General features: G+C 42.4%; 4 protein-coding genes across 5 annotated transcripts; 2 read left to right on the top strand and 2 right to left on the bottom strand.

Moving 5' to 3' along the window:
* Positions 1-20,226: 20,226 nt before the first annotated feature.
* Positions 20,227-70,882, bottom strand: LOC139650151 (solute carrier family 66 member 2). Of its 2 annotated transcripts, XM_071526716.1 has the most exons (6): positions 70,757-70,882; positions 68,797-68,899; positions 67,880-68,125; positions 65,859-65,992; positions 39,225-39,441; positions 20,227-20,401 (listed from the first exon to the last, which is right to left on the bottom strand). In XM_071526716.1, exons 3-6 carry the CDS (start codon positions 68,086-68,088, stop codon positions 20,227-20,229), a joined length of 735 nt encoding a protein of 244 aa, XP_071382817.1. In that variant the 5' UTR covers positions 68,089-68,125; positions 68,797-68,899; positions 70,757-70,882. The 2 variants fall into 2 exon arrangements, with proteins under 2 accessions (XP_071382817.1, XP_071382819.1); XM_071526718.1 differs by lacking the exon at positions 68,797-68,899.
* A 283-nt stretch (positions 70,883-71,165) lies between these two features.
* Positions 71,166-74,058, top strand: hsbp1b (heat shock factor binding protein 1b). Its single transcript, XM_071526721.1, has 4 exons — positions 71,166-71,364; positions 72,541-72,607; positions 72,866-72,992; positions 73,427-74,058. Exons 1-3 carry the CDS (start codon positions 71,320-71,322, stop codon positions 72,985-72,987), a joined length of 234 nt encoding a protein of 77 aa, XP_071382822.1. The 5' UTR covers positions 71,166-71,319; the 3' UTR covers positions 72,988-72,992; positions 73,427-74,058.
* Positions 74,059-74,453: 395 nt separating this feature from the next.
* LOC139650150 (DNA topoisomerase 1) lies at positions 74,454-97,427 on the bottom strand. Its single transcript, XM_071526715.1, has 14 exons — positions 97,366-97,427; positions 97,115-97,230; positions 95,310-95,431; positions 92,464-92,586; positions 92,111-92,298; positions 91,128-91,272; positions 86,630-86,773; positions 85,776-85,961; positions 81,531-81,599; positions 77,688-77,802; positions 76,837-76,964; positions 76,582-76,682; positions 75,192-75,341; positions 74,454-74,556 (listed from the first exon to the last, which is right to left on the bottom strand). Exons 1-14 carry the CDS (start codon positions 97,410-97,412, stop codon positions 74,454-74,456), a joined length of 1,737 nt encoding a protein of 578 aa, XP_071382816.1. The 5' UTR covers positions 97,413-97,427.
* Positions 97,428-108,877: 11,450 nt separating this feature from the next.
* mlycd (malonyl-CoA decarboxylase) lies at positions 108,878-121,770 on the top strand. The gene is given in 7 exon segments (XM_071526722.1): positions 108,878-109,153; positions 109,155-109,240; positions 109,243-109,466; positions 114,931-115,043; positions 115,921-116,077; positions 116,657-116,809; positions 120,159-121,770. Coding segments are annotated over 7 exon segments (1,509 nt in total). The 5' UTR covers positions 108,878-108,923; the 3' UTR covers positions 120,705-121,770.
* Positions 121,771-144,179: the final 22,409 nt, after the last annotated feature.

The raw sequence follows: 144,179 nt of genomic DNA on the forward strand, positions 1-144,179 counted from the left end.
TTTACTTTCTTAAGTGTTTCTTATCGTTTTACCTTCACCTTTGCAAAGATGCATTACATTAAGGAAGTTTTAGCTGGCAGCAGCTACAATACAGTGACATCAGCAGCTTAAAATGACAAAATTTTCTTACTGCCTCACCTCAGCAATGTCTTTCCTTATCTTTGCTTAGATACAGCACAAAGGTAGAGCGACCGATTTTTAGTTCTGTCAAGCCATCAAGCCATAATGCTTACCAATTTGACACTTGCTGAACTTGGCCAAACTGCATGCTGTATTTTATGCTAATGTTAGCTAACTGCCATGGATGAAAATTTAGTAAATATTGGGCATTTGTAAGGGGGTTTAGTTGGGGTGGGTGAAGGGTGAGTTGCCTGCACTTAGAATGATAGTAGAACACAACTTTACAGCTTATTTCCCTGTGTGATTCTACAGGACAGAGGACTTTGTATATGTATACTGAACAAAAATATAAACGCAACACTTTTGTTTTTGCTCCCATTTTTCATGAGTTGAAATAAAAGATCTAAGGCTTTTTCTATGCACACAAAATGCTTATTTCTCTCAAATTTTGTTCACAAATTTGTTTAAATCCGTGTTAGTGAGCACAATTAAACAGCATGATTATTGCACAGGTGTGCCTTGGGCTGGTCACAATAAAAGGCCACTCTAAAATGTGCAGTTTTATCTTGAAAAAAGGCATTTATTAGGCACTGAACTATGGATCTCACATGACTAGGCTACAGATATGCGCGGCAAAATTATCCCCCCTCAATAAAATTAACAGTTCACATGCGGCGTATTTTGCACGCTCAAATCCATTATTTTCAATGTGGCTGTTTTTTTTCAGGCACGACCATGGCGTCCTGAGATAAAAAATATCTCAACTTTTTGGAATGCCGCAAGCGCACCGCATGTCACATAGCCTGAAAGCCTGAAATAAGCCTTCAATCGCTCCATCCAAACGAAGGTCCAGGATCTACCGGTCGTATTTTTCATTGTTCATTCAGTTTGTTTGTGATAAGGGACATTCACTATCGAAACCACATATGTCATCAATCACCAAGCATGCTAATCATATTCCTTATCCCAAACTGGACTCTGCCTTGTGTTTGATACCTCTAGCATTTTGACTATGACATAATGTAATAAAAGATATCTTACTGTAAATTAGCATTTTGGTTGGTCATAATGTAATGAGAGATATCTTAAATGCTAATTTGCAATATCTCTCATTACATTATGAGTAGCCAAAATGCTACTTTAAAATATTTCAGATATCTGTAATAAGAACTAGTGGAACTACCACTACTAGGCCTGTACTGCTACAGCAGCTGTAGTAGTAGCAGCAGCAGCAGCAGCAGCAGCAGTGTTGCTGCTTGCCACTACTGACTAATACCACCTGGCTTAAAAGTACTGCTGCAGCAGCAGCAGCGGCACCCACCGCATTCCCTGGAGCCCCTGGTAAAGCTCTTACTGTGGACTTTGACAAGGGCCTACAACTCTATAAGATAAGATAAGATAAGATAAGATAAGATAAGATAAGATAAGAAAAGAAAGTCTCCAAACACGCCCATCAAGGACCGTGTGAGGACTGTTTAGAAAGGTTCCCAAAGAGAGCCTCTTGCCCGGTCCAAGCATCAGCTTTACCAGTGCCCAGGGGAGCAGACCTTACCGTGGTAAGGTCTGAAGCTCAAGACCTCAAGCGGGGCCTATTATGCCCTGGTCTGCTGCGACCAAACACGTCAGAATTCTGACTGTAATGTCATCAGTGCAGCTGAGGCAGGCTCTGATTGGTAGAGGGGGAAGAGAAGCCGTGTTGATTGATCAATTCTTTGATTTGTCATCGCTTTTCCGACAGCAGTATAATGTATGTGCATTTCATTATGTTCCTGAGGTTTACTTTCTTAAGTGTTTCTTATCGTTTTACCTTCACCTTTGCAAAGATGCATTACATTAAGGAAGTTTTAGCTGGCAGCAGCTACAATACAGTGACATCAGCAGCTTAAAATGACAAAATTTTCTTACTGCCTCACCTCAGCAATGTCTTTCCTTATCTTTGCTTAGATACAGCACAAAGGTAGAGCGACCGATTTTTAGTTCTGTCAAGCCATCAAGCCATAATGCTTACCAATTTGACACTTGCTGAACTTGGCCAAACTGCATGCTGTATTTTATGCTAATGTTAGCTAACTGCCATGGATGAAAATTTAGTAAATATTGGGCATTTGTAAGGGGGTTTAGTTGGGGTGGGTGAAGGGTGAGTTGCCTGCACTTAGAATGATAGTAGAACACAACTTTACAGCTTATTTCCCTGTGTGATTCTACAGGACAGAGGACTTTGTATATGTATACTGAACAAAAATATAAACGCAACACTTTTGTTTTTGCTCCCATTTTTCATGAGTTGAAATAAAAGATCTAAGGCTTTTTCTATGCACACAAAATGCTTATTTCTCTCAAATTTTGTTCACAAATTTGTTTAAATCCGTGTTAGTGAGCACAATTAAACAGCATGATTATTGCACAGGTGTGCCTTGGGCTGGTCACAATAAAAGGCCACTCTAAAATGTGCAGTTTTATCTTGAAAAAAGACAATTATTAGGCACTGAACTATGGATCTCACATGACTAGGCTACAATACTAGGTATTGTGTGTGATTGGTTTTGTGTTGATTGCGAATTGATTGAATTTCTTTATTTACGTGTCATGCCACTTAGGTGGCCCATCCCACATGGGATTACAAGACACCGATAAAATAAACAAAATTTCAGTTTGCTATATTATAGCTGTAAGCAATACTCAATTCATTACAGTAAGCACATTAAGTACATTAAGTACATTCCAGTACTATAATACTTCTAATATGACAAGAACAAATACCCATGGAAAAGAAAAAAGAAAAGAACACAAGCACATCATCTCATCTATACAGTGCTGTCTTCCTTCTAGCCAAAGCTTTTTCTAAGTCAGCAATTAATAAGGTTTTGTTTTCAAACAGCCATGCCAGTATATCTGTGTCCTGCATAGGAGTAGATCATTTTTTCCCGCCACTTTATTAAACAGTCTCATCCTTAAATTGTGGTAATGTGGGCAATACAAAACAAAATGGATCTCATTTTCAATCTCATTAAGCTCACACAAATAACAAAGTCTGTCTTCCTCAACAGTAGCCACCCAACGACCTGTTTCAATACGGAGAGGGAGTATGCCTGACCTAATCTGGGCACACAGATCTTTTTTTTCCTTGACAGGTTATACAGCACATAGTTCTCCGTACCAAATTCATGTTGAATTTCACAAAATATCCTAAGTTTTGTAAGTTGAGTCATTCCATTCATTTGCAATAGGAAATACAGTCAGATCAATGTCTGCTAAATCCTATACGGCCGACGCACAGTATCCTGCACTCGTCCAAATTCATACACCACGTCATCTTTCATTTTGTCATTCAGTTTGTTTGTGATGACATTCACTATCAAAAACCACATATGTCATCAATCACCAAGCATGCCAATCATATCCCAACCTCATCCCAAACTGGACTCTGCCTTGTGTTTGAAACTCTGAACCCGGAGAGTGGGCGTCAAATTAACCTGCAAAATTAAAGTTGTAAAATAAAAGCCCTCAAACAGCAAGGGACAGTAGCATTAGAACCCAGCTAGAAAAATAATCCACTCACTCCATCTTTCTACATGGGATCATTGCTATCATGGTGTTATCTCCTGTCTAATGTCATGTTCTATCCAGGTACGCCACAAAGAAAAATAATACAATTAAAAAAAGCTTTGAAAGGAAAACTTTAAAAACACAAGAACTTGTCCCATGTCATAGTGATGGACATGGTCAGCATTCACAGACCTGAAAGACTTGAGACTTGTCTCAAGTGACTTGAGACTTGACTTGGACTTGCACCAAAAGACTTAAAAACAGCTCTGCTGTCTAATAGCTGGACCATAAACACCTGTAGCCACACACTAATGGTGACTGCTGTTTGAATAGATGCATTACTTCAATAACATTTAGCACACACACACACACACACACACAATGTCATGGTACCTGCGGGGTGGGAATAATAAACTCTGTTGAATAATTTGAATTGTATCCGTCTCAAATTCTCATTAATTATCTTCTGGATTATATTGTAATGTGCTTTTACATTAGCTTGCTCTCATGTAGACAGCATTACAGATCCACAATAAAATGCTAGTGGTCTTTAAGCAAGAGAATGTAATACGTGTGCAGTCACGCACGTTTCATGTAGGATAGCTTGTTGTGTTGATCTTTACTCTATTATTAAGATTTATGTAGTTACCCTTTTTTCCAAGTAGACACATTACACTGTAAAAGAAAAAATACATAACTAATAGAGAAAAGGATGGGATTAAAAAACTGTTTTAATCGCAAAACTTAGGCCAATAGTTTGTCACTTAACATTTTCATTTTTTGGTGAAGGTGATTTAGTCTTTTACTGTATTCAAGAAACTAAACAGTGATGCCTGTAGAATTGCAGGACATGCATTTAGAATTAGTAACATTTTCAGACCCCCCAACCTTCAGTTGGTCCCCCCCAATGTTTTAGAAACAATTATGCCACTGTCTCTAATACATATGTGCTGTTTATTTAATTTACAGATGTTTAAGATAATGTTAAGCTGGCAAGCAAGGTGTCATATATGGAAACTTGGATAAATAGACCTAAAAATAAAATAACCAACACCAAGACAGTGAAACATAAATGAACATACTTACATAATTTTGCCAAAGGGTTCATACAATGAAAAAAAAAGGAGAAACCCGATGTAGCCTGAAAGAGAAGTAACGAAGGCATTGTAAACAGTCAGATAGAACATTATGAGTCTAAAATTATAAGATTCTATTTCTGTCTGGACTCTCTTAAAAAAAAAAAAAAATATCCTAAGATTTTAATATTTTTGCCTTTAGAGTTCTATGGGGGTGCAGGCTTTGTTGAGCTATAAAGATAGATTTCACTACATAACAGTTTGCCAGCTGGAAGTGTCATAACATCCCAGCTGGCAAAACTGATGCTCAATATCTCATAACACCACTCTACCCAGACAGAACCTTGTAATCCCAAGCTTAGTATCAGTTTGTTGAAACAAGGCAAAATAAGGCAGATCACTCCACTAATATCAAGAAGATGACACTTGATTCAAGGAGGTTCTTAAAATAAATTCATTTTTCTTAGAAACAAGTGAAATTATGTTACCATTGGCAGATTTTTTCACTTCGTTTCAACATAAATTATAATTTTAGGTACAGAATGGGAGAGACAGGGACTTTTTTTCATACCCTCTCCTTTGGTCACACAGCATGTATATTGGTTTGGTGAGCTTGTCCTTTGCTATGTGTTATGCTGACAAAGTAATTTCAGTCCCAACTAACATAGAAGACCAGAGACTCGAATGACAGGCGAGCTGAATGAGTCGATGCTATCTTGGCATGCAGATCACACACATGACCTCTGGTTAAATCCCCATCAGTCACACGCTCTAATATCTGGGATGCGCTGTAAGGCCCGAGATCATCAAGCTAATGCAGCCCCATAACATGCAAACGACCTCCGGCTCAATACCCGTCAGTGACAATCAGTGATGGTGCGTAAACCCTATGGACTGTGAAATATTGTGAATCAGACCGCAAAAAATAGTCTACGCCTCCCGCTCTCTCATGTAATTGTGGGAGGAAATCAAATTCGTACTGATGGCAATGAGGGTTATGACCCGTATCATCATCTTCGTCATCGCCATGGTTACCATCATTGACATCCTCACCACCATCATCATCGTCATCATCATCATCATCATCATCACCCCCTCCTCCTCACCTACTCTCTTGTCCAGTAGGCAGTCTGGGGGTTGGTGCATTAGTGGTATACGCAGCCCCTCTGTGTCATAAACTTCTCCTTTCCATATAAAATGGCATCATAATTACCCTACCTGAGAGCAGAAAATAGCTCGCACCCAAAGATTAATAGTCCGAGAAGCTACAATAGAGTCCCACTGTTCAGTTTAACTGCAGATTAGAGGTAGTTTAATTTGAATCTAAATGAAAGCTGGGGAGAAAAAAGAGGGAGGAAGGTAAGAAAGAAACTTGTTTTAGCAGGAAAGAAATTGGAATTGATTAAAATGTTACACAAAAAAAGCGAGCGCAGTGGAGTTGAGGTCGGGTGGCAAATCACTGGAATTGACCTCAATCTAATCCTGGGCTAATTGCTCAGGGAATGGAGGAATTGTGTGTGTGTGTGTGTGTGTGTGTGTGTGTGTGTGTGTGTGCGTGTGCGCTTGCATGCATATGTGTGTGAGAGAATTTGAAACCATTGTGGAGAAGCCCTGCTTTGTCCAACCTTTACGAGTGAATGGGTAATAGGTGTGCATGGGCAGATGGGAGAAACGATTAATTTTTGTTGAATATGCTTGTGCGTTTTTTTTAGTGCAACTTCCCTCTCTGCTGCGTTCGCTGCTGTGGTTCGTCTTAGTGCAGAGGAAACAGCTGGGGCATGTGTGTGTATGTGTGTGTGTATGTGTGTGTGTGTGTGTGTGTGTGTGTGTGTGGGGAGGGGTGGCGTGGGGTGGATGTGTTTATGTGAGAGTGTGCTGCATGCGTGACCTTACATGCCAACGACTGAATAGAGGAGGGGGAAAAAAACAGCAGAGTGGTGCTGAGGCAATCATGAGGCAAAATCGGCATGGCTTGTGCACATATGCAAGCACACACACGCACACACACACACGCACACATACCTCCATCTCTCCTCGGAGCCAGAGAACATATGGGCAACTAAGCCAAAATGCTGGCTGTTCTGTTTGGGATGGTGGGCCAGCTGTGGCACAGTGACATGGTGGATATTTCACTCTCTTACTGCACTCCCTTCTATTAAACTAACTTATGGAGTCATTTACTGCAGCTGAGTGGTGGTGGTGGTGGTGGGGGGGGGGGGGGTTAGAGAGACACGGAGTAAAACAGAAAAGGAGTAAGTGGAAAGAGGTGAAAGCGGGGCCAGTCGTGATGAAGGTTTGAATGTATGACCTTTGTGCCTCTCTCTCTCTCTCTCTCCCTCTCTCACTCTCCCATGTCTGAGGAATCAAGCCATGCCATTCATGACACAGGAGCCAAGGCCAGAGAGGATAATATGAAGAAGGTAGTTGATGTCTGTCTGTCTGTCTGTCTGTCTGTCTATCTATCTATCTATCTATCTATCTATCTACTTTCAAAAAGTATGCTAATTGTCCCATGCAACAAGCACCTGCGAATATTTGATTTTGGAATGTAGCCTACAAGTTGTTGTTTCAATCCTACTGTTAAGGTGCCTGCATTGGAGGGATGGGTGGGATTTGCCAAACAGAAAAAACTGAAACGACAGTCACAGGAAAGTATTTGAAAGTCAGTGTTGTATACTTTTTCTTTGCCTGACAACTTTCTATGTGACATTATCTGAATTATCCTTATGCGAATAGGCCTACTACTTGGTAGAGAGCTAGATCTACTTCAGTCTACAGCTGCATCTGCCGGAAAAAAAGCGAATCGTTCATCTTCCCCTTCCTGCAGTTGAGTCTTCATCGTTGCTTATCTGTTTACTGGCTACGTGTTGTCTGGCTCCACTGTAACATCAGTGGCTAATGCTCTTGTTCCACGAAACATGACACCAACTACGCTGCATTCTCCCTTATGATAGACAACAGGTGTACACACACACACACACACACACACACAAACAAGCACTCACAAACTAACACAACTCAAGCAAACCTTATAAAACATGCTGCAGCACTATCTCCATATACACTATTTTACTAAGGAAAACAGCGAGATAAGTAAATTTACATTCTACAGGGGAGTCGTGTGATAAACGCAGCTAAGTTTGACCTCAGAAACACAGAAAATGTTCTTTTGTCCTCAGTTAAGTGCAGCAGCCTTCAGTTTCAGCTGTCAATAGCAGCTATCACACAAAAAAATGGCAATAACAACAATAACAGCCCTTTCCTCTCATATCATTTACAGTAAATGATGATGCAAAACAATATCGGATACATCCTTGTACAATGAGGCGTGCAGTCAGTCACACACTCACACACAACACATAACATGTTGCATCACTGCCCACATCTATAGAATAATAATACCTTGAGGTCAGTGCATATCGCTTTATTTTTAGACGGGCTCAGCTGTGATGCCTGTCCTTTACATTTTGTCAGCGGTGCGTTATACGACCGGTGATGTTCTGCTCTTATCCCGGCTCCATCGTGGTTCTGGCTCCCTGGTCGGAGTCTTGGGCCAGATGAGGCCGTCCATCAGTTGGGTTTGATCCCCGCCCCGCTTCGTGCCGTATGCCTGTGGAGCCGCGCTGGGGCCTCTGCACCATCTGCCTGCTTTGGGCCTGCTGTCCACTGGAAATATATGTTTTTTTCTCCTTCATTTTCTTGCCGTGTCATGCTCTGCATACCCGTGATTAGTGACCAAGGTTATTACTGTGACAAAAACCTGACCCTGAAACTAGCATTAAAATGTGGGAAAAGGAGTTTTGTAAGCTAAAATAAGCATCAAAACAAAATTAAATTAAAAACTAAAAGTGAACTAAAACTATATAGTCTGTATTCAAAAATAACTAAAATGAAATAATTCTACAACAACGTAAATTAATAGTTTTTCTTTTAGTTTTCTTTTTGATCTAGTCCCAAGTGTGGAGAGAGCAACAATTTCTGGGAATCCACCTTAAGTCATGTAAAAAAAAAAAAAAAAAAAAAAAAGTACTTTTCTAAACATGAAGTAAACATTCTGCACAAGCTCATCATTTCTCCCATAATTGGCTATAAATGAAAGGAATAACATGAAAACAAAAATTAAAATAACAATAAAAACTAAATTACGCCATGTGAAGTATTACGCTATTTCAATCAGGAATCAAAGTTTCCATCATGTTTCATGTCATGAATAAAGTTTTTCATTTGAGCATTCATCCTAGTCTCTCCTGATATGTGATTAATGTGGTAGAAAACCTAAACTAAAACTAAGAATACACACTGACAGCTACTGCCCTTGTTCCATAGCAAGACATCACTTGAATTCTATCCATGATGGACAAGCTCTCTGCATCGGGAAAGACAACTGCAGCAGAGTTTCCCCTTAGATTTCCCCTTAAGTAGATTCAAAGTTTTTCCATACTCTACAACAATGTCACAAACATACACTGTATCTTCTCATTCCCACACTTCATTGGCACTATATTACGCTTATATTGGTTGAAATAATTCAAACCCTAGATGCCATTTATTTTACGGCTGCATCATTACATCAAATGGCAAAAAATGTAGATGTCTGGTAACACTTTAATTTACAGCCTGCTAATTACGGTGTAACTAGTTTGTAATTATGGGGTACTAATAAAATAACAATGCTGTACAACAAAACAAGAAGTCTGGAAATTATGTGGTAAGAATTTTGTAATTATGAGAGATTTATAAGGTAGTTATGGTGTAACTATTTTTGTGTTTGCTTGTTTTTACAGAAAACAAGTGGTATATTAAAAGCAAAATGGACTCTCAGTGGAAAAAACAGCTACATTTAGAATAAATATTGATTATATTGTTAGTAATAGAGGTATAGAAAATGTTAACATGGCCAGCATATATTCACTAATTCCATTATACTTTCACTGCTTAGGCTACAGGTTACCCATAACTGCAGAAATAAAGGTGTGTTTTGAAGAAATGAGCAAAGACACTGTAACAGTAGGGTGCAAATAAATGTATTGAAATAAAATTATTGAGTTGTTCAAAGTGTATAGGAAGATGACAGGAGTTCAGAAGTGGACTGCAGGTGAGAGGGCAGTCAAGCAGGGCTTTGGCTCATCTGCTTCTGTCTGGCAGGTCTGTTGGAGCAGCGTCTCTGCTGTTGCAGCCATGTTGTCAGCACATTTCTTGTTCTTCCGCTGGAATATGCGGGATAGCCAAGAAAATAAGCCATGCTTCTTCTTCTTTGGTTTTGTCGACAGGCTGTCTTTGGCATTGAACTTTGAGGTCCTGTAGGTTTGACCAGTTGGACGGGTGAAAGTGTGTTTTCCAGGTTCAGACCGGACAGATCCTTGGTGTCCTTCACAGTTTCAACCACAAGGCTTGGTGGAGCTTTGACCTCAACCTGGATGGCTGGAGCCTGGGACTCCTGAAGCAGATTGGTTGATCCTTCCTGCAGCAGGTGAATCAGGGTGTATTCAGCAAGAGAGACGGGGAGAACCTCCTCTGAGGTGGAGATATTGTCAGGTCCAGCAGAGGGGACAGTGAATTTTGTTCCCTCACAACATTCAGGTTGATGCAGGACGGTGACAGAGCTTTCAGCAGCGGCCTCTGTCTGTGCACAAGAGTTGACTGTTTCCCTCTTGATGATAAAAGGACATTGTTCTTCCTCCATCTCCAAGTCCTGGAGGAACAGCATCAGTTTAGAATCAGCTTTGACGATTGGCTCCCATTCAACAAGATGATCTTGTGTAGGGGCATGGTGTGCAGCGCAGGCAGCCATAAATGTAGAACTCACTGATGAGGAAGCATTGATGTGCTTTTCACCAAGTTCCTCCTCCTCCAGGAGGACTGAGGGGAACTGCATCAGGTGAGAATCAGTGCTGCTGACAACAGGTTCCCATTTGTCAAGCTGGTCCAGAGTCTGCCCATGCAGTGGAGAGCAGTCAACTCCAAATCTAGAGAGATGTGATGAAGCGTAGAGGAGCTGCTCACCAAATTCCTCCTTCTCCAAGTCAAAGTGGGATTTGACCAGTGGCTCCCACTCATCCAGGCAGTCCAGAGTGGATCCCCAGGGTGAGCAGCAGTCAGCCACAAATCCAGATGTGTCACATGGGGGAGCATAGAGGTATCTCTTTCCAACTGCCTCCAGGTGGTAGTCATCGTCAAAACCAAAGGGGGAGTGCTGAAGCTGCCTCAGTCTCTCAATGATTTTGAAGTCATCAGTCACTGGAGCCTCAACAAGGCAGAGCAGGTTAGACTGAGCCTCAACATGCTGAGCTGGGTGGATGGATGCTCCAGCATTACCTAACGCTGTGTCCTCGGTCATGAGAGGAGACTCTTTCTTTGTGGGAGGAAGGTCTCCTTTGTCCATATCCAAGAGAAGTTTGTATGCTGATGAAGTTGTGCTGACTATTGGTTCCCATATATTGAGGCTCTCAAATCCACAAGCAGGTTTGGAGCCGAGACCAACAGCAGACTGAGGTGAAAGGTCACAGTCGAGCTCAGCAGAACCTCCAGATAAACTAGAGGCTTCAGCATAAAGGTATTGCTCCTTGTTCAGGACTTTCGCAAACATGCAGTTGATGTTTTCATGGCAATTGTCCTTAAGGGCATTGAGTCGAGCGACTATTTGCATGGATGCTGAAAGAAATGCAATGGCAACATCTTAATAATCAAATAACCATAAGGCCACCTGATGTAACTTCATTCAAGGTCAACATGCTTCATCATAGCTTCATCTTATGCCTTTCATCATAGTTTTGTTTCAACAACAAATCTAACTGTCAATTTACAATGTAAATCAACAACAGGAAGGAAGAACTGGACACAAATGCAAATGCTTCAACACAAACAACTAGTCTATCCTGACTGTCTGTCTCTTGTTTGTCTGTTCAGCAAAATCCTCTGTACTAATCTTTTCCTGTTAAATAATACAATTATAAATACATGTGGCTTACCAAGATGGAAATCACTCTCCATGTTTTCCTTTCTAAAAGGTAGATATTGTTTATGTTTCTCCAAATTAATGCAATTTGTGTTTTCTGTCTCAATGTGCAGGTGAACACCGATCAGAGATGAGACTGTAAGTCTGAGTTTGTCTTCAGGTCAACTGCTCCTTTATGACACTGACATTCTAAATTCTATGAACTCTGCTGCTTTCTGTCCAGCTGCTTTGTGACTCATCAGATGAAGCTCAGACACCAGTAAACTTTGATGACAGAGATGTCTCACTTCATACATGGTTTATAAACTGAACATGATTAAAAAACACATAACTGAATGTTTAGAATTTGTATTAAGATAGCGGAAAACATCTACGTAATTGATCCTGTATTGCACTTCACTGTTTTAAGCCACAAGTTAGCTCACTCTATTCATACTACTACCTACTAATATTACTACTATATATTACTATTACCTATTACTGCTACCTACGATCATATCTGAGTTTAGGAAAATAAAAAGAAAAGTTATTAATCTTTAATTCAGCTTTTCAGGTGTAGAATTTCTTTTTTCCAGAACAACCTGTGCATCAACCCATGTAGTTAATAGAAACATGGGTAGCACTTTACAATGGCCTTTTTCCAGTGCATGAGCCTTTAAGCACTGATAACATATGTTTAGTCCCCCCTAATTACGTTATTGTACCCTGTAATTATTTTTTAAGTATGCAGTAATTACAAAAACAGTTACACCATAACTACCTTATAAGTCTCTCATAATTACAAAATTGTTACCCCTTGATTCTTGACTTCTTGTTTTGTTACCCTGTAACTACAGCATTGTTATTTTATTAGTACCCCTTAATTACAAACTAGTTACACTGTAATTAGCGGGCTGTAAAATAAAGCATTACCCATCATTTTATATATAAATTTCCTGTAATTCAGCATTATATATTGAGTAGCTTTGGAAACCGTGTGATCTTGACTAGAATTTAAAAGAAAGTTCTGTCGGTTTGAACAAAGCCTGGCCGCGAAACATGAGTTTGTAATGATGGTCCCGCTGGTGGGACTGGCATGGTGGAAGAGGTAGTGAAAGCTTTATATGTTCCTTTATAGCTCCAGCATCATTTCTAAGGCCTGTGAAATCCATTCAAACTCAAGATAGAGATTTGAAAAAGTACGATGATTGGTCTGAAAACGAGGCTGTATTATTCTGAATTCTTAAAAAAAGCTGAATTTTTCAAGATACCAGGTCAGGTATGTATGTAGTTTGTCCCTCTATGTTCTTTTTACCCGCCACCCCTGCCCGCCTCGCTGTTCACCGCTGTCCCATGACTCATGAAAAGCCCATCCATCATGAGGGTTTGAGCCCGTCCCGCTGTGCTCTGCCCTCCATTACATGCCTGGGGGGACGACGTTCCTGCAGTGGACTGTGTGACCAGGAGACCGCTCTAAGCCATCTGGCTATACTAAATTTCCCAAAAGCATGTTTTTTTTCATGCACTTTGTCCTTCCCTCTCTTGCCTTATACTCTGTTCTCTTGTCTTTAATGTTTAACCCTATCATCCCCTCTCTTACTCTATCATTCTGCTCTCCCACTGCACCCCCCCCCCCCTTTCTTATGCCGGCATGCCTATGGTGCATCAATGGTTTGTGAGACCATCAGGCTGTCAAATTCACCAAATGCACCCACCCATTTCTTATTCCACACCTCTCTCTCCCATCATGTCACAGTGCCCTGTCACCCACTTCCTGCTTTTTATTCAGGTCCCAGAAAGGGGTCAAATGTTAATTTCAGAAGGGGTTCCTACTAGTAAAGAGCAGCAATATATTTTGATTAGTCTCGGTGCCAGAATAAGAGACCAAATTTTCTCATTTGGCTCTTCAGCTGAAAAAGTTTTAGAGCCCTGGCTCTGCTGCATACCTGGGCGCATGAATATGAGACCATCTGCCTACTTTGGGCCTGGTTTCCCAAAAGTATCATGACTCTCATCGCTCTCTCTCTCTCTCTCTCTCTCTCTCCCTCTCTCGCTCTCATCTTAACTGTTATTAGCAGTTATTCTATGCCTTCATTAAAGCAGAAAAAGGCATGGCCATATGTCTACTTTGATAAGTGATGTGCCAGCAAAACAAAAAATGGCTTGTAGTGGGGTGACAGAGAAGACAGGGGCACCTGTCAAAAAATAATGATTTCTGCCTATAAAAAAAATCCCACATAGTAAGAAGACAGCAGCTCCCAAGAATCCCAAGAGACAATGTGAATCATGAGAGTTTTATGTGCTATGATTACTAACTCCCTTCCCAACAGGAACTGCCTTTGCCTTTCTGTAAAATTCCTTTTTCCTTTTTGTCAGGTAACAAATGGCCAAAGTGGACTGATTTATAATTTATAGACATAGTCACCAACCATTTCCACATGTAGCCTAAGTGATGTGTCCATAGGTATTTGTACATCCGCAATTTTGTAATCCAAGAATGTTTTACACAGTTACAGGTTGTATGCAGGTTGTAGTTTTATGGAAGAAGTCCACACTGACATTGTGCATTGCTCTGGCCTAAAAGATCAGTTGCATTGTCTTTATTTCAGCGACATTTCACAGTTGCACCCCGCCTCCAAATTGTGGCTATTGGAAAACTGGACTTGTCCTGTATTTTGTTCATGCTGGCTTTTTCTCGAGCTGATTTTACAAATTGTACACAAGATTGTACAATTAAGTGATGAATTAGTTTTGTCAAACAGTCATAAAAGTAAAGCTGTTGGAAATTTTGGAAGCAGATCATGTTTCATTTTGTAGCAAAACAGTATTACATCAAGTTGTTAGGCTAGGGTTAAATGCTGCAATCTACAATTAATAAACCAGTAGGCTATGTCTGGTCAAGTGGTTAGAGCGCATTAGATCACATAATGATAAAGACTAAAGTTTTGCAAACTATCAAACAACTCATTTGTGATTTATAAGTGTTTACCTACTTACAGCTGTTACAGCTGTAATGTGTGCAGCTAGTCTCGCACCCCCAAGTTGTCACAGCTGCTCCTGGGATTCACATCACACATCTTCCAGTCAGAAGCCTGTTTTCCTAATGAATTTCTAATGTTCAGTGTCGCTATACTTTAATATCTGCAAGCAGCATAAGAGCATGAACCCCAGCTGAAGAGGCTACTACAGAGGCTCAAATTCTGATCTACCTCAAAGCAAAATCTAAGCACACATGGGCATTTTGCATGTGGCATTGACGATTTAGGCTTGTGTGTCTCTGATATGGGCAAAATATGTCTTGACTCTGGCACTAATCTAAACCATCGTCATGCATTATAAAATGTCAAAACACATTGCTGTCAATAGGTTACCAGCTTTTCCTCATGTCAGGAAAACTTTATGGAGATTCGGGGCATCGAGCAGCAGCAGTAAGCTGTGACACCACCTGACTCTATTTACTTTGCTCTCATGCCTCATTGTGTTTCGTCACCTGATTCTTTTTTCTTCTCTCTGCCATTGGTGCACCGTGTTTCTCACTGACAATAATTATACGGTTTTGAACGGGAGTGTGGAACACCAGATGGCCATGCAAAGTGCACATTCCTGTCTCTTCCAACATGATGACACATAGTGATTAATAAATGGAACAGGATGGTGGGGTACAGTATATTACCAAGGCAGGTAGAGTGCAGGTAGAGTGCGGTATCAACGATGAGGTCCTATTTTAGCCCGCCTCATCTATCATTAATGTTCTGTATAGACTGGTCAGAGGATCAACTGATGGATGGGAGGGCAGAAAGGAAGACGGGGAGAGCGACAGATAGACAGGCAGGCAGGCATTCACAAGACTCACTATATAATTCTCAGAAAGTCTATCCTAGTCTAAGTCATGTATCTTTAATGGCGGAGTAGGAGAGTGGGAACGATCAGGCAGACTGTAAGGTACAAAACAGAGCTGGCAGACAGACAGGTACAGCACATTACCATCAGGTAGAGAGAGAGCGACTCTTCCCTGACCTGTAGTCAACTCATTATTAATGGATGGACAAACCAGGTCAGGAGACAAGTGGAGTGAGGGTACCAACAGGTACAGTACACCGTCAGAGAGTCTCTCCCTGTCCACCTCATCTATAAACCACAGATAGCCTCCCATTGTACATCCACATAGTTTAATATTTTATTACCTCTCCATGCTGCGATGGGCCTCTCCTCCTGGATATGCATTAGTATCTGTCGTCTCACCTCAGGACGGTGTGTGTGTCTGTGTGTGTGTATGAGGGAGACAGAGAGACAGAGTATATGCGTGGGTGTGCATCCTGTCCATGTGTGTGATGATGCATTAGCCAGAAGGGATAAAAGCCTTGATCCCATAGACATCTTAATTAGCTCCTCCCATCAGTTCCCCCTCCATATAGCCAGTAGCAGGAAAGTGTTTTCCATGCATGCAGGATATTGGTTATGATCATAAAGGATGGGGTTATGGTTCAAACTGGTTCATATGGTGCATAGGTAGACTATCTCAAATAGAGATATTCAAGTTTTATCTAGGATATTGGCAACTTGAACACATACTCTGTATCATATAACCTATCATTCTGTACCATAATTGCAGTGGGAACTACTGTATAGAAAATCAGATTTTTAACCTTATTTGATTAAGATTTGATATTTACTCTGCTGGTTGAATAAGCTAAAACCATAAGATCTGGGTCACATAAGGCTGCAGTTCATATTTTCTGTCTAAATCCACCTGTAATGTACAGTAGAAACCTGCTGGGCTCAGACCAAATCTCTCCCAGATCTTGTGTTTCTCTTTTCCAGTGTCACAGCACAGTCAAGTTCTCCTTCTTAACATAACAATGCAGGACCACATGTTGGAATATAAATAGTTTATATTTCAGAAAATAACAGGATAAATATTTCACATTCACACAATCTCAGAGATAGTGTAATCTTTGGCAAGAATAAACCATTTGGACAGTAACTTTTTCTTTTACAAACAGTATGTTTTGCATGATAGAGGTCACAAGTGCTTATTTCCATAACTCTTTACATCTTATGGCAACCAGCGTAGGTAAAGAAGGCGTCTTTTAACTGAGCAGTTTTTCATAGTTTTACTTTTGGTTTGATATACTCTGAAAGCAATGATGCTTCTGTGTTTTTGGTTCCAAAGATCCTATATATAAAACATAGCTGTTATAAATATAGCATGAGGAGGCATTAAAGAACATTCAAACAGTAACTGAATATCACATAAAGTGTTTCTCTGCTGACCAATGAAAACCTTCTAAATCCACCATTGGTGTTTTTATTGCTTTTTTGTTGTTGTTTACCATAATTGAAAATCAAATTTTTACGTGATAAGTTACTTTCATAAACGTAAGACCCATGAAATATTCAAAATGCATTGTATAATTTCAAAATTGCTTGGCAGTCTATCTTAACATATGACAATAGGTCATTTTTTCATTCCCAAAGAGCTGACCTATTGCAGATATGAGGTTTTCATCTGGTACAGGTATCTATCTGAAATGGCAGTATGGAAACCACCCATTTCTTATCAATGTTGTGAGGACTAAGGCAACACGCATCTATAATGTAGATTAGCTTGAGGGATTATCACTACCAGCCACTGCATGTGCCAATCTATCCTGATGTCCTTGAGAAGAAAAGGCTATGGGAAGTCCAAATGTTACACAGAATCCAGTGAGGGCGTCATTCTGAGCTTCTACCGGGAGAAAAACAATATAAAGATACACATCTGGTGATAAGAGCCTGCAGAATACAGAAATAAAGAATATGCAATATAGCAACAATATGCAGTGCAAAGGAGATAAGACATATAGCAAGCAGACTGTGATGTAATGTAAGATGATTAATAGGGCAACTGGATTTGAAACAATCATATATACACAGAGCCTTACATTACAGACGCACACACGCACACACACACACACAGATAGTTTAACAGGATTAAACTATGGAAGGTCAAAGAACAATAGAGTTAATAGAGTATTAGCCAGACATTGTAAAAAGTCTATCAGCAACCTTAACACCTCTGGAAATAGCACTGTGACCAAATCCAAAAATATGTGATATGCTTTAGCAGCAGGATCGCGTCATAGCCACATGCATATGCTCACACACTAACATGGCACACTGAGGTGTTGTGGCACAAAGGCATCCCCCAAATACATAAACCCCAGCTATTCCAACAGTGGATGCACAAATGTATGGATGAGTACACACACAAACAGAAGAGAATGGGCTTCCGCTTTTAGATACAGCTCATTCACTCATTTGGCTGGTGCACTTACAGTAAGAAGCCCTAGAACAATTGATAATATTATCATGGGAATATGCATTGATACTGTGTATGGAGCTCAAAAACCTGATGTGATATCAAGGCAAAGGCATCATTTTACAAAATACTCTGCTTAATGTTATGTGAACTTTACAAGTACCTGATTATATCCTATACTGTATATTGTACTGTACCAGAGGAGATTACTATGATACCTCAGGAACAACTCTGTCTATCAAAATATAATTCTATGGCTGAAACATACTGGCAGCTGCAAGCATGACGAAGACCATGACCACTGCAATGTGTAATTAAAGCATGATTACTGAGGAAAAACTAGCAGGCAAACAGACAGGTACAGATGATAGATAGATGAGAGATGAACACAAAGTGACTGCTAACTTAAAAAAGGTGGCTGGAGAACTTTAATAAGCAGGTATCCTGATGGCTTAATTAAAGCACGCTGAGGAGATACTAAAAAGAAACCTGCACAGACTACTAATCAGCCTGGTTCTAATTATTTTGAATAAAATATTTGTCTGGATTTTGGAAGAGTGGAAAGGATGGAAAAAGTTCAATGTGTCTGTAATGGCCATAATGTTCCTCCCTCACCTATTAGAGAGAGTCAGCATCCATCCTCAGTCGGTATCAGTAAAAGCGAGTGGTGTGGAACGCATGGCACCCGGTGTGAGCAGAGGGCGACACTATGGCTGAATTAAGAATTGCTCACTAGTTTAGATTGCGCTACTAGTAATTTCAGTGAATTAAACTGTCAAAATGGAAACTAAATGTTCTAAGCTGAGGTAAAAGTCAATTTCTTTCATGTGTAAAGGGCTGTCTGGTACGATGATAAGACCAAGCATTAAACCAACTGCCTCGCTTGGTTAGGATTCGGCCTATTTCACTCATATATTTTCAACTATCATTTCCTGCTTAGGAGTCATAAAAACACCAAGAGTGATGGCTAGCTGAGCGAAGTCTGGCTGATACACTACACGTGTTAAATAAAAGATCAACGCCAACCCAAATGTTCCTGCGGAGCATATTGATTTAAACATTATTTGGCCAGGAACTCACTGCCTGTCATCAAAGTTATTGCCTAACAAGGAAGCTGTTTTCCTGAACAAAAGAGACAGTGGATGATGGGACAGCAGAACGTAATGGGACAATGAACTATACAATAGAAATGAGAATGCCACAGATGAGTGAAATATCCAATAACACTGGTACTTTCCATTAAGACAGTTTGTTCAACATTGGTAAAATACAGTATATTCTTTGGTGTCTACAGACTGACTGAGGTACAGTGCATAGCATTGTGGCATACACTTTCCTTTCTTTTCTTTTTCCATTTTTCTATGTATGGTGTGTGGAAGACCCGCTCTGCCTGCCAATTAGACCACCAGGCACAGTAATAATATACAGTAGACCGGGCAGACAAAGTGATCATACAGATTGATGGCCATGATATTTCACTGTGTACGTTTTCTGGCTTTTGGCTTGACTGGCACAAAGAACGCCAAAGGCCATAATCGATTTCTGCTGAATTCGGCTACACAAACCCACCAGCTAGCATGTCAACACACTCACGCTGACACACACACATGCACACACTCTCTATGAGAACAATCCAGTGAGGTGTGGAGTGTGAAGTGAGAGATCCATAAGTCAGGCAGCAGATTCCAGTGCAGGGCGGCCGGTACTGGACTGGTTGTTACAGCTGCCGTTACAGCAGTACAGGGCTGCTGTTAGCGAGCTGCCAACGTGAGTAATGCTTCGCTCTTCCAGTTTTCATGTCCAACCACCCTTCAGTAACTGCCTAATGTTCCACAGAGAGCAAATAAATAGAATAAAATGCTAAAACAAACATAAAAACACCCCAATACTGCTGTATCTTATAAAAGCAATCTACGGTTTGCTAAGAGAGTGCTTGATTAAGAATGCCACCTGGGATGTTTTCTTCAAGCGAATGTAAGGCTGAATTTGTGGCTTAATTGCACCTGCAGGTTGATTTGCAAGGTATAGATGAAACCCATAGGAAACAGAATAATTTGAATGGAGGCTGATCAGTAAATTAAAATGACAGCAAATCTATGTGTGAATCTATGCTTTGGTTTTCGCCACGTTTTGAATGCAAAATATCCTCCATCCTCCATCGGCATTATAGCTCATTCTAATCAAAGTCCTTGGATTATCGGGCTCCTTGAAATTTTACATGCGTGCCATGGTGTTTTGTCGCCCGTAGTTTAGCCCAGCTTGACACGCGTGTCTTGGCCGTAGAAGAGCACCTGCAGCAGGATGGCCACGTCGATCAGGATCTGGACTGAGCCGCACACCCAGAACTGAGCCGGGCTCTCGTTCATCACAAAGTAGGTGGTCTTGAAGACGTCACCGGCCGTCCACAGCAGTACCATCTTCACACTGGAGACACAGAGAGAGAGGGAGAGAGAGAGAGAGAGAGAGAGAGAGAGATACGGGGGAATAAAACCACAAAGAGAGGGAGAATTAAGGAGTTTTCTTATGTTTACAACCATTTTCCCCCAGAGCAAAGCAAGGAAAGTACATCGCAGCTGTTTACGAGCCGGCATTAAGTGGCCATCATTCCTTACTGCGTTCATCTGTGAACATTCATCCGATTCTTAAAGTGTTTTTTTGGTCTTGAATCGGTTCCTGCTGTCTGCGACCAGGGAGACGGAGCGGGCAGGCAGCGAGCGATCGATAGGCAGAGTTGAAGTTTGCCCCGAACTGCCAATTGATCACACCACGTTAGACGAAGTGAGGGAAAGAGAGAGACACAGAGAGAGAGAGAGAGAGAGAGAGAGACCCTGCAGAAGACAGCAGTTATCTACCACGCTGCGGGCCTGATGCCAACGCGATACCCTGAAGAATTCTTCTCAAACTTCCACAGACAGCGCTACTCTTCTCATCTCGCCTCCCTGCCTCCTGCACTCATAATCCTCCAGTCTACCTTCTCTCCTTTCATCACATTGCATCCAATCATCCACATTGTATCTGCACCCTTCTCCTCCGGTTTCTCTTTCAATCATTTCCTGTGCTCTTTCTCTCTCGCGTTACCCCTTTTTTTGCTCCCCTCCCTTAAAGTCACAATGAAACCGCATGTTGAGAGTGTCTTCCTTCGTTAATGTGATGTATTTCCTGCTGAAACAGGATATTGGGACAGTTAGGGAAAGAAAAGCAGTTGTATTTGATTGGAACTTTAGGAAGGGGTTGAGATTGTTCAAAAATATACATTTTGTCTTTTTTTTGGCATAAATTGTCAAACAGATGTGTGGCATGAATGAGCTAAAAGGGCAAAAAGTAATTTTTCATTTCAGTGTGACATTTCTATCATGTTTCTTTAACTCTTACCCCACCGCCCCTCCCCTCCTCTCCCTCTCTTCCTTTCTCTTGACTCAGCCCTCCTCCATTCCCTGTCTTGTCCTCGGGACAGTGAAGTCCCATAGGTATGTATGCAATATGAGTTTATTCATTTCATTAGAGCTGACTGGGCCTGGGGACGGAGCAGGGCCATCAGTCATCCGTGAGACGCGCGGGTCAGAAAGAGGTGAGGGAGAAAGGGGGAGAGAGAGAGAGAGAGCGAGAGAGAGAGAGAGAGAGAGAGAGAGACTGCAGCTATCTCCCATGCAGTGAGAGAGACAAAGAGAGAGAAAGAGAGACCTAAAGCATGATTTAGATAGGGAATGAGGAGATAGACCTCTGTGAGATAGACATGGATGATGAGTCTGTATAGGGGTGCAGGGAGGATAGCTGCCTAATGACTATGGGGACGCTTGGCCTGGACTATCCTTGAGCTCTCCTTGTAGAGTCCCATCAAACTCCTCCACCCTCCCCTGGGCTCCCCTCGGGCCCCTGCGAGGGACCGACACATTACCGCCAAACAATCCTGCCCTGCCAGGGAAATGAGCCCATTACTATTCCACCCATCTGCGACTGTATTGTTAGTGCCCAAATTTAGACAGGCCACGTGTCCAAGAGGTGTGATTAGCACATGCTGCGAACGCGTGTTGAGCTGGAAAAGTAGTGGGACAGGGGTGTTGTTCCAAACTACACTCCAAACTACAGCTGAAGGTGTGTGGGGAAATAATAGGTTAAGTTGGAGAATTCTCTATGCAATAATGAGGTATTCACACACACACACACACACAGGACACTTGGGGCTTGTAGCAGCCAATAATGTAATAACTACCGTTAATGTAATAACTGCCAATAACGTAATAATTTTTCCGTTCTGAATGTAATAAAAGTCGATAATGTAATAACTGGCCAATAATGTAATACATTTTCTGAACCAATAATGTAATAACTTTTTTGCGCATAATGTAATAAGTTATTACATTATTGGCTGGTTATTGCATTATTAGCTGGGTTTAAAAAAAAAAATCATGAAAATGTAATAACTGGAGCCAATAATGTAATAATATACTTATATCACTTTATTTAGGTTTTATTTATTGGCTATTATTTATTTATTTTATTTATTGGCTATAAAGTGTCACACTTCCATGACACTTATCCTTACTGTTGCCTCTTTCAAATAGCTGCTCAAAAACCTGACCACACACACACACACACACACACACACTAGGAATTATGACTATTTATTTGTTTGTGGTACATTCATCGGTTGGTGAGAACCAGAGCCATAGAGAGAGAGGGGACTGGTGACTGGGTCACCCAGGGCTCCCTCTCCATCTGAGCCTTGCCCTATATGGTAATTGTTTTGGTTTGCAAAACACTGTGTCATGTAATCTCATGTAGGATGGGCCATTAATTTGGCATGACACAAAAATTAAATTTCATTAATTCGTTTATTCATTCATTCATTCATTCATTCAGAACCGGAATGTACTTAATGCACTTAATGTGCTTACTGTAATGAATTGAGTATTGCGTACAGCTGTAATATTGCAAACTGACAGCTGATGCTTGGACCGTGGGAAGAGGCTCTCTCTGGGAACCTCTTTACACGCTCCTCAATGCAGACCAGTAGCTATTGGACGCTTGATGAGCGTGTTTGGAGACTTTCTCTTTAGTTTTATTTTTTTTCTCGTTAATTTCTATAGTTTGGACCAGGTAGCGTGGCGGCTAGTGAACGCGGTTCGTTGAACAGCTGGTGGTTGGTACGAAGAGGCGCCGTTCGTGTCCCACTGAAGCCGAGCTGCCAGCCGCTCCAAAGGTGCGGTCTGGCGGTTAGCGATGGCGGTTGGTTGAAGAGGTGCTGGTTGGCACGATCAGACGCTGTTCGCCTCCCGCTGAAGCAAGCCTGCCAGCCAGGAGCCTACAAAAGGTGGCCTGGCGGTCGCGATTGAGGCGCGGCTCGCATCCCGCTGAAGCCAACCTGCCAGCAGTGGTCTGGCGGTTAGCGATGGCGGTTCGTTAAAGAGCCGGTGGTGGGTACCAAGAGACCCGGTTCATTGAAGAGCTGATGGTTGGTACAAAGAGACGCAAACCTGCCACCCAGTCCAAACTAGCAAAATTAACAAAAATTAAACAAAAATTAACACAAAACCCCCCCCCCAAAAAAAACAACAAAAATTCAGTAAGGATAAGTGTCATGGAAGTGTGACTGCCAATAAATAAAACTTAAATAAAGTGATATAAGTATATTATTACATTATCGGCTCCAGTTATTACATTTTCATGATTTTTTTAAAAAAAGCTAAAGATAGCTAATAATGTAATAACCAGACAATAATGTAATAACTTATTACATTATGCGCAAAAACTTATTACGTTATTGGTTCAGAAAATGTATTACATTATTGGCCAGTTATTACATTATCGACTTTTATTACATTAAGAACGGAAAAATTATTACGTTATTGGTAGTTATTACATTAATGGTAGTTATTACATTATTGGCTGCTACAGGACTTCACACCTGGACACAAACACAGAATTTTTTTTTATTTCCACTATAATTTCACTATTAACTGTCACAAAACCTGTCACTGACTCATTGTCATTGTAAGGTGAGTTGTTCAGCGTATTAAACTAATTTAGTATTTCCATCAAAATACAAGCCAGAATTTGTTGGCCCACCTTCAATGCATTTTGAGAGAATTAAAGAAAGAAAATGAGAAGAGCCCAAATCCGCTTCCATGCTGCTTCTCTCTTTAGTCCGACTTGTGTTCTCGACTCCTACTTGGAGTCTTCAGGGTTCAGTAAGAAGCCGGCCGTCATTATTTCTCCAACACTGATCAGGGAGCGCTTGTTTGGGGCAGATCTGACTCTTACTGACGTGTTCTGCTCCCCAAACAATTAAAACTGTTGGGGTAAACACTCCAGGGTTTCACTGAACCGCTCCAAAAATAAGTACGCTAAAGAACTTAAAATTGTCATGCTTTTACTCCTCTCTCTAAGCTGCCAGTATTCCTCAGGGGAAATGCTTGCTTTTTATTCCACTAAAACTTCCAGCTTTTTTTCCCTTTTCTCAGAAAGTACCCTCTGTTGAACCGCGCATCGCTCGTTTCATCTCTCTCCCCGTCTTTTCCTTCCACTGTGCCGCTTTCGTCTTTTCTCCGCTGTCCCTCTCACCCCTCATCTTTACTCTCATTACTTCTATCACTGCTCCTACCTCTCTCTTCTGTTCTCTATAAAGGGGCATTAAGTTAAGTTAAGTGACTTTTATCGACCTCTGTCGGCGGCAGGGGAATTGCAAAAATATCGACAGGTCTCTGGCATGGCTTACAGAGGTAATAATGCAAAATGCTGTGATATTAATAATACTGGTTTGTCATTTGCTCTTTTGGCTTGACTGTCCTCCACTGTAGAGCAGTTGAAAATGCAAATAAGGGCCAGAAAGTGAGTTTTAAAAGTCAGAAATCTCAGGTAATCCTTGAGTTATTGTAATTGATCAACAACCCTATCAAACCCCCTGCAGATATGGTATATTATAGTCATTTTGTGCTAGTAAAAATCTTACTCCTTGCCCCTTTAAATCCACACTTTACTTGCTTAATTTTAAACAACGCCTCCTCTGTCCTTCTCTGCAGCTCCTCTACCCTCCATCCACTCTTTATCCTTCCTCTCTGTCCTGTCCGCCTCCTCCTCCCCCCTGCCTTGCCCTCCCTCCCTTCGACCCTCCCTCCCTTTGCCCTCCCAAATTCTCTGCTCCCCCCTTTGGCTAATTTCTTTACTCCAGAGACGACAAACATCATTAACGAGGATGAATCATTAACAATGTAATTAACGAAGGCGGGTCATCTGCACAAAAGCAGTCTCAACAGCAGTGCAGCGGAAAGGAGACAAAACACCAGTTTGAGGTCGTTCATCTCTGGTGAACACACACACACACACACACACACACACACACACACACACACACACAACACATTTCCCAACATTAGACAGCCTATCTGTTTGTCATACTAGTCTTATATAGCTCTATCTTCCACAGTCAAGGGACCGGTGCCCCAATTGACAGGAGATGAAAGACACATTGAACTTGGCCCTAAGAGAGGCACTGGGTGTCCATAGGGAGGAGAAGTGATTATGGTATTGATTGAGAGTACTGACTGACTGCCTCACACACTGCCTCACACACACACACACACACACACACACACACACACACATCAGCAAGCATACATGCAAGTACGCATTCATTTACACACAAAAACATGCACGTTTAATCATGTGTCCTCACCACATCCACACAAATACACACACACACACACACATACACACACACACAAACAGACAACAGAGACATACATATTTTACACACGCAAACACACGCACACACACACACTCGCGCTCATTCAGCTCCGCTCGGCCCGACGAGTCTCTCATTGATTATCTCATTGATTATCGACACCTTCATCTGAGCTGAGTGGCGAGAGACGAGAGAGGCTGGAGGGGGGGGAGAGGGGGGTGAAATGGTGAACGGGACACTTGGGGGATGGAGAGGTGAGGAAAGAAGCGGGGGAAAAAGAGAGGATGGGACAGGCGCGAGGGGAGGGAGAAGGGGAAGAGGTCACGGAATAAAAATCGAGAGGGATAGCGGTAGCGGAAATGGAGAGCTGGAGAGAGAAGCGGACGGAGGCGAGAGGCAGACGAGGAGAGACAAACGACGACGTGGTGGGAGAGGGACAGGGGGACGATAAATGGAGAGAGGGGTGAGAAATGAAGCCACCGTGATAGTGTGAGAGAGAGAGAGAGAGAGAGAGCGATGGAGGGGGAGGTCTGATTGCGGCGTGTGATAGCTGTGGCGTATGTGGGCCAGGCAGTAATTGTGCTGTGTATTGAGCGAGAGCTGTCAGTCCGGCTATTAGCTCCTCTAACCGGCTGGAGTGGACGACTGGAACACTAGCACACGAAACAGGGCCGAGAGTGACATTTGGAAAGAGAGAGAGAGAGAGAGACTTACAAAAAGAAAGAGAGATAATGAAGAGGAGGCAAGGTGGTACACTCAATAGGAATACACTGGTATAGCCTCTTTTAGAGCTGCTATAGTTGTAAATTATTAAATAGATAGTTCTGGTCTTCAGTTATGATTCGCATGGAGTCTATCTAAAATACCCAGTAAACACACATCTGTTACTGCATAACCGTTAACATAAAGCTGTACTAGGCAAGATTTTTATGTAAAAATACACTTTCTCATCAGCCGAAATCACAAGGAGGGGCTGCACCGTAGATTTTGCTGGACTCACCAACATTAAATCTTTTGCCGCTCTCATCCCTTTGGTTTCTTTGGTATAAAACATCACAGACCGGCCAGGTTGGTAAACATGAGCATACTGTGTGCAGTTTACTGAAGTCACGTCACATGATTTCTGGATACTGAAGTTCAAATTTTTCAAACAGTTGCCTCTCACTGCCATTTGGACCCACCAACATGCAAAGTTGTCTAGTGTAGCTTTAAATCTTAAGCTTTACAGCACACAGCCTCTTGTGACTTATTGCTTGATTCTATTGCAACAGCTTAATTAGATGGCAAATGTTATTGAACGGTTACTGTATGTGGTATCTAGTGGGAGAGTTAGGTGTTATACTCCATTAGAACCGTTAAGTGGTATTCTCTATTAGGCACCATTCACTATTGAAACAGTTATGTGGATCTCTATTACAACAGCTGGGTAATATACTCTGTTGGAAGACATATACTCTATTAGAGCAGTTAGGTTTACTCTATTCTGTCCAATCACTTTGATTGGACAGAATGTATGTCCATCTCTCTCTCTCAGTCTCTCTCTTTCTCTCCCTTTTGCATCCTACACATCTCCCTCACTCCTCAATATAACAGCCTCTGCCTCTCTCTCTCTCTCACTCTCCTCCAACCTGCCTCTCCGTCTTCTTCCTCGTCCCTCCTTCCCTCCTCATCTCCACTCCTGTCAAATGTCGTCTTGTCGTCTTCTTGTCTGAGCCTCCTCTCCTCCTTTTCACCTTGTCCTGTCTCGATGCCTCCCGGTCCACAGCCCCAGGGACGGGTGGATAGATAGACGGATGGATGGATATCGGGGTAGAAGGATGAAGAAATAGCTAAGTGGAAAGAGAAACGGCTGGAAGATTCTTGCAGGCGCAGAACAACAGCCTGTGTTCGTCCTCCCACTGCCCTGCACATAATTTGCATTGACTCATATCCATACATCTACATTTTATGACTGCAGTCCCCAGTGCAGATGTGGAGATGATGGTATAGTTAATGACAAACTTCATTTGGACTGAACCTTCAAGAGAAAAGAAAGCTATTTCTGATTTAGATTAGGTTCTACAATACCTGGAATCACCACAGTTTCACCACTAAAGAACTTTTTTCCACTTAAGGCTGAGGCACACTGGGCACAGTGGGGTATTGCCTAAGCACTAACACTGATTACATAGCAACTTCTTGTTGTGAGGGTATATTTGTCGCCATATTGTAGTGAATTTCCCGTTGCTGAGAAAATGACTGAGCTATGTTCCCGACAAGGTTGTCCACTGTATCACAGCGGACACAAGCACATTTTCCACTGCTGTTTTGGAGATAAGTAGGTAGCTGATTGCAAATTAAACCCCGCGCAGTCTTAAAGCTTTAAGTGGGGAATCAGACTTTGTGTGTGAGAACTAAAGAGCCTCCAGAGGGAGTTTAGAGAGTCCTAGTAATTGCTTGATAATGGTAATACAAAGCTAAAGGAAAGAGACGCACTCAACCAGCAGGGGTTGACGCAAAAAGCTTCAAAGGGCTTCAAACACCTCTTCCCGTCTCTTTGTCAGCTCAGCCGTGCGTGAGTACATGCCTGTTTGTACATGCGCATGTGTGCGTGTGTGAACATGTGTGCGCCCACACACATGGGGGGGGTGTGTGTGTGAGGTGGTTTAACAGCAGGGCTGCAGTCATCCACACCGGTGTTCTCCCCGAGGGGGCCGAAGAGGGAGACGGAAATCAAAGGGCCCAGCGAGAGAGAAGCCGAGCTGCTCTTAACCCACTAACTATGAATTATGCATGTTGATCGATCGCACACAGGCAAACACCGAAAGGTTTCCAAACTGCCAGAAAAAGATGGATTCTACCTTGCAAAATGAAGCGCAGGGGAGGCGAGGGGAAGAGGGACTAGCACAGAGTTTGCCTACAGACATTTTAGATACTTTGGGAGAATGTAAACAAGCCAGAATAGATGAGAAGGCATGAAGATGGCTGTTTCAATATGTGTATTAGAGCAGTGGTCTTGTGTTGTTTGTAGAATCTAAACAAAAGCTCTATTTCTCATATGAAATAATTTAATAGCTGACTAAAGTCAGTTGTGCTCAGTTGTTGGTTATAGAAAACAAACAAAAAATAATTGGTTTCTCCTGACACTTCTTCTCTCATCCCCTCTCTGCTCGACTCCTTGCCTGTTCTTACTCTCTTTTCCTTTATTATCCCTACATCTCTTCATCTGTCCTCTCTTCTCTTCTCCTCACTGCAAAAAATTTCAGTCTTTTCATCAAAATGTCATTTAGTCTCATAAATAAAATCATATTTTCTCTTAATGAAATGAAAGAAACAAATTGATTTGCATTAGAAATATGTAAAATTATCTCACCATATTGGCAGATAATTTCAAGAAAAATAAGATTTTAAGACTCAATGAATTAACTAATGTTTAGATGGATATTTTGGTAACACGATGTTCTGTCTATAGTCCATTATAAGGGCACTCATAAGGAATTATAATGCATAATACAAGAACACATATCATGCTTACTGATGCATTTAATAATATAAGAACACATATCATGCTTCCTGATGCATCATATCGGCACTCATAAAACATTACTGAAATACGTTTAATGATTTATAAGTCTTATGAATGTGTGTAAATGACTATCTATTGATAGTTTTTCTGACACCATCGAATGAAAGTTGCGTGTTTTAAAATCTATCACTCAACATTATCACTTGAAGTGAACCTGAAGTGAACAATTATATACAACTTATAACACTTATAACATTTGAGTTGTGTGTTTGTCACATAAGGTGACTTATTTTATTATAACCCTCGCCATACAGCCTCTAATAGATCATAAACATTTATAGCACGCTTGTATTTAATATTGATGACAAGTTAGATCTACGTTGTGCTGATATAAAGCATCAGTAAGCATTATGTGTTCTAAGCATGGCTATAAACAGGGGTGGACCTATGGGTGGACCTCACCTTTTTCAATCCATCCTTTCTATACATTAACCTCGAGTTGGGGCTGAGCAAAGTATGCATGCAAGGGCTGATGATCCATGGTAAGGGTTGTGCGCTGACATGAACACTGTGGCTGAGAAACGAATGATACTCACACGGTGTCACTGGTAAACACTAGCAGGGGTTGATTCTTTCATGAAAAAAGTCAACAAAACCTCTATACCCTCTGTCTTTTTTGTTTTTCTGCACCACTTATGTAGCTTTGCTTAATTTTTAAGCTGCACGATACGTCGTCCTGATGTTTAACATACTGCCATTGAAGTGCGTAAGCCTGGAGGCATGGCTCAGTAGAACAGCCCAGCCATCACTAGGGACAGCTAGTCTTGTTTCTTACTTCTCTTGCAGCAACTGGTACAGTGGCAAGGAAAATGAGCTTAAAGTCAAGTGGCAGTATGGCTCTAGAGGTCAAGTGGAATAATCCACTATAGCCTGACTGAGTGGGGGAGCACATGTTTCAATATTGAAATATTTTTATTGTAACAAGACGAGGGGTGGTTGTAAATACGTACACTTCTTTTATATTGATAATTGATGAAAAATAAGCTTATATAACTTATTATTCGTGTCTTTTGTGAGGCCCTCTGGCTGCCGGGGCCTAATGGTAAGACCGCCCCGGTCAAAAGGCATGATGAGTGAATTCTAATTCCATATGAGCACCCTTATAATGCACTATGGGTGTGGTAGTCAGTGTTACCAATATTTCTTTGCATCTTGCTCTCTTACCCCTCCCTGTCCGGTGCTGGCCTGGAGCAGATATGAATAATTCCACTGGGTCGCAGCTACATTCAGCAGGCCCTCTCTGATTCAATCATGCGATTGCACTTGATCAATGGGTTCTCCCTTTTTCTCTCTCTCTGTCTTTCTCTCTCTCTCTCACACACACACACACACACACAGCATATAGAGACACACACACACAAGCACACAAAACACGCCTCCCCTCTTTCACTCAGTAAAAGCTTCCCCTTCCGTTTGTGCCATAAAACTCATATAGGCTCTAACTCACACAAACTACATTAAAGAAAGAGGAAATTGGCAATGGCATTCACTCTGAACAATATCAACAGGTCAGCAGAGCAGCATGGGGGGGGGGGGGGGGGGGGCAGTATGGCAAAGTGTATAGTATAGTAAACAGTATAGGAAAGAGTATAAGTTCAGTGTCTTATGCATCATGACATGTTACCTTTCAACCAAATATAGTTTATAAGATAAGCAGATTAATTTGAAGAATACATCTCAAATAACTGGATTTTAACTGACAAAAAGTACCAGTCATATTACACCACAAAAATGTCCATCTTAACAAATCAAGTAGTTTCATATTCAACATTAAAATATTATTTTTCTAGTCCAAATTCTGCTAATGGAGTGAGATAATTCCCCGCCTTTCCAATGCAGTTTCACTTGTTTCAGGAAGTGTCACTATCAGATCACACCGCTAGATCACTCACCAGTTAATATAGCAGCTCAAACAAATTCAAATGTAGACAGTGTTTTCATTAAAAACCAAATACCGATATTGTAATAAAGGAAAATTGAAATTCCTACAACATGGTTGCCCCAAGAGAGACAGGCTGTGATATTATATGTGATATCATATATCAATAGCCAAGCAAAAAATAATGAAGTGCTTTGCTCACACACACACACACACACACACACACACACACACACACACACACAGAAGAGAACATGCAGGTAACTAATGTCTGTATATGTAGTGAGAAGAGGAATGAAGTGGACGGCTTCATAGAGAAAGGTCAATGATCTGGTCAATCTGTGTCTACATGGTTAAAACCTTACATGCACACTAATATTCCATTCATATTCTGAATACTCAAGTATCCCATTTACGAGGTGCCATATGTAAATGCCACATCCCCTTTACAATAATCCTGAATAAGGTACCTGGGATATTCATTATGTGTATTATGTAGGGCTGTGACGGTTATCGCATTACCGCAATACCGCGGTCATGTGACACCTACCGCATTTTTTTTGTTGACGTTTTATTGTATACTTTATTATATGAAATATTACAGGCACAGCGCCAAAAGCACTTGAGTAGCAAAACGGCAAAAAGGGACTTACCAATTAAATGATAAACGGTAACAAACTATAACAAACATGACAGGATTGTTCATCTGAATTTGCTGAATGGAATTATTGGAATGTGCCTTTACTAGGCCTACGCACTCATCTCATATTTCCTATAGCCTATGTTACCATGTATATCGTATACAATAAAAGGAAATAACCAGCATGAATAACATCATACTATAGAGCAAGGAATCTCTGTCTGTCTGTGTGTCCTTCGCATATCTCGAGAACCGTTCGTCCGATCTACTTCACACTTGGTGGGTGTATTGCTGGGGACCCAAGGACGTACAGTGTCGGATGGGACACGCGACACATTCAATATTAATTCATAAACTTTGAATAAACAAGTGAACAGCGCTCTGTGCAGCAGCGGGGCTCAAAGCAAGCGACTGATAGCCTACGCCTATTTTGAACGGGCACTGCACTAGTTTGTTTAATGTCAAATATTTATACACATAATGAGCTCTGTCCATTAAATCCTTTTGGGAACGTGATTATGCTCTCCTCTATTCCTCCGACCAACAGTCAACACTCTCACAGGATTTCTCTGAAGCGGTTCTTTGGCATGGCTTGTCTGAAAAAAGTCTGTTTATGTCAAGTAGCTGGCGATATTCATGTTTGGATATTCCATGGAAACACAGAAGCGCAATACTACTGCGCAATGAATGCTTTCAGTTCATCCACAGACAGGCTATCGCATGCTTCATGTCTCTGTGCGCCTCGCACTGTTGTTCTAAAGGTACGTCAGTAATCATATGTGTGAAATTACTTTACACGTTTTGATGGCCCTGACTTGCTGGATGGAAAAAAGGAGGAGAGGGAGAGACTTTCACATCCGTCTATCAGTGTGGTGTAGCCTGCTGTACTCGCAGTGTTTTTTTTCCAGTGTTTGAGAAATTAAAATTTTAAATCTCAACCCCAGCCGGTGTAAAAAGTCCAATATTGTTCTTGAACAGCTGCGCAAGCGGTTCTTTAGGGACAGACGTGGAATGGACATACCTGTAGCTTTTATTTAGAGTATAGACCTACATCAGAGAGGCTATAACAAATAGGCTACAGTACGATTTTCTTGCTCATTACTTATTCATAACTACGAGTCCTAGGCTATACGAGGCGCTCTAGTCTCGTGAGCACTGCTCCTCTCTGTACCTCAAACTACTTCTATTAACTCTTGTTCTCAGTATTTATCATATCACGGGAAAATTTTAAAATATAATATTGATAAATATATCAATAGCCTACTTATTATACAAAATAAAATATTGATAAACAATATAAAATGTTGCAGCGTCTGGGGTTGGCGGTAAACCACCGAACCGCAGGGGGGCGCTACTTTTTCACCGCGGTAAGAAAATTTCAGTACCGTCCCAGCCCTCGTATTATGTTAACATATTATCCCATTTACTGCTGTCTTTCGCAGTCTATGCAAGCTCTGTGTAGTTGTAACTAGCTTACTTGCCTATAGCTAAACCACAGTGGGAGAACACAGGCAGGAATTCTGTTTATAGATAAAGAGATATTCAACTTATAAACATCTTATCCCAGATAAGACCTTGACCAGTATATGAGGCAGTATCCACAATACTGTGCTCATACAGTATACATGTAGCCACTGTCAACCCCACACTCACCCCTCTGGATGTGGTACTTCTTCACAGTCACACAAGGACGGCGGCCCTTTGGGACACACAGCTCGGGTTCATAGGTCACCATGCGCTTAGAGGGCATCGCCGTTCTCTGCACTACATTTCTCAAGGGCCATACTGTCAAGGTGCTGGCCTTCTGTACTATATCCCCTCAAGTTAATGGGCGCCTCAAGAGAAGCATAAGACCGCCATTAGGCCACCATCGAAGGGACATGGTAATGGGACCGCCATTAACGCTTGAGGGGATGTCCCCCAGAGCCTCTAGCTGTGAAGGTGAGAGAGAGAGAGAGAGTGAGAGAAAGACAGATGAAGGAGAGAGATAAGTTTCCCTTGAGAGAGAGCCAACGGTCTGGTATTTGTCTGTCTGTGTGCGTTTCTGTCAGCGCATTAGACGGACTGCCACTGTCAGTGTGTCCCCTCCACCTTCGCTGAGTGACATTGTGACGGTTTGTGGCGTTAGTGCTGAGCAGGGAGGAGAGAGCAGGGGAGGAAGCAAGATAGACACAATGTAGTTAAATGAGAGGGAGGGAAGAGAGAGACAGGCGGGCTCCCCAGGCAGCCAAGAAGACAGCAACAACACACGCACATACACACACACAGTGTTTTTATAAACAAACAGCATCTTTAGGATTCAACTGTAGCTTCCACCTGGGTAATAATTGGAGCTTTTGAATGCCACGCGTGTGACAGTGTCACTCTGCAACCAATCACTGTCAGGTGAAAACCTTGTACCTCCAAAAAGTCAGTGTTTCATGAATGACAAAAAGCATGCATTTTTCTGAAATTTTCTGAATCTTTCCAGTGGGTTTTGAATATGATTCCGGGCATGAAAATAACATGAACGGCTATGTGGGCTCTAAATTCAAATAAAAAATAGAAAAGTTGAAAAAGTGAAGTTACAAAGTGTATAAAGCACCAACAAAGGAATGAGGCTGGGAATAAAGCGTGCCAACTGCCTGATCTGACTTCTCTCATCCCTCAAATCTGTATCTCCCCAAGTCTTTTTCTGTCATCCACTGCAGTTTTCACTACACCTCCTCCAGTTTTACCCATCTCTCTCTCTCTCTTTCCCTCTGCATGAAAAGAGAGTCTTTTCATTACCACTCTCCCACTCCATTTCCCTGGAGTAGCGGTGTGTGCGTGTGTATGTGTGTGTGTAGTGTGTGTGTGCTACATGTGTACATGTAGAGTGTGTCTCCGCTTGTTGAAGAAACTGATTACAGCCCCGACAGTGAAGTGTGGCCTTAAGCCTGGGCTTTGCCAGTAAGCCTGAGCCGTCGAAGGAGTTGCGGCCTTCGAGCCACGCAGTCCCAATGGAGATCAGGCCTTATAACTACAGTTGGTGTGTATGTGTGTGTGTGTCAGTCACTGTCTCCTTCTCTATAACATGCAAATGTGTGCAGACTATCATTTGGATGACCTAGAAAAGGTGAGCAGTCCTTGATGAAACACATCCATACAATCGACACCATTCCCCAGTAATAGGACTCAAGGGATCTCGACTGTACAACAACAACAACTCACTATTTCACATGGGATAACCTGAGATAATGTGGTGTATCATCATATTTGGAAACGGTTTGTTCAAGCTTAACTGAACAAGCAGGAAAAATCCCCCAAATTCATCTGATGAAGATTGTGCGGGCTGAAACATATTACACACACACACACAGTGAACTGCTGAGCGGGCTGTTTCAAGCCAGCAGGGTCAGCTGTCCCATTGGGATACTGTTGTTGAGATCAATAGCGAGGTTAGGAGTTATTAATGTTGCAAATTAGCTGTAAGCCTCGGTGTAGATGTAAGGTAATGCAGGTCCTGGGAAGTTAATATTGTGCTGTCTTTCATAATAGTTATATTTTTTTGAATACAGCACTTAGAAAGTAGAGTTGTTTATGGAATAAAAAGCACATATGCATTTGGGCCTGATCCATGTGATTCAGTTGGGTATGGCAAGAGTTTTATACTGCAGATTCGATCTTGCAGTTTTGATGCTTTGATCATTATAATGCAGGGCAAAGATAGAGCAAAAAAAAGGCTTTGGAAGAAATCTATTTGTAAGTCATTAAAAAGAAAAGAAATCCCATCAGGGGAGCATTCTGAACCAGTCTCATAATTTAGCACCTCGACCAAATATCATCAGTCATTGTTTCACTTTCCCCCAGACATTTAGCCAATCGGCCGGCTTGGAAGTTTTTGGTGGCACGTGATTTGACTGTCGATGCGGGGGACTTCATCAGTCATCCCAGAGACCTAATCTAGTGTTATTGTGCATTTGCTCTTTGCCATGGTATACACTCGTTTCTAAATCACCGCTCCGAATCACATGCTTACAGGACGTGCCAGCCCAGATGTACAGTACGCCCTTAGGACACCTCGTGTGAAATGGGGCAGATTAACAAGGAGGAACGTCATCGTGGCTCAAACGGCGCATCACCTACAGCGTCCCTGACACGTAAACAACAGCTTGACTTGAAGAAAGTATGTTCAGAGCTTATTCATTGTGTTTAACGAATGGGTTTGATAGGAGGCAAAAACTTGTGCCGGCTTGACATGGGCTTTTCCTCTGTGTGTGCTTCAGTATGAAAGTGGCTATCGCACCACTGAGTGGCAGTTAATCTAGACAAAACATTGAAGGGGTGGGGGGGTGGGGGGTGGAATAGGGGATATACAATGAAGACAGGGGCTGCATGCAGTGTGCAGAGAATATACACACGCACTCCATCTCTGTCACTCGTCTGCAGGGAAAAGGTACAAGACTGTCACTTTGGGGGGGGGGGGGGCAGGCAGAGACTTAGATGAATGCCCTTCTCACCCTCCCTTCTTCTCTTTTCCTCACCAGGTTTACGCTATTTATTCTTTGGGGATATGACATAAACAAATAAAGAATAACAAACTGGGCCAGAAAAGTACTGGAAGAAAAAAAAACAACAACCCCAGGGAGGGATTAGCAAGATGGAAGGGAGAGGCAGAAAAGCGGACAAGTGAGCGATGTATCAGTGAGAGAAGTCCTGTGTTGTGCAGTCATTACCGAGCCTCTGTTCCTCCTGCTGCATGCGGCTCTCTCAGCCTCTCAGAGCTGAGTTGTCACAGCAGCAGGCTTCCCTCAGCCCCTGGGCTAATACTGGTAGGCATGTTAGGCAAAATGTTATCTATTACACCTTCCTTTTTTTCTCATTTCAGAAGTCAAAATATCAGACCACTTATTACTGACTAAGAGCAGTAACTTGTCATGTCATATTGTTTTGTGTTACTCCCCAAAATTGAATTACTTGCATTAGTTGTTTATACAATAGAGGACAGAATCAGCCATAATTAGATATACATTAATGCATACATCTATTAATGATTAATACATGAATTAATTAATATATCACTAAATGCAAAAATAAATACACATTTCTAATTATTTCTAATTCTGTCCTCCATAGTATAAGCAACTGATGCAAAGTAACAAAACAAGTTAAGAAGCAAAATGACATGTTACTGCTTTCTACTATTACTATTACATTTATACTACTGTTGCAATCCTTGAGCCCAATTCTGAATACTTCTGAATGTGTAACACGTGAAACTCCATTGCAATATTGTCTGGTTTTACTGTTTTGTTTTGTCTCATTTTAACTGCTGGTTTGTTTGTTTTGTTTCATTGTGCACTTATGTAAGAAGCAATGGCAATAAAGTTGAATTGAATTGAAAAACACTCCTCAAAAGTCAAGTTATATTTCTAGACTAAACCCATTCAAAAGATGGAAAACGAAGAGTCAAACCCGGGGAGAGTTGCTATTTCCAATTGACGTCACAGCAAGATGCTAACTTTAGCCATTCATCTCATCGTATCCCCCTGGTGAGCATGTGATGTGCCTCATGAATTCTCCACTGTGTACTGAAGTCTGATTCATACACTTGCTTAATACTCACTCTACACATGTGACAATGTGTGGGTCCAAATGAGTGAGTATTGTAACTGACCGCAGAAATATTCAGTTATGTCCCTATGGTCTTTTCCCAGTGATGTGTGACCAGCACAGCATGGGACTGCACTTATATATGCACGCACACAAACACACATACATACATGCATGCCCACACACACGTGCATGGTTTTCACGCTGATGATGACCCCACCCAAGGGGCCCCGTAATGAGGGAATAATGATCATAATTAGTGAGGCTCCATGCCATTAGGAGAGTAATTGATCTCACAGTCCTCTACCTTAACGGCTAATCAGTTTGAGCACATTGACCTTTACACACTATCACTATGATTTTGACTGGAACAACACTCATGATGCAAGCAAAGCCTTTCTTCTCCCTCCCTTCGTCACCCCTCTTTCCCCCTCTCTCCCGCCCCTGTGTAAGTTTAAGGGTGGTCTTCAATTGAATGCAGACACAGTCTAAACCTTTCATGAATTAGCTCAACATGTGGCGGGTCGTAATTCTATCAAGAATATGCTGTGTGTGGGATCTCTTGATTCTTCTCCTTGATTAAAGCCTTGATGATCTTGAGAGAGAGAGAGAGAGAGAGAGAGAGAGATAGAGAGAGAAAAAGAGAGAGAAAGCATAAAAATGAAAGAGAAGCGGGCAGATGAGTTGTCATATCACAGCGCTCGCGGCTCCACTTTCTACTCTTTATGACCCAAGTTGCCCGCTGTGAGCGCAGTGTGAACATAAAGTCCAGGAGCAGGAGGGCCGCTGTACGCTCTAATTCATCTCTTTTATGAACACACTCAGTGTGTGTCGGGGGTACATGGTGGGTAATGGATTTACCCTTGGCGGAGTGATTTCATCATGACATCATGGTGACTCGCCACCTTTCCAATCAGGTTGGATGTAACTGCTTGTCACTCTCCCTATCTCTGGGTCTATTCAAGCTATGAATCGTGAGTGTTGTTGTGTAGCCTCTAATGTTTCCATGTACTTGAGCTTGTTTACTGTATAGATCAAAAACTTGCAAGTCTGCAATCTGAGATTTTTTTCTTCCCTCCTTTCCTCAATGAGTTCCTCATTAATATTGCAAGCACATGTAATTTTGACCAGCTATTGCACTTTTCTCCTGTAAAAATCCCCTGACAATATTTTAAAAAAATGCCCTGACATCAGCTTTCACCATTATAGCAATTTTAGAGCAGAATCTGATCAAGTAGTGTGGTGAAATAAATGTCTTGCGATTTTTTTCAGTAGTGCAAACACAAACTCGATTGTTTACACCACTACATCAGTGATTCTCAACCTTTTTCATATCAACGACCCATAGTTTAGTCCACATTAGGACCAAGGACCCCCATTTGATAAGATTTTGTCTCTCTGAACCAAATCTGAGAATATTTTTATTGTTAGATATGATTTTGTCCAGAATTTGTATTGTAGGTAGAGAGATAACAGAGAAACTATGATAAAATAGTGATTCTTCTACATTCTCTAATTGTGTTAACTTCTTGTAAATGAAATAATGCTGAAGTTTAACACTTCATCAATTAGCTGGGGACCCCCTCCAACCCCTTCAAGGACCTCTGGTGGTCCCCGGACCCCATGTTGAGAACCACTGCACTAAATGGTAGATGTAAAAATAGCAAAATTTAAAAATGCAAAATTCTACAGGTGCATGCGGACAGTCAACAATAACAACACAATGATGATCTGTTAAGTATGTCAATTATAAACTATAGCTACTCTCAGCATATGTTGTTAATGAGAATGCAAATGAATTGCAATCCCTGCTGTCAGAGTGTGCCTTCCATGTGGTGTCAGTGATGCATCGTCAAGGCCCTGAGACACTTGTTGCCAGTCTGCATCTCAGCGTGTGTCGCCGTATACCTCATGCCTCGGGTGGAGTGGTTTTGGAAGTTCTGCAGCAGCTGCGGCAGGCCCAGCATGGCCTCGAACAGCACGGCCAGGGAGCCCAGCGCCTCCACGAACACGGCCGAGTCCAGCAGCAGCAGGGTGAGCAGCGCGCACAGCACCGTGAAGCCGAAGCAGAAGAGCAGGTAGTCCTCGAACACGCTCCACTTCCAGAAGTAACGCAGGTCCAGTTCTGGGGAAGAGAGGAGAGAAGGCAGGAGGACTTCAGCTACATAGAGAGAATTGTACCTCACCAGTACTTAAAACATAGTAAAGTAAAGACAGTAAAAATAGTTAAAACTCCCTAACTATCCTAATTATGCCTAGATGTACGGAGATGGTCAGCCATATGATCCTACAGGGATAAGGCCCAAATTAAGTTCCATCTTTGGTTCAGATACATACTGTATCTGTATACAGAGACAGATACAGCAGATGAAAATTTGTGACAGAGGGTGAACTTGCAATTTTTTTGTGCTATATAGGGAAAGATGGGAAAGAAGAAGTTAAATGGGTGGAGGAGAAAGGCAATGGGAAACTGAGTGAAGATGGGGAAGAAGTGCGGGGGTTTAAAGGAAAGAAAATAAAGGCAAAGAGATGAGGTATGATTGAACAAAGAAGTAAGAGTAAGAAGGATGAGGTGTGTGTGTGTGTGTGTGTGTGCGCGCGCGCGCGCGTGTGCGTTTGTGTGTGTCTCTTGGTGCACAAGTGGGTGCTTGCGCGCAGATGGAAACAGCGAGGAGGAAGGGTGACAGGTAGAGAATGAAAGTGCGGAGGGCGATCTAGGAGGAATGAGGGGAAGGAGGAGAGAGCAAGAACGGAGGAGTGTTTCATTACAGAATGCATAGGAATTCTGCAAACGCAGCACTCCTAAATCAATACTGTGCACATGCGTAAGTGAATGAAACAAAGATAAATGAGAGACTCGAGAGCTTTTACATTTCTATTACTTTGGAATAACCTGGCCTTTGGCGAGGCCGGCCTATGCCATTTAGAAAGTTTATTATGGTCAGTATAAAGCTATCCTTCCACTGATACAACCCTATTTACCATGCGAGGCCCTTAGAAAGCCATTCCCTTCACTGATGAAGCCCTATTCACCAAGTGTTTGTTTCCTTCTTGTCTCTACTAAACCTGAGTGGAGGAGCTGGCCAACAACCGGAGCTGACAAGCCAGTGGGAAAGTCCAGATCTATTTAAGATTATTCAGAAATCAGTGTGATTTTGAATTAACAAAAATAAATGGCACAAAGGCAAATTGCTGTTTTCCCTCATATTTTACTCCAGTTAAAGCCTGGAAACAAAGAATTATCCAAGTTCTCTGTGAAACAAACCAACACCATTCCAACTATACTGTATAGTAAGTCCACATCAATCGAGGTATGAATGTTAAACATCACCTAAACGTGTACAACTCCCATTAGTTAATACAGATAGAATATAATAAAGCGATTGGTCGAAAAGTATAAGGTCATATGAACAAGACTGAACAACCAATGATAATTATAGTTCTAGCACTTTAAGGAGATGCATAATAAGAAGTGACCACCTTCTTATAGAAGACAACAACTTATTATTTTGTCAAGGCCACTTGGTCAGCATTATGCATGAGATTTGGGCATTTGCACATTCCAGGCTCACAGTTCTGTGAGAAACACACAAGATGTTACTTTTAGAGTTTAATGAGTTTTAGGCACTTAAAATGTAAATATGGGTCAAAGGTTAAGTGAGCATATAGGAAGGTTGCTTAGTATATGTATTTTTCCATTTCTTCCTCAGCACTATACATATTAATGTTCTTAATTTTTAATGTAAATGTAAATTGAATAGTATACAATCAGCAACTTCCCTGCAGAACCAAACATCCAGTAGTTTTCTCAGAGTGCTACTCGGTCCTATCAGCTTCAGATCTGCTGTCATGCAGCTTGAATACTGCTTCAGGGGCTTTTCCCACCCTTCTTCTGAAAAGCTTCTGGGTGGGGTGGGGTGGGGGGCGACATTACACACTCCACCATCAGCCGTCTCCTCAGCGGACCATAATCTGAGTTGATCGACAATCTCTCATTGCTTATGTATGACCGCGGAGCTGCGGAAAACCAGCTGACATCAGCTGAGGGGGATTGATGGCTAAATAAGAGCCCATTAGTTAGCGTGGGGACTGGACTGTGACGCTGCATATAGCCGAGCACCTGGCCGCTCCGTGTACCGCTGTAACGTTCCACACTCTGCCTGCACATAACGATATCACACAGAAAAATAAAGGTGCCGAAAATGGTTCTCTGTAGGTTCTTTTAAGGATTTCTGCATTAATTTGCTTAGAAACCTGCATTGTGTTTTTGTTTATCTGCCCTTGTATAGTCTCATTTGCAATTGCACAATATATACTACTAGTCCATACCCGGGAAAATGGAAAAATCAGCTTCGTCAGTCCCTGCCTATGCCAATGCTCAATGCCCAATGCCCATGTGCAGTTTCAGATTGATTGGCCAACCCATTGAGGAGCAAAATGGATGCAGACAGACAGACAGAAGGACAGAGTTTTCCTCATTTTATAGTAGGATAGAGGGGTTTGGTTATTTTCCACATTTATGCCATCACCCACCATCCAATAATTAAGAATTGAGAGCCTTTTAATATCCCAAAGAACCACATTCTTTGGGATATTAAAAGGTTCTTGAAAGGTTTTTTGTGGAACCAGAAATGGTTCTTCTATGGCATCACTCCCAAGAACCATTTTCAGTTCCAGTTCGCACCTTTATTTTTTCTGTGTGTAGGCTGCATCTACTGTATATGAGGGAAAAGACCTGTGTGTATCCATGTGTGCGCGTTTGTATGTGTATGCGCGTGCGTGTGTGTGTGTATGTGAGACAATATGCATGTATATGCGCACACATACTGTTGGATACACACGAGTTTGAACATACGCACACACACACACACACACACACACACACCAGCCTGGGACGTTTCCCATTCCACTCCAGCGAGCTGCATCTGCTGTTGCATCCTGGGACGGACAGAGTGAGACATCTTGTAGCGAGTGCAGCGTGGCGTGTTTCGTGGCAAACGGCGAACGTGATTAATGGCTTTATTACCGCGAGCCACATAAGACACATCGCCTACCGATGACAATAGAGATAGGAGGTGGGAGACAAGGGACCCACACACACACACACACACACACACACACACACACACACGCTCTCTCTCTCAATTCTCAGAGCATGACTAATGTCTGTCCTCATAGACTATGACACTGAGAGAAGCCAAAAAAGAGCTGGCACACTTCAGGTCTTATTCACAAGTCCCTCTCCACTCCTGGCGCCCCATCCTTCAACAGCACATCAAACCTGAATGATTCTACCTATAGCAGGCTGGCAGAGGGAGACAGGAGAGCCAGAAGGGGGCTTAGAGGCTGCACTTTATCAGAAACATAAGAGTCCCCCCCGCTCTCCTTTTGAACAAGGCCAAGGTAGCGAGGTATAAACACGCTGACACCAGCAACAACGAGAGGAGCGCTGTATTTTAAAACTACTGTCAACTTTTCAGCGCAGTAAAGCCGCCCCGCTGAACCTCTCAAATCTTCGTCTCCCCATCTTTAATTCCTTCCCTCTCTTTCTCTCTCTTATCGGCAACACACACACGCACACACACACACCAAAACACTCTTCTCTTGTCCTCTTGCCCAGAGAATCCAATCTATTTTCATACAGCAACACACACACACCCCTCCTCCCCTTCTCATATCCCCTCTCCTTCTCTCTCCCTCTCTCTCTCTCTCTCTCTCTATCCCATCTCATCTCTCCCTTATACCGCCTGGTATGTTTACCTGCATAATCAAATTGGCTGGAAAAGCGTAATGAAGAGACACAGCCATGCATCATTCATGGAGTCATCTCTTTCACTTGCCCTCTTCTCGTATCAGGCACCGTCCTAACTTTCCTTTCGCTGACCGCCTCTTTTCTCCCCTCTCTCTCTCTCTCTCCTCTCCCATTCCCACCTGACTCTCCCGTCTGCTGCTATTCTCGTCTGTTTTTTTACTGTATCTTTTTGTTTTTTTTGTAGCTGGTACCCCAGCCCAGCCAAGAGGCTCGGCCTTTCCAAACAGCAACCTGTGTGTGTGTGTGTGTGTGTGTGTGTGTGTGTGTGTCTGAGGCAGCAGGAGTGTCTGGTGTGTGTCGGGACCAGGGCAACACATCAAAGACCCCCAGAGACACACGGGTGCCAGGAGGAGGCGAGGGCACCCTTTCTTCTCCCAGACTCTTTCTTTACACAAAGCGCCTTCCAGATCAAACAATTCAATTACTAAAAACGGCGGAAGAAATAGCCTCAAGGATGTCAGTGTGTGTATGTTTGTGTGTGTGTGTGTGTGTGTGTGTGTGTAGTTGCTCCGGGGAGACAGGTTGATCGGGGGTGGGTTTCCCAAAGAATGTCGCAGCGCCAACAATGTCGTGAAGTAATACTTAAATATTTCACAAGGCTTTCCCGAAACCGCTCGCAACTCAACTAGTGCGTGAAATGTCACTTCAAATCCCACCTCGTTGTGAGACTCTTTGCGAGTGCTGCAGCTCTGCAGACAGAGGGCGCTGTCCAGTCTACATGAGAGAACTATGAAACATATACAGTAATATATACACTAATATTGTTTGAACAATACTAAGATTTCATGATTTAGCATCCGAGAAAGAGAGCATCCAAGAGAAAGTCTGCATCCTCTTAATAACAGGTATCAAATATTGCCTATTGTAGAAATTAAAGTATGTATATATATATATATATATAGATTTAAATATAGATTTATAGATTTACAATATAGATTTAAATAAATATGTAAGTGTTATAGCTAGACTTGAACCCACAACCTTTACCACTGAGAGGCAAAACATGTACTATTATACTATATAATCAGCAAATGAGAGAGAAATACATTTTTTTATATATACTGTATATACATATATATAGATATACATATACCAGGGTTGCTACAATGTTTTATAGCTGCCTTATAATAACATGGATATATTCAAAGTACAGTAGTGCCTATAACTATTATTTTAATATGTTTACATTGAAAACATATGCCACCAACGTGCGTCAGCGAGATAAAGAGCACTGTATTATTGAACACGTTATCAAATTGATGATTCTGCTATTGATATGTGATGCTTTCTGCTCAAACTGACAGTTCTTCTATTGAGCGGCGAGGTCTGTGTCGTTCCCAAGTTGCTCTTCGAGTATGTCATGACAGTTCCGCCGTACGATATCCTTTGGGAAGCCACGTGAAAGTAGTGCGTGAATGTTGCGAATGTTCCAGACACATTGTTTTTCAGGAAAGCAACCCCGGTTTGTGTGTGTGTGTGTGTGTGTGTGTGTGTGCTCCTGTGTGAGTCCGGAGGTCTCACAGGTCTATCTAGGGTACAGCGGTGTCATCGCTTGTCTTTGTGCCAATACTGTTAACACCTTGACACCACTGTCTCACCAGAGAGGAGAGGGAGAAGGTGGTGTGTGTGTGTGTGTGTGTGTGTGTGTGTGTGTGTGTGTGCGCGTGTGTGTGTGTGTGAAGGGGGGTTGAGTCAGAGAGAGAGAGAGAGAGAGCATCCTCGAGTCAGCCGACTGGATATGTGGAGAGTAAACTCCAGGCGTTTCCTGGCGGAGCTCGGAGCTGAGAATAGAGACTCGGAGACAGAGACGGAGATAGACGCTGACAGCTAGAGAGGTTCAAGATATGCTGACTCAGCACCGCCGTTCTCCGAGCGAGGCGACGCAGCTCCGCGAAGTCTACTCAATACACACGAAGATGGCTGACAGCTGCTGCTCCTGACGTCTCCTGTATACTGTCTATTCTATGCTTGACTCCCATCACACAAAGTCTCACTTGCATATAGGTGTTTTTTTTTGCATTCATTCATTTAACCAGTTAAATCCTTCAGTTACAGCTACACAAAATGGCATCTTCAAGATCTTCTACGGACCTGACTTTCTTCTATGGATGACTAAGTTCATCCATATCCTTGACCTAACTTGACTTGCCAGTAGCGCTTTTTTCAGTTCACAGAGCTCCACTGACAGGAACAGACATACCAGAACAGTCCTCTAGTCCTTTCATGTCGTGTTTTACAAAGGACACCACAGAACCGCTGTAGTCATTTGAATGGACAGAAATGTTGGGAGTCGCTGAAGCGTTCTGAAGACAGAAGAAGCAAAGGGGGGTCGGTTTGTTTCTGCACCGTGGGAAGTGGCAGAAACATAACTTGGTTCACAAGCGGGACAGGTCTTAACGAAGACAGATAGGAGGGCCAGATGTCTACTGCTGTCTCCCTCTCCCTCTCTCTCTCTCTCTCTCTCTCACAGCATTCTCAATAATGTAAAAGCTTCAGAAATAGTGTCCACTCATTAGGTCACTGTGGGCACACACACACACACGGACACAGACACACACACACACACGAGAACAAATGTGTCACCTTCCCAGTGGCTTTTACTCCCTTACACCAGTTCACATTTAACTCAGCAGTGAAATTCATTACAAGAAATTCATTACAAAACTGCCCCCCCGCCCCCCGCCTTAGTAAAAGAAAGACTCGTTTTATTTATTTAGCAAGACAAATTTGAGCTCCGCTGACTGGAGATTTCAATTAGATGCCGAGGGATTTCTCCGAAACTGCGGCTGAGACTGCTGATCGTGAGGTTTTCGAAAGATTCCTCTCTTTGATGCGATCAATTCGTTACGAAAACTTTCCGTTCCTCAGCAGGGAAGAGGACAATCCATGCGTTGATCAGTCAACACAAAGCTAATTAAAGTCAACCAGGAAAACAAAACAAATGAAAGGGGAAGCTAAAAAAAAGAAGAAAAGACACAACAGTAAACAGAACCGACTCATCTCATTATGATTCCACAAACGCCCCTGAATAATTTCATATCTGCACCCCCCCCCCTTCCTTCTCCTCCATCCTCCACCCCTCCGCATCATCCACTCTCCTTCCTCCTGCTCCTCCCCTCCTCCCCTCCCGCTAATTCTGTTTAGCTGTTTCCCAGCGGAGGGGAATTTTTAGAGAGGGATGTTACACAATGTCAGACCAGGCCAGTACCGGCAGTACGGGGGGGAGCAGCCGGTGCTGCCTGGGTTTGGGCCCATCCATGCGTTACTTGGGGTTATTTGCGGTAACAAGGACTACTGTTTCCATCCAAACTCACTGCAGTCTTGTTCTGGAAAGCTTAGTCAGTCAAACGCCAGCTCTTCAATCGCAACAAAAGGGAGCATCTGACCCTAAAGAATGGGCTTAATTGACCTCTCCGGCTCCCTTAAACACCACATGTAAACACGCCGTCGTTTAGCCAAGCCCAGGCTCGCAAATAACCGTCCCGAGAAGATAATTAACGGCTCATTTACAGTGTAGGTTAATAATGAAATAATTGGCAGTGTGCGAGGCGATGATAAGTTGGAAGGCGGCCAAATGTGCGATGCAATTAAAAGTGTAAGTTGTAACAATGCAGCTGAGTTCATATTCACTGAGGAAAGTGGGATTAAGATAATACATTTGAGTCATTTTATACTCCGAGTCGTTCGAGCCTATCCCTTTTGTGCATTTCGCGGGGAAATTAAAATGGTCTCATCTCACCGTGAGTACACTGTAGACACACAGTTGCACAAACACACACACACACACACACACACACACACACATAATTACCATCTCCACTGTAATTTTCCAATAATTGTGTCTGTGTTTGTGCTTTCTTCCACAAGGGAATATGGCATATTGTACTGTGCACAATGCTGTGCTATTTACTCTGATTTGCTTCTATTGCATTATCTTTTCAGGTGACATTTTTAAGCCTGGATTGGATTTGTTGCCTCACTGCCCTATTTGCATTTTGTTTTAAGTACATTCTCTATTGTTATCTTTTGTGTGCAGTGAATTAACAAAAATAAATTAAGCATTAACAGAGGACCAAATTGTTCTATAATGCCCGCCAGAACTATCTGCAGTGGCCTCACTAAGCCCTGTTTGGCCTGAATCAGCCATAAAAAAACCCCTGCTTGCCTGCGTCTTCTAATGCATATTTATTCACAGACATGATTTGCATTACATTTACTGTATTACAAAATGAATTCATGCAGAAACACCCAAATGATGAATTCACAAAGCAATAGTTTACAGTTTCTTGCCTGAATGCGTAGCATGCCTTTTAATGGTAAAGCACTGTAAGCTGCATTTATTTGAGAGTCAGGTCAGAAGTAGAGGGGATGAGCAGCACAAGTCATTAAGCGCTTAATTATCCACCAATTTGAATTAAGATTACTGCTAGAGATACGTTGGTTGTCACCCAATAGCAATGCAGACTGAAATCATTTGATAAGCATCCTTGCCTGAGTCAAGGCTCTTTGTGCTGTTGGCTTAATTTCAAAGTTTTACTGTGGAGATGCACCAAAGCTGACTCCCAGTTCAATCCCACTGTTTGTTTGATTGTACTGTTACCTCATGTTAACAATGTGAGCAACTTGGTTGATGGGTCGCTCTATTCTTATTGTGGGGGCAGTGAGAGTCTCAGGATTTGATCATGTTTTCTGCTGCTCTGCTATCGCACCTTTCAGAACGTTTTAACAAGTAAAACAGCTAATTGGCAATCGCTAATTAGCAATCGCTAAAATCTGCATTAATCTAAAATCAACAGAAAAAAATACTTCAGATGCAACTATTCTGCAAGCATCACGTTTGAGACCTTTATTCCTGTAGTCTTTCAAATAAAAGTTGTAGGGAAGTGGGAAGCTTTGAGTGGCTGGAATCACTTTCTGGTCCATTTTGCATTTGCCAGGTAGAACTATTGTTCATGAAACCAAATCACAGAGAAGCAAGGAAGCATGAAATCTGATTGGCTGTTGGCGGCAATGACTGTGAAAAGTTCAGCCAATTTTTCTCAGCCTACAAGCTGCGTGTGTGTCTTTGTGTGTGTGTGTGTGTGTGTGCGTGTGTGTGTGTGTGTCCAATCCTATCACAGGTAAACCTGAGAACCCCTGTGAACCACATACTGCTGCTGGAAAAAATCGTAGTGGAAACACTGGAGACAGAGAGAGAGAGACAGAGAGAGAGAGAGAGAGGGGGGGGGGGAGGCAATATCAAGTTGCCTCCAGGCAGACAGACAGGCAGACAGTAGGGTTTAGTGTTGATTGATCAGTTGTAACCCTGTAAATCTGCCAGTGAGAGCCTTTTACACAATTCACTGTGCTGTCACTGGCAAATTGTACATGTGACACACAAGCAGTCACACACTCACACACATGATCTTGATTGACTACATCCATTCCTTAACACCTAACCCCAACCAGAACCCCTATCTAATCTAAACCTAATTCTCATTTTAACCTTAACCCTAAAAAACCCAAACTAATAGCCCCTTGAAGGATTTTCCTCATCTTTCTATTGTCGTGAGGACATTTGGTCTTCACACACACACACACACACACACACAAGCTTGTGACCACGACTGAGATGTACTTTTGTGTTATCAGAGTTTATTCTTGCACTGACACCCTGAATAAATAAATAAACAGACCACTTCCTATGCAACTGATGAAATGGAACAAAAAGAAACCAAGCCCCTTAAATCAGCGACAATAATTTATCCGGGCGATTAGAGAGTGAGCTCATTAGCTGATAATCTCTCCCTCTCTCGCAGGCTGTTTCGGGCGAGCCACTTTGTAACTTTACCTCAGCTGGTGTTGCGTGCCAGCTGATCCCCCGGTTTCCAACCTCTCCGCTGTGAGATTATCCCCGATTGAGTCAATTGAACACATAAAGCACAGTGCGCTATATATGGCTGAGTGCTTCGTAATCATTTGATGTCCTTTTAAACGAGCGAGAACGTTTCATTTTTGTCGGCGGGAGCGGGCTTTCAAAGCCAAAGCAAACGAAGCGAGCTGTCATTCAGTTTCATGTCCAGAAGAACAATGTTCTGCTGATTCTAGGGTGGAGGAATTGCTTAATTGGGCCTACAGATTAATGTGGGTTGGTAGTAATGTAGGTTTCAAATAAAATTCTGTCAACTAAAGGGCTGTTTCCCTCTGAGTAGCCTGTATTTGCAAAACTCATGATCTCACTGCAGCGGAGCAAGAGATTTGCAGTTGTCTGTAGGGGAAAAATCTCTCTCTCTCTCCCTCCCTTTGTCTGCTGTCTTCCATTCCTTTTCTCTCTTTCTCCCATTTCTCTGTCTGTTTCTTTCACACCCCCCACCCCCAGAACTCCATCTATTTTTCTCTCCACTTCCCTCTGAATTGCTGAAGCAGGCGGTGGACACTGATGCAATCACACAGCAACAACAGCAGAGCATGCTTCCTGATACTTGCATCAGATTCCATATGCATCATGATATAGAAAAGCACTGAAAGGCAGAGTTAGGTATAGGGAAACAAAGGAACAAGCACGTAATTCAGGATAAGCTGCAGCCAGATCTGGCCTAAAGTTGTTTATATTCTTGTTTAGATTGTGCAGTCACTAATAAGGAAGATTTAGAAGATTTTGGTATAGGGCGTAGCTTTTTTCTAAGTATCTTGGTGGTAATATTTTAATTGACCCTGTCAAATAGCATAATGTAAACATGCTGTGAAACTTGCTGTGAACTCATTTTCAATCATTTCCCAACTGCTGCCATACCAAGTGAGTTAAAGCTAAAGTTGACCAATCAACACAGTTAATACTAGCCAGAGGTGTGACCAAGTCATCTTTGCTCGAGTCCCAAGTCAGTCTCAAGTCTTGAGGCACAAGTCTCAAGTCAAGTCCCAAGTCTAAATGTATATAGATTACCAAGTCACGTCAAGTCAAGTCCATGTCATTAATGTCAATCCATGTCATTAATGTCCTGTCCTGTCTAAATGTAGAACAGCAAGTCAAGTCAGAACAAATCAAGAGTCCAGTATCAATTTAATATCTTAAAGAAGACTAAATATCTTGGACTTTTCAATGCAATATGGTTTTAATAGGATAAAAACTTGGTAAGAGCATCATGCGTTTGATTTCTATAATCAGTTTCAACTTCAATAAATTCAATAATTTTATTGTACATCCATACAAATATATACATATATTTGTACGTCCATACAAATTCAGAAAACAGAATTTAAATTCAGTCGTCTGCTGGAACAAATCTCATCCCTTTCAATCTAAGTCACACAACCACAAGATCCTTTGTCAAGACTTTAGAAACTTTGTCAAGTCATCATCAGTCAGTCAAGTCCCAAGTCACCAGAACCCAAGTCAAGTCTCAAGTTTTCTCTTCATGCATCAAGTCAAGTCTCAAGTGATTAAAATTGTGACTTGAGTCTGACTTGAGTTCAAGTCATGTGACTCAAGTCCCCATCTCTGATACTAGCTTCTGGTCACAGCTAAAACATAGTAGTGAGATATAGATTTGCCTCCAGCTCATAGATTCATATTCAAACCTGTATATACTGTAGGTGAACCCAATCTGAACATCTATTTTTCATTTTTGTTTGCTAGTCATGATGTTCGCCATGTCGCCTTTTTACTTATTCATCTGTCTCCGCTGTCCAGAGACTGTAAACTGTGATAACACTGCAATGTTAAAAGACACAAAGAGAAACTAGTGGCACCGCTAACTGTCCTCTGTAATTTCCCAGCTGGCCAGTGTGCATCTATTCAAGTCACTCATATGCCTAATCCACAGAGAGCAACGGTAAGCTTTTTTTATGTACTTTTATAATTTGTATTCATTTATCTCCTTGGCTTACTCACTGTTCTCTCCTACAGGTGGTAAAATATTGCAAAAAAAAAAAAAATCATGCACGGAGTGTGTTGAGAGTAAACACAGCAGATAATCAGTATCATCCTTAGTCAGCCTCTGCCCACCACAGCCACTCACACGGTTGTATTATAGTTGCATAAACGCTCCAGGTGTAAGCGGATCCCCGTACACTGCAGTGGACATTATCCCTGGGTGATAACTACACACACACACACACACACACACACACACATACATACACACACACACACACACCCTGGGAGAAGGGAACAAAGGAAAGTAGCCAACTGGGTAGTGAAGAAGGTCAATGGACATCCTATCTAAATAATGACTTTTAATGAGGCACTGCTGTGCTAATTACTGTGGGCTCAGACTGGGTGATGAGGTAATTGTGCCCCGAGGAAGAACATGAAGAAGTGTTTGTTCCTGTGTACGCCGTGTGTGTGTGTGTGTGTGTGTGTATGGCTGGTTTCTACCAGCACACTGGATGAACAACAGCTGGGAAGACAGATCCCCAAGAGGAGAGTCAACTGCAAATGGAGGCAGCCAGCTCTCTTCTCTTTCTTGAAGAGAAGTTTGAATTCTTGTGATTTCAATCACTTGCCATTTTCAACCACTTGCACTGAGTGCTGTATTTTACTGTGCAATTCTCAAGCAGGCATGAACAGTCAGCGGCAGAAGTACGGCAGTAGTTGTAGAAAATTTGTGCTGTAAACTCTGTACTGTATAGACTAAAAGTACATTTCTGATCAAAAGACAAATATGAGGCAAAAGTGCACGCTGTCAGCTACTGATTCCAGCCGCTTACACCTCAGAACATATTAGAGAGATAGCAGCCAACTTCATTTGAGCCTAAGTATTAGAAAAACATAAATGGAATTAGATTCAATTCATCTAGAATCAATAGTTGTCACATACACACAGTAGCATCTTTTGATGCTAAACATAAATGCTAATTCATAAGTATGCAGCAAAAATAAACAACTCCACATAATTGTCCCAGTATTTTCACCACAGACAGGCAGTTTTTGGCTTTCACGTCTTTACAAATTTCATACCCTTCCCATGGTGCGAAGCATCCAAACGCTGGGCACATTTTGGCAGTCAAACCTAATCTAAATTGCTTATAAATTCACAACAGAGTCACAGTTTTCCTCATTCATGCATCCAGAGTGTCACTATCTTGGAGGACTCAGAGCCCGCGGACCGGCTGAGGAGGAGGTGTGGAGGCCTGTTCAGACATCTACAACCAAATGGTACATTTGCAAGCGAGCTATAGCTACCGCATGGTTATTCATGTGTGATTCATAAGAATTTAAATTTGATCCAAGAAACGTCTTTAATCTTCCTGTCATATCGGCCACCCGGAGCCGTCTTCCTGTCATATCGGCCACCCGGAGCCGTTCAATCTCATATTCTCTCATATTGTTCACTGCTTTCTCACGTCAAGCTGTATTTACGAACATAACCATCCAGACTGTGCATGTTACACATTGAGGGACGGGCCGGGAGCGCAGAGCGATGGGACTGATATGGTTTCTGAACATCCTCCATTTATGTAAGTGCGCGTTCTCTCATATTACGAAATGTCAACATATGGCCTAATGTGCCCAATCATTACATAATGATATTTACACAAGCCCTGGGCAGCCATCGCCTTATATATATCAGTCATATATTTCAAGTACTTTGGCTGTATTCTAACTCCACTTCAACTAAATGGAATACTTTTAAAAACATACATATTAAGAACACACACTGATGTACAAACATATTAAAAACTACAACATTTACAAAGTCACAAATGAACTCAAAGTCATCCTGCATTACACAACAGTCACTGCTGAAGGTGATATTAATACACTACGGACTTGCTATTGTTTGATCAGGAGGGCGTTCCGCTTTGACTTACACATTGTTGTTGTGTGGCTAATAATAGCACCGCGCCTAACCTTACCCTCCCACTTTGTTTTCCAGTCACATTATCTTTGATTTACACCTGCTTATCTCTATGGGCAGGAAGTCTCCCATTGATAACGTGTCTGGCCCAGTAGACCCTAATAAATATTTTTGGACCCTCTTTGTCCCTCTAGCTGTTGTTTCCTTATCTGGACCTCCTGACTCTTCCATCTGGTCAACAGCTGATCGTTATCGGAGCAATCACCTTCACGCCGGCTTAGCTTTGACGCCGCGTGTGTGTAGGTGTGTTTTAAAAACAGAGGGACAGAGAGAGAGAGAGAGAGAGAGAGAGAGAGAGAGAGAGAGAGAGAGAGATAGTCTATGTGTGTATGTGTGTCTTTGTGTGTGCATGAGGGATGTAGTGGTGTGTAAACAAACCTAAACTCATTTTATCATCTTTTAATTTGTGGCAAAGGTTTTATCACCTCTTAGGCAGAAATAACAGAAATCCTTATGAGACAAATTCATAGTAAACATCATAGCAAGTAGAATCAAAAGGATGCCAGTTATATGAAGATTGGGCCTTTTTGAGGAAAAAAGCATAAATTAATGCTTATCTGAAAATATAGTTGATTTTTGGGTACCACTAGATCAGTGATGTACTTGCCTGTGTGTGTGTGTGTGTGTGTGAGACAGCGAGAGTGAGACAGAAAGAGGAAGAAAAAAAAGAAGGAGAGAGAGAGCCAAACGGTGGCTAATTTGACCTTTGGTGTCATCATGCCCACCCGGCGTGTTGGAATGTGCGGAGCCTTGGCTTCACCTCCTCCATTCTTTCCACGCCGCTCCTGCATCATCCGCACCAAGGTCGCTGCAGCTCACCAAGCAGCTTGACTCCAGCAGCCTGTGCAGCTATCATCCATGAGACATGCGGCCCCACGCTCCGCTGCACCGGCACTCCTCCACCTATCAGCCCTTCTCCTTGGTGCCACAGCGCATTACAGCAGTACGTACAGAGTAAAAACCCACTGCTCAGAAAAATGCTTAATTCGGATATGCTGGTTTGAGCTTAGCGAGAGCCGACAAGCACACTCATGAAAAAGGTTTCTACACATACCAGAGAGGGGTTCTTTTTGGTTTATATCATCCTTTTGAGAATGCATGAAATCTTCTAAAGCAGCTGCAGTGAAAAACTTTACTCTGACTTGCCTGCTTTTATGTTATATATGCAGGCATTATGGTGGAGACCCAGCAGTGGGAGTTTCAAACGACATTCAAGTGAGATGAACACATTTAAAACCGCCGCACCACCAGACTGTTCAACTTATTTTGGTCTGTTGGGGTTACAAACTACCAAAGTCAAAGCCACTACAGAACCATTTGATTCTACATAAAACCACTATAGGTGCGATGAATGTGAAACCACTAATGGTCCTTCAAATGCAAACTAAAAACCTTGCCGAGATTCAAGCAGCACTCAACGTAGTGGCGGTTCTATAAAACACCACTTAGCCTGCAAAAAGACTCTGAAGAACAGTCTTTTTTTTAGAGAGTTAGAAAAATATAGTGTATTAAAGAGCTTTTAGGGTTGACATGCCTGGCAAAAGTGTGATGACACTGTCCTTGTTTGGTTGATGATGTAATCTTTTTTTGAGTCTCTTTACACTTTGAGCAAAATTTCAAGGAGTATTTGAATTCCCTCCATGGAAAATCAGTGGCAGGCAACTCTAAAATCAGATTGCTAGTAGATAATATGAAACTTGAATAAACCCTGGATAGTAAATGATGAGTGACTTTGAACTTTGATTGGACATGAACTGACCAGAACAGTCTCAATGTTTGTGATTGGTGTAACATTTATATGTGAGAATAAAGAAAGAAAGAAAGAAACAAACAAACATACTTTAAAATGCATGTGATTTGGAGAAGTTCCAAATTCTGCTCTTCTGTTCTTTGATGTGGATTGGGATTATAACATGGCAGGGAAACCATACCAAACTCAACTTTACTTGCTTATGAGGTTCATGCTTTAAAAAAAAATCAAACTTGCCACATAGTCATGATGAGAAGTGATGGTGTCATGGCATCTCCTTCTAGAATTGAGAAATCTGTTCAGCTTTGTCACTCCCCCCTCATGAGCCGACTGTAATCCAATTAGCCTTGTTAACATTCAAATTATTCACCAATCGATTGGCCATAAAAGTCCGGCAACTAATCAGAAGAGCAGAAATCAACAAAAAAAAAATTAAACAAAGCAAAGCATCTCTCTCATGATGCTGAATAACCTTTAAAAATCACATTAAATACAGGGAGAACCAGTTTCTTTGAAGCAACGTCAAACTTGCATTTTACTGTACATAGCAAATAACTTCAAAGGGAAGACTGAAGTTTCTTAATGCCAAACCACCTGCAGACACACCCGATCCTGTGTGATCTTGAAAGGACTTCAGACATTTTACGTCTTTAGCCGGCAAGCGAGGCAGGATAGAGGCTTATTATGGCTGATATCGGGGCGAGCGAAGGACAATGCCAAGTGTTTTATCTCGGATTCTTTCCGCTTAGTGGAAGTTACACAGCTGGATTAGAGATGAGAGGAGAAGAGGGACAGAATGGGGGAGAAAGGGAGGAGGTGCAGTGATGGAGAAGGTGAGAGGGAAGATGGAGAGAGAAAGAGAGAGAGTGGAGACAGAAATGAAAGAAACAGTTATATACACTACCAGTCAAAAGTTTGGACATATACATTTTTCTTTATTTTTGCTATTTTCCACATTTTAGAATAATAGTAAAGACATCAAAACTATGAAATATCACAAATGAAATTATGCAGTGACCAAAAAAGTGTTAAACAAATCAAAACTATCTTATATTTGTATAAGATAAATATAAGATAGTTTTATACTATTTATATTTGTCTAAAAGACAAATCTCAAGCATTTAAGCATAAGCCTTTAGATCCAAATGGCTTTAAGATAATGAAAAACATAGTACATTCAATCAGGTGTGTCCAAACATTTGACTGGTAGTGTAAGCCCAGGAAGCAACAGATACACACACACACACATACACACACAATCAAACAGTGGCAGGGCTTCACATGGCAGGTAGCTGGCCAATGTACTTAGCTTTTTGGGACAAAGGTGGACAGAAGTGCTAGAGCAAGAGTGAATGTTAAAATGTAGATTGGTGGTGGGGCGAGGGGTTGACAATATGCCAGAGTTGACAATTGCATTGTGTGTTTGACAAGTGTGGAGATGTCATGTACTTACTGTAAGATTGATATATGGTATCATGTTGGGAAAAAACAGAAACAAGCACAGGAGTGCTGGCCATCAATCTTCCTGTCACAGTCTGTATGAGTGTATGAGTGTGTGTGTGTGTGTGTGTGTGTGTGTGTGTGTGTGTGTGTAAGGGGGGGCGGGGAAGCTGAATGTCTTCACCTTCACTGTAGGTTTGTAAAAATGTGTGAATAGACGTTTATTTGGTCATGTCCTTTGCTCTCCCTATCTCTCTCTCTCTCTCTCTCTCTGTCTGTCTCTATCTATTAACAGGCATGTCACACATAAGTGGCTCCTTTCATGTCTGTATAATGTGAAGGTAATTCAGTCCCTGTCAGCGAAGGAGAGCGTATATATTCTGACTTTGATCTGGAACTCTTTTGTTGCGACATTATGAGAGGAGCTTGAGCGAGGAATCCACTCCTGCATAACGGGGGTCAAGGGGTCGCAGAATTGTTCTGCTGTTGTGGGTCGCTAATGCCAATAGTGCTCATTAGTTAAGCCTCGTCGGGGTCAGGGGGCTGGGAAAACACACATGCGCACGCACACACACGCCCACACACGCCCACACACACGCTTAGTGTGGGGAAGCAATCAATGGAGGAAAAACACAGTCACGGTTCAACAGCAAGGTCAGAGCAGCCCACTTTCACAAGTGCTACTGCAGCAGAAATTGGGAGGAAAAAAGCTGTTCTTGTCAAACGATCGTTCCATTTGTTTCACGCCTATGAGACCATGAATAAAAGAAATTTCTGTCTCTCTCTCAAATTATACGTGATCAATTTCTGAATCTATTCCTCTCTCTCTTTTCCATTTCTCACTCTGAGGCGCTGTTATTATTAACACTAAATAGCAGGCAGGAAAAACAGCTGAACAAGAGTTCATGCAGCTGAATGGTTGTCTGGCTTCATGATACCCCAAGATGAAACATCTTCCTCTACACAAGGTGTTGTATGGAGAGAAGCCCGCTCTTTGTCGGTGTGTGTGTGTGTGTGTGTGTGTGTGTGTGTGTTTGGGTTTGAGGACAGTCCTGGAGGCACTGATGTTCTCAGGAAGCTGTGTGACGCGGTGGAGATGAGACAGAGGCCTGGAGAAGTTTAGTGTGTCTTGGACGGTGTGCTGCCCCGGGGCGCAGCAGCACCTCACCAATTAGGACAGCAGCAACACAGACACGCTGCCATGCGCTCTGCCTCCAACACAACTGTAACTTCCTATTCTTGTACAAAAGGTGGACTGTCCCAGAATCATTTGGGAGTTTATAGTCTCTAAATTTTCTTTGACATAAGGTGTTTTTTTTTATTTCATGGCTAGTTTTGAGTTTTATTTGTAACTGCACCATTAATGCCAATCAGAAAAACTGCAATACATGTGTAGTTCAACATGATTTATTACCTTAGTCAAGGTTGTTTTTAATGTATTCTTGAAAACAATGGGAGCATATACCAGAAAAACCTGCAGTAACAGACAGTTGAAGCTTCAGACTGTGGCCAGTACAATGTGGGTTTAGACATGGGCATTAATGGTGATAGGAAAAAAAGTAAAATTACATCGGTGTTATCTTTAAGTAATGCACCTTAGGATGCAGATGATCAATCAGAATGGCTTTGTACTTAATATGCTGGAAAATAGCCCTCCGTCTCTCAAACTCTTTTGTATCCCTCATTTACTCATGAGCTTCCTTTAAAGGAAAGTGACATTGGGAGAGTTAGCGGATATGAACAAGCTTCACCATGCCTATATATTCCATAACAGCCTGGGCAGTGCACCAATTTTGCAAGAAATGCACAGTACATCGCCTATAGCTGGTTTATAACAGCGTTAAAGTGTTTTACTGTGGATTTTTCTTTTAAGGCAAGAGCAAGCCATGTGTGTGTGTGTTTGTCTGTGTGTCTCTACGGCTGGGTGTATGTGTGTGTGTGTGAGAGAGGCAGAGCATGAGACAGACAGAGTTTTCTCTTAATGAGCGAGCCAGAGGGTTGCTGAGGGTTGACTCTAACACATTCCCTCTGATCAGGTCTGATCAGAGCGGAGCAGAGTGAGCAACGAAGGCATCAGTGAGTAACGCAGGAATGACGGGGGCCAAGCTCATTTCAGTTCACTTCAGTGCGGGAATAATGAGCTGAAACCCCAACAGTCATGTGTTTATCATGCCGCCTCCTTGACATTATAGAGTCAAGGACTAATGTGTATTAATCTTTTTTTTTTTACAGTCTATGGTATTAACCCTCTAAGAATAGGAGTGTAACTGGTATTGGACAGCTGGTCAGGACACCTGGATGCATATACTCATGGTCATTGTATGTAACGCTATTCCATTTCATTCTGAGATACTTCATGCATGTGGGCCAAGTCATCAGTTGTCCTTGTGGTGTGATTGCCCATGGTTTGAAAATAAAGGCTTGCCTGACACTAGGAGCTGCAGCTAGCTGTCAAACTAACAGTCATTTGGATGCTTTCCCCTCACTAGATGGATGTAAGGATGGGATGAGAGGGAGAGAGAGAGAGAGAGAGAGAGAGAGAGAGAGAGAGAGAGAGAGAGAGAGAGAGAGACTTAAGACTAGAAAAATAAGATTCAAAAAATGTGATGAAGAACAATTAGATGGAGAAAGAGAGATAAAGAAGAAGAAAGAGTGGATGGGGGAGAAATAGAAAGACAGGAGCGAGAGCAAAGTGTGTGTGTGTGTGTTAGATGGGGAAGCGCGGCCAATGAGCACAAGAGTGAGATTTAAAACTGAAGAAAACTAAAAGGAGAGTCAATGAGAACGATAATAAGACAGCAGACAGGCAATCCGATCAATCGCCCTCAGAACACTTTCCCGTACTACCAGACAGGTCCATCTCAAATAATAATCAAATAAAACAAATAAAAACACAATAAGATATCAACAACAGCCCTCGTCTTCTTCTCTGCTGCTATGTGTGTTTCACCCAGGCTGCTCTTGTCACATTGGACCAGGCTGAGCTGAGCAGGGTCTTTCATTGACTTGAACAGGCGCTCAGCGGGTATTGACTTGATGTTCAGTTAGCAGGCTTCTGGCTCGCCTTCGATATGGATGGATGTCTTTATCGACGCACCTGACACACACACATGAAGCACCCTAACACACAAACACACGCGCACCATGCCCTGAAACTCTCTCTCTCACATACACACACACCTGTCAGGTTCCAGACGGATGGTGATAGATAGTGTCTGTCTGTCAGGTCTTCTCTCTATAGTGTCGGTCTAATGAGGCGACACACTGTCGTGACTGACACAACCAGATCGGCGGGGTCAAAGAGAAGTTCATGAATTACTAACCCACATCCATAAATAACCGCAAGGCATTGGGGCAGACCCATAGAGAGAGAGAGAGAGATAGACGCAGATGTGCTCAATATCATATTTTCCATTAGAGAGCCAGGAGTGACTTTCCATTCAATTTGATTCAACCTTTTCTCATCCGGGTAGGTCAACTGAGAGTGCCTTCAGATTTATATTGACTGGGGAAAATGTCTCGTGAATGGCTTTTTAATGAAGCGGCATTCCAAAACAAGTCAAAGACATTTGGGCCGCCTTCTCTTTCCGTGAAATAATAAACTGATCAGGGGGCTCCAGGTGAAAGCTGTGATCTCTTAGATTAGATTTTGCCTATTAAATTCACGAGTCATTAAGGGGAGATGGAGAGAGAGGGAGAGAGAGAGAGAGAGAGAGAGAGAGAGAGAGAGAGAGAGAGAGAGAGAGAGAGAGAGAGAGAGATTGTATCCTTAGTCTATACCCTGCTATCTATAACCAGGCTAAGAACATACAGAATACACAGTATGTGCATCTGTCTGGGATAACCCACATCTGGGATGATGTATAATATATAAAATATATTATGTATAAACTTCACAAATACAAATACAAATACACACAAGCCCATGCACACTTTGCCTGGAGAATATCTGCTGCACTCCCCATTGTTTTAATAATTCATATCAGGCAATGAGAGCTGGGAACAGCCGCTGGCAGCTGGCAGCCTCGGCCCTTCAGAAAAGAGTGAGAGACAAGAGTCATCCCTCCATCTCCTGGTTTTAACACCTTCCACCTACCACCACGCCGCCGGTCCCACAGCACACAGCTGTCCCATGGGGCAAGAGGAACACGGCCTGAGATGCACACCGGGGGAAACAATGACAGCGAGAAACAGAGAGTATATTACTTTCTAAACTTCTCTAGTTTAGTTTTAGTTTTTCTTGCATCAGAACTTCACTGCAAACCTCAGCAAGTGTTCTGTCAGCTTCTATGCAAAACCTTATAAGCAAAATTTATCTGCACAAATTTTCCCTCTGAGACGTGTTATTTTATTTCCATTTTTTAAATATTCTGCCCGTGGAATCCAGCGGCCGCCCGCTAATAAACCACCATTCACTTACCTGACTTCATTTGACTTGCTAATTAAACTTTGCTGTTATCAGGAATTTAATTAAACACACCGTGCGTTGGAAGTAAGCACAACACGCTTCTGTGCGTAGTAGAATATGTAAATGCAGTTGGTTGGGTTGCAAAGTGCCCCTGTGTGTGTCCGTGTGTGTGTGTGTGTGTATGTGTGTGTGCTTGCGCGTGTGCGTGTCACACACCTGATTCGTCCTGCTGCAGTGCTGCCTGAGTGTTGCAGATAAGCGTGAGTGGCAGAGTCGTCATACACTGCACTGCACCACTCAGTGACTACTTGCTGTGACAGTACACCGGGTCAAAGTCAGGCACACACGCGACACACGTACACATTTCAGTCTAAGAGACAATGCCAGGCAAACACACACAGAATCCACTGTCTTGTCTGGGAAGAGCTGAAATCACACAAGAACCCAAAGGAGGGCAAGGCAAGCATCACCTTCACGGTGTTACAGTGACTCAATCAGTGTCACAGCTAAATGTCACTTGTGCTATATCTGTCTTGCTACAGGATGATCTACCTCCATGAGGGCGGGGGGGGGGGGGGGGGGGGTAGGCTAGTTAGAGAGGCAGGCTTGTGACTGGAAGGTTACGGGTTCGAATTCCAGTACAAGCTGGTAAAAACGCAGGTGGCGGAAGTGAATGAGCAATGTCTCTTCCTCAACAACTACCATCAAGTTTTCCTTGAGTAAGGCATGTAACCCCCAGCTGTAGCGTTGGGTCGATTCATGAATCAATCATTCATTTAAACGATTCTTTAAAGTGAACAAATCAAATTAGTTTGCCAATGGAAATGAATTGCAATTTCAAAGTGGTTCAGTGTCAGTGGCTGGACTGCACTCCATAATCAATCTGCCTACCTTGGCAATGATTTGACAAACTTCATGCGTTCATTCATTAATTTACTGACACCCAAACAGCATACTACTTCATGGCACAAGCAGGATACTGTACAATTTGTTCAGTTTGTTCAGCAGTTCAGTTGCTACTCTATAGGTTACGGTTAGTTGCTGAATTGACATCTTTCGTTCTGACTGAACAAACCGTTTTGTCGCTGTATTGGAAAAAGCCGAGCTGTTGGCTGCGAAACTGTCCTTTTTACAAAGGTGAATCAAACGAACCGGTCCTGAATCAATTCACTCAGTGCAGGACTCGTTGTAATGGGCAGCTCCCAAGTGTGAATATGTGAGGCAGGGTGTTGCTGGAAAAAGAGCATATGTGCTCAGTTGTCTTTCCCTGGGTAAATAAAGGTGAACAGAAAGTTCATGTTGTTTCGATTCCGAAAAATAAATTAAGCACGGACTGAGTAAACATCCTTTAAACAATTCCTGTCACACTTCCAATGTCTGCTATGTCTAACCTCTCCAGGAGAGGTTATCCAGAACAAATTCAAATTGCTTTCACCAGTTGAGTGCTAACGGTTTTAGAGATGACCTGTGGGTCAACACCGCCCATCAACAGTCCAATCTCTTCCTCTGTTTATGGTCAGATAAGCTCCTGCTGGCTTCGAACAGGAAAAGTTAACTAGCAGTCGTGGCTCTTTGTTACTTTACTCAGCGCTGAACCAGAAAGTGGTGTTGCAGGTGGGAGGTGAGCACTGGTCAGTTAGATGTAAAGAAAAAATATAATGTGCACTAACAGTCAAAAGTTTGGACACATCACATTTTTCTTTATTTTACTATTTTCCACATTTTAGAATAACAGTAAAGAAAACTATGAAATAACACAAATGGAATTATGCAGTGACCAAAAAAGTATTAAACAAAAGTGTTCTTTAAAGTAGCCGCCATTTGCCTTGATGGAAAGACAAAGGCCTTGGAATGAAATTCATACATAGGCATCAACTTCACTATTTATATTATATTGTCTAAGAAACAAATTTCAAACATTTAAGCATAAGCCTTTAGACCAAAATGGCTTTAAGATAACGAAAAACATAATACATTCAGTCAGGTGTGTCCAAACTTTTGACTGATAGTGTATGTATGTACAGATTATGAATTAGAAATAGCTTCACAACTAAGCTAAAATGTGTCAAGGTATTCAGGTTGGGCTATACTCACTCTAACCAGTAGAGGAGGATGTTGTCCCACACTGGAAATGAACCCAGAATGAAGTCGTACTGCTCTAATCATCCCATCTTCTTATAAATTGTTTCAAACTTACATAGTTCACACATATATATGAGACATATAAAAATGAAGACTTTCCTCCTCTGCCCTTACTCTGTGTTTCCGCAGCCCTCCACTGCGTTTTCCCATTTTGTTCAAAGTTACTCCCTACTTTCATTGTAGCAACCCTGACAGTTAGCCTGAGGTCATAGTCGCCTTTGAATATATTCTCTCCCCTCGCCCCCTTGTCAGCCTCCCAAGCCCTGGATGGTTAGGCCAGGACTGTTAATGTGGGACCCTGGGGCAGCCACTGGAAGTCACTGCAAAGTCATAACTCTGAGTCAGCGCTCAGCACTGTGTAGAGACCATTACACAGACTGATGCACGCTGTGGCTCTATACAGTAGGCGCCAATGTTAATCTTCAGATCATCTAACTTCTACTATTTGATTCATGCCATGATCCAAAAGCTATGTTCGTTGCAGGCCATAATGCATACATTAGTCCATTGTTCATTTTCAACCTTTTCACCACCAAATACCTCAATATTTAAGGAGTTTTACCTGTATGTGAAATATAAACGCTGCAAAAATGAAACAGATCGAAAACATCCTTTCATTCTGTACATGGCATCAAGAGGGGCTTATGTAGATGATCTATAAAAACACCATAAAAAACAACAACAACAACAAAAAACACACTTTCTATTCACCCGGTGCATTTCTGCTCGATCTCATTAATGATAATGAAGGTGACCCTGCTGAAAAAGTCAATTCTGGTCCAATTATGTTGATTCTCTCTCTGCCTCCACTTAAAAGATTTAAATTAGATTTATAAAGAAAAAAAATCTGCATTGTCAGTGTGTTGTAAGTGCATTTTCGGTGTGTGTATGTGTGTGTGTGTGTGTGTGTGTGTGTGTGTGTGCATGTCTTTAAAGTGGTAAATGGGGTCAGTGAGTTGGGACAGGTGTTGGCAGGCCAGCAGAGGGATCATGGGTGTCCCTGCTATGGCACACGTGGACTTTGGCAGTCTTGCATATCTCCTCTGAAAAAGAGAAGGAGAGAGGGGAAGAGGAGGAGAAAGACGAGGAGGAGGAGGAGGAGGAGGAGGGGTGTGAGCAGGAGAACAGAGCACGAGCGGAGAATGATGGTGGGAGGGATAGAGGGGAAATGACAGGAATGGGAGCCTCAGTATGAAATACCCTCAAAATGAAGTCGCTTGGAAACCCAAATAGAAAATCATGCCAACATGCATCTTAAGGGAAGAAGAAACTCCTTTACATACAGATGACCCTGATCTGCTGGAAAGAGTTGGAGGAGAGTTGGAGGAGAGATGGAGGGAGGGAGGGACAGTTGGGATGACGGGCTGTTCAGATCTATTCTTGTCCTGACTCCGCCTTCCCTCATCGTACCCCCTTCTCTCTGAAAATGGACCCCAGGCCTGCCCTTCAGAGAGGGAGAGTGTGTGTGTGTGTGTCTGTGTGTGTGTGTGTGTGTGTGTGTGTCTGTGTGTGTGTGGGGGGGGGGGCTTGGTGTGAGAGGGCGGTCATGCTGGGTTTCAGTAACCTGGGGTCATTGTGGACAGCCTAAGACATGGCAGACACGCGGGTGGCAGGCGGATCAGACACTGTATCTCTATTCTTAAGCCAATGACAATCATCTGCCCACAGCGGAAGAACAATGTATTAAACGCTTCAATCTGAAAAGCCAGCAGTCTTCCTAAATGATCTTATTCACCATGACAAAGTTTGAGCGTGGGCCATAAATGAAAAAAGGGCTGATGAGTAACACTAGCCAAGAGAAGCACAGATGCCAACGATAAGACTAGCAGATAATTAAACTCGTGTCCAGACGCATGCAATCTGTAGCCTCTCATCCAAATCTCACTCTCAGAGGAGAATTCAGAGCGAACACATACATACAAACACACATGCACACACAAACACACAAAAACAAGACATAACGACAGGTATTTGCCACAGCGTACTTCCAAACTGGCTCTCACTTGTCTTTGTAAAAAAAACCCGAATCATCTCACAAATCAGTCACCATAAAAAAAATAAAACTATCAGTTATCAAAATTGATGTCTTCAATAACACACTCTACTCTGCATGATCAGAGTATTACAAGATTCCATCATCCAATCTCACTCTATGGGCTGTTTTCTAATAAAAAAGTGTACTTAGATGGAGTTTCTGTCAGCCCATTTGCAGAAGCAATCAACCCGAGCCTCTCTAAAAAAAAACACAATTACCCATAAAGGCACCCTATAAAGGCTGACCCTGGAAATAAGACCGGGAGGGGCACAAGTGGGCACACATGCAGACAAGAGCCACACACACATACACACACACCTAGGCACAATGCACAGTGGGTGCTGATATTGGTCTGCTTAATCTTAGCCCCTTTCCAGCCCACCCTCACCCAGCACCGCCACCCTGTCCACCCCCTCCTTCCATGACTGATGAGATCCCCAGCCACACACACACGCACACGCGCACACACACACACACACACACACACACTCAAAGTCGTGCTCAGAATAGGCTAATCTCTTATGTGTGACAGCGCAGTGACTAATATATCCATAGGACATTTCTGCTTTGCCTTGCACTCTCACACATATCTTAATATCTGTAACGATGCCATTTGTTTCACTGCCTTTTGGGGGTTTACCACAATGTAATATCTACAGCTGTAATTTCTTAATACAAGGGGGGAAACGTAATTGATCAAAAAAGAAAAAAAGACAGCTGAAAAGGGGGTAAAGAGGAAAGTAAGTGGCCAACAAAGAGGGAAGCCCTGCTGCACACAGAGGCCTCAGCATGTAAGCTTTTCCAATGGCTCCCTCTTTTGGCGAGAAGTAGGAGTTGAAACTCTAAGCATCTTAATCACTGCCTTTCCACTATAGCTTCTGGGACACACACAAGTAACAAGTTGACATCATGTCCTTAAGAATCAAATATATACAAAGGTGTATGTACACAAATTCCCAGCAGAGAGAGTTCTGGGAGTTTTTGCTGTTTTTATGCTGGATATGTCACTTGCCAACTGATTTCTGATTATATCCAAGACATAGGTTATTGTTGTATTGTTAGTTAGTTAAGGCTAGTGTCTGTCCAGACGGTGGTGTGGTGCGATGCTCTGGTTACCTGAAAGCCGGTGTTGCTTGGTGCTCACCCGGTTGGTGTTCTGGACAGCGCAGCAGAGGTGCAGCATGGCAAACATGGTGAGGATCATCACCACACTCTGGAGGAGCAGAGTGAGCTCAAATTGCTTCCCTATCCTGCAACAGCGGATAAGCATAATGCAATCACAATCCACAATTTACATAGGGCATGTACAGTACAATGGACAACAGAATAAAGTGACCTTTAAAATAATTACAATGTACCACAGCAGCAGCAATTGGCGGACAATGCCAAGGAAATGTCAAGTATGATATGATTCAAGTTAGGGCTGGGCAATATATTGATATTATATCGATATTGTGATATGAGACTAGATATCGTCTTAGACTTTGGATATCGTAATATCGTGATATGGCATAAGTGTTGTCTTTTCCTGGTTTTAAAGGCTGCATTACAGTAAAATGATGTAATTTTCTGAACTTACCAGACTGTTCTAGCTGTTTTTTTTTAATTATTATTATTATTATTTTTTTTTTTATTATTTGCCTTTACCCACTTAGTCATTATATCCACATTACTGATGATTATTTATCAAAAATCTCATTGTGTAAATATTTTGCGAAAGCACCAATAGTCATCCCTACAATATTGTCGCAATATCAATATCGAGGTATTTGGTCAAAATATTGTGATATTTGATTTTGTCCATATTGCCCAGCCCGTGACATCTCACATGTGGCTTTGACTCACAACTGAACATTTAGCCCACTTCGTAGAAAATACCGAGATATATATCGTGTATCACCATTCAGCCTAAAAATACCAAGATATGATTTTTGGTCCATCTCGCCCAGCCCTAATTCAAGTATAGCAAGGTAATAGAAGAAATAGGTACTAAAATAAGATAAAGGTATTGCTCATAATATACAACACAATACAATACAATAGAGACAATGTAGCGCATAAAGTGCAAATAAATGCAGGTAAATTCAAATAATAAATGCAAATAATTAATGCAGAATTCCGGATAAGGGATACGTCTATGAATAGATTCCAGAGGACCATCACTACAGACTGGTAGATCATCTGCAGCAGCATGTTGCACACATTGAAGGACCTTATCTATTCTATTCTATTCTATTCTATTCTATAATATTCTATAATATTCTATTCTATTCTCTCCCTTTATACCACTACTGGCTGCATTAGAAGATGCGTCATATGGACTATGAGCAGCACAGATAGACCTTTTTAATAATACAGTATTCCAACCTGATTCTATAATGAATCCATTAAATTTCCTCTCCCTTCCGCCCAGTCAGAAGAGTGACCTGTGCTCCCCGATGTGTAAAACAATTTCAGAAGAAGCCTCGTCTGAATAGCACCGTATGGCTATGATTAGCACCAGGCAGGATCACATTATCAGCCTATCTCCTTGGATTCTGTGATTTTACACCTATTCCATTAACTTCTGACTCCCACACTGATCTGAGGAATGACCTTATAAATGGCCTATGTACTCCAAAGAGCAGAAAGAAAGAAAGAAAGAAAGAAAGAAAGAAAGAAAGAAAGAAAGAAAGAAAGAAAGGAAGAAAGGAAGAAAGGAAGAAAGATAAATGGCCTATGCCCTCCAAAGAGCAGAAAGAAGAAAGAAAGAAAGAAAGAAAGAAAGAAAGAAAGAAAGAAAGAAACAATCAAACAAACAAAGAAAGAAACAAAGAAGCCTTATTACAAAAATAATCTTTCTAACTTTTTTCCTGCTTATGATTCTTCTTTGCTTCTACTCTTTGAAAAAAAACAGTTATTAGCAGCAGCACTAGAGACTTATCCCACATATCATATCATATATCATATGTCATATCATATTGTATATCATATCATATTATATCATATCATATACAGTATAATATCATATCATATCATGTCATCTTATGTTATCTTATGTTATCTTATAATATCTTAACATATCTTAACGTATCGTATCGTATTATATTGTAATGTATTGGAACATAGCACACCACTAGCCTCTCTTTCATCCTCACCAGAAGAAGATGCGCAGTATGTTGGCGATGAGCAGCACCAGGCAGACCCGGGTGGAGAAGCCTTCGGTGTTGCTGCTCCTCTGGATCTCCTGGTACTGGGGCACGTAGGGCAGGGCCCCCCCGAACACCATGAGGCAGGAGGCCAGCCACGACAGCAGCGTCCAGGAGCCCTCCATGTCCTCCTCCTGGAGACCCACCTCCGCGTCCATCACATAGACCCTGGCTCAGGCGGTGTGAGGGTTGCACCTGGACCGGAGGGACACAGAGACAGGACTTAGAGAGGAGTTCATGAGAGTAATGAGGCAAGTAGACCTCATCACCAGGGTGCCGAATTAACACCCACCAAGTGTCAAAAGGCGGCAAAATGTGTCTTTGGTGGATAAATGAATAAGGGTCACCCGCCAAACTTTGTCCTTGCTGACCACCGTACACTCTCTCTGACCACAAATCTAATCAAATCAACGCCATGGCTCTGTATCAAACAGGCGCCTGATTGGCTGTCTGTTCCACTGGTTCTGCACAAAGCGGCAGGCAAATTTCTGCAAACTGTGACATATGACAAAACCTTTTCTTGGCAGACCATTTTGAGTCTACCAGCCCTTGGCAGGCGAGTCAAAAAATGAATTTCAGACACTGCTCACCACTCTGCCTTTCATCTATCACACACACCTACAGTATGCACATAAACACTCACACGCACACTAAGGTATTACAGGCAGGGATGGATGTAGTGGAGTGTAGTGGAGAGATTTGTCACAGGACGAAGAATTCATATACTCTCATAGGCATTCCAACCTATTTCTTCATTCATTAACTACAGAAAGACAGGCAATTATGTGTTTTATAAAACGGCAGCCACAGGGAGGGATGGGGATGACAGGTTGGGAATTGAGGTCAAAGATCAGAGTGTAACTTACGGAGAGAGGGGAAGTGGAGTGTTGGGAAAAGGTTTAATAGCCAACAGCCGGTGAAGTCAGAGATGACAGGTAGGCAGGTATAGGAGGGGACGGCTGAGGAGACCTGGGTGGGAACCATAAGGGGGTTAGAGGGATGAGTATTTAGGACAAGTGCCACAGTGGGACTCAGCATGTGGGATAACAAGTAGAAACGCAAGTCCATCTCTGTATCTCTTTCCCTTGCAAATAACTCTCTACTGTAGCTACAGTACAGGTTCCACAGCTTTGAGTCTTCACATAGCGCCACAACTATTACCAGCGAGCAGTTATTCCTTAAACCCTTAATTACAACTGTAGTACAGGTATTGGGGTAGTTCTTTCCCTAAAACAGTGGTCTTTTACTCCAAGTGGGAGCAAGCATTCCTGAAGGGATAATAACATAAAATACATAAGTGAAGAGATTAGTAATTCCCGCTTTCTCCCAAGCAACCGACAAACAATGTGGTTCTTGACATTTCGGAAGTTGTTTTCTAACACTGATCAACAGCCGCAGCAGTCCTTCCTTCCTTAGAGATGACTGCAGGCATTGTTTCCTTTAAGAGCCGGCGTGTTGCTGTGTACACAAAACCATGACCGACTAATGTAGTTACAAGGACAGGACTCAGTTCTTGTAATATCCTGTAGCTGTGCAATCAATATGATGACAGTGAACAGTTGGATCATACCAAACATAACGTTTCACACAGAGTGTCAAAACTCAAACAGAGTGCCAGTGTGTATTTGCTGCACTCCTCTGCTAGGCAGTCAACGTCAGCTGACAAGTCACTCAGCACAGTTGAGAGACAAGCCAAGTCAAAACAGGCTCAACACACTGAGGATCACTTCAGTCATAACGAAATCTAAAACGTCAGCACACTTTTTTCTGAGGGAAACTTTGTGACCACAATCAGGATATGCTGATAATATTTCAGCATTTCGGCATGTCCAGCAGAGCGCTGTGATCGTGACGCTCCGTGCTAAGCCCTCATTGAAAGTCAAAGTGGGAGAGTCATGGAGGGGATGAACAGGGTCTAATTACCCTGTAGACATCTGTTATTTCACATAACTCAGCAGTAAAGGACATAAGCACGACAATATTCCCACTAAGAAGGGAAAGCCAAATCATTCTGTGACATACAAAGTCTGTGTCTCTGAGCAACACTTTGTCATTTCCACATTTATGAGATTTAATTCACAATTCAGACTGAGAGCTGTACTTGTAAATGAAAGAACAACATGCAGGGCAGCTCTTGAAACATAATCCATAATATATTGGGAACAAGGTTTCTTTTTTTTTTTTTTTTACAAGTTCCCAAAGTTAAACATTACTAAGAAGTTTAACAATCCAAGGCTTCCCCTGCTCTTTCCCTCTGCCTGGTAGTGAGTAAACCATCACAGTGAGAAGCCTTCCTGCACTGGGCCACTTCTAGTTACAGAACAAGCTCTGTCTGTTATGTAAGCAAAGCATATCTTGAAGGGGTTGGGCCAAATAACATGCCTGAACTTACACACATCTTTTTGGGCTACTGGACTACTTGAACTACAGCAACAGCACGCAAAGAAAGAGTTATTACAAGGCCTATTTACACTGTTAGTAATTGATATTAGAATGTAAAATATGCCTAGAATATGCAGTCTTGTATAATTCAACTTCAGCATTCAGGAGAAAACTGATTTTCTTAAGGGGAACGGCAAAGTCCTCCAAAATCCAAGCAAACACCATGTGGGAAATTAACAACCTCTTGAAAAATGTTCTGAGAGTAAACTTTGAAGAAAAGCCGGCGCGCGTCTAGGATACACTCCACGCGCACTGTACTGAACGCAGCGCGAGCAGTCTGCTATCATATCATATATCGGTCCTGATGATGGTTTCATGCAGGTCAGTGGCAGAATTGGCAAACAGTTTATATGCAACTCGTGGAAAACTTCCAACTTTACTTACCAGTCGCTTTCATTCACAAACACGTTACTGGAACACTCGCACACTCCAGCTATTAAAACGATTACTGTATTCAACGTCAAAATAGGCTACATGAAGTTCCCTTGGCAGCTCCAACTTTCAAATCTCAACTCGCCCGTAGAGAAGGACGCACACAGAGAGAGAAAGTGTGTGCGAGAGAGAGAGAGAGAGAGAGAGAGAGAGTGAGAGTGAGTGAGTGAGAGAGTTTGTGGGGACTCGCACACTTAATTTATTCAGTATCATTTTTATTCTATAGACACATATCGTATGATGAGAAATGCTGAGAATGTGCTACTCTTGACGGGTATACCAAACTACAACATGCACTAAAAACTCCCCATTAAAAACTCAATATTCCGCGTTCCTTTGCACCGCGAGCTCAGCCGCAACACTCTCGCGAGATTCTCTGTGTTTGAGGGAAACAGCTGACTGTGCTGTGGGTGGTGCGAGGAGGATCTGCTATCTATTTCGGACAGTTGCTAGCTAGATAATACAATCAGGACATCACATTGTAACTTCGTGTTGATAATCATCTATACTACATCATGGCAGAAACGGATCCCAAGTCGGTGCAGGACCTTACCAATGTGGTGAGTCGTGATGGCAAGCGTTAGCTGCCATAGCTGGTTAGCTAGTTTATGTTAGCAATGGCAGTAACACTGCTGACCGTCTTGCCATGGTAAGCTAGCTAGTTAGCAAGCTAAGGGTAGCCGTAAGGCATCTGTACCTAACGCTATATGTGGTTGTATTGTAAGATAGTAGAAATCATGGAGTCGTGTCATCAAGCTGGAACGGTCTGACTGCATAGCTTCACTGCATGTCACGGTCAGGTGGTGTGTTGTAAATTCACAACAGAATAATACGAATTACACAACATACACAAATTGTATTGCAGCGCTGGTAAGAAGATTTCCCGTGTAAGTTCATTTTGTTCTTCATAGTAAATAATAGCCGGTTTAAACCACCAGCACTGCACTACAATATTGTGTATGTTGTGTAACTCGCATTCCAATTATCATCCCAGGTTGTACGTCTAAGATGGCTGCCATAGAATGTTTGATCGATGTTGTCATGGGGATGAGCATTAAGGAGATTCCAAACTTTTTCATGTCACAGACCCCCAAATAGTTAGACCACTCGTACCTTTAGGGGCAAACCAAATCTAAGAAAATTTCTGTAGTTGTGATTTTTAGTGTAGAATCGCAAAACTGTATAGACTGCAAGTAGTGCAGCTGTCATCCATATCCATTTGCTCACTGTGTTCATCTCTAGAGAATGAATCAAGTGAAATTCAACTATTCCTCAATCTGCAGGGGGTCCACAGACACCACCTGGGAACCCAGAGATAGAGCCAAGTTTTGTGGAGTTGAACAACTCAATGGGCAGAGAATGCACCAAGAGTACAGTGTTATACATTGAATACAGCAGTGGCACTTGTGTTCTGGAGATGTGCTGGTCTCAGTGAAATGGTTGCTGAGCTTCCACATTGTTGTCAAGGAAACTGGATATTTCTGTTATCCTTTAGTGCAGTGAGTTCAACTCAGAGTGCTGATGATGTAATTTCGAGTGAACAGTCCACTGGCAGTTTTGACCGCTTGAACTCTCTGATTTTCTCTGACTCTATCCACAAATAAAACAGTGTTCATCCCTATGATGTTATCAAATGTTCTTTGGCTGCCAAGACTTTGATCAGGAAATCTATCATTCTAATTCTGTGGCTCTGTCGTCTCACAGCCACCTAACAGCTTATTTCTGCTGTTTCACAGGTCCAGACACTACTGCAGCAGATGCAGGACAAGTTCCAGACCATGTCAGACCAGATTATCGGGAGAAATATCCAAACACTGGTTTCAAATGCCAGCAATCAATTGTTCATCGATTTTAAATGCTTTGAGGCTCAGAATTTTGTTTAGTGCCATAATAGATTGATGTCTAAGGTGATTTCTTGCCTTCTCTTTTCCTTGCCTCCTTCTACCCCTCTGTATTTTCCCTGCATGAGTCAAGTACAGACTGACAGGGAGGGAAGAAAGAGTTTTTGGCCCAGATAATGAGATCCCTTGTTTTAATTATGTGCCTTAACCGCTTCTCCACTCGACGAGATGAGCACGCGTATTGATGACTTGGAGAAGAACATCGCTGATCTGATGACCCAGGCTGGTGTGGAGGAGATTGAGGCGCCACCCGAGAAGGCCAAGGAGGGTCAAGGGTCATAATGAAGGTAAAAAGCAAGCAGCAAGCCTCATTAATATTTTGAATCATTGCAACATCTCAACCTTTTTTACCATAAGAGCCCCTAGTCATGTTCTGTCCTGCCTGGAGGTTTGTTGGTGTGTGTCCGTCTCCCCTAAACTGTAAGAATATCAGATCTGAGAAGATTGGATGGACATTGATTGAAAAATAAAAATGACATAAAATGCTTTCTGTAGCTGTTATTTTGTTGAAAGTATTCTCCTCTGCCACACATTTGTAGAATTAGGTACTAAAACCGTCCAGCATTTGTAAGCATTTCATAGTAACGTTTGCTCAGGTTTTCTGCAAACGTAGCTTAATGCAACTTTAATATTTCATTCTCTCTACCCAGCCAGCTCACTGCAACATGTACCTCGTAATAGTACAGTATGTTTTGTTTTTTTCTGCTTTCCTCCCCCGCAGGTTCCTAAGTAACAAGGCGTGAAGTCGGTTCTATCTTCAGGAGCAGCAGACGTTTCCATTCTAAACATGAATTATATTGATTTGGTGTGTTATTGTGTGAAATGCTTTTTTATATATTGAATATTGTGATAAACGGTTACAGTTATGTAGTGACTTGAAAAGTAGAATGTCATTTGTAAGATAGACTAGTGTGATATTCCCTTCGGAATTTATAACCCTCACACGCAGGGATGGAACTCATCGATTTTGTGCACCGACGTGGTCCGGTTATTTGGCTGCCATCACCATATTATTCATTCATTACATCCCATCAAAATTCTGGCTAGCGGGTATAGTTGTACCCTAGCCCAGCCTGAGAAGTACTAGCCACAGGCTGGCAGGCGAGTAAAATTTCCATCCCTGCCTACATGGATAATGGGTAGAGTGAACATTTTAAGCCTGCGGTATTTAACAGCACTCTCTTTGTGCCAAGGTGTGGGATGCATTCCAAATCTGACTGATTTTGTTCTATTAAAGTAATTTAATACAATGTTGTTTGTCTCATGTATTGAAATTATAAACAACAACAAACTTAATGTGGACTACGCTGTGAGAGAAGCTGGTGGTCATGAATCTGTTTTACACCGAGACATAACTGACATTTTTCATTAGAGGTATTTGTAACAATGTACACACATCAATGTGTAAACAGACTGTTACTTTGCTGCATACTAGGAACCTTTATTCAAATTTATAGAAACATAAACTTAATAAAGAAAAACAAATGACCAACAACCATCTTCTAAATAGAGTGCCAAAAACATCAAAAAGAAATGAACAACAGTAAACACAAGATGTGTATCATGTCAACGCTTAATCATTTGGTTCATTCAAAAGTTTCAAAACCCTGATTTTACAGGTGCTGCACAATCTGCACGAAGTATAGCATCAGTAAACTACGAACTGAATATAAACAATACCAAAGCATTGTATGTCTTAAAGTGGATGGTTCCATAATTGCATCGGCTTTTAAGGCTGCAGTTTGAAGTTAGAACTCAAAGTCTGCCTCTGTCATGTCGATGGCCCAGGCAAACTTGTCCCTTTGGCTCTTGTTGTAGATTTTATCCAGAGGCACCTCCACGTTCTTACACCTGGAGGAGCACAAAGGGGAAGCAGGTTATTAGGTATACGCTACCAAAAAAAGAAAGAAAAATAAGTAATTTAGTCTTGTATCAACTCTTAAAATTGTACTTTTCTTAAAACAAGCACAAATACCTGCCCATGAGGTGAGATCATTTTACCTTATATTGACAACACCTTGTTAACAAGAGTGATTTGTCTTAATTCAAGATATTTTCACTATCAAGAGAATTCTTGAAACGGTTGAAGCTGCATTGAAAAAAGTGGAATTATCTCACCCAATTGACAGATTTTTGCACTAGTTTGAGAAAAGTTTCAGTAAAAGGTTAAACTAGTTATTTGATTTTTTGTATTGTAAGAATGGTCTGATAAGGGCAGATACAATGGTGACCAGTGATCACTAACAGGTAATCAATGTAATACTAGTGTGTATAAAAACAATATAGTTGTCTTAGAATGTTATATAATAAACATCTCTACTCAGGTGCAGGCACAGTAGATGGAATATGTGTTTGTTTTCTCACCAAGCCACACTGATGCATCCAGGCAGCGAGTATGTATGTATGTGTGTTCTCTCCAAGTCATGCTGATGTATGCATGTAAGAAGTTAAGTTTGCAGAGTTTTGGGGGGGGGGTGTCCACTCACCAGGCCACACTGATGCGTGGGTCCAGGTAGTTGAGTTTGGAGGTGCCCAGGGCGATCTGCTTGTTCTCTTCTCTGTCGGTTGCCTGGACCTCCATCTTCAGCAGCTGCTCCTCACAGCGTTTCACTGCCGCCTTCTTGCGCTCCACCAACCTGGGAGAAAACATACACACAGGCAAGGGAAATGGAGCTGAACCAGTGTATTAAGCTCACTCCTCTGGGACAAATAAGGCAGAAACAGGGACACAACGTCAAAATAGCTTGACCTGAAGTGCGGCTGTTTGTTATGCAGTCAGGCACAGCACGGGGCTCGTGGGTTTGGGGCTGGGAGACTCGTCCCAAGAGACTCGAGGAAATGCAGCCGTTGCTTACATGAATGACACATGCATCGCATCATGGTTAGAAATGAGTGGGGGCTCAGGGCAAAAATGCCCTTCAAAGGTCATAAAATGCCCATGAAATTAAGAATGAGGGCAAAAAAAGCCTTTGATAATTAAGAGTTTTTCACATTTCACCCTGTTTACATTTTATTTGTTGTCAAATATTCACATGTGAATGTGATTACTGTCCCCCATGGGCCACTGTAGATGATTTGTAGGAGCGGGGGGATTCTTTCTAGTGTGTTCTGGGCAAGAGAAATGGAGCGGTTTTCAATCAGAAAACTACAGAGTATGCAGCCTGAATCAGTAGAAAATGTTGACACCACACAGCTAGCCGACCTCACACAAACCACTGCGTCAACAAAACAATAAAACAACAAACATTGTAAAAACAGAGAGGAGAAAACAGCCATCACTGCAGTGAGCTACCAAATTCGCCTGCCCCCTTCTTTCTTAGAACTTTAACTTGATTGGTTCAAAATGTTTTATCGTTATCTCTGCACCACAAGAAAATTAAAAATTGTTCTGAGATCAAACCACAAATATAGTTATATTTAGCATTTTGGATGTTACTGTTGTAGTGGGAACAGACGTATTTTCTTAGAGCAATTCAATTTTTTTAATAGTTATCTTTATAGTTATCGTTCTAGATGTGAATGGACCAATGATATGCAAGGGGACTAAAAAAGCCCTCTGAAAAAAAATAATAATAATACCCTGTCTCCCATGGGGAGTGGAAGCTTGACGCACAATTGAAGAGATGGCTCACCCACTGGGAGTGTTAAGTGTGTATTCCATGAGCCCCTCAGTTTTCAAGTGGCAATATTTGACCTGAAAGTCATCGTTCATGCTGTAGTACTTATTCTGTAGCTTGAAGGTACTTCAATCTGTAGGCTGCTGTTATTAGTGATATTTGTGTCTGTAGCTTGCAGTTTGGTCTTTACTGTAGAGGTGCTTATGTTTTTATTTGTGTCTGTACATTGCGGTTTGTTCTGCAGTGTAGTGGTACTTACATCTGCAGCTTGGGGTCTGAGCTGCCTTTGGCCTTGGCCTCCTTCTTGGCCTGTTTCAGTTCAGTCTTGGCCAGGGCCAGCTGCTCCTTCCTAGCATCAATCTGGACGGAGCACATAAGGACACAGGCATGTACTTATGTATGGATTGTTGTTAACTTCTTACAATATCCTGGAATGTGCTAGAAATGTTAGAAAAATTCACGGTCTCTGTCCTTGCCTTCTTCCAGAAAACAATTAAGGAGACAAAAACCTTACCTTGGCCTGCAGGTTGGCCATGGACTGGTCAAACGTCTTTGGCGGTGCCCGCTGGTGGTTACACAGAATTGCAACCGCCCTGTTGGCTCTGTTGTAGGAAAGCAGCTTCTCTGCCTGGTTGTCAGACTCTGTGGGGGGGTGACAGGAGAGTCATTTTTATTTAAACAGGAAAATCCCACTGAGAACAAAGATCTCAGTTACAGGAGTCTGATGCACAGAAGTAAAAAGATGATAAAAAAAAAAAAAATACATGAAATTTGCTGCCCTTCCTCTTTAAATTGTCCAGCCATCATCTGCGCAACACATCTCATGACACACACACAACAAACGCCCGCGCGCACACACACACACACATAATTACAGGTTGCTGGTATAACCCCATGCTGGCAACAGATTGGCTCTCTGTGGCAATCCAGAGATGAGAAGAGAGAGTGACACCTCTATCTGCGAGGGAGAAACCGTGGCAGAGGCAGCCAATGGGACACTGATAGGAGTGAGGCAGAGAACCGCGGTACTAGACAGTTACAGTCTAGTGTTGTCATGGCTGGAAAAGCTGATTGAAATCGGGGTAACTTGAATCAAGCAAGCTAAAAATGAAAAAAAGTCAAAATATGAGAGGAAAGCGTGACAACTTTATCGGGGGACACCAATGATAAGAGGCAGACGGATAAAAGCCTACAGTATTACAGCTGCTGGTGCATGTCAAACAACAGAGGAACACGAAGGCCTCAAAAAAGCCTAAATATGGTATATACACAACATGGAAAAAGCATTATGTGTATACAGTTTGGGTACAAGCATAGTGTTCTGTTTGTGACTGTAATGGAGGTGTCTCTGTGGGTGTGACCTACTGTTTGTGAGCTCTTTCAGCTGCTGCTGTAGGGTGATGGAGGCGTTGAACGTCCTGAAGACCTTAGCTGACAGACCTGGCATCAGGGAACCCAGATGCTTGTTCAGCATGCCTGTCTGCATTGGGGGAGGGAAGGAGGGAGGAAAGAAAGATAAAGAAAGAAAGCACCTAAAATAGAGCAACTACCGTTTGTCTGCACAGAGCCATTGTCAGGCCAAATAAATAAACACCACCACTGGGTGGCACTGTCGCATCATATCATCGTAGCATTTAAACCCCAAGCCACCTGTAATATACCGTAACAAATAAAACACCTAAAATAAGATCTCTGCCTTCATTATCATCATCATCCATTAGAGCTGGGAGATTAAAAAAGATCATGGTATTATTTGCCCTGACAGTTCTTAGGTATTAGGTGTTAGTACAAGTTAAGAGCCATCACAGGCAGTAGTTAGATAGCCATTAGCTCCTGTGTAACGGGTGCAGCTTCTAAAGAAAAGCTACGAGATGAAACAGGGTTAATAATGTAAGGGGATAGGGTGGTGGGAAAGAAAAACAAACACATCTGCTCAGTGCGCACGTATCAATACGAGGTGCAAACACATGGACTTGGGACACAGACACACGTGCATGTATAAATGCAGATGAATCACACATGGATAGAAAAAAGCAATCCAGATGAGCTTGCTGGTAGCCTTACAGCTCCAGCAAATCAAGTAATAATAATTATGATGAAGATTACAACAATGATGCGGTTGGTTTAATCAGAGCAGGGTCAGGACACGCCTGTCCAGGGCCACAGACTGGTGTGTGTGTGTGTGCCCTCTCACTGCAGGAGCCCATTAGAAGTAAGGTGAGGGAGGGCGTCATGTACGCATACGTGTGCATGCATGTGTTTGAGTGCAGGTACACATGCGCATACACACACACTCACTGTCTCTGGCGTGTCTGCCTTGCTAATGAGCTAGCCTGCTCTGCCCCTGCAACGCTAATGAAGGTGTCTGTGAGTCTGAGGGACAAATGTGATAGCTCTTACCCCTCCTCATCTCCCTTAGTGAGTGCGTGTGTATGTGTGTATATGACTGTGTGTGTGTGTATGCCATCAGTGTCATCTCCCACAGCATTATTACAACATGTCATTACTGCAGTTCTAATTTCGTATCTATAGTAAAGGATGCTATGTACTGGATTTCCTCATTAATATACTGCTAGCCAATTTGTGCTGATGGCAACTGATGTCAGTGAAAAATGTTGACTGTTGCCATTATAAACTGTAGCTACGGTGATCTGCTTCATGCTTTCAATGGGCCCAATTTGCAAGTTCTCTGTATCAAGAAGAGTGGAGGGAAAAAAATCAAATGTGCCAATAGAAAGCAGCTCCTAGGGACTATAGAATATAGTGCAGGTGGTGGTTTCATTTATTTGATTTAAAGATATAGTTAAAGAAATCACACACGGGTTATCTTTAACTTCAAATTGCAGTTTTTTGCAGTGTGCGTGTTTTGTTTAGCTCTGACTCACGAGAGAAGCCAACATTGCACTACCCAGATGAACCTGACAAACACCTGCATTTGTGTGTTGACATCAGATCATATCCTCACACATGAACCTCTGCATGATACCTGCGCACACACACACGTGCGTGCGTGCCTGCATGCAGTCAGAGCAGGAATCCAATAGCGCTACTGTTGCTTTCAGTCTAGCCCATCGTTCAGTTAGTCTTTCAGACATGCATATACACCCCACAGAAATACACTCACCGGCCACTTTATTAGGTAGCTAACGCAAATAGCCTGCTCCTCCAATCAGCGAATCATGTGGTTGCAATTCAATACAGTATGTAAAGCATGCAGTGGTTTAGATCTAAACGACTTTGACCGCAGTGTGAAAGTTGGTGCCAGAAGCGGTGCTTCCAGCATCTCAGAAACAGCTGCCCCCTCCTGGGATTTTCACACACTATAGTCTCTGGAGTTTACAGGGAATGGTGCGATAAACAAAAAACATCCAGTGAGCGCCAGGTCTGTGGCCGAAAAACACCTTGATAATGAGAGAGGTCAGAGGAGAATGGGCAGACTTGTTCAAGCTAACAGAAAGGCCACACATGCTCCAGTAACAGCTCTTTACAACAGTGGTGTGCAGAAGGGCATGTCAGAACACACAAGTTGTTGGCTAAATGGGCTATAGCAACAGATGACCAGTGCTAGATAGGTGCACCTAATAGACTGACACTTAGCAGCCTCTCTCACTCGCTCCCTTCTTCTTCACCGCTTCCTTTACCCTTAACCTCTTCACTCCCCCTTCTCCGCTTCCACCCCTCATCAACCTCCTCCATTCCTCAAGACCTGCTGTGGCTGGCAGCACTTAACACTCTCCTCCACTGTTCCACCCTCATCTTCCATCCTTCTCCCCATTTCCACATCTCCCTCCTCCACTTATGGCCCTTTTCTTCTCCCTCCATTTTCCCTTCACTCCAACCCCCCCTACCGTCTCCTGCCTTCATCCAGTGTCCACCTTCTCCATCTAACCTCCCCTCAACCTGAAGCAGCTGTCACTTGCCTTCCGCCCCCGTCCTCTCCTCCACATCCCCCTCCCTTCTCTTTCTCAGTGGTCTGGCCTTTCCAGGTGTCAATCAGGCCTGCCCACAGCAGCCATTACCATTCCACCTCCAACACACCCTGACATTTCCTGACGCACAAGAGGGCAGAGAGCAGACGCACTGCACTCCCCCCTTCAGAATCGCCGCGTCTCTCCATCTCACCCTCTCGGTCCTGTCCTACCTTGCACCTTCCCTTTCCCCACCCATCAATCTTTCCATCCTCGCTTTCTCGTTTGCTCTCATACCTCTCTCTTCTTAGCTACATCTCTCATTCTCCCTCTCTTTCATTAACCCCCCTCCTTCTATCTGGTCATTCAGCCGTGCCATACATTCCCATCTACAACCCTGTCTGTGTTGAGCAGATCACAGGCACGGCATTTCTCACCAATCTGAGCACTTAACCCTGGGTCAGTAGGCTGTACGCTAGCAGAGCCCAGGCTACTGACTTGTATATGTCGCCGAGTTCTCCCAAAACAAAAGCCATTTTAAATTTGTTTCCTCAACAAGGATGATCTGTTAGCCTGGATCTAGTTCCAAACAGTCTTTATAAAACAAGATCAAAAGCATTATTTGTCTGAGTGCACCCTGGCAAGCCCCACTTAGCCCCGCAGAGGGAAAAAAAACATCCTAAGTGTACTGCTGCTGCATTATTCCTGGCCTTGCTGCCTGCAGCTAGAGGAAGAGGTTGAGAGGACACTAGATTTTTATGTGCGGTAATCCATCCACCCAGCACGCTCGCTCTCAATTTTCTCTCTCCCAGTTTCATTTTTATCTGCCCGAGTCCATCCACTCTCTCCTTTGAAATTCCTGTCTCCTTTCAGTGGCCCTGCTCCCTATATTCTCCCCTTCTCCCCACCTCCATTTCCTCACTTTACCCCTTTCATCTCGCCACACCAATAGATCATCCTCATTCAATCTCTTTCCTTACTCCTTACAACATCGTCTGTCTCAGTCAAGCTCGATTCTGCAAATATCACAAAGATCAGGGGGGTTTCTTGCTCTTCTAGCACAACCCTAAAAACCCTTCAGGTATCCCATGTTTCAGATCACAATTTTACACCTAACAAATTAATCACTTGTTAGGAAGATTCACCTCTCATAAGACATCTTTTGCCTGAAAAAAATGTGACAAACTGGTTTTTCAGAAAAAAGCTACTGCAAAAGCAAGCATTTGAGGTGGCTTTAATCACAGAAAACCTGTAAAATACTGAAGGAAAAAAATGTCAAAGCAGTCAGTGAGACACTCACATTAAGGCGGTCAAACAGCTCGTCCCCAGGTTGCTTGTTCTCCAGGAACAGTTTAAGATTCTTGAAAACCTGGGAAGAGGTGAACAGACAAATGTTATCAAAGGATTTCTAGCTTTGTGAAGGTTTTACTCATCCACTAGCTTGTGGCCAGTGCTTCTCAGCCCAGCCTAATGTCAAATATTTTGCTCACTAGCCAGCATTTGAAGTGGGTCTTGTGGATTTTTATGTTGATGGCAGCCAAATAACCCGAAAATAAACTTAAATAAATCCTTAAGTTACACCATTCCTGGTTCAAGCTCTGCTGCAGTTCATGTTTGAGTGCTGAAGATGAGAAATATTGAGTGGATAAGGAAAACATTATTCACTTGTTGGTTCTGTAAAAACCTTGGAGGACAGCAAACCAGCCATTCATTCACCAGTCATTAATTGCCAAGCTTACTGGCCATTTGGGCATGGGACATCTTTTACATCCTAATGAGGGCTTGCTCCCTCAAAAAGTCGATACTTTATTAATATGTTGGGGAGCATTTTTTTTAAACAGTATGCAGATTTTATTCAGCTTTAAAGCAGGCAGCCAGACCCAGGCAGATGCTATCGTGTCATGAACACCAATGTGTGGTTAGTAGCCTGATTATTGCCAAGTTGGGGACTGTGGGCGCAAAACATTGAAGGTGAAAGTACAGTCGATAAATTGGTAGCGGCAGTAGCATGCTGCAGGCTAGCTAGCAAGACAGATCTAAAATGCCACTTCTACACAGTACACCTTAGACATGGCAATTTGGTGTGTGTGTGCATGCTTGTGTGTTCATGTGGCAATGGAATCCATTGTATTGTGTAACATACATGCTGTGTCTAGACCCCAACTTCATCACTTCTCCATCTCAGTGTTGCCAGAGGAGAAAAATCAGCACAATTATATCTGACATTTCCAGCAACTCCTTGGGTTCCACTGCCGCTCCCTTCTCCAAATAAACTAGCTAAGCTCTGCAAGACACCAATTAATAGCAACAGATGTCTTGCTTTAAATACACACACACACAGATATGTGTGGCAATTTCGCCTCAGCAAATTAATAATTAAAAATAAAAGTAAAGAGCAAGTGCTTTTGGAATGAAAATGTTAATCGGTATCTGTCTGAAAATCTCAAAGAAGCTAAGACACCAAAGTGAGCTTGCCTAATTGGTTTAGTGATGTGTTAGTGTGTGTTGAAAATAAAAATAATAATAAGAAAATAGAAAAAACAAACCTCTGCAGTATGTGTGTACCCATCACAAGATGCTTATGCATCAGCACACTCTAGGACCATTTGATGAAGTCATTCAACAACGCAAATGGTGTTAAAAAACAGCGTCTAAATGACATACAGCCGTCATCCGATATGCTGTTGTTCTGACCAGCCATTGGCTAAGTATTCCTGGACGGGTAAGACACAGTGGAGCAAGACAGTTTCCATAATTAACCCCCTATGGCCAATCAGTCTCTGTCAAGGAATAGTTCAGTCAATGCATTACTTTTTTTTTTTTTAAGTGAAGTATGCATATGGGGCATCTTGGTGGCACAGCAGAAATTCCATACTCAATACTAAAAACCTACAGATATGTTACAACAAGTATTAGATTCCATGAAGGATTTCTACACAGAACCTCTGAGTGGGAAGCAAAGGTGAGAGTGTAAATAAATGGACAATCACGTGATAACCTGCCAGTGAGCAGACATCTTGTACTGCGGTCCATCTCACTCTCCAGAGGTTAGAAATGGAAATTCCTTCCTTCCGTTCCGGTTACATTTTATTCCAAATGACATTTAGCAGCGATCCCCCCAATTTACCAGGGAATTGAGGAAGCTAAAATATGCAAAGGCCTAATTAATTTTAGCTAATGTGTTGCTTTTGAATACACTCATTTGAATAATTACACCTTCTGCCAAGAAACAAAACACTTTGGCTGTCAGGTGCTAACATTTCGCTTTCCATCTCTGAAATAGAAGCTAGCATGGGCTGACACCAGAGGAGGAGTTGGACATGTCTAGACTCATACATGCATGTTTGCGTGCATGCACGCACAAACAGACAGACACACACACACACACACACACACACACACACACAAGCTGTTTGACAGAATGGAGACAACTGAAAAAAGTTTTTTAAAAAAATTGTCATTTTCCTGTATTGCGGCATTGACTGACATACTCAATATAGCGCGTGGTGGCATTTATCAATTATGGCATCAATTGACAGCAGTTGTTGTAATGCTTTAATTACTTTGTTCTTTTATAATACCCATGTTGCCAGCACAAGTCTCTGTCATGTTGACTTAACTGTAAATTGTGTGAACACCTGGCATTATAAATTCCTGCCAAAAAAAAAGCGTATTGTAGAAAAAGTAGAAAAACATATGTTTGTTAACTGTGTTATATGGGGTATGATTGTGTTTTATTACTCCTGGCTGCAAAAAAAATTTCCCTGTCGGGACAATAAAGGTACTCAACTGAACTGAACAACTGTGAGGCAACACCAACTGAACATTCTACTTCAACTGCCTTATACTGACTACAATTATATGAAGAATTCTGATGCTTGCCTTTATTTTGATGAGAATAATTTGACTAAACTGTTAACATATACCTGTATAGTGGGAAAAGAATGTTGTTGCAAACTCCTATTCCGCAACATCACTCATTTTCCCTTTTTTAACTGCAGTGATATTTACATGGTTGCTCACATGAAACTTTCCTTTCCTTCCTAATATCCCGAGAGGCAAGACGGCTGGATGTAAACAAATAAAGTAGCCATGAACCTCAATGACAAGTTAAATTTATGCTCTGGAAGACCTGCAACTGTGAAAAATCTGATTGACAGGCTTACTGCTGTCACTGTCTTTACATGTCAAAACAACCCTTGAATGATGACTAACATCAGAGCAGCCCAGATCTTAAATCGCAATGTAAATACATGATCTTAACTAAACAAACAATAATGGCATACAACCTATTTGATTCTCGTCTGCCTTAGGCAGTGAGATCTGACGTAAATATCAGATCAGGAAGGACAGGGGAAAAGAAAATTACAGAAAAACATATGGGTTCACTCACAATGTGCATCTAAAAGTGGGAGTATTTGTTGTGTTCTTTTATCTTTCTATTTAATTTGATTTGAACTGCACTAGTTTACTTTTTAAGTCTTTTATCTTTTGTGTCTCTTGTCTGTACTTTTTAATTGTAAATCTTTTACCTTTACTGTATTTTTATCACTCTGTAAAGCACTTTGAATTGCCCCAGTGTATGAAATGTGCTATACAAATAAAGCTGCCTTGCCTTGCCTATTTCTAAAAAAACAACATACATAACGTCTGTCTTAATCATAGCACTGTCAACATTCTATGATCTTTTTATTGGTGTGCATGCCACCATAATGAACAACTTGATGAACTTTTAGGGTAGCCAACAATGGCTACTTTTATATGCATGGATGCCATGGCCATACTCAGGCTAAGGTCTCATTTGGGTTAAGCTGTTTACATGCACCTTTGATACTTTGTACTCCCTGTTGCCATGAATAAAGTAGTTAACAGAATACTCCTGTCCACCTGTGGTGTCTCGCCCAGATGGAACAGTGTGGCAGCAAAAATGTATGAAAAAGGTGTTGCCGTGCTGTGCCGGTCTGAGTTTGTGCAGGTCGCATAAACCAAAAATAAAAGCAGTAAGACATTTACATGCCACAGTAACCCATTTAATATCAAAGTAAGCCAGGCATCTTAACCAGGTGTCTCATAAATCGAATAGGAGCTTATTTGGGTTATTCTAACAGTGCTATGACGTTTACCTGCATCAACCCAAAACCAGGTTACTTGAGTAAGCGGGTTATGGACAGAGCAGCGGGAATCAACAGTTCTAACAGACAGATAAACCTTGGGAATCCAATCTACAACAGTGCCCTGCAGACATTTCTCCTTACTCTCTCCCCTTAGGGCTCTGTGCATGTTGATATGTATGCAAGTGACCTTCTCCTCAGGGGTTTTTTGCCAAAGACCCAAAGGGTAAAAACTAGATGATTAGAGTGAAATACATTGGTTTTTATATCACAATAAACAGCCCCTAAATTGGTGTCCTTTGCTAATGTCCTCTCCTATTGAGTGGTGATAGGAATCGCTTTGTATGAATTCTGTGAGGCATCAAATTTTTATTTTTGGACTTAAACTTTCAGGTCCGAGCAAGCATGCAGAATAAAAGTGTGTGTTGCTCTACCTTCTTGATGACAGGGACCTTGTTGTAGTAGCGAATGGAGTCTTTACCCAGGAAGTCGAACTCCACCACACACTCACTGCCCTCCAGTTCCTCGTGGAGGGTGATGTGCTCGACGCGCAGCGAGCAGCAGCCAACTGTGTCTGCCGTCTCCCCCTCCTCCTTCTCATTACCTGCTCTCAGCGCCAGCTTTTTTTTGGGGGTCAGAAGATGCAGAGATAAGCACACAACAAATGTGTGCATGCACACACACACACACACACGGCATGCAAAACACACCCAGCAGATTCACCACCACCCCCTCCCATTCACACAGTGAATATGTGTCAGCCAGATAACTACTAAATATATACACATCAAGCAAAAAGACAGAGCTGCACAGTAAACAAAACAAAGCCATATCAGAATTAAAATCATCTTTGGCATTGGCCAACATAATGTGCTAGAAATTGTTGCACTAGTGTACTAAACTTTTAGCATCAGCGAAACCAATCACTGACCCAATCTATCATTTTCACTCAATACAGACAGAGGTAATTAGTTTCCAGTCATTGGAGGAAAATGACAGATATATAATCCATTTTTTTCTCCCTTAGAGAGATCTTTGCTCCTGCTATGTGAGAAAAAGAAAGGCAGTCAAAACACAGTAGTAAACAAAGGTAGTCAAAACTCATGCAGTATATCGGAAGTTTTGACTTCCGATATACTGCATGTGGCTCTTGGTATCGGATTTTAGTATTGGGGAAATTCTCTGATACCAATTTATTTTACCAATTTTGATACCAATATCACTCATTTTATTCTAGTATTGGTTTGTAAAACCTGTACTGTAACCCGCTGCCCCCTCAGAACCAGACCTTGTCTATGAAGTAGAGGGCCACAGCTCTCTGGCGTACGCCCATCTGCTTAGACTTCAGGTCCTGCTGGTACTGGTAACGGATGCCTTCCACACAGGACTTGAGTTTCCGAGCGACCTCATACTTCTCCCAGTCCTTCTCTCCCTGCATTCAGAGGATGGACGGAAGGAGGGAGAGGGGTAGAGACAGAAAGAGCGAGCGCAAGAGAGTGAGAAAGAAGGAGAAAGTGGGAGAATCAAAGAGAAACAGTGAGAAAAAGTGGTAGAGATAGGCACAGAGCGGGAGAGTGAATGTGAAAAAGAGAGGATTAAAGTGAAAATGGGTTCCTGACATGAATGTTGTTTCAATATGGTAATCATTGTAACACAAATGCAGGCCGTTATCTTACACAAATGAACAAGAATATAGACAAGCAGATGCCTACACAACTATAATAACCACTGACTTGAAGATATTCTGTTTGTCTGGCCTTTGCTGGTGGCTAAATATTGCAAACCAGACATTACCAAACCCACCAACACACACACACACACACACACACACACTGTCATGGATGGAGACTAAAAGTAGAATAACTTAACCTTTACAAATAAAAGAGAAAGGAAGGAGGGAAATAAATAGAAAAAGTGAATGAATGAAGGAGAGAGAAAGAGAGAGAGATAGGAGAGAAGGTGAGACAATAACAAGATTTCATACATACAAACACACAATCTTTTTAACACACGTACACACAAGTGTTGTCATTTACTCTGAAAACTACTGTTAGAAAAAAAACATTATGAGAGGAAGAAAAGTTCCATTGGAAACATAAAACCATTATTATGATAATTTAATGTGACAGTTTAAACAAAATGCCTTCAACCTCATTTGTTATTAGCTATATTGACCATAACTACGATGCATGCAGAGAAGTGCTGGCAGCCATACAATACAGGTCGACCATCAAACCATAATTCTTGCCTAAAACCAACAGTTTCATGAAGCCATTTCTGTGCTACCTAACTGGAAGGAATGAGCTGCTTTCAAGAAGCCACCATCTGATTTTATCAGCAAAAAAAGTAACAGAAGTGCTCCACCAAAACATACACTCTTCTGTTGTTCTGTATTACTTTGTCTTTTCCAATGAGAAATGCCTATAAATATACCATGGGGAAAAAATATGCTCTCATTCACCCCAACAATACACTTGATGAGGCACTGGATTTGTTGACTAGTGGAAACTCTGATCACTTTATGTCAATGTCATCCCAAAGTGAATGTTGTTCAAGGTCTGAGGATGTGTCAGTGATTTGGGCAGAGGAATTATAATACTTATTTCCCATTATCTAACTGCTGCTCTGATGGAAGATAAGAAATAACACTAAACGCTGGGGATAGGTGACAGTCCTAATACCCACATAACATGCAATTATGCACACGCACTCTCACTAAAGGGTGACACTCAATTTCAAAATGTTGCTCCATTCAAACAGTGTCTTACATTGTGCGGACAAAATAAGGCTCAATAACAACAATTACACAATAGGCATCAGTGGGTGAAATACAGGCGTCAATAACAAGAGCTAATCAACTACAACAGTGCAGAGGTGATGTTAACTCTGACTGGTGTATTGTTAAATAAGAAAAAATAAAGGAATACTCGCACACCATCCAGATTAGCTCAAAAAAGGAAGAAATGCCGAGATACAAAGAAAAGTGGCTTTTAATACATGGTGCCAAAAATAAAAAGTGCATAGTAACAATAAGTGAATGACAGATGCGTTTTTCGACATTACATCATTGTCGGTGTCAAATAGGAAAATGGATAGATATATAGATATATATAGATATCATATATATACATACACATATACAGTATATACACAAAGGACTGGAGACATGATGACTTAACAATTTACAGGTGTGCCAAAGTGCGCCCAAGGGTGCACTGGGGATGTCAAGGCCAAGCCTATAACCCATGTAGAGGGTGGTAATGGGTTAAATACAAGAGCCTGTGCAGTACAATATGGATCATACAATAGAGCTACTGTCAACCGGTGACTATTACAGTTGTAGTTTCAAAGCAGACTAATGCAAAACGATCACGATTCAATGAGACTTTGATAAAACGTCTTGGCTTGCCAATATAACAAACCCGGTTCCATTCCTAAAGAAAGAAGCTCCATTGTTTGTGTTACCACCTATAGCCCATTTAGCACTAGAATTAAGGAATGAAGAAATCATTGGCATGGATTAAACACTGACAATAGCTGTAGCAATCTATTCAATAATGCCCTCTCTTTTTTCTTTTCAGGGCTAGGAATCTCAGGGTCTCAGATACACTGGACCGGTTTACCCCCCCTTGCATTAGCAGCCCTTTGAGCTTCTTCTCATGCTGACACTGTAACTCATGCAAAGACATCAGGAAGGTAAATACTTTCAAAAACAATGCAACAAAGAAAGAATATCATATGGTGCATTACGTGTCATTCGACAAATGTCATTTACCTTCTGTCATGCCTCTGTGGTTTGCAATATATTGGTGAAACAAGCCGCCAGCTGTGCTACTGAATCAATGAACATAGGAGCGCCACAAGGAGAGGTGTTGAGAACTGCTCGGTCACTAGACATTTTAATCAGGGCAAACACCCTATTGAAGGTCTGTCTTTCTGTGGCATAGACCTAGCCACACCACTGCAGGCACACAGATCAAGAAACACAACTTCTGCAAGTCCAGAGCAAATGGATATTCCATTTAGAAATCTTCACACCTTATGGGCTCAACAAAGAAAATAATTTTAATTTTTCTTACATGTCTGGCATGTATAAGTATCCCTGTATGGCCCAAGACATTTCATATTAGGCTCACTGAAATGTGATTGTTTTGAATTAGTCTTCTTTGAAACTACAACTGCAATAGTCACCGGTTGACAGTAATTCTATATGATCCATACAGTACTTCTACACAGGCTCTTGTATTTAATCCATTACCTGGGCTATAAGCTTGGCCCTGACATCCCCAGCGCACCTGTAAATCGGTATGTCATCGCGTCTCCAGTCCTTGTGTATATTGCTTGCTCATCCATTGTCCCATTTGTCACTGACAATGATGTCACATCAAAACGCATCAGTATTTGTCACTACACACTTTTTATTTTTGGTATCATGTGTTAAAAGCTACTTTTCTTTGTATCTGAACTGGATGGTGTGTGAGTATTCCTTTATTTTTTCATATACCTAAGCAGTTGAAAGCCATTGTATCACTTAACTACTTAATAAGGCACAGTTTCTCTCTGCCTATTGGTACTACTAAATAAAACATTGCCTGTTTGAATGGAAATGCAGCAAGAGGCCACTGACAGGCTTTGGACTGAACTAGGAATTACTTTAAGGCTTGTAAACCCTCTGAAGTCCCCCAGACACTGAAGCACTAACATGCAGCTGAAGGACGACTGGTTAACAATACCAGGAGTCTTTAATTGTCACCCGCTGACAGCGAGAAGAGCACTCAGCAGAATACAGCACTTCTCTGAAAGACAAGCCGAACAGAGGCAGAATGCACACAGTCTCTAAAGAGGGTTCAGGATAGTACATGCTGCTCTGTTGTGGATTAGTATTTGATGAAAACAAAACCAATCTCTAATCTGGTTGCCCTAATGCTAAGGCCTTCAGCAGACAGCATGTAAACTCAGGCCTCACACCTAACAGTGTTAAAGTTAAATATTAATGAATAGCAATGGGTAAGTGACAAAAAAACCCATATCAAATAGATTTTAAAGAAACTTTGGTACAAAAATATTTCCATAGGCTTACCCAGTGTGAATTTGTTAGCTGTCACCTGCTGACATTAAATACCACCTGATGCATGTTTTGACAGTCCAGCTTTTTTTTGTGCCAACTCTCTTTTCATCACAAATAGAGTAAACATTTTGATATGATTTATTTGTTTTCAGTCAAATTCATTTGGTATGTATTAGCAGTATGATGTTTACTGGAAGGAAAAACAAAATGTTACCAGGAGACATCAACACTGACTACTACAGCCAATGTTGGTGGCTGGTGGCTCAGAAACTCCTATAAGGATATGAACACCAAAAACCAGATATAGTATACCACAGTGAAGTTGCCTAAATGTAAGAACCCTTCTTACGTTCTGAGTTCACATTGAGCATGATGTGTTCACAACATTTACATTAATAACGTGACTTACGTCTACAGTGACATAAAACCAGCTCTAAGCAGCGAATGGTTAATCTGCTTGGCATGGAGTAATAACTTCACAAGAAAGGAGCTTAACAGAACAGAAGTTCAGTGATGGAGACTTGGGACATGCATCCTATCAAACATTCATTGTGCCCGCCTGTCTTCCTGTGAGACCAAGATTTACCTGGAGTTTTTATTTATTTATTTATTTAAGACCCAGCAGATTTGGGGAGGATACAGCAGACTGGTGGGTTACTGTGAGTTTTGAATGCTCTAATTTTTGTGTTCATACGGACTGGGTAGACTGATGGGTTACCTTGAGTTTGGAGTTGGCATTGAGCATGATGTATTTAATGGCACCTTGGATGTTCTCAGTCCAGCTGGCCAGCCATGTCACAGTGTTGTCATGCCGAACCTCCTTCCAGCGGTGACCAGCCGGAGGTACCGGGATACAGGATTCTCTGTTGGTGTCAATGTGTGTGTGTGTGTGTGTGTAGTGGCAGCATGTGAGCAGTGTGTGTGTAGTGGCAGCATGTGAGCAGTGTGTGTGTAGTGGCAGCATGTGAGCAGTGTGTGTGTAGTGGCAGCATGTGAGCAGTGTGTGAGAAGTGACAGCATGTGAGTGCAAGCTGCTGCATTCCACAGAGGATCAGTCCTCCTAAACATAAATGTATGACAATCCAGACGTGTGACAGGGTTTAGATTTTCATGGTTTTAAATCCACAATGATTGCCTGTGTTCACGTGAGGAAATAGGGTGTTAAACTATGTGCGTTAAACTATGTGTCAAGGCTGGCAATTGGCTGTACTCTAAAAGACTCTCTTAAAAATATGGCACGAGTTGACTTGAATTTTTTATTGATGTTCACATCAGGTTGATGGAGTCTGCCTGATGTGGTAGTCAATACAAAATGCAGTACAAGGTATCTGAAAAGTCTAGAATCATAAGTATAAATAAAATGATATATATTTTCTTGTTTGCAGGTCGAGACTGAACCATGTCATTATATGGATTTTGCTTTAAAAGTTTATTTTGTGAAAATCCAAACCCAGCACCATCTGCAGCAGTGCATTACTGATGCCTGGGCAGCTGTCAATCTGGATATGCTTTTCGGTACATTTGTACATTCTGTGAAGGAGTAAGTGATTTCCATGTACATTGAGGCCTTATTTTCTGGAGGTCAGTTAAGTAATTCTTGGTAGAACACATAGCCAGAAGGTCACACCAAGAGGTGCACCTACAGGGTTTGCACAGACTCAAAGTTTGACAGCCCCCGCCCAACCCCGGTGTGAGTCTCACTTGCTGCAATTGATGATGACATCCTCTGGTTGGATCCTTTTTTTCAGCATGCCCTGTTTGGGATGCTCGCCCCTACCTCGGAACAGCCCCGGAGGCTCAATCTTAAAGTTGCCGATACGCTCCTTGTGGTGGTCCAGAAGGCAGAAGCCGTACTCATCCACTATCTTCTGGTTAGCCTCTTTCAGAGCCTACAGCACAGGGGGAAATAATCGATTACAGCAAATAAGCAGTTTAGGAAGAAAGGTTGGGTAAAGTACCCAGAACTGAGATGAACTACAATGACCTTCTTTCAATACAAACAGAATAGAACAGGATACACATGCATAGAACAGGAACAAGAGCCTGAACCTCACCAGTTTCTCTTCCTTGCTCATGTTTTTCCTGGTCTCCACCTTGGCCTTATGCATGGTGTGGAGCTCTCCAAAGTCACATTTGTCCAGAACCTGAATCAGCAACCGCTCCTCGTGGGTCATTTCCTTGACAGGCACAAACAGAGGATTAGGCTAAAGTGTTATCTAAAACCAGCATCAAATCTGAGATCTCTCTTGATATCATGCTGACGTCCAATCTGGAGTGCCCATTTGCCTCTACTTGTCTTTGGATGCACTGTATCAATGTACATAATGATGTACAACTTTTTGTACCACACCTATCAATAGCTCAGAAACATCCAAAGAGAAACACAAACAAAACTGGACGTGATCAAAACAGATCAATCAATGACCTTTCGTTTAATTACTTATCTATGGGGAGGGCAGAAAAAGAAAAAAAAAGTGGTGTGGGTATGAGGGGACACGGTATGGGTCATTGGCTCCTCGGCAGGCTACTGCCTAGCGAGCTAGCCAACAGGCTTGACACAGCAGACTGCTGAAGGCCACAGCGGCGGAGCAGCTGAGTCTCCACTGTAATTGTCGACTTTCTGAAGTTATTGCAGAACGGGTCACCCCATCAAAGAGGTCACCAACGGAGCAGCAATACAGAGCAGCTCAGTGGAGCCTTTATGATTCATCTCAGAAGCTTCTGGCACTAAAATGTCATGACAACTTGAGTGGCTTTTAATGTGGCCTCCTGCTGTCGGGCGAGAAAGCCATCGCTGCAGGAACTAGAGGCCAACATTTAGGGAACTATTTGCCCATGAAGTGCAAAAATCTCTCCCTTTTCTTTTCTGGTTTCTTTTTTGAGGGTCATTAGAACAGCAGGACATAATAAGACATTTATCAGGGGTTTTAGTGAGATGGAAATAGTAATCATATCCTCAACCCCTCCGTGCTACAGCCACGGGCGTAGTAAGTAGTAAATGAAAACGTGATTTACTTCCGTCAGTGCTCAGAAGGTTAGCTTTCCACACATCTCATCTTCAGTCGTTCAGTTCAACAGTTTGTCTAATTTTCAAGTAACTTACAACAGACTGACCATATTGTAATGATATGACCATAATTAATAAAGACTTAGGCTATATCAGCTTTAAAAGGGGTAAACTATTTCACAACCAAACGGGTAGGTAACCCTGCACTATATCCTTGGCAATGACAAATCAATGGCTAGGGGGAATGACATCTATCAAGCCTCTCATAATAGAAGTACTGATCTAATTCAGTTTTGTCGCTCAGGTCAGAATGAATGAGATGCAAAAGGGAGCTCTAGATCATCTCTTGACAGCGCGCGAACACACACACCCCTCTCTCCAGAGACAGTCTGACAGTATGGACACACAGTCACTCTGCGTGTCTAAGCATGACTGACATCTGATGGTGGGCGGGCACTGAGGGCAGTGGAGCGAGGAGAGGTTTTTCCGGCTATAATAAAACAGTTTAATTGGATTTGTTCATATGCAGGGGAGCTAGTTGTATGGATTAGCATATCAATGCCTTCACACAAATCGTATTTTCAAGTGCATTGAGCACTAAGCAGCGCAAAATTAATTCTGCATGATATGCCTTTGGGGTTGGCAGGGTGTATTCTATGTAGACAGGACACCCTGACAGACACCAGCACACATGCAACATTCACACACCACACAAAGCTAGAATCCAGAGAACCAATACTCTGATGTCTTCAAGAGAAATTTCAGGAGCTCCTCCACTGACGTTATGAGAAGCTGACATTGCTGACACGTTATGTTTTAGCTTTTACACCAACGTGAGCTTTATTCCATTGGAGTAGTAACAGTTTTGAGTCAGAAAATGTGCTCTTATTCTCCACAATGAATCACGGCTTCTGTCACAGTGTCTACAAAGATGATCTCTCATTAAATATCAACGGAGCAGCAAGTGTTGCTTGATGACATTACAGAATAGTATTGGCTTGTTTCTACTAGTTCACATTCACAAATCTGACAAAACTGTCAGTTTTCCATGCTCCCAAGAGCATGGGAATAACATTTTTTGGAATAATGCACCTTTTTAGGGTGGATTTTCATATTAATTAATTTGGTGATTTTGCTTTTTCTTTTCCTTTCTTATTCTTTGCCTACTTTTCACACTGGGAACCAATCTGAGGTTCATCTCAAATAATAATAATAATACATTATATTTGTTGAGCGCATTTCTAGATACTCAAAGATGCTTTACAGACAATAACAATGAATAAAACAGAGAATAGAACATGTCGAGTGCGAAAAAGAGAAGACAGGTAAAATAAAAGGCCAGGAGGCCAAAGGAGAGCTAGAGATTAAAAGCAGTTTTGAAAAGGTGTGTTTTAAGGGATCTCTTGAATGTGGAGAGTGAGGAAGAGTCTCTGATGTCCTTTGGGAGAGAGTTCCATAGGGAGGGAGCAGCAATCGAGAAGGCTCTGTCCCCCCAGGTCCGGTGCTTGGTCCTGATGGGGGGGGGAATAGTTCCTCTAGACACACTTCAATAACACTGATTTTGCCTTTGGGGTTTGGGGATTGCTCCACTTCAAATCTTGCCTTGTCTCAAATCTAGCAGGCGAGGAAGACGGTTAGCAAGGTGTCTCAGAAAGATTTTACAATTTTACCTCTCGCCAAGTGCAATTTTACCTCTCGCCAAGTGCAATTTTACATCTCGCAACCTGAACTTCTGAATTTCTTTCAATATTGCTTTCACTATCCGTTTCACTATCTGTGAGGTGAATTTAAGAAACTGGTCTGGGGACTGCACCTCACCCATAAAATTTCAGGTGAACTTCAAGTAAAATCTCAATTCCATCAGGCAAGACCTTTGATACCCTCTGGCCTTACCTTCCTCCAGTCTTTGAAGAAGTTCTCACGGAACACTTCCTTGGTGGTGTACTCATGGTCCAGCATCTGGGCAAAGAAGAGAGCCACCTCCTCAGCTGCCAGGCTCAGCTTCACCGCCTTACCTGGACACACACACACACTTCACTTTGACTGTCTTTTCAAAAATGTGTTTGATTTAGGTGCATGACTGGTTTGTGTCCTTGCTGTCAGTTAAAGTTAAATGGATTGAGGCACTTTTATTCATCAGCAGTAGTAGAATTAATGAGCAGTGAATGCAGCCAAAGTGACCACCTCCCACGATTAGACTCTAGAGCACACACACACAAACTTGGGAGCTCAGGGTATGATCAAAATCAAACATGCTGTAACACCCACCGCAGGTCCCACAGGGTCCTGTCAGGCTAATCCATGAATTTAGAGAGGTAGGAAGGGAGACAAGGACACAGATCTACATTCAACACCACTACTGTGAGTCAGCTACAACTGTAACACACGCACATACACACAGAGGGATTAACAATCAAAGTAACTCCCTACAGGAAAGTGCCATGGCTAGACTGCTGGAAGAAAGCCAAAACAATCACAGTCGTCAATCACAATGTTTGATCCAATACACCTTAGGCATCCTAAGGATGTGATTGTGTGTGTGTTAATGTGTGTATGTGAGAGAGTATGTGCCTGAGCCTGGCTCCAGGCTGGTCAATCCAGGCTAGAGGCTAAACCTGAGGAGAGGATGAGGGATGAAGGACACAGGTAAGACTGATGAGACAGATCGTCAATTTTACTGATCCCATTTAATTTATTTGATTTAAAAGCATACCCCTTTACCCCATCCCAGTTTCTTCACCTCCTTTATTCACTCCTTTCATTTCTGTCTGCCCTTCCCCCTATTGAGCAATATTCACTAAACTTGGAAAATACAGTAGGCACCATGCGCAAGTCATCACAGAAATACTGATTTGAAGTTCGACATGAAGACAAAAAAAGACGATAATAATGATAATAATAATGATGACTACTTTACTGGCCAAGATAATACATTTCATCAGAGAGGTTAGAGCTCAGGGTTGCCGAAATATTTTGGGGTTCGGTGCCTTGCTCAAGGGCATTTCGCCAGTGATGGTGGGCACCGCAGATCGCCAGATTCACAGCTGGAATACACCATCCTGTGGATGTCAGGGATGAACCAACTGAAGCAACTTTCTGTCCAAGTTGATGCCTCATACAGGCCCTGATTCGGAGTTCAGGTAATTCAGAATTCTTAATATAAGACCTCCCTTGATGGTTTAAGTAAAGTGATAGTTATCCCAAGACACCTGTCATTCTAAAAGACTTTCAGAGGTTTTTAACATTACCACAGGGGCCCCGGAGATTGAACTGTCAACAGATGTGAGTAATAATGACATGCGCATCTGCACATCAATTCTCAAAGCTAAATCAAACTGTCACTGCACTTTCTATAGTTGGCAAGTTGTAAGCACAATCATGTCACAAGTTATTGAAATGGTGCACTGATTGACAAAAAGAAAAATCACAGGATCCTGAAAGACCACCAGAAAAGTGATAGTTATTTTGCAGTGCCTGAATTTTAAGGAGTCACATTGAACGGTCTAAACAGTACCTGTGAGGGGTCCAGATGATTTCAAATACATTACTGTAATTACTGCAATTACTGCAATTATCAAAATGAAAATCAAATTGCCACAGCAGAAAAATTTGAGCGGAAAGTGTAAAAAAGTAGTTTAGGGTTCAAAACCACGAGTAATCACCCTTTCTAACACATTCCACTTTCATGCTGAACTGACCATTATAGTAGAAGTGAACGTCGTCTGGTAGAGGCTGGTACTCAGGAGGGAAGTAGGGTCCTTTGTGTTCCAGAAACTTCCATTTTACCCCATCTTCATACTTCTCTTCCTCCCACCTGAAAGAGAAAAGCAGATTGAAGATGCATTTGAGAAACTGAAATTGCTCATCTCCGTTTTCCCATGCAGTTTGTGTGTGTGTGTGTGTGTGTGGGTCAGGTCAAAGCGAGATGAAAAGAACAGCCTTTCCGAACCATCGCCAGCGATTCTGCTCCTCCTCCTCCTTCTTTTTGATCTTCATCTGTCTTGCCTCCTCAATCTCCTCCTTTGTCCTCTTAGGTTTTTTTGAAACTGGATGCTCTCCTTCCTGCTCTTTCTTCACCGCCTGTGTCAAGAGGAGAAAAACACGGGTAAAATGTGAATTCAAACACTCCCACACTGAAACGTATTTCCAGCAAACATCATACGACAGAAGTATTATTGATGGAGACAGATTGCCTCGGGAAGACAGACATTTACCTTTTCTTTTTCCTCCTTTACCTTCTTTTTTTTCTTCTTCAACCTGCAGGCATTCAGAGGGCAGAGGGAACACACACAGCTTATACATGATATAGAAAAACAAAAGGTTTAACTTCAATAACTAACAAATGCATTGTTAGAAAAGAAAGATTGAATATTGGGATGTTTTTCTGGAGGTTTCAAATTGCCTGTTTCTTCGTAAAGGTTCCTTGACCACGCTCAAGAAAAACCTACAAGTAAAGAAGGCTGCTTTCATTTCTAGCCAATCCAAAGCATAGAGAGCTCGCATTGACTTACGTAGGTGTAGCGCTGGGAGATGAAGGGCCTTCCATGGGCTCATCCTTTGGTCTTTTCCTTTTCGCCCCTCTCTTCTCTGCAGTAAAGTCCCCATCCTCTGGCTCCTCTTTTACCACCACACTAAACCGCAAAAAGAAGCAAGGACAATAAATGCCCTTATCCTGAAATGGAGTATAATGTCACTTGTCAACCTAGTTTTGGCTGTTAATGTTTATTTTAATCAGAAGTCATCAGCACAATTCCTTGGATTTCTAGTTTGTTGTAAAAAAATAGAAGAGTTAGATAATCAGCTGCAGCTCCAAATAGATCTTTTAGTAAAATAAAATACACTCCTCTTGCCCATTTATAGAGGTTAATAATGTTTTTTCATTTTACTTTCATTTTCTTACAGCCTCCACTTGACGATCCCGTTTGGACCCCATTTTCTTCCTCGTTGACCTCGGACAAAACCACTGATAAGATCTTATTAATTTCCCTTTTTTTCTGTTTTTTGTTGGGGTTTTTTCGGACACAGAAAATTTGAGTTGAGCTGTTGGTTTTAAATTATGCCCTGCTTAACAAGCCTAATGGCTATTTTTCCCCGCTGTTTGCCACACTGCTGGCAAAAAATCCTAATGCATACAATGATGACTCGCTGACCACAAGAAATCACACATAATTATGGTGATTAAATAACATTACTGAAACAGTGTGATTATAATGGCATAATTACAGCAATTAGAAATAAAAAATAATTACACGACTGCAAGCATGAATTTCCCTGCAGAGTGAGGAAATGGTGAGGAAGGGAAATGGACCAAATTAAGAAATCAACAAATTAGAGTCACTACTGCTAATAAATCACATTGCTCTCACACAGCACGTTTGCTTGGAGGGAAATGAGGAAAACTTGATGCGCTGTAGAGCATAATTCACATCGAACTGGGTTATCGAGGCTCCAATAGAAGCTACTGTGGTAGCGGCTACCTGGTGTACATATTGTATGAGCCTAATGCGATCTCTCTGCACATCTGTGACCCATAATGATGACTTTTGCTTGAGTGTAACAAGACTAGCATTGCTAGTCTTTCTTAGCAATGCTGAGTTGGATGCCAGATATACAGTATGTGCTCGAGTTATCAATTCAGACATTAAAGAAGGATGGAGAAGTATACTGCAAAAATCGCCCATCTTATCTAGTCGAGTTTTATTTTTCTTCAAACAAGCTGCAACAAAAAATACTCTTGAATTCAATACAGTTTCAATGCAAAGGAGTTTCTTCAGTATCTTGAAATGAGGCAGAACACTCTTCTAATCACTTGACAACGTCACTTGCTGTATAGACCTTCCATTTGTTTATAGGTTAGTGGAAAACGAAATGAGGGAGTATCAGGTGAGGGAGGGCAGGGACCTTCGTTTTATTTATTTATTTCCTGACCTTTGTGTTCACCCAACAAGCATAAATAAGAACAACATTTTAGAACATAAATTTTTGTATTTTAAAAACATCCAGATTTTTCCATGAATACATTCGTGAACACACCTACTAACAGGAAGGACGTGTCCCACTGAGCAATTTTACGTTGATTAGACGTTTAAAACACGTCTAAATGGCCATAGCCGTCTAGGCTAAATTAAGTTTAAATGGGGTTGAAAAGTGAAAGTTTATTAGATGTCTATACATAGACAATATTATCCTGGACTATATGAGAGCTACGTATAGACGCAATGTTGAAATTACTTCTTGTGCTCAGATAATTATCTTGTAGGCTAGTCTACAGGACTTCTCTGGTGCATATTTTTGGTATTTACAGATGTTTATTCATTGTAACAATGTATTTACTGCTTGGTCTAAAATAGGTCTATACATAGCCATAATGATCCTGGGCTATATGAGAGCTAAAGCATAGACACGACGTTGAAATCACGTCTTTTGCTCAGTGGGGTATAGCTCAAAAAGTGCATGATGATGTGGTCAGGGGCTTGCACCCTAACCACACTTACACTCCACCTAGGTCCACCCATACTAAAATTGTTTACTCTGAATTATGGATGCGACTTTTCAGAAATTTCCTTAATCGATTGCCAGTCACGTTAATGACCAATTAATCGATTAATCATTATGTAAAAAACAGCTTTTGACATAGAAAATACAAAATACAAAATGCGTGTTTTTACATTTGTCCTTAGGCCTACTCAACAAGTTACTCAACCAAGCAGAATTCAAAAGAGTCGGGACCCCCGACAACAGACGTCAGTGTTTCCCACAGGCTGAAAATGTTCTTTCTTTAGGGTTAAATTGTCTTTACATCGTGTCCAGCGGAACCCAACTGGCAGAATATGCAATGAAGTCTCTGCACTGCACTCATGTTAACTTTCTGAGTGTTGAGCAGCATTAAAATTGTCCGATTGAAAAGTATCAAGTTACTCTTTACCGTTACAACATATGCGAGTTCAGAGAAATTGTGGAATTTTATATTTTTTACGAACGTTTTTAGAATGGGAGACGGACTGTCAGGTTGAGTACAGAGCTACTGCATCGCCAAATGACAAACATGACGTGAGGCGCACTTAAGCCCAATGTCCACCAGATGTGGAACGGCTCCGGCACGGAAGCTGTGCGTGTGCCGGAACAGACTCGCGCCCATGTGAATCAGCGCTGCAATGTCCACCGGGCGCCGATGCGTCGCGGTAGCGGCATGGCAGCGGTCCGGAACCCGCACAGCAGTTCCACTCCGTTGTTTTTCCGCGTCTGGTCTATTTTTGCCGGATCCGCTTGTATCTGACAAGCGTGGAAATGCACTTTATTGACTTGCGGGTGATGCATGCAACTCAATCAAACGCATGCAGTGTACATTGCCTTACGTTCCGGAGCCGTTCCGATCCCGTGCCCCGGCCGTTCCGCTTCCGTTTCGCATCTGGTGGACATTGGGCTTTACAGAGCGATTTAGATTAATTTCTATACACTGATTAACTTTTTATGTTGTGCCGGCCGTACCGATATTGTGCCACTGCCACCGTTTATGTATTGTAAACAATGGCACAAAATTAGAAATAGCACATAACATACATTATCGATTAATAAATGCTTGATCGATCAAATTGTTAACGGTGATTAATCGATCGTCGATTAATCATTAACATCCCTACTCTGAATGTACTGTATGAGATGCTCCAATGAGGCACATCTTGTTGACAAAAGCAATAATCTTTGATCACCATCTTTGTTGGTGTAAGAAAATGGTTTTCTATGCCTATAAATCTACTCATCTACATCAGTTTCTTTTCCGACCATGTACAGGAGCCATACTCTCTGAATGAGTTCCAAAAGGTTTTTTTTTTTACACAAGGCTTTTTGGGGAGTGAGTCCACATTCAATCATATAGAGAAACCGTAATTTTCTTCCTGATTAACATTGATGTTCTAAAGCTTTGTAGGAGGTAAATATCCACTTATGAATTGAAGCTCTTTTTTCCTTCACTATGAATTAAAGGGATTGGAAAAAGCTTTGTTTTTTAACATTCTCCCTGTTCTCTTCCACTTTACGTTGTGAATCTCAGTGTGCAGCAGCCAAACCGTTCAGTTCAGCTGCTCAAAGGAAAAAGGAAAAAAGAGGGCATGTGAAGAGGTGGGCATATTTTTTGGCATACTGCACCGCTGAGCAAAACCCATAGAAAGCTATACAAAGGAGGGTGGTTCACTGCGTCCATTGACATTTACGGTCTGTGGTTCTAATAGCCTTATGTTTCTTCCCAAACTCTGCTGCATGGTCTTAAATTGGCTTCAACTTCCCTCCCTGCATGAAACCCACTCAACTAGCACAGTTACCACCTGAGCCTTTCTGCGAGGAAAAACCCTAAAGGGAAACATTAAAACATGATTTTATAAAAATAGTTTTTCCAATTGACATCTCCTTTGAAATGTCATTCGTACTACTGGGTTCGGCTAAATTCACCTCTGGGAAACAATCCATTAACGACTCCATAGAAACGCTGCTGCGAGATAGATTCAACGCAGCAGGTCTTTGGCCAAAGCCTGCTGTCCCAACAGCACCCTGCTGCGCATCCAACTACTCAAAACGTGCATTCTCATTTATCGCCTTCCTGACAAGCCACATATTTGTCTTCAATGCGGTACAAAATTAATTTTCTGTGAGACAGCTTAACATTCTCTGAGAAATGGGAATGGCTTCTGTCCAGGCCCCTCAGACATCAAATCGGAAGAATTCATTTCCATCACCTCAGCAGGGAGGAGAGAAAAAAAAAAGAGAAATAAGATTTCATTTGAATCATTAATGGATTAGAACTAATTTCCAATGGCAGCAGCAAGGTGCTGATGGGACAGTTTTTAATTTATATCAAACCTTTCAGCGGTTAGCGGAGAGATGCTATGTGATGATTGACTGACACAATCACTCCATGGTATCTTGTCAGCTCATTATCAAAGCCTTTAATCAGATGCTGTCAGCTGGCATTAGGCCTTCATCCCTACCTGATGCTGTTGGCAGACTCCTGGGTCTCTGTCTTAGGCGCCTTGACCTGACGTGAAGGAAAGCAGTGGGGGAAATACATTACAGCTCAGCACACAACTGCACAACATCTAGTAAAACATAGATGCAAGGACATGCACAATGACAATTTATGCATGTATGGAGACTGTGTTCGCACTTGCACATAAATAAACAAAAATACATGCATGTGGCATCCTCCAGGGCTGTTAATGAGTATGTTTACATGCATACTAATAATCCCATCTTAATCTGATTAAGGCAATACTTTAGGGCTGCAACTAACGATTATTTTCATCGTCGATTAATCTGTCGATTATTTTCTCGATTAATCGATTAGTTGTTTGGTCTATAAAATGTCAGAAAATGTTAAAAAAGTGTCGATCAGTGTTTCCCAAAGCCCAAGATGACGTCCTCAAATGTCTTGTTTTGTCCACAACCCAAAGATATTCAGTTTACTGTCATAGAGGAGTAAAGAAACCAGAAAATATTCACATTTAAGAAGCTGGAATCAGAGAAATTTGACTTATTTTTCTTTAAAAAATTACTCAAACCGATTAATCAATTATCAAAATAGTTGCCGATTAATTTAATAGTTGACAACTAATCGATTAATCGATTAATCGTTGCAGCTCTACAATACTTATTGAAATTGTTATGTCCTTTATCTGGTTGTCTTAATTGGAGTAAGGTCATAATCAGAGTAAATATAATACTGTTAACACAGCTCGATTTCTGCTCAATCTTTCAATTTATTGGGGCATGTAAACGCCTAGATTTATTTGTTTTTTTCAAACTGGGCACATCAAAGGTTGTGAGACAAAGTAACCTGGATGTTGTATTTACAAAGCAAACAGCATGGCGCAGCGGAGTGGCAAGCAGTAGACTGATAATTAAATGAATCGACATAAACCAAGTTCTGTCAGGACAACTCATGTATTGATATGAATACGTTTATCATGGTTATGATATAATAGGTTTGGTTTTGGCGGAATAGATCTGCTTTTATGGCTTGCTGCTGCACATGCATAGGCTTAGACTGGGAGAACATGACCCCCCATGTAGAGCATAGAGGCAGATCTAAGCAGGTGGAGCTGGGGAGGGGGTGGGTTAACAAGAACAGCAAATCTCTCATGACAGCTCAAGGTAGCAGGAGTAGCAGTCTGGAAGACAGCTGACTCTGTGAGTATTTGTCATTTAAAAGGCTTAACATTAAGGAATGTGAATGATGATTGGTTCACTTGAAAAAACGCGCACTGAATTAGACCAATCAGCTGAAGCCAGGGAGAGTTTCCTGACTGAACTTGCATTGCTCATTTATTAGACAAATCCTGTTACTTCAAACCATGTAAACATTGTAATCGAAATTTTGGCTTAAGCCGATTGCTCCCGGTAATCGGGGAATTGGTGGGCATGTAAACATACTCAGTGAAGGTTGTTGGATCAAATAGCATGGGGGATTACCCACTGCGACAAAAGCTGCTGCACATAGCTGTGACACAGTGTGGGCTGGGGTCAGTGGGTAACTGGGGCTGGAATGTTCACCCTGGTATCTGGCACGCTCATTCCAGACAGGCCAAAATTTATGGATGTGCTCAGATGACCATCACAAGCCCTCTCCTGGTGACACTTATCCTATGCCATCCAGAGAGTGTGACTGACACTGAATTTTCATCACAATGTACTAAATTGGGGTCAGCCTAAATGGGACATCAGGTCAGATTTTAGCCATGTCTAGCTCTGTGCAACAAAGACAGTGTGAGATGATTGAAGATGAAAGTGAGTGATTTACCCTCTTCTGGGCCTTCCCATTGTCTGTTTTCTCTGTAGATCTGCTTGGCTTTGTGCTGCTCATCAGAAAACAACAGGAGGTGGGAAATGGGGATGGAAATGAAACAAGATGTCACACAAGAGGAAAAGCTTGTTAGTGATGCAGTATTTAGAACTGTCTCTAAACAGGTGAGGAAATACAGTACATATATAAGAACTGCAAGTAGAGTAAAGTTTTGCATACGCCAGCTCTGCTATCCCTTTACTGTGACTGAATGCATCTCTCGTGGTCAGTTTTGGCTGCCTTCCTACTAAGTCTAGGCTTAGAGAGAGAGCAAATAAGGCTGATGTTCATGCCTCTGCCTGGTTAGTATCATTCCAGTCAGACAATGCCATAAAATGCCACCAGTCAGACAGGCAGTGTCCCAGAAGATCCCCCTACAGCCTTGAACATGTCTCATTGCAGTTTGACCTTTCCGCCCTTCAGGGGTACAATAAAACTGAGCTGCAATTATTCCCCACCTAAGTCAGAATTTTCATAATCTTTCTGTGAGCATCCCAATCCTGAATATTTGATAGTAAGACAGTTAAAATAGTTGGCACTTTCATGCTTAGGCAAATTAGTTCCAGCAGTCTTGTAGCTGAGGAGGGTACAGTTGATCCTTAATCAGTAATTCAGTCAGTGTGCCATGAAATAACATGAGGCTAGCTGTCACAGAGAGCTGCCTGCTCTACTGCCAGTAGCGCTTACAGGTGTCTATTCATCTCTCTGCTCTCATCAATTACACGAGCCAATGACAGATCACTCTGCATTCATTTGTCTGCTCACATATGCATGGTAATAATAAACGCATCAGATATCAAGGTAAATTAATTTATTCATATGAAGATGGAGTACCCACTGTACTCAGCATAATGAATGCATGCACTCACTGCCACCTACCCACTCAACTACTCAGCCGGCGTAGCTTTCTCTCGAAAATACTTTTTTGTGTGTGTCCTTTGGCAGGTGCGCACACACACACACTATAAGAGCTCTCCTCTCTCATTTGATGTATCACCGGAGCTAGAACCAGTTTTTATCTAAAGATGAATTTGTCACCACATTTGAGCATTTCAACAACATGAAAGGCAAGGTTACAAGCTGGCTGTATGCAAGAGCAGGTTTTGATGTGTGGCCTCTGTTGATATCGAACAGATGCTGAATGTTCTGCAGTCAAGTGACATGCATAGATTATTCGGGCATTGCAGTAACTCAACAATTTTGGCAGAGTCACACAGGTATTTGATGATGGCACTTGACTAATGTTGATGGAATAATGATTATGTGCTAGCTAAATTGTGCATGTCAGCAAGTCAACCATTGTCTGTGTTTATTTCTCTCTCTCTCTCTCTCTCTCTCTCACACACACACACACACACACACATATACACTTCACCTCTTCTTGGTTGGATCCCCCCCGGCACCAGCTTTTTCATGATCACTCAGCCTCTTTAGTTTATTTGCTTTGTGTTTGGCCTTCCCTTCTCCTTTGGCCTCCTTCTCTCTTCCCATCTCTCACCTGTACCTTAATAAAGCACACTGAAAATTAACTAGTTAGCAGCAAATAGTCAGCCAAACAAGTTCAGTGTTGACAATGTATAAATACTACTTTGGAAAATGTAATGCCAGCCTCGGAAACCGTCGTTGGCCTCCAATTAGCTAACCGTTAGTTAGCTAAAGTTAACCAACGCCAGGCTGATCAATTAGCTAGTATCCCTAATTCCGCATGACCAACAGAACATGACATTACACTTTTGTAACAGTAACTGCCATTCCACAATGTCACACGATATGCTCACCAGTTACGGTGTCTTGGCAAATATCGGCTTACTTTCTCATGTGAAAAAATAAGCTAGCGTTAACCACTTTTTGTTGACTTGATGAACAGATTGAACTCTCGCCCGGACCCGAGCCTTGCAAACTGACTTGAGTCGTGTGGCGTCTATTCCAGCTGAATTCTGATTGGCTGAGAAAGTCACACGAGTTGCCAGGTAAGGTGATGTGAAAATTCTAACGAGCATGTGTGTATTTTTATTTTATTTTTTTATATAATTTTTTTTTTACGTTTGACATGATGGAATGAGTTTCAATGCAGTTAGAGTATGTTGGATCAACAAAAACTAAATTAGAGTTAGAAGCCGTGAATTAACAGGTGAATATGGGGTCCGCCGAGGGAGCACTACCTAAAACAGGAGTCAGGTTGCCTGGCAGAATGGTGAACACTTAAACCCAAGAATGATTTTCCCTTTTCAGACTGTTTCATTTGATTAATTATCAAATGAGGCTTAGAGGCTATAAACTGTTCAGTATTTCAGGAATAAAAAAAACTAAAATTACAGAAAAAACATAAAAAAAAATAGACATGATAATAAATGTGTGCAGTAGAAATATGTTTTTACAATCCCATAAATCATCTCGCGACCACTGACTCCTGGGTCCACTGATAACGACTGGCCTAGGGCAACATTGGACTGAGGAGATCTGTTAGTGGAGGTGAAGGGTGATACATGCCAAAACTCAGAGCAGCATACATTATTGTCCGTACTCAGACATGATTTTGACGAAACTTGGAGGGATGATGCACTATGTTACAGCTTTTAAAAGAGTGGTGGTTGTGCTGTAATTAAATAAAAAAAATTGAAAGGCCATACACCACCAGTCCGATGTTAATGAAACTCGGAGGGGTGGTGCATTTTGTTACTGATTACGATTAGCCCAAGAGGTGACACAGTTTACTGTGCCCTCGTATGATTGTTGTTGTGTAAATGAAAAAAAAAAAAAATGTAATACATATTTACAGCATGGGTGTGTGTGTGTTTGTGTGTGTGTGGGGCGCGGGGGGGGGGGGGGGGGACTTCAGTCACTTTCAGGGACACAAACCAGACTTAAGACCAGTTGATTGGGGACGGCTTGTGCAATTGGGGACAAAAGCCGTGTCCCCAATTGGTAAAAAGCTGAATTTTGGGTCAGTGGTTAAGGTTAGGGTTAGGATAAGGTTAGGGTAAGGTTACGATTAGGTTAAGGTTAGGGTAAGGTTACGATTAGGATAAGGTTAGGGTAAGGTTACGATTAGGTTAAGGTTAGGGTAAGGGTTAGGTTTAGGCAAGTAGTGGTTATGGTTATGGTTAGGGTAAGTCTCCAGGAAATGAATGTTAGTTATGTAAATACCCTATAAGACTGTGTGTGTGTGTGTGTGTGTGTGTGTGAGAGAGAGAGAGAGAGAGAGTGAGAGAGAGAGAGAGAGAGAGAGAGAGAAGTAGGGAGAGGGAAAGTGAGAATGGACTGACAGTTCAGACTGTGAAAAGACTGTGTAACATAGGCTACTGAATTTAATTGCTAGGCAGCATATTTTAACTGTTAAGGATTATAGCTCATATTGTGAATAATATGGTGAACAAATGACATGCAAAGTCTCAAACATGCAAAGTGCATGAATGGAATGGGAACAGGCAGTGAAGCATACAATCTCTCAGTCTAAGGTTAAGCTCTGATAGACCAAGCCTCATCATATCGGGTTCATGATCCAGTCTGTGATGTTCTGCCTGGCCCAGCAGCATCTTTTACTGAGGCAGGATAAATCACCATCAAGCCCCCTGTGCCCCAGAGAAGGAATGCTGGAGCTTATCCCCAGATGTTGTTCAAAAGCCCTGGGAGAGGGACATCAGTGTCAAAACTATAGCCTATAGGGTTCGACCGATGTTGGGTTTTGATGGCTGATACCAATACCAGTATTCCTATTGGACCTACCGATAGCCAGTATTTTTTTTTGCCGATATTCAATATCTTTGAATTTAATGAAATTCTTTTTGAGTTGACACGTCCTTAATGCAGGGTGACCCTGCCCATCTATTCAATGGTAGGGGAAATGCTGGGATACCCGCTGATTCATCAGTTTCTTGTCAAAAAGAGAATTATTTAGGATACATATGGTCAAAAACAAGAGTAAGCATTTTTCTTGTTGATGTTGTTGTAGTTTTGCTCCATGGTATTAGGACTGTTCCACTTGAAGGGCTTACACAATCTGGTCTACCAACTTCAAACTTGATATCATCGTCTTTGAGTTTTGAAATGCTACTGAAAATGAAATGCACAGTTCAGGAGTATTTGAGTGATTCTGAGCATCCTGTGTGCCATGCCTCCAAATGGCCACTAGGGCAGATAGGGTAACCGTAAGTGAGTAAATGAATATGCGAGTTAACTACTTTGTGGATCCATGATGCTTCACATCTAAAAAAAAAAAAAAAAAAAAAATCATAATAATAGTCGACACATGAGCTGTTCAGATTTTTTTTTAATGAGCTCCAAACATTAATTTTAAATGTATATTAATAATATATACTAATACTGGATTATGGATATGAAATGACACTCAAAAGCTTCAATGAGAAAAAAAAATAGCCACGGACACATGAAAATGGCACAAATTGATTGTCAAACAAATCAATTAGGTTACATAAATGAATTAGATTTAGCGACTCAAAGGTTGCATGAAAGTAACATGAAAGTAAGCCTGTTTGTATACGTTATGATGAATAGGTCTACTGTATAAATATGAAACCTCATTGACTGCATACAGCAGTCTTTTAGTTGCACTGTCTCTTTAAGAAACCCGGAAACGCTTGCCTTGTGTGTCCATCCGGTCTATCCTACTGGTCGCGGGTCCCAGAGTGAAACGACAGCTGAGCTCCCTCCCGGCGATGATATCCCACCACATAATCTGCACTCTGCGTAGCGGTGTGCGGTGCTGGCGACACCGAGCTGTCCTGAAAGCGGCTGTGGAGGCCTCGGACTTCAGCGGCGGGCGCTGCTACTCTACCCCGAGTCGTGGCGGTGTAACGGGCATGGAGGAGATACTGGCGAGGGTCGTTGCACCTTTACCCACATACGAGACGAGAGACAAATCCCCCCTCCCCCGAATCAAACAGTGTGGAGTTCATGCACTTCTACAGGGGTCTGGACAAGGAACAGAAGCTGGATTTACTGGGCAAGCTTTCGCAAGATTTCGGGGTGGATCACAAAGTGTTTCCGAGCTCGCTTTGAAACTGTTGGACACTCAGCTGCGGGACTTGGCGACCATTTTGCAAGTAGAGGACAGGCTGCGGTACGGCTTGACCCCCCGTTATAAACAGTTGCTTAATCATATCAGCAGGGTCGAGGGGGGAGTTAAGTTTCTGGTGGATCTCCGAGCCGACGTGCTTGAAATAATCTCGGCCAAAGCGAGCGAAAGCCCACACATCAGGGTAAAAACATTTGTTTACATTTTTCTACGGAAGCTCGACTGAGTCAAGTTGTACCGTTCGCGTATAGACGATAGCATTGATGTTATACAGTGAGGTTTACCTGGAATTGGCTGTTCAACTGCAACTCAAAAGAGTTTTTTCAATCTATTAAATAAATATACGCTTATCTCCAGGATTACATAGTAATTCCATAATGAAAAAAACAGATGTAAGCCCAAGCTATAGCCTATCTGTGTGACATGTAATGCTGTTAGGTGCCTTTTCCATAACTCAGTTTCCGAATAGGGGCATAAACTGCCACCCTCCTACTTTTGCCTTATATTTGCAGATAGGGGTTACATTCATAACAACTTGAGAGGGTGACCTTTGCCCAGCATTTTCCCCTTACACAGCTGGAACTGAATCAGGATTTTTTTTTAGCTTTCCTCATAGGCTAGGAGGTCATTGCCAATAGGCCTAATAGATTCTGCTTGGTAAGACACTGGTAAGCTCAGTTTCAGGGCTGGATGCTTGCTTCATGGTATGCTATGCTTGCCTTCCGGGGCAGGTCAGCTGGCAGGGCAGGCAGAGCTGCCTGGCTTCAAGTGCTACTGGAAAACTCTTATTTCTGAGTTTGGAAGTCATAATCACAACTTGTTGAGCACAAAATGTATGCCCTGTAACAAAGGTTTTTTGTTTTTAGTGGATAGGTGAAGTGACAAGAGCTACTTTGTGCTGCAGCCACAGAATGAACAGGACAAACTGTGCATCAGGCATGTAATTGATTTGTTTAAACAAAAGGCGTAATAACTAAAGGTTCAACAAAGACAGAAAATAAAAACGTACAAACTCTTTATTTACATAGAATGCCAAATAATAACACAATGTTGACACAGTTCCATGCTCTCTGCCCCCTAAACGCCATATCTTGGAAACTCATTTTCCTCTTTGTAAGTCGTTCGTTGCACTCTGCTAGTAATTACAAGTTTTCCGGCAGCACTTAAAGGCAGCAGCTGCCTTGCACACCATTTATGAAGATGGAGAGACTTTCAGACGGCAAGCTAGCTGTCACATGAAGTCTATGCAGTTTGTTTGTTTGGGAAGAAAAACTAAAGCAACTTTTAAAAAGGGCTATTCCCATCTAAGACCTTCACTGCCTCTTCCCCAAACCAGTCTGTTTCCAAGCCCTGATGATCTTTACCTTCAAATCGTTCTCTCTTCTGTTGTCTCCTGTTTGATGCTGCTGGACAGCTAGGCCTAATTCAGGCGAAATACAAATGCACCCACTCCACTACTGAGGGTATTATTTGGCTTCATTTACAGATACCTTAAGGCATTTTTGAATGGATTTTTGGCAAATGTGCGTTCACTGTGTCAGCCACTTTTTACCTTTTTTTTTTACCTGTGCTTATGTATTTTTCACCTGAAAAGTTAGATTAATAATGTAATTGTGGCTCCATTAGCATGCAGTAGTTAAGCCTTTTGTATATGGGCTAAGTAGCTGTTTGTTTAGCTAATTGGATGAGTGCCTATAAAAGTTAAAATGATGAATGTATAAATTTACTGCCCAATATGAGAAAATGGATACTAGGCTATATAAGGAACAGGCCACAGCAAAGACATTGAGATTAATGAAGAATCAGTGAGGTTTGGATTTGGATGGCTCAGTATTGTTTTTAGAATTGTGCAAGAGCTTTGCTACTTAGGAATGCTTTCTGATTCAGTGCAAAGACAGATGGTGTAATCTGAAAGGCTAACTCCTTTAATGACTTTACGCCAACCAGAGCAAAATAAAAAAAACAGCATTATTTGATGAGGCTGGGTGACATTCAAGCTGCAGCAGTTGGTCTCCACGAGATCAAACAGAATGTGTCAAGTTTTTGTTTTACTGAAGCTATGAGTTATTCAGCCTTCAGATATGCTTGTGGAACTGTTGTAGCTCAAGCTGTGTTTTGTCAACACTCCTCTCAGATGGGGATCAGATTGCATTTGCAAACGGTTTCTTTTGTTTGTTTTCACCTGCATGGAGTAACAGATGGGGGGGGTTTACCGTATCGAGAAAATTCATAAGTGACGAGTGTGAGCCAAGTTGTTCAACACAGAAAAGTATACTAAATTCACTTTCAAATACTTTCCTGTGATTACTGAAACTGTCTGCCGTTCATTGTCTGTGTGGCAGTTCCTCCCCATTTGGCACCTAAGTAGGCAAAAAGAATTGCCTAAATATTTGCAAATATGATTTCCCCCAGGTCTGACTCCTCTGTGTTTCCACTGTCAGTCCGTCTCTGATTCTTTATGCTGGCTGTATCTGTGAGCTGGATGAATACTGACTTGACATGGTACTGTATTTCTATCCTTAAAAGGGCCTGGGGCTGTGTATTGGCTAGTGTCCTGGAGAGTAGCTGCCAGTGTGTCACAGGCCAACACCGTAACGACCAGCTTGTTCTTTGAGAGCACAAACATTAAGCCTCAGTAGCCTTTATAGATGGATACCAAATACAAACCGAGTGCAAAAACGCTCTAGTAAGATATCATCTGCATTCTTTTTCTGTGTTGAAAAGAGCAGCTTCTCTGAAAAAGATGATGGAGTTTTAAGTGTAGAAGAATATAAATTTAACTAACTTAAAGCTTCTGATGTCTGTGATATCTTATGAAATAAATATTGCTTTGAGCAAGTGAGTGTAGGACTACACCAGGCTATTAGCGGTTGCTCAGGTTCTATCATGTGTCTGCTTTTCTACAACTAACTAGACAAAGTGTAAGCTGCAGATTTGTGACCTTGTTGAGTTGTGTTTGCCCATTGATGATGGAGTGAAGTTATGACTTTATCTTGATCATCAATTTGTATGTAGTATGAGTTCAGAGCCTGTGTGTGCACATTTAACCTAGTACTATCCTTCAACTTCACAGATAATCGCTAGTCCTGATTTCAAAGATCCTGACTGTGCTATTGTCCAAGGACTTTCTCAGTACCTTGCCTGCTCAGTACCTATCTTAGGCCTGGTGAGAAGTGGCTCAGATGCATTTAATCTCAATAACCCAGATCCGTTGAGGCATATCATAGTTTAATAGGTCTTAACAGACTAGAGTACACTCTGCTGCCACCATGGCCTTGGTATTTGGTTGTTGTTATTGCCAGAATTTGATTGAACTGGAAATGGGGGGAAAGGTTATGGTGAATATGAAGCTAGCCTCTGTATTGACAGTGTGTGTGTTCCAAGGGAGAGAAAAAAAACTGGCATTCAAAAGTGATGCAGGTAATCAAAGCGGCACCGAGTCACAGGGAGGAAAAAATCAGAAAATTTCTGAAATGACTAAAGTAATGAAAGTTTGGAATTTTCAAGACCGCAATTACCGCTCTTGTTGCGGGAGTGTCACTTTGAATTCCACGCTAGATTAGTCTGTCTTGGCTGGGGTAATCGATTTTCGCCGTTGGTCCGCACTCCTTCCTCCTGCGGGCTTTTCATTCTTGTCCACCTGTACACAGACCGAGTGGATGAAAGATGTAAAAAAAAAAAAAAAAAAAAGTCTGAGTTCTACACTTTAACACACACTTCATTTTAGTTTGCTCTCTGGGATTTGGCAAATACTTCCAGAGTGTCAGTGAGACTGTTTCCCCCCACAGAAAGGCTGGCAGGCAGATATGTGGCATACAGCCTACTAGAGTAAAAGGCATTGGCACACAAGCACATTGGTGGTCAGCGGTCACGGCGGATATGGAGAAGGAAGTGTATCTGGCCTTGAATAGACGGACTGTTCCTTGTAGGCATTGCAGTCTCCATCGCTCTGTATAATCACTATGTAACCACTGCTCAAGATGGAGAGGGACCTTGTAGCAGAGGCTGTATCAGCTCACAGCATCGGTGCCGAACCGCATTGATATACCTCCGGTGTCAAAAAGTGTTGCCTCATTTTCTCTCTAATGGAGTGGAGGATTGTCCGCCCTCCCCTTCCTCTCTTTTCTCCCCGTCTCCCTCCTAACCCTAGGCCTCTAATGCTCGGCCCTTCCCTTTCAAAGAACTCCATCTTCTGCAAGGTTAACAGAATACAGATTTGTCCCTGGGTTCGGCCGTCCTTTTGTGTGCGCGAGGATTGGGAACCCAAGGCACTTTTATGTGGTGTTGATGTGCTGGGGGTTTTTTAGAGAAAAGCTTGGCCGGGATTATCAGCCATTATAGAATTGTTTCTTTTGCTTCTGGTAACTGATGAAGTTTGAGTAGCACGCACACACACACACACACACATACACATACACATACACACACACACACACGGGCGTCACAAACTGAGCAATAGATAGAAGTTGTGCTCAAGCTTTTTCGAGCCCGGAGGGTTGGTCTCGACCTGCTCCTCACAAAAAACAGAATTTTCCAGTGTGAAATCTCTCGACCATATAGAGGTGAATAATTCAGGGGCTAATGCCTATATGCGGGGAAGAATTTCAAGGTTTGTCATTTTGAAGTATGGTAGTTGCTGCTGGAGAATTTTACGCAGTGGCTATTAGACCTTGACTATACAGTATAGTTTGGTTATCCATCGATTACTGTGATTGACAAGAAGGCATTAAAGCCAGCCTGAAGTAAAGGCATCCCATTGAACAGTCAATATAAGGTGTGTGTGTGTGCTTGTTTGTGTGTTTACAAGAGATTTGCTTTAAATGAAGTCTGACCTTTGCAGGCGGACAGGCCTGCTTTGAAATGGCAAGTTGTTTATTGAAGCGCCTCCTCTACTCCTATTGCGAGCTCACACACATCACAACTCATAAGGTGTAATGAAAACATTCAAACGGCACACAGACAACCGAGGGACCGAACGTCCACACAGTCCATAACACATGGGTGCGGATTCGTCTGTGTGAAGCGACGCTCCAGCCTGCAGATTCACTTCAGCCACGCTGCTGTCAGTCATTGGGATGGCACTTATGAGTCCTCTCTATAAAAGATGTTACGAGACTGTAAAGACGGGTCTGTTTACCCTACACATTAGTGTAATAAAGTTGTAAAAGCAGCAGTTTCTCAAAGAATACCTTGTCTCGGCGTCCCGGCTTTATTAGATGGCACATAGAGTGACGGGAAAGAGAGAAAGAAAGAAGAGGAAGTCTGTTAATTTGGTACATGTATTATGGATATCATGGGATTTTTGCAATGAGGAAGAGGCATTAGTGGCTTTGTGTTATGTAACAGCTGTGCTTAATTATTGATGAAGGGCTGTACTTTGATGTGGGGCCTTAAGATATATTTTGTCACGATGCCTTTACCTGCATACCAGTGTTTTTTGACTCAGGTCCTCTGAGTCTCACTTATCAAGCGCTATAAACGCAGAGTACGACAGAAATTCTGCTTGCGTTTCCCCAGCAGACCGACTGCTGAGCTATTTCCTCGCTAAGGGAGGGAATGTGGTGAATTGTCTATTATCAGCTGAATGGGGAGGTTAATTCTAAACTTGACCTCTCACCTCTCCCTCTCCCTCTCTCTCTCTCCCCCAGGACCTGAACGGCACTCTGAAGAGCTTGCTGTCTGAATGGTTCTCTGTAGGTCTGCTCCGCCTGGAGAGAATCACCTGGCAGTCCCCCTGTGAGATCCTGCAGAAGATCAGCCAGTAAAGACACACATGCACCCTCACACTATCCTCCTCTTCTCTCTCTGTCTCTCTCTCTCTCTCTCTCTCTCTCTCACTCATCTTGAAGGACCATATCAGTGTTTTGCTCGATTTCCCTCAGGTGATAAACCTGCCTTAAAATTCTCTGCTGCTTCGGGTTTAGAAGTCACGGACGTTTGAATTTAATTTGTAAAACAATCTTTTCTTCAGGGGCTATTTTCTGGCAGAGACGTGCATTCTGTTGTGTGAGGAGTGATGCATTCAGATGTTATCGATATATCAGAAAAATTAATTTCCTACTTGGTAGTCAGCCAGACTAACTATCCTAACTTTTTTAAAACAAGAAGAAGCCAAATTCTTTTCACGATGTCCATGTTTGCTTATCATCTGTCTTCTGGGTTTGATTTTCCGGCCAAACAGCGTACGAATGCAGTGTTGTTTGGCAGCTGACTTTGAAGTCCCGGATGTCGGAGCCTCCCGTCGGCATGTGAACGCACCAGAAGACTTTTCAAATCGATGCGGGCATGAAACTAAATTACCACACACCGATAAAGTGACTTTGACAAAAACAAACCCGGGCAGGATGTTCACTGTGATGGATTACCTATCCCTGCGAGTTGATTTTCGTACCGTACTCAAATAAATGGAAATGAATGGCTGCCAGGAAGGTAGGAAAAAAGCATTCAGACAGCTAAAAAAGTTTAGCATGCTTCGGAAAACGGTCGGTTGTGATGTAAAGTATGTGAATTGTAGTGGAAAAACACCGGTGTGGTCCTAACCTCCTCTCCTCTCCTCTCCTCTCCTCACCTCCTCACGTACAATTCAGACACAGTATGACGCTTAGAAACGGCAAGGCTAACTCTCTGTGTATTGTCAGGTATGAGGCAGTGCACCCTGTAAGGAACTGGACCGATATTAAGCGCAGAGTGGGGCCGTACCGACGCTGCTATGCCTTCACCCACGCCGCCATGCCGGGAGAGCCTCTGGTCGTGCTGCACGTCGCCCTCACCGAGGACATCTCCGACAACATCCAGGTTAGACGCTCCAGTGTGGCTGCAGGCTGCTGTGCTGCTTTGTCTCACTTCACCACACCTTCAAGAACGCTTGAAAATGTGGGATATACTATTTTTGTTCCTCCTCAGCTGACAAATTGATTATCACTGTGTGAAAAAACAATGCCTACAGCTTTTTTTAGGCAGCGTGTCCCCGCGGGAGCGACCTCTACGGTGCTGGCTTTTTCATTTCTTGCTGTTTACAGTGGCAAGACGTGGTTTTGACAGTGCGGAAAGTTGAGAATATTTCTTCTCGTGGAAAAAGTGCAACACTTCAAATGGATTCTCTAGACGCACAAAGCCGTTTCCACAGTTTTGCCTGAGCAGTTACTGGCTTAAAAAAAGAGGTGTTTGATAGATACAGGCCTTTAGTTCTCATATGGACAAGAGAGGAGGCAAAACCTTGTGAAATAGTTGTCATGTCATGCTATTGTATACAGTCTCCTGCCTTTGTTGCAGCTATCCAGCTAAATACTCAAGTCTCTGAGGATGGATTAGACAGGTAACTATCAGCTTTGGAGCCTGTCTTTTTGACTCTGCAAATACATCTGTCCCTCACAGAGTATCGTCCGCGAGTTCACCACTCTGGACTCCGAGGAGGATGTGAATAAGATCAACGCAGCCGTCTTCTACTCCATCTCCTCCACCCAGGCCGGCCTACAGGGGGTGGAGCTGGGCAACTACCTCATCAAGAGGGTGGTCCGAGAACTACAGGTGGGTCAGTCGATGGGCGGGCGGTTGGGTGGGTTGATGCAGGGGGTCGCTCAGCAAGTTGGTCTGAGAACTATGGATGGATGAATAGGTGAATATGTAGACTCAGGGAATTATAGTACCTCATCAGAAGGGAAACTAGGGATGGATGAGGCAACCTAGAAACTACCTCATTAAAAAAGAAAAAGAAAAAATTTCTTTGTGGGCGGCACTGCTACATTTTCAGCTGGATCATTATACATGATCATGGTCAGCCAGGCTCTACATGTGGTTTTTAAAAGCTGCATTAAGAAAGACAATTAGCCTTTTTTTTGGTTAGCTGATACTATACTGGGTGAATTTGAAATGAAACCAAAACGCATTAGCGTGATGAATATTTATCAACATTCTCACCTAGTCCCATTTTAAAGGTCAGTATTGGCCAATTGGGAATCGGTAAAATCCTCACAGTTTCACATTTTGAAGAATTATGTGAGACCCGCAGTATATTAGAGTTTCCAGAGAGACTTGGCCATGTCGGAGTTTAAGGTCAGGGTCAGAAGAGAGTTAAGGTTTGGGGACTGTGAATCTGCTATTTAACCGTCTCTTATGTAAATACAATAACCATAAAATACCATAGAAGACCGTCCTTTCACAATAAAGCCAGATAACAATAACAGTGCACATGACACGTGCACAGACACATCTGTTAAACTCCCGAACCCCTCGGCTCCTCCCCCACGGTGTAGTATTAATAAGTGTTGTTTGACTCCACCCCGGGAACAACGCAGCTTGCTGTGTATGACTCACATGCTGAATTCTATTATTCACACTGTGGCAGCTTTCAGGTGGGGCCCAGATGGTGAAATGTTATTCCAGAGAGAAAGATAGCTGTGATAGGCGAGATTTTGCTTTGAGTGCTTTTTTCGGAAGTTTTATTTTTGCTTTCTGTCGCAGGGCTTCGGCTGATGCATAAATCTTCTACTCGTTTTACCCACTCGCTTACAGACACGCGCGCACATGCACACGCACACATAAACAGAGTGGTAGTCAGTAGACAGGGCGGTAATGAAATCTCAGCCATCCCCCTCAATAAGCGCAGGAGAGCCCTCCATGTCAGGCCACTCCAGCTAGCACTTGTTAAATGATTGGAACATTGAATGGAACATCAAAAGCCACTCCACCCGACAGATGGGAAATGGCTCTTTGTAGTGTATCCTCATAAAAATCAGGTTTCAGAGCTGAACGCCGGTTCCGCTTTAGTCATTCATACAACAGGACTGTGTTTTGATTGCGGGACGCATTTTTATTTATTGGCATTTTTTATTAATGGCAACATAAGGTTCAATAAGCTCAGTAGATATTGCTTTGTGTGAGTTTTTGTTTTTGTTTTTGTTTTGGTCTCATGACTATCTGTTTGTGTGATAGGAACGCAGGCTGTATTGCACTGTGTTGCACCAGCTAGATAATAAATAAAAAGCCTGGCGACATTAAACTCCTACAGATGGTAAATGTTGTCCGCTAGCTTTGTGGCATGTCATCCCCAAAACTCTCTCTAGCCATACTGTGACTTTCATACTTACACTGCTGTGACCCCAGTGGGAATCGAACCCCCAACCCAAGCGCCACGCTCTGCCTATCGGGCTGTACAAATCCACCGCTTGTATTCTGCAGAGGCCCTGGCTTTGTGACAGGGTTGTACCCTACGCAAAGGTGAACGGAGGAGCAGCGCAGCCACACGGGGGCCACTACAATGATGGATGGATGATGGAGAGGAAAGGAAAAGGTCACAGCTGTGATTTAGGGCGAAGGGAGGAGGTCCTGCTTGTCTTTGTTGATTGGACCCTGGGGCATCGTTCTGGCACCGCTCCTCTTTTTTCGTCCGTATCCTCTCGTCCCTCTTTCTGTTTTTTTTGTCTTTACTCGCCTCACCTTCCCTCCTCCCTCCTTTTAGAGGCACCCACTCCTGACCTGGGAGATCTGCTTATCTCACAATACGATTTGATACACGATATTCACGATTCAATACAACCACGATACGACGTGATAAATAAAAGTTCAGTGACAACAAAGTCAGACTGTGCAGAGTTATCCACAAATCTTTCTAGCAATAATATTGGCTTGCTTGAATGTAAACAACAATTTAAAAATGTCATTATAAAGTAATAAATAATGTAATTTGTATGGAGAGCTTGTGAAATTGTGATGGGCAAGCTGTCGCATTTGTGATTACTACAGCAGAATAAAATGGAGCTAATACCGCAATTCATTTTCCTGCCCCACGATGCGTATTTTCACATTTTTGTATCACAATATATTCGATATATCCTCCCATCCCTACGTGGGAGCACCCAGGAGTTCGGAGGAGAGGTTGGAAGTGAAGAAGGAGAGATGAAGATACAGTTAGGGTGCGAGAAACACACAGAAAAAAGGACAAAAGGAGAGAGCGAGCATGAGAAAGAAAGTTGCAAAGAGGGAAGGAGGAAATAAGGAAAGGAGGAAAGGAAAAAGTATGTTGTCGAGAGAAAGAGAGAGGCGGACAGACAGCGGCGCGTCCCTCCAGGGTTTGTCTGGCACTTCCACTTTCATTCATGGCCTCTCACTCCTCTGTCTGCCACGCCGCTCCGTCAGTTATCAACCCAGACGTCAGAGAGAGAGAAAGAGGGGGAGGAGGAGGTGGTGGTGGTGGTGGGGCGAAGGAGTTCTCATGAAGATGTGACAGAGGTGGGGGAAGAAAAGGGCTGTGGGAGGTCTGCCGCTGAGACGCTAGACTAGACAGAGGCACGGGGGAGCGCCGAGAGAGAGAGAAGAGGACAGGTATTAAAGGTAAGAGTGCAGGGGGGGACGGGAGGAGGAGGAAAACAGAAGGACGGAGGGAGGGGAGAGAAAGGGGATCATCCATCTCCATCAACCGGGGCAGGATAGTGAAGCAGCGGAGTTGATTTGTAACGCCGCTCTCTCTATCTGTTTGTTTGTCTGTGGAACTGAAGGCCCGAGCCGTCGAGCACAAACAGGGAAATTTAGTTTTGTTTTTCTGATACTGAGGTCGGGCATTCGCCTGCCTCGTTTCCACTGTTGACCTTCTGGTGGATATCGAGTCTCGGCTGCCTTTCAGCTGTTTTCTTTTACATCTTTATCTTGTCTACTCATCCCCACCCCGTCTCCCTGTTTGCTTTTGTTTGGTGTTTTCGTCTCTTTGTAGCGGTAAGGCCGGGTGATACAATTCTGCTTTGAATCTTGTCTGCTTGTGTCTTTTTGGTAGTGATTCAATAGATGGCATTTTTAGTTTAAAGTCTGTCTTTCTCTCCCTCCCTCCCACCCTCTCTCTCTCCCTCCCTCCCACCCTCTCTCTCTCCCTCCCTCCCTCCTGCAGAGTGAGTTCCCCCACATGGCCCAGTTCTCCAGCCTGTCTCCCATCCCGGGCTTCTCCTCCTGGCTCCAAGGCCTGCTGAGCCAGTACAGGAAGGAGGGCCGGGGCTCCGACCTCCTGTCAGAGCAGGAGTGGAGGGAGGTGGAGCAGGCGACCGACGCAGCCCCGGGCACCGCGGCCCTGGACGCCCTGCGCAAGCTGATCGGCACCGGCGAGTGGGTACGCTCGGAGCGGCTGGCCCGCGTCATGGAGCCCGCCCTGATGCACCTCTGTGCCTGGTATCTGTACGGGGAGAAGAGGCGGGGCTACGCCCTCAACCCGGTGGCCAACTTCCACCTGCAGAACGGGGCCACCATGTGGCGGCTCAACTGGCACGCCGACACCAGCCCCAGAGGCGTGGCCAACTCCTGCGGCATCATGGTGAACTATCGTTACTTCCTGAGCGAGACGCCTAAAAACAGCGCTCTTTACCTGCAGAACAAGGTCATCACAGCCTCGGAGCAGGTGCTGGGCCTGGTGTCCCAGTTCCAGAAGAACAGCAAACTATGAGGAAGACAGGTTGACACCCCAGTTACACCCCAGAAATACACTCATGTTCGATTGTTCCGCAGAGTAGATTGCACTTGGTATCACTGATACATTTTGGACTGATGAACGTTGTTTTGTTTGATTTTGTTTAATATAAAAAAAAGGTTAATGACATCAGTAAGAACAGGACAGAATGACATCGGCCGCCATTGTCCTTATTTTGAAATGAAATGAGAACAGTTTCCACATGTTGTGTCTCATCTCATCTGCTGTATGTAGTGCATGGGTTAGGCTTCTTGCCTCATTGGGTTTCTGGCTGAAGCTGTTTGGTATCGTCTGAGTGCTTCCCAGGCTGAGAGACTGTAGCTAATGAAGCACGAGGCATCTATCAATGCCTTACCATGTTCCTGGATAACAGTGTGTGTGATGGTGAAGCAGGAGCGCAGCTACTGGAAATAAATGATGTTTTGTTTCTTTCGTGTGGCTGAACTGTCTCACTGCAAAGAGGTTCAGGAATGGGAGAGTATTGGACTGATTGATTTTTTTTTTTTGTAACGTGCCGGCGTGCCTGTCTCTGTTTGTATACACATGTTGCTTCATTGCCTCTTCCTGCTGACGCTCAATACACAAAGGCATTACATTACACCTTGTTCTTTCACACATTCGACACTGAAATCACTGACGGAAAAAAAATATTATTTCATATTCAATAACTCTAAACAGAACCACCACTTCATTTTCTGCCTTGTATCATGACTAGCCATATTTTACAGTTGGCTGTGCTCACTCACACCCAGTGGGCGGGACCCTCCCAGTAGCTCCATTCAGGTGATGTTTGATAGCGTTGCCATCACCCCCACCCCCTCCCCCCACCCCTCTCTGGAGAGCCATCACTGATGTTCTAACTGCTGCATACAGGTGCCAAGCAGGGCTCATATCAGCCCACACCCCATTGTTGTGAAATAATATATCACAGCAAGTTGACTGTGAAATTACATTTTATCTCTCCAAGGAGCCAAACTTTCTTTTCATTTTTTTTTTTCACACTCTATCTCTCCCTCCCTCTCTCTCCCCTTTCCCTTTCCCCGTGCCGCTCTGTGTCCTAGAAACTAATGGAGTGAGAAATAAAGTTAAAGTAAATGGCTAGATTGATGGTGTTCAGTTGTGAAGAAGGGGGGAGGAGAGTCGGGAAGCATAAAAAGGACAGTTGTTTAAAGGATGCCCTTGAGAGAGACAGTGTGTGTGTGTGTGTGTCTCTGGTGATATTGGAGACCCATACCTGTGTGTGCGGATGTGTGCGGATGTGAGGTGGGGGGGGGGGGGGGGCATGAGCAAGAACCAGACTGTCACACCATCTTACCACGGTGAAAGATGCACACTGTGGCATGGGTTGCCATGGAAACAACAGTGTCCCACACCAGCTGCTGGCAGCTAGGGCTGGTTATGACTCACCTTTGTCCAGGAATGTCTTATGGCAATGACCTAGTGCAGGTTGGGTTAAAAGTCCAATATTATTTAACTGTTACGAATTTGGTCTCGAATGTATTACGTCTCAGGATGAAAATAGTTTTGTGATGATGTAAAAAATGTCTGTCAGTATTTCCCATAGGAATTTGAAGACAAACACACAGAGCAGTTGCAACACTGAAATCTGATTGATGGACAGAACAGGCCACTCTAAATGAAACAATACAGATCTCAGTGGAGGAAAATCAGAGGACGTGTCAATTCAAATGCTGCAAACTTGCCTGATTGGGAGGATTTAAACTGCTTCAAGGGTAGTGAGGGCGAGGTGCTAATCAAGCTCAAGTCCACTTGTCTTAACTGTAATTAATCTGAAAATGCTTGTTAAAACGGATTTTTGCAATGAATTAAAATCTCACTGCTGCTACAAAATCAAATTTTGACAGTGTCCCCATTAAGCATCCTTGATCAAATGCCAGTATAAATGTAATTTAATTGCTATATTAGGGCCCCTTTGTAGACATTTGCTTTCATACCCAAAACTTTTTGTAGCATGTAATGTCTATTCTGATCACTGATAATTCCCACAGTGTGTAGCGCAGTGTGTACTCAGACTTGTCTTCATTTGTATCTAATCAGATCGCAGTTTTGTCACATTTCCGACCCAGCACATGCTGATAATGGATTCACGGCCAAGTTCAATATTGTACAGCTCCGTTGTCTGCCATGTCTTACAGCCAGTGCTTTCCAAAAAGCAGCAGAAGACCTAATTACAATTGATTAGAAACTGTCTGCTGTAGAAATCCATGCTTCATCTAAAAATAATTCAGTAATTCAGACAATCTTTTTATTCCTTAGTGAGGAGAGGAGATTCGTGCCTTGTCCCTCGCTCTGAGGAAATTGCCTTACAAATGAGGCTAATCCATTTTTTACAGATCAGAGTGACCAGAAGAGTCAGTGAGTTTTGGTGCTGGTTTTCATGTTCTTATTCATTCTGATAAGGTCTGACATATAAAAGTCCTTTGCCTTCCTCTCAGAACATGGAAATGAAAAAAGAGTGATCACTGAAAATGGGGACATTTCCCTAATCCCTAAAACAATCCTTTGAAATATATTGGCACCAGGTTTGATCAGAAAGGGTTTCAATAGGTTCGTAACATCACATTCGGCGAGTTACTCAGGCTCGTTGGGACAAACAGCACTGGCTCTTAATCAAAGCACGCCACAGATTCTCACAGTATACGCAAATAACACAAAAGTCTAAAATAAAACTCAGAAATGTCACATCCTTAATGCAAAGTCTGTGCCGTGTCTCTCTCCGATCCAGTCCAACTCGGTGTCTCCTGTGAATCCTTTTTCCTTTGTGGAGAACATGTACAAACAAGTCAGATTCCACCCACCAGCGATGTCCTCCAAGACAAATAAAAGAATAAAATGCCATAGGAGGCATGGAGAAGAAAATGTGAAAATGTCAGTTTCTGACAAAGAACCAGATGGGGCAGCTCTTACTGAACCTTCCATGTCAGCTGTGTGTTGAGACGCTGGGAAGCCATCAACCTTGCCCTTGTTGCACTTGTTGCCCCAGCCGGTGGCAGGAACTCTGACTTTTACCATGTATACTGAGAAAGAGCGTGTTTTCTACACCATAAAATGCACTGACCCCTCACTCAAGCTACTATAAAGCTGCATCCTCCTCCTTCCTTCAGCAGCTTCTATTTTTTCAAGGTAAAGATGTCAATCAGTGTCAAAAAACAATGCTAATGTTGTCACTGATGTTACAGATGCTTCCCATGTGACTTGCATGTATCAGCTCAGTTGGATGGATGTATCCTGTGGAATTTTATAGGGTGTAATATTTTATTGTAGCACTCACACTCCTGACATTTGGAGAAAATCAATTTGTCACGCTGTTTCCGCTTACCCCTTTCTATGACGAGGACTTTTCACACACGTGCTACAATGCCGGCGTATTCAAAGCGCTGTTTTTGTGGTAAAGCGACGATGTGAGGCGAGCAGGATTCTCAGTGGATACTGTTATCTGAGGGAGAGAAAGTGTCAGTTCTTGCAAAAATGCTGGCGTTACCTGTAGGCTACTGGCTTGCTGTGTGTGTGTGTGTGTGTGTGTGTGTGTGTGTGTGTGTGTGTGTGAGAGAGAGAGAGAGAGAGAGAGAGAAGGGGGTGGGGGGGATTCATCCAAGTGTGTCAATCCATTCTTCCTGGTTGCTGTTGCTGGCCCTCCTTCATGCTTCTCACCTCACATCATCACCATTCTCCTCCTTCTCCATCCTGCCCCCCCCCCACCCCCCACCCCACCCCACCCGGCTCTGCACCCACAGCCCGGCCACACTCCCGGTTCCTTGGTCTGTCTTCAAAGGGCTTCACGCTTTATGAGCAATCACGGCACACGCATGCACACGCGTTCCCAGCCTGTGCACACACACGTGTGCATAGACACACACACACACACACACACACACCCTCTCAATCCTGCCCGTCCCTCTGCCTCTGCCTGTTACTGTGCGAGCTGTAACCTTTAGAGGGCAGCAGTGCTTCATTATCGCAGCCGAGCAGAGAAGAGGAGCGTTGCATGTGGCACTCGTACTTTTAAACAATGTTTCTCTGATTCTCTGAGAAACCCTCTCTCTCTCTCTCTCTCTCTCTCTCTCTCTCTCTCTCTCTCCCTCTCTTCTGCCTCTCACCCCCTCCTGTTACACCTTCCTCTCCCCCTCTACTTCCTCCTTCCGCTCCTCTCCGTTTCTTCTTTCAGCCCATCCCACCGGCCCCTTCCATCCCAAGTTGCAGAGTGAGTTGGAGATTGACAGATCTGCTATATCTGGTTATAGGCTGTAATTAAAACTCATTTGGCATGCTGATGGCATTTTCCGCCCCCCCTTCATCCACCGCAATTAGTCAATATTAGTTGCCCTGACGTCTTGTATCAGATTGGGTTATAGAATGAGAGAGAGGTAAACAGGCGGAGGTAGCAGTGGCATCACCCTAGGGTGAGAATCCACACTTGGCCCGCTCCGCTTCCCAGACAGATTGGAATGAGAGTGCGAAAACTCTCTCTCTCTCTCTCTCTCTCTCTCTCTCACTTACTCACTCTGTCTCTCTCACAAACACACACACACTTAAATAGTTGCCCCATTGATTCCCCTTGTTGCTTCGTAGTGTCATGAGAGAGAGTATTTTGGAAAGAGAAGCTAAATTTATTCTGTGAAGACCAGAAGCATGCATGCATACTCACTTACTGCACACACACACACACACACACATACACACACATATATATAGAGGTTTTGTAGGCTCTGACCCAGAGCTCATTGATCAGGTAAACAATCCAAGGCTGGAGGCAATGGATCACTCACTGAAATAAATCCTTAAAGGCCTGTCCACTTATTCACCTCCACCTCCTGAGGCCTCCTTTCCTCTCTTCATCTCCTCCAATAGCCTCAATATCTGGACAATACTGCAGTGTGAAATGTCAACATCCACCTGTCTCTCTCAGCGCTGACATACAGCGCTGCCTTCTGTGCACAAGTTGAGCGCTTTCCCAACTTTTGACAGTTGGGAGACAAACCAGATGCTCTTATTTATCAGAATCACCTTGGCAATGAGGAGGCAGTTTGCCGTCGCGGTTGACTGATATCCCACGATGCCGACCGGTTGGGCTTTTCTAGGCCGCAGTGTGAACACAGCATCAGCCCTACTCACTGCATAATGCAGGGTGGGTACAGGAAACCGCCTGGACTGCTTTGAGGAACCCTTAGGCAAGCCAAAAAATGATCAGTATATCCCGGAGCATTTATGAAATCATGCCAATATTTGAATCATTACAAAGGTCACAGGTGTGTCATTTATACTCCATCAAAAGTCGGAGCGCTCTCACAACACGACACACAAGCATCTTCGGTGAATTTCAGTTTTGTCTTTTCAAACGATTTCAACATCTGATGAAATATATAACTCACGCAGCGACCGAGTGTCTTTCTTCTCGCTCTCTTTTCTCGCACAGGAAAGCGGGAGTAATAAGTCAATGCCTTTTCCTGTCAGCCCAGTTTTTTTCTTTTACCCTCACCGCTTGCATTCCAGCGACCCATTAAAGCTATAGACCTCCTCCACACTTAACAATCCCGTTCATGCATCTGCGGAGTTATCTTCAAAAAACGGCTCATTCTGTTTCTTTCACTTACGTCGGCTCGTACTGTTCACTCTCTCTCTCTCTCTCTCTCTCTTTGTCCCTCCCTCCCTCTACCTCGCTCTCCCTCTCCTTCATCCTGACATGCACAGCGGTTGCAGAGCCGCATATTGAAAGGAAACATGGTCTCACTTCATGAAGCTGTGAGTCTCATTTAAATAGCTGCAGCAGCTGGGCTGACACACAAGCCTCGCCTCGTGAATCCATGCTCCTCTAGCAACGGGAGAGGGGGGAAAGCGGAAGCTGACGATGGTGTGACAAATTGCGTTTTCTTATTTTTATTCCGCTGATTTATTCCTTCCCCCTACCCGCACTGCCACACACACACACACACACGCATACATACACATACAACCGCCCATCCTGTTTCCTATCTCATTCTATCCTTTGGAGCAGAGGGCCTATAGCAGTGGTAATGGAGGAGATTAATTGGCCTTGCTGTGCCTTGAGGAGGGTGGGAGGTGATGGTGGTGGTACGGAGGTGGCAATTTTCTAACCCTGGATGTCACCCTGCTTACCCTCCGCTGCCTCACATAATCTGAGATCTTTCCTACAGAGAGAGAGAGAGAGAGAGTCCTCCTCTTCTTCCACAGCCAATCTCTGCCAGGCAGAAGAGAGAGAGAGAGAGAGAGAGAGAGAGAGAGAGAGAGAGAGAGAGAGAGAGAAAGAGAGACTTTCCGTGTGAAAACTTTTCATACGGAGAATACTAATCCATTTCAAGGCATTCAGTCATTCAGGGCCACATTCCAACACTGCATGCCATCAGAAAGTTAAGTTGGCAGGGTAAGATTGTTGGACAAACAGAGAAACTTCCAATTCTTGTCTGACTGGCTTAAATGTTGGCTCACGAAATGTTGAGTTGGGCTCGTAATGGCGTGAGCGCAAATGTAAAATTAGCTTGTTCAGTAAATAGCAGTCAATTAACCAGCATAATAAACAACAGGTGCGATAAGTGGCTATGAAAGGCAACTTGTTGAGTTTATTCAGTAAAACCCGAGGTAATTGCGACAACAATACCGTAAAGCAGCGTTTCCCAATCATTCCCAGTCATCCTCAAGAACCCCCTGTCCTGCAAGGCTTTGTTCCGACTCTACTCTCACACACCTGATCCAATTAAGGGCTTAATGCCCATTGGTTGAGCAGCAGAAACAGAACCTGGACATGGCGAGCATGAAAGTGTGTAGCCCTTAATTGGATCAGGTGTGCAAGAGTAGAGCTAGAACAAAAACTTGCAGGACAGGAGTTAATGCAATTACACATTCTCTGTGTTAAACTTGCAGGTATGCATTTTGATCATTTAAACGCTTGATATATTTGAAATAACCACTAAACCTTTTGTAATGACAGTGACTATTTTTGCACTATTCTGCAGAGCGCTGTGTTTTTTCTCTGTCATTATTCCTCACTCTGTCTCTTTCTGTCTCTCTCTCTCTACCTATCTATATTTTCATCAGCACTAACCGGCACCCTCTCCCCTCTCTATCACCACTCTATCTCCACCGCTCCCCTCCTTCTCCGTTCTAGTCCCTCCATCCATCTGTGGCTGTGGTCAGCGGGGCCACTCGGGTGACAGATGAGCTGGGCAATTGATCAGTGTAAAGTCAAGCTTTTACACTTAATGAAACCTCTGCTCACTCACTCCACACATGCAAAGTGTCTGGAGGAGCCGCACTAACACACACTAACACACACACACACACACACACACACACACAAGTCAATGATGGTGGGAACTCCATTAAATCAATACAAGTAGAGAGAATGAGAAGCAGGCAGATGGATGGATTCAGCAGAGCATACTAACGTGTTAAATTCAAAACCTCTGTTCATCTGCTGTTAATGTACCTGTTACTCTTTTACTTTGACTTTTTGCCCCTCTCTCACTCTGCCTCTCTGTACGTATGTAAATGCTGGCACTGATGTGAAGGAGTCATGATTGCTGCACTCACAGGGGCTAGTGAGGTGCGGAGGAGCTGCAAATGGCAGTGTATGATTGGCAATTGGCACTGTGAATGGCACTGCATCGCTGGAGGGACCTGAGAGAGTCAGAGCAAACTGTTGCTGAGCCTCCATGGCACAGGGGTTCTGCATGGGCACAACTGGCAACTCTCAAGGCCCCGGTTGGCCCATAAACACACCACGGTGCGTATGTGTGTGTGTGTGTGTGTGTGTGTGTGTGCGTACACACACACACACACACACATACACACACATGCAAACACGATATAAATATATCAATGTTATCATGTTTTTTGAAACAATGTGATTTCTACAGTCGATACCTGAAAACAAATACTCAGCTGATAATAACAAAACAAAAGATAGCGACTGCTTACAGTAACATTATCGATAGGCCTACGCAGGCTAAGTGCTAATCAATAGCTCTAACAAGCTGCAGCTCCATTTAGGCACTGGCCCAACATAACAAAGGTTACTCAGTGTAGACTGCGGCTTACTCCCTTCCTGTGTGCCAGAGCATTTTGCCCAGGAAAGAGCTACCAGACACCAGGTGCTCAGAACAGCAAATGTAGAAGCTTTCATGAACTGGCTGTAGGTTGAATCACTATTGTGTATACATATGAAAATGTCACAGATTATAACTTTAAATATAGCAAATATAGCAATATAGCTCTTGCAATGCAACATTATTAATCTCATGTGTTTTAAGCATGTTGTTGTGAGCAAGATTAGCGTACTGGAAAGCAGGATAGCAAACATGTGTGGCTATTATTGTTGCTCCTTTTGTTGTCAAATTCATTTGTGTTGCAAAACGAGGGACAAATGCAGAAAATCAGGTTCAGAAACACTATGTCGCTTCGAGTTTCGGTGTGCCACAAAGCATCTGTGACCACCTCCGTAGGTGGGTGATCAGATTAAGCACCGTTTTCAATGTAGCTCTGGTGCTTTTACACCAGAATGTTAATTAAGTTAAACCCTATCTGGAAAACATCAGAAATCACACACACACACAGAGACACAGCTGCTTCTTCAGCTGTGCGTTTTTGCTCTCCATTTTCTAGAAAGAGGGAAAAAACAGACACATGCATTAGAGTGTTTGCGCAGCCTTGAAATGGAAGACCAAAGGAACATTAATGGATCTATCAGGCCTCTCGCTGTCCTCCTTCCCACCACAGACACATCACAAACAACCTTGTTCTTACACTGCCACGGACAGCTTAACCAATCTGAGGCAAAGCAGAGGAATAAACAAGTCTGCAGAGGAGATGAGAGTGGAGGAGAGGAGAGGAGAGGGCAGAGGAGAAGAGAGAAGCGAGGATGAGAGGGAAAACATGAAAGAAATATACAAGATATATGAAGAGAGAGAGAGGGAGAGAGAGAGAGAAACTACAGCTTTTTGGCAGTTTTCCTGTTCATATGCGATATTTTACCAGTTTTCCTGCCCACATGCGATATGCAGCTTATGCTGTTTCTACTCCAGGGCAGCTCCCTGCTGGTTCCCTCCCTCCGTTAACCCCAATACGTGTCCGCAGGCCGACCCGAGACACTTCCATCCCGACTGAGCTCTTTCCCCACGCGCGGCTCTCCGGCACGTCTGCCTGACCCGACACTCGCCATGCATGTAATCTTCTTACAGCGGCGGGAGAAAAAGCATGCAGATAGAAAACACAGGAATTAGATCTTAAGAGGGGAAATTGGAAAATGAGGGAGGGAGAAGGAGAGAGAGAGAGAGAGTGGGAGAAGCAAGCAGATAAAAGCAGAAATGAAGAGCACTTGAAAAGGCGGTTGCAGCCCTATTTCCAAATTTCCAAGGCGGAGAGACGATTGCAGGCCGCTCCTCTCCTCTCCACTCCTAGGCAGTAAGCTGCGACCAGGAGAAGTGTGCAGATGTTTTGAATCTTAACTCACCTTCCGCCTCTCTCTCTCTCTCTTTCTGCACTGCCTCCCCCCCCCCCCCTTTTCTTTCCTCTGCCTTCTCCGTGTTTCATCTGCTTTACATCACACAGACCTTCCCCCCTGTGCCTCAGCCTATCTCTCCTCCCCGTCTTTATCTCCTCTCCTCATGCCCAGCGCGCCTCGCCGGTTTTGCATCAGATTGAGATTCCATTTGCATTAGATATAGATTGCATTTGCATTGGATAAATATTGCTTACAATACCCACAAGGCACATTATGCTTTTAATACTCAGGGTAGTCGTCGAGCAATCCCTGGTTATCTATATCACCATCTCTCTCTCTTTCTTTCTTTCTCTCTCTCTGTCTTTCCCTACAAACTCTACATCAAACAGACCATTGGGGTGCTGGAGGCATCGTGGCAAACATCAACCAACCAAGGAATGATCTTTGCATGTTTATGGATCAGATCGGTGCGTGCTATTTCAGGTTTTGGTGTCAGTGTCAGAGGTGATGGCACCGCAGTGGAACATTATGAGAGAGAGGGGGATGGATTCATGGATAGAATAAGAAAGGCTTTTTAACTCCTACCATTATGCCTAATTCACGGTACTAATCAGTTTGTGATTCGGCTGACTTTTAAAATCTTAGGTATCTCAACAGTTCCACTTAGGCTGTGTTCCAGCATAAATTCAGATTTCCTACTAGGAAAAATGCAATGGAACAGCTCTTCAAGTCAGAATTCAGACTTCTGAACAAGATTTCTCAACCCCATTTTTTCCAAGATGAAGTTAGCAGGCATCACATCCACTGTAACACATGACACTTTTAACATGTTAATAATCCTCAAAATACACCTAATTTTCACCTTTTGCAATGCTAAGTACATTACAGTACATTTTAAATGAGCCCCTTTTTTCACAAGTTTATGTTATTTTAACCTCTACTTAAGGCTTATTACTGCAATTCCCTCTTCTCCAGTCTCCCAGTTTCAGCTCTTAAACCACTCCAATTGGTCCAAAATGCTGCAGCCGGAATTTTAACCGGAACTAAGAAATACGATCACATCACCCGAATATTGATCAACCTACAACTGGCTCCCAGTACAGGCAGGAGCAGACTTTAAGATCCTTCTCCTAACTTATAAAGCATTTAACGGTCTGGCACCGTCCCGCCTCTCAGAACTCATTTCACCTTATACTCCACCTCGCCTCCTACCATCACAACACGCCGGCTATCTCTCCACCCCTGGGGTGAATAAAAAGTCAGCCGGGAACAGAAGTTTCTCTGTTGGAAAGCTCTCCCCACTCTCAAGTTCAATTCTGTTTTTAAGGCAAAACTTAAAACATATACAGTGTTTTAATTCCTTTGTATTGTTTCATCCTTGTTTTATATTATCTTATATGATATTCTATTATATTCTATGTGATATGAGCTGTTTTTATTGTTCTTTTAAGAATATAATTAGATGAAATGTTGAAAGTATTCCGAACCTGTCTGCTAATGTAACGTGTTCAAACCCAGACCCAAAATGTGATGGGTCCGATACATGACTCCACCTATCAATCTAACTCCAACTGCTATTCCCCCAACTTCAACAGGGGGGATATCAACTGGCAATCATGCTGCAGCATCCTCCCCTAAAGTGTGCGGCAGATTCAGTCACAGTTAGCTGATGATGAATCCATGTATGATGAGTTAAGGGAGACAGGAAGAATCCTTGTCCTCTGGATGTACCAGTAGTGTCAATAGAAATGGGAGAAGTCAAGCGCTAAATGACTCATTATGATGTCCACGCATGACATCCTGCATTAGCATATCGAATCATGCTAGTGCCGGGCTGCCCTTGAGTTGGAGGCATGAGGGAAGTGTGTGTGCATGTGTGCATGTGTGTGTTTGAATTTGAAAGGGATGGTGGAATACACACTCAGATACAGACACACATGCACACAGACAAACACTCTCTCTCCTCTCTCTCTCTCTTTCTAAGCAGGTAGCAAAGTGTTCAGCGGTTTCGTGAGGAAAATGGTATCAAATCTCGCTGTGGAAACAATGTTGGGCCTGGTACCTATTCTATCCATCTCTTTTCATTAAAATGAAAATGAGACAGTTCATCCATCTTACTGCCGAACTGATATGTATCCAGCAAATAAGGAATGTGCAAGCATTCAATATCCATTCAAATGACTATGCCACTGGCATGTACAATATGTATTTCAATGAATTAACCATTTGCCCTATCAGAAAACAACCTCAGTTGTGGATTTGATATAGAAAAGTTGGCAAAGTTCATAATGGTGAGAAAGTGGAAAGCTGTAGAAAGTAGTTCTAACATTGTGTGGAAGTCTTTCATGCAATCTACTTATAACTCGCACCCAAAATGATTGTATCTCTGCTGACCTACAGGCTTTCTTAATCTTCTCTCCATACCAAAATTCTGTTTTGCTCTCATCCTTCTGTTTTGTTGCCTCTCAGCGTATTCCTTTTTGCTCCGTGTGGAACAAAGAGCCACAGCCATGAGTCTCTAGCATTGCTCTGTGCTATTTTCTTTACACTGTTCCAGGTAGTTCCTGCTCTCTTCTTCATTTGTTTTTTTTTTTGCCTCAATAAAGCAAAAAGTGATTCTGGAAGAGGGTGAAGTTCACACTCTCCTCTACTGTTCAGTGTGTTGTCAGACTTGAGGCATTCACCCCACACATTCCTCTGGTCGCTATTCAAGCTGCTGCGAGTGTGTGGGTGTTCTGGTTATGTTGGTGTCATGATATGTACACTGCTGGATATATTCCAAAATAAAACACCTACATGTAGTGTTATGGCATCGGAGCACCTTGAGCTGTGAGAACAGCTCTGTAAATCACTGTTAACAGTCCTCACTTGGACACATGATATAGAATTTCTTAAGCCAATTAAGCAGAAAAATTTCAATAGGGGCTTATCAATTCTAATTTTGTGAACATAAGCCACATTGAGGTGAGATCATGTAGTGTGCATCCTCTTGGAGACACGTGCTTTGGAAAAGAATATTTACTCATCTTCTTACATTAGTCAACGTAATAAGACGGAATTCAACTTTCTTCAATCATGAGAGTTTGTTTTAAAGCTTAAACTATAGTTACCCATTAAAATGTCATGGTATTCCTGGCTAGACTTGTCTTAAATTATTAGATATAATTACTGTGTGATGATACAGGACAGATCATCCATATCCTCTTAACAGTTGGTGTTTTATCACCTGTCAGTCACCTTGTGCCATGGGAGACTGTTCCATAGAGGACAGGGAGGATGATGCTCCCCATGTTTTTTTTTTTTACCCTTTTCTTTGAAAAGGTGTAGCCTTGAGTACAGTAGATGTAAAGGGGCATTAAATAATCTATCTTTAATAATCCTTTACCAGCCTCTAGTGTGGTGTGTGTGTGTGTATGTGTGTGTGTGTGTGTGTGTTGGGGGTGGGGTGTGGGGGGTGGAGGAGTTTTTGTTCCAAAACAGAGTATGGTCCAGAAAGTGAGTTTTGAAAGCCAGAAATCACAGCACCTGGCCAGTATTCATCAACAACATTATTAACCCACCATAGATATATTATATTGGGCATATAGTATATTATATATGCTACAAGGCAGTAAATACTACAGTACATACTTATTGCCCCTTTAATGACCGTACAGGTTTTGGCCGTACCTTTTTATCCCACAATTTACTGAGCTCTGCCTTGCATTTACCAAGCCCTGTTCTCCTCAGCAGCCTCCACTGCCTTGTATATACAACACATACAAGGCACATGGCAAACGAACTGGAGTTGGTCCCCGGGCGCTGTACTGCGGCTGCCCACTGCTCCTAGTGTATGTATAGGATGGAGAGGACAAGTATACAAATAAGATATAAATAAAACAAAATAAATATTCTACAGCTATATCTTTGCAGATGTTAGAAACAAAGTCAGTCCAGGATGTCTGGACTGTAGAACATTAGTTTTGACCCAGACATATGAACTCTTCTCAGACAGTTTTTCCCACATCCTGTAATAGCACTAAATATAAAACCTGTTCTCATTTGCTCCTTAGTGTTTCCGTGTATGAGTGTGCGTCTGTGTGTGTGTGTGTGTGTGTTGGAGAGAGAGGAAGAATATGCATTACAGGTGCATGCAGAGGCGATGTGATTAGGTTTCTGTCTGCCTAGAGACCATTCCTGTTAACTGTGATAATGGCACACAGCATTTACAGGCAAAATGACTTCCTCCATCTGATCAACCGCTACCCATCTGTGTGATGTGTGATGCTGCTGCCTGCTTTATGTATTCTATCTGATCTGGATGGTAAACACAATTATGGGAGAAAAGAACAGACCTACTTTCACAACGAGCCCATCATGCATATATAATGTACATCGAGAAACATTCTGTGTGCCTTCACACATACATGCACAAGTGCACACACACACACACACACAGACAAACACACACAAACATACAAACGTGCCACGTGTCTCAGTTCACATGTGATGTGATGTGCATGTGCTAGCAACATGTGAAAAAATGTGTGACTTCACATTATTTCACATGGAGTTATGGGACTTTTACATAGAAAAGGTGGGACTGTATAATGTATAATATATAACTGTATAATGCACAAAACAAATAATTTATTTGCTATAATAAACTACTTGTTATATATTATAGCAATATTATTTAAAGCAAATAAACTGCTTGTTTTGTGCATTATACGGTTTCCCACCTTTTCTATTTGATGTTCTCTGACCCACTGCCTTTTTACGTGGTTATGGAACTTTTAACATGACCTGCATGGGATAATATGTGTTTTTTTTGCATGTAAAATGTGTGCGTGCATGAACATGCATTTGTTTGTCCACATAAGCATATTTACCATTTATCATTCAAACAACTTCCACCCTGTAGCTCACAAGGCAACAAAGCAATTACTTCAAATAAAAAATGTATTTCTGCATTCAAATTCAATCCATGGTTTCTCTCAAAAATGATTGTCACAGGTCATGATGAGTCATGAAAAACTATGGAAGTAAATTGTTTTGTCCAATGCTCAGCTCTGACTCTGTGCTGCTCATTGTGGTCGCAGTAATAAAAACTGGGCACACAGCAAGAGCTCGCCATAAAACAATTACATGTAAATTAATGAACAAATAAACAACAAGATCAGTCAATAAATCCATTAAGTGGTCCCATGGGAGTCTCATGGCAGCTGTTACACTACTGACCAATGGCTGCTTCAAAGGAAGAAGACAGTTGGTCACAAAGCTAATTGGTTCCTAACTGACATCTTAAATTAATATCAGAGTTGACAATCAATTTGACATTTAGGCTGGTCTGCTATCAAGTTTGGCCAAAAGAGGTGGGGAAAAAACTCTACTATATTCTCTCTTCTATTATTTATTCTATGATCTATTATTTATTTTCAGAAACGTCAAACTGCTTAACACACAGTGCATGTTGAGGTCAATCAGAATAAAAAATATGTGGGAGGATGCTGTGTAAGCGCTCTGCCAATTCTGAGATTCTCTCCCAGTCCGACTCCAGCCTCAGAAATGATACTTACTCACATTTGCATTCAGCTCCTCAGTGTGTAGAACTGATCTCGGGTCACTGTTCAGCTCATTTAACCTCAAGATGATGGAGATAAACAATGAACTTCCTCACCGTCACCCCCCCCCCCCCATCTCTCTTCAATAAAAACATTTTATTTATTCTATTTCTATTATTCCCACCAGCCTGGTCTCACTGTGCACTCTCCCACTCCCTTCAGTCAGACTGGAGATATTAATTGTCGGGCTCAGTGGCATAGAGGGATTGATCTCCACAATTACAGCATGTAGTGTCAGGGTGCAGAGCGCTCCGTGTCAGCACCATGTTTCATTATTCTCCAGTGAAGAAAAAAGGCCTTCTGTCTCTAAGAGCAATAACCCCTCAACACCATCCTCCTTTCAACTGTCTCTTCCGCGACACCCTGCCTGCCCGTCTATCTCCTTTTAATTCTTCTGTTATTCAAATTCAATTTTCACCATCCCCCATGACCCTCTCTCTGTCTGCGCAGCAACAGCTATAGACTTGCTTTTAATAACCGGACGTGGCTTCGCAGGCTGTTCTGGGCGCTTCATCGGATTAAATATCATTACCTGCAACACATTTAGACTAATATGTAGTTAGTCTGCATTAAGACAAACACATGGCAATTCAGGCCTATGAATAAAGGTGCGGCATTTGTGAGCAGGGTGTAATTACGAATGTGTATACACAAACAGACCATGAGGCCTCCGTGCTCATAATAGAACATAAGTGCAGGGACAGCGGCTCTGTTGAATTCAAATCAAGGAGAGAGAGAGAATGAGAGACAGAGAGAGAGAGAGAGAGAAAGAGAGAGAGAGAGAGAGAGACAGAGGAAACACGAGACAGGACTTGAGAGAGTGAACTAGAATGCTATGTGCTCCACAGCAATATGAATAACAAATTGAGACGGTGAGTCACAAAATGTGCAAATGCTCTATATGTCTGCTCTCTTACTGGTAATTGAAAAGACGTGGATCGAGCTCATGGGCCGGATATTGGTGAACCGGCGGAGATAACCTGCCCTTCACTCATGGGAATATGCGAACATGCTCATGCAATTTGAGATGTTTACCCATCCCTGTTTAAAGTATTAAGGCACGATATTTTCACTAACTAAACTAAATGTCCATTTTGCTGCTCTCTATCAGCTCAGTTCGTGAAAGCTTTTCCATTTGCTGTTCTACACACCCAGAGTCTGGTAGGTCTTTACCAGGAAAAATCCTTTGGAGCACAGCAAGTTTCTAGTAGCAGCAACAACTGGGTTTTTTTTTTGTGGAACAAACAGAAGAAGAACTGGATAGTCAGGTCAGGTAAAGGTTATTTCTATAGCCCTTCATCACAGTCTGTCTCAAAGGACTTTAGAGAGAATGAGCCTACCTGGATATAACTAATCAACAATCAATCACAAAACAAGATTATGTAATACAGCATGCAACAAAACAAAGCTCAAGACACAAAATAGCATGTTGAAAATACATAAAAGGTCTATATATCCTTCTTAGCCAAGCCTAGCCTAACTGGCACCACCAGCCTTAGACCGTCAGTGAAGACAAGGAAAAACTCCCAAGAGAAAAAAAAAAAGTGGAAGAAACAGCTAATGGTTGGACCTATTGGCTGAGCGTGCAATAGGTGCCAGGACAAAATAATAGAATGGACAGTTACATGGACAATGACAATGAGAAAAGAAAACTATTAAGACAAAGAGAAACATGATGAGGCAGAAAGATGGGACTTGGGCCAGCGGCGGCATCCCCTGCCAGGTGAAATCAGTGTGCGACAGGTGGCTGAAAGAGAGGGAAGACAAGCACACAGCCACACACACACACACACACACACACAGCCGTGCTGACATGTTCAGTCACACACACACTCATACAGACAGCAGGCAGACAGTGTATCAGCGTAATGATACAGACAGATGCAGGGTAGTTAGCATGAGCGGCTGAACAGACAAAGAGAAGAGCGCCACCTGCAGAAACTCAAACTGCATCAACAGAAAATCCAAGGAAGAAGACGTCACAGTACTGGACACACTGTTTGATTGACAGGTGATTTCTGGGAAGTGCAGTGCAGAAAGACCACAGCAATGACTGCATGACCACCAAAGATTAAGATATTAAGAACAGGGGAGTCGGTACTTGAAAGGTTTGAAGTCACATGTGATCAGGCCTTGGGCTGCAGAGGATAAGCTACACAATCAAACACAATCACAGCTGGCTTCTAGAGACTTTTGACCATTTATTTCATGGCCATTCCATTTTAGTCACATGGGAACAAAACAGACAAGCACAATCAATAACGAGGTCACCAAAAATGCAATTGACTGGAGTATTGTAGAGAATGTTGTCAATGCCAGCTGAGGATAAGGTGCTATTATATACTATGTAACAAAGACATTTATATTCCTTTTAAAAGATACATTGAATGCTCCAACGCAGACACTGTCCCCCTCGCTTGGCGCAGACCTGGGATTGTTATGTCTCAGACATAAATGGATTAAATGCCTCTAAATGCACCTTGTGAATATCTGGAGTGGGAGAGGAAGATGAAGAGGTGCGACAAAGCATACACAACCTGAACCTGTCCTCCTTTCTTTTCCTTCAAATTACCCCTCTTCACACATACATACAAACAAAGCTATCTTTCTCTCTCCCTCTCTCTTTATGACACACTCAAATGCACGCACACACACACACACACACACACTTTGGCCGCCGGAATTAGCAGAGATTTAATTAGACCTTTCTCACTACCCAAGGTTAGACTTGGTGAGCAGCAGACTTTCAGATAGTGGTAATTAGTAACAGAGGGAGGAGACCCACAACCATGCCACTCTTAATGCCTCAAAGCTAAGGGAGAGAAGGTGAGGGGGGGGGGGGGGGGGGGTGTGTGTGTGTGTGCTATTTTAACAGCGGAACAGAAGTTACTCTATTTGACTGCAAAGCAGGGGCAGTCTTACCATTAAGCAGAGGTAGGCCACTGCCTGAGGCCCCACAAAAGACAAGAGTATATCTAATATAAATAAGTAATAGATCTAATATACATGAAAACAATTTAAAGGGAATTTACTTATTGAAAAGAACCCCTCTGTTTGTTACAATAAATAATGTCAACCGTGACTCCCCCCCCCCCCCCCTGACAAGGCTCAGTTCTTTACTCAAGATCCCGGTGAATTCAGACATCACTTTGACGGAGTTTCACACAAATCACCAGTGAGGCACCAGATCAAGGCAATCTCTGCTGGTTTCTCAGCAGCTTTTCACCTGTGCCTCGCCCTAATTTGAAAGCCTCAGAGCAATGCCCCTCCTGGGGATACACAACAAGATGGCAGATCAGTCAGAGTTCACCGGAGCAGTCACACGCTGCTTCTGGTGGCGCCAAATGAGCCAGGTTTTCTATCCTTCAGTCTCTCCTCCATGGGACCCCTTTCACAGCTGGAAGGCTGGGTATGGCATCCCAAATCGTCGCTATGGCTGTATGTGTGGACTCTGAGGGGTCAGATCCACTCCTGGCTGAGTGTCAATGATCACTAGTTGAGAAAATCTTGAGTTCAGAGGCTCCTTCCAACAGGTCCCTGTACGATTCCAAATGGACACTGTTTTCTCACTGGTGCTAGACACGGGATGAGGTGTCTGAGCATTCTCCAGTTCCTGTGATACTTTACTACTTCTTACACCAGTGTGTCTGCTCCTCTGCTCTGCTAATAGACTTTGCGAGGGGGAGTTTGTTGTGACTGGGAGTGGATAAGAATCCCTGTCCTCGGAGCATCTGTTCAGTACAGCAGGGATGTTGTGTCTTTGGTTGTGTCTTCACAAAACACAAGAGAAATTTTTACTAGGGGCACAATATCTAAAGATATATTCTTACCAGTGAGCTTTTGATTTTCCTTCATTTTTATTCATAGCAGAATATGCAGATTAAACAAAAAGTAGAGGTAAATTGGAAGAATTTTAAAACGAGGTTGAAACATAACATAAACACACAAAAATGTATACTATTTAATTAGCACTTTTTTCCCAGTCGATAAATATTCATTGTCCCCATGATGTGCAGTTCACAGCATAAGGTAGTTCATAATGAAGATGTTTATAATTGACTGTTCAGTGTCTATCAGGAGTGGGAAGTTGGCGGTGGGGTTCATCCAGTTGCATGAACTGTTGCAGTTCAGAGTGAGAATGAAGAAATATATTTTGATTCATAAATATTTTTTTTTCAGTTTATAATTGACTGTTAGTATCCCCCATTTGGGGAAGGGGTCATGCAGTTCTGGGTGGAAAATGTTTTTCCTTCTTATATTTTTTCATGGCTATGGTTGTAGTGGCTCTGTTTATAAAAGCCCATGTTTATGGTTACATAACTATCTAGGTTGCTGTTTGTTAAATACAAAAGTAAAATACAAATACAAAAAGCAAATAATCTGTTTGTATGCTTAGTTATTATTGATAGGTTTTGTAAAACCATGAGTTTAATGCTGTAATATCTCAACACTAGCATTGGCCATGATTACAAGGGGGAAAAACAATGGGAGATTTTAAAAGTTTCAGTCTGAAAGGTACAATACTATCCAGTGTTAAACACCAGAAGTCACAGAACCGCAGTTACATTCATAACTCGATTCTTCTGGCAACAGATATACTGTTGGCGGCAATATAACTTCAGGGGCAGGAGACAATAGAAAGAGTACAAAATGGAGGAAAAATAGAAACAAAGAGAAATACTAAGAAAGGTTAGTAACAATGTAAAAGTAAAAAAGATGATAGTTTCTTTCAAGGTTTTAATTGTTCTCACCTAATGAGAGTAAATCAATATCTCACCAAAAACACAAGGTCTTGTTACAAGTTTTTTGGCCCACATGCCTTTGATCTGCAGGTATTTGATCTGAGCTGCTGGTTGGCTCTTTCTTTCTTTAAAGTTGGAGTTAAATATCTTCAGAAGGCCTCTCTATCTTTCTGTTGTAGATCTTTTAAAATGTATAAATATTATGAGAGTAGCCATGACAGGCGAGAGATCAAAGGAACAAATTAAACTTTTAATCAAGCATGGTGTCAAGGGGCTTCCTTTCATTTTCTGAAAGTTTTCTGATAGTTCTTATATGTAGTAGCTTGCCCAGTATTTTTATGTGTTAAGTAATTGATTGATGCTTTGATTAAGTAAGTGCAGTAGGCTTACTGAACAACACATTTTGCCTTATCTTGATACATTAAATAAGGCAAGTGATAGAATTAACTAATAAAACAAGACAATACAAACTGCAAAATGCATTATGTATTTAATTCCTTCTGCTTCTACGTCGTATCTTTATGTATTTAAATAAAATTCACGGATGACACCATGCTGATCAGTCATTTCTCATGCAACGCCGATGCACAGGATGGAAGGTGACAGATTGGTGTCCTAACACCAATCAAAACAGCCGACTGAAACCTTTTGAAATGACTGTGGACTTAAGAAAACACCCCCTCTTCAATGTTCCTTGGCAATCACTCATTCAGCTGTAAACACTGTTGGATCATTCCTGGGAGCCATCATCTGCAATGTTCTCAGGTGGCAGAGAGCAAATGATGCAGAAGCAAATGAACTCTGTGACGGACGTGCTCTCCTCCCACGTGAGAACATTGCAGAGAGTGTACTTCTTATGCCAGCTGAACAAGTGAAACCTGTCAGAAGCGAAATCCTAGATTGGTTCTAAATTACCATCAAGTCAGTCATCACCTCCTCCGTTATTATCTGTTTTGGGACGATGTCTGACTGAGCAAAATTCGAGTTGCAGCAAATTGCCTGAGCAGAGCAGAGCAGAGCAACGTCGGCTGTCACCTGCCAGCCAGCTAAGAACTCCATGATGCCAGGATGAGCGCAGGAGTGATAATCACACCCAGCTTCAGGTCCATCAACACTACCGCCCCTTGCTATACCTGGACAAGTAGTGGCTCTTATCATTTAGCAACCCCCTCTTCCCCAGACTCTAAAGCACAGTCAAGACCACCTGACATTATGTTACCATGTTTTATTTGTGTTATTTGATAAACCTTGACACAATCATCTGCAAATTATGTCTGTTCTTTATTGGACAGTCTCTAATAAAATGAAGTAAAAGTGAAAAGCTGTGAAAAGCCAATGGTCACTGTGAATCTTCACCTGAATTTTGAATCTCCACCTCCCACAGTCCTCTCCAGAGAGAGCTATAGATCATCACCGCACAGAAACAGATTGGAGCTTCAACCTGGAAACAATGGAACAGAGGGAACTTTTGTACAGCGGTTGTCAAGTGGATTTTAGTGGTCATGTACAACAACAAAATACTGACAGAGGACCAAACAAAGATGTCATATTTATTATCAGAATGCAAAAGTTATGCCAGCATCTGTTATTAAGTTATTTTAGCATCTGTGTTAATGGGAAGTCTACTTACATGGTGTCACGTCCTTCCCCTCCATTTCTATCTATGCACTGTGGGACTGTAGAGAATCTGTGCACCTGCTGTGACAATGTGTTTGATTAACAGACGTCAGTGTTTAGTCTAGTCTAGTCTAGTCTTGTTTATTTGTATAGCCCCTTATCTTATCTCAAAGGGCTTTACATAGCATCATATACAGTAATGTCATATACATACTACATCATATATATATATATATCCATGCACATGCAAACTCCACACACACAGAAAGGACCGGGGTAGAGATTCAAACCCACAACCTTCTTGCTGTGAGGCAGCAGTACTAACCACTGAGCCATCGTGCTGCCCCTGTTTATATCTGGATGTACAGTATGTTGCCTAACAATCAGCATTGCAATGAATGTAAGCACCAATCCACTGGGTCAAATTCTTGGTATATAGAAATGAGTGTAGCAATCAAAACAATTCTGATTATGGGTCTACCATTGGGTCTAAAGGGGTGCCATGAAATCTAAGAAAAAAGCGAAATAACAACCACATGTCAGTTTCATTTAGGATCTGTCTGTGTTATGCTAGTTGTTTTTAAATTGGAGAGAATGATGATATTCAAAATGACAAGTTTTGTGCCGTCCTTTGTGTGTAGTGATGGTGTCAAACATCCCTGTTCAAGGTACACAAAATAAATTGAACAAATTAAATGACAGGAATGTGAGAAAACCTTGACCAGTTTCCATCGCTCCTTTGGGAGGAATGAATAAATCAGTGTGCTGACCCACACAGCTATGGGCCACTTTTTCAGATACTGTTGACACACACAGGGAAAGTAGTCAGAACAAGAATATCTCAGATGTGTGTAACTCAATTTGTGGTAGAGACAAGTGCCTCTACACAGTGTGAATCACAATAAATGATGCATGGAAAAGAGATATCAATAGTGTCAAACTTCATTTAAAAAAAGCAGTATGCCAAAATGTATAAAACCAAGTTGCCTTGACTGTAAATAAAAACTGCCACACTTAAAGTTAAGAACAAATAAACAAACCTGTGTATACATCCCATTTGTAATAGTTATTTAACAGAACTGTATATACAGTATGTCTGTGTTGGGTGGTTGCAAAATGGACAACATTGTGATTCAGTCATTTGTACGAAATATACTAAGTGCTATTTGTCAGAGGCTGTGACTGTTGCAGAGTGCTCTGCATCAAATATCTCATCGCTCATTGATTTAATGGCTTCATTAATAGCCTCCTAATTACTTTGAAATGAGGAATGTTGCCTTGCTGTTTCTCTCGCTGTGTCTTTCTGTTTGTTTATCTACACTGCACTTTACAAGAGACCTTGAAACAATCATCATGTGTATGCTATGCATGTACAAACCTACACTAACCCATTCTCTATTAACCTACACACGCAATACAACCCAATATAGCCCCAAATACAGAACAATACACTGCAGCACAACGCAGGACATCATCACTTTATCCTCACTTTATCACCACTAACAGCCTACAGAACACAAAACTAATACACCAATCTGGTAAATCCCCAAAGCAGCTGGCACTGTGGTACCTGAGACGGCCATTGTCGTCTGCTCTGTGCCTTTGTTCCTATCGGCAGCAGGGATTTCTATCATTTTCATCCACTGGTGTTTCCAGAACAGTCTACTCACACTTGTTCTGCGATTTTGCACCGTTTCCGTTGTTTTCTACCAGGGTGCCTCGACTCCCATCAAAATAAAACAAATGAAAAGTTGCTGGGTGACAATTTTCCCTGTGAATTCAATTTTCCCTGTGAATTCGTCTGATGGCGTTGGGTCTGCGGGAGCGTAATGGGCTCACTGGAATGGTCACTGTGATCAGCCATTCATCTCCCTGCATGCTCTTTGATGAAGGAACAGCCTGTCCAGCGTGAGCGAGGCAGTGCAGAGGCATATAGGAGGCAAAAGTGTCGGACACACACTAGATACGTGACCCAAGTGTGTGTGTGTGTGTGTGTGTGCGTGCATGTGCGTGC

Source organism: Centroberyx affinis, unplaced genomic scaffold (genome assembly GCF_046629955.1).
Source record: "Centroberyx affinis isolate AG114_WGS23_722 - 3 ecotype Tasmania unplaced genomic scaffold, CSIRO-AGI_Caff_v1 ptg001447l_1, whole genome shotgun sequence".
NCBI classification, from domain to species: domain Eukaryota; kingdom Metazoa; phylum Chordata; class Actinopteri; order Beryciformes; family Berycidae; genus Centroberyx; species Centroberyx affinis.

What these genes read in the sequence shown, in the direction of transcription:
- LOC139650151 (XM_071526718.1), bottom strand. Translation starts at nt 68,088, where the DNA reads ATGGACGCGGAGGTGGGTCTCCAGGAGGAGGACATGGAGGGCTCCTGG. An exon ending in CAAGCAACACCGGCTTTCAG is followed by an intron (nt 39,442 to 65,858) that starts GTAACCAGAGCA and finishes TCTCTTCCCCAG; the next exon opens with AACTGGACCTGCGTTACTTC. An exon ending in CACTCCACCCGAGGCATGAG is followed by an intron (nt 20,402 to 39,224) that starts GTATACGGCGAC and finishes CTGTGTCTCCAG; the next exon opens with TGTGAAGATGGTACTGCTGT.
- hsbp1b (XM_071526721.1), top strand. Translation starts at nt 71,320, where the DNA reads ATGGCAGAAACGGATCCCAAGTCGGTGCAGGACCTTACCAATGTG. An exon ending in TGCAGGACCTTACCAATGTG is followed by an intron (nt 71,365 to 72,540) that starts GTGAGTCGTGAT and finishes GCTGTTTCACAG; the next exon opens with GTCCAGACACTACTGCAGCA. An exon ending in AGACCAGATTATCGGGAGAA is followed by an intron (nt 72,608 to 72,865) that starts ATATCCAAACAC and finishes CCGCTTCTCCAC; the next exon opens with TCGACGAGATGAGCACGCGT.
- LOC139650150 (XM_071526715.1), bottom strand. Translation starts at nt 97,412, where the DNA reads ATGAAGATCAAAAAGAAGGAGGAGGAGGAGCAGAATCGCTGGCGATG. An exon ending in ATGCCAACTCCAAACTCAAG is followed by an intron (nt 86,774 to 91,127) that starts GTAACCCATCAG and finishes CTCTGAATGCAG; the next exon opens with GGAGAGAAGGACTGGGAGAA. An exon ending in AGGTCCCTGTCATCAAGAAG is followed by an intron (nt 81,600 to 85,775) that starts GTAGAGCAACAC and finishes ACCTCTTCCCAG; the next exon opens with GTTTTCAAGAATCTTAAACT.